At 52.4% G+C, this 142,307-nt stretch overlaps 4 protein-coding genes and 2 pseudogenes across 4 annotated transcripts; 3 read left to right on the top strand and 3 right to left on the bottom strand.

Moving 5' to 3' along the window:
• Window positions 1-20,524: 20,524 nt before the first annotated feature.
• LOC134507763 (olfactory receptor 14J1-like) lies at window positions 20,525-21,442 on the bottom strand. The gene has a single exon (XM_063318639.1). It carries the CDS (start codon window positions 21,440-21,442, stop codon window positions 20,525-20,527), a length of 918 nt encoding a protein of 305 aa, XP_063174709.1.
• A 3,618-nt stretch (window positions 21,443-25,060) lies between these two features.
• LOC134507726 (olfactory receptor 10AG1-like) lies at window positions 25,061-36,813 on the top strand (annotated as a pseudogene).
• An 11,455-nt stretch (window positions 36,814-48,268) lies between these two features.
• Window positions 48,269-64,745, bottom strand: LOC134507725 (olfactory receptor 10AG1-like; annotated as a pseudogene).
• LOC134507766 (olfactory receptor 14J1-like) lies at window positions 63,634-64,602 on the top strand. The gene has a single exon (XM_063318642.1). The coding sequence runs from the start codon at window positions 63,634-63,636 to the stop codon at window positions 64,600-64,602; it is 969 nt and encodes a 322-aa protein (XP_063174712.1).
• A 17,229-nt stretch (window positions 64,746-81,974) lies between the features above and the next one.
• On the top strand, window positions 81,975-82,948 carry LOC134507724 (olfactory receptor 6E1-like). Its single transcript, XM_063318575.1, is given in 2 exon segments — window positions 81,975-82,499; window positions 82,502-82,948. Coding segments are annotated over 2 exon segments (861 nt in total). The 5' UTR covers window positions 81,975-82,085.
• Window positions 82,949-98,182: 15,234 nt separating this feature from the next.
• Window positions 98,183-99,172, bottom strand: LOC134507723 (olfactory receptor 14A16-like). Its single transcript, XM_063318574.1, has one exon. It carries the CDS (start codon window positions 99,170-99,172, stop codon window positions 98,183-98,185), a length of 990 nt encoding a protein of 329 aa, XP_063174644.1.
• Window positions 99,173-142,307: the final 43,135 nt, after the last annotated feature.

The raw sequence follows: 142,307 nt of genomic DNA, 5'->3' as shown, positions 1-142,307 counted from the left end.
TTCCATATTTTGTTTTGAATCGCATGGTTGCGTATTTGAACCTCAGTTGCGTTGCCTGGCCGTGTTTTGGTTTTACAGCATATGGCTTGTCATTGTCTTGGCAACCGTCTGATATATTCCGTCGTCATTCCGCATGGTACTAAGGATTTTTTTTTTATTCGGTTGTTCTTCCTTTGACCACGTATTCCCTTGTTCTGCCCTGTATCACGGTACGTCTCAAATCGTTTCGGTCTGTCACTAGTTTGGCTGTCACGTGAGACGCTCTGGCATTGTATCCTTAAGTATTTTGTTGTGTATTTGAAATTGTATTGCATTGTTTGGCGATATTTCAGTTTTGCATCGCATCACTCTGTATTTTCCTTAACCGCCATCTGAAACCATCTAGCACGGTATTGTTCCATATGTTGTTTCTTCAGCAGATTGTTTTGTATGTGACCATATATTGCGTTGTCGGGCAGGGCGTTGTTTTCGCATTATATCGCTCTGTAATTTCCCCGATGGCCACCTGGGACAGTTTTGCAGGGTACCGCCCTGGATCGTGTTTCATCTTGCATTGCATTGCCCCATAATCGTCTCAACTGCCATCTCAGGCCGTCTGCCGTTGTAATCGCTGTATTGCAGGCTTTTGATTCATCGTTCTTAAGTTACCCTATGTATTTTATCGTATTGCCCTGTATTGTGTTACGTCTTTCGTGGTATTGCTCTGTATATACCTTGACTGCCATCTGAGACCGTGGAGCTGTACTGTTTGATATGTTGTTTCTGGAATGGATTGTTTTGTATCTGACTACATATTGCATTGCCGGGCAGCGTGTTGTTTTTGCATTACATTGCTCAGTAATTTCCTCAACTGCCATTTGAGATGGTCTTGCGTCGTACACTTAAGAATTCGGTTCCGTACTATGTTCTTGTATATTTGAAATAGTATTGCTCCGCCTGGCTCAGTATCGGTTTCGCATCGTGTTGCCCCGTCATGCTCTTGACTGCTATGTGATCTATTCTGGCATCGTACCACACCGCGTTGCGTGTTTTTTAATCGGTTGTTCTTTGACTGTGTAATGCCTTGTACCACCCTCTATTGCGTTACGTCTCGCATTATATTGCCCCGTCATAGCCTTAACTGCCTTCTGATCTGTTCGGGCCTCGTACCACACTGTATTGTGTGTTTTTTAATCGGTTCTTCTTTATTTGACTGTGTAATGCCATGTACTGCCCTGTATTGTGTTACTTCTCGCATTATAGTGCATTGTCACTGTCTTGACTGCCTTCTGATCTTTTCTGGTATTATAGTTAAACATATGCTGAGTTTTTTAATTGGTTGTTCTTCGTTTGGCTGCATGTTGCCTTGTTACTGCCTGGTATGGTGTTGTGTCTTGCATTGTATTGCCCTGTCATTGTCTCGATGGTCATTTTACACGTTCTGTCCTAGGACCGCGCTGTATTGTGAATTCTTTCATGGGTTGTTGTTTCTTTGACTGTATCACCTGGCAGGGCCCCGTATCGTGTTACGTCTTGCCTTGTATTGCTCTGTCATTGTGGTGACTGACCTCTGATATATTCTACCATTGTATGGCACTGTACCATCAATTCTTTCATTGTCTGTTCTGCATTTGATTGTATGTTGCCTTGTACTGCCCTGTGTAATGTTAGATCTTGCATGGTATTGCCCTGTCATTGTCTTGCCAGTTATTTTAGAGTCTGTGGCACTGTATTGTGCAATTTTTAACCGGTTGTTCTGTATTTGACCACTGTTGCGATGTCACCCCCCCTTTTTCCCCCAGGCTGCTGCTCGAGCTATAACGACCAGCAGGAGTCGCTACGAGTGGGACTTGAACTTTGTGGGATGGCTGGCACCAGAGTCAAAACACTGTAAATCAGTTAGCTTGCTATATAACTAGCGGACAGACCAAGAGCCCTTTGAGCTTTCTTGCAAGGCAGCAGCCTGTTCGCCAGCATTTCCCGGGGACACCCACTTAAGGTTCTGCTCTTCGAGGCTGAGAGATGCCTTGCCGCAACAGATTCTCGGTAAGTGACTAATAGCATGCCAAACTTTGCAATCTTAGCTGAGTGATATAAAGGGTTTGATCACGCAGATATGATCCTTTAGAGGTAAACCGTTGCCCAAGTCCGGGGCAAGGATGGGATCCAGCCGCACCTAGACTCCTCTCGGAGAAGGAGTTTAGAAAGCAAGGGGGTCCTTTCTGAGCCTCATGACTCAAGGCGAGGGTCTCCCTGACAGCTCGTCTGACCCTGGCCCCTAGGCAGTAAATAATCGGGGGTACATGGCCGTGCAGTCTGGTAAAGTGCCATCACATGCGCTGCTACCTTTGGTGAATCACTATTGTTATGTTTGTAAGTGTTTCTCTACCTCTCTCTTAGGAGTGAATTTTATCACTGCGCCCACCACAACTGCATATTGCCTGTGTTACGTCTTGCATTGTATTGCCCTGTCGTCTTGACGGTCACGTTAGAGAATCTGTCCTAGGACTGGACTGTATTGTGATGTCTTTCATGGGTTCTTATGTGGCTGTGTATTGCCTCGTACTGCCCCGTGTGGTGTTACGTCTTCCATTGTATCGCTCTGTTGTTGTCTTGATTGTCATCTGATGTATTCTGCCATTGTACGCCACCATATTGTCACTTCCTTCATCAGCTGTTTTTTATTTGACGGTGTATTGCATTGTACTGCGATGTACGTTGTTACGTCTCACATTGTATTGTCCTGTCACTGTTGTGTTTGTGATTTTAGACGTTGCGTTAAAAAACTTCACAGTCCACTGCAGTCCTACAAGTGGCTGTCTTTTATTTGACTGTGTATTCGTTAAAAAATTCACAACCCCGTGCAGTCCTAGAACTGTTTGCTGTTTATTTGACCGGGTATTGGGTTGTACTGACGCGTACAGTGTTATGTCTTGTGTTGTATTGCCCTGTCACTGTTTCGTTTGTGACTTTAGACGTTGCATTAAAAAATTCACAATACAGTGCCGTGCTATATTTTGCTGGTCTTTATTTGACTGCATATTGCCTGGTTTTGCCCACTATACTGTTATGTCTTGCATTGTATTGACATGTTGTAGTCTGGATTGTCATTTTACAGATTGTGTTAAAAGATTCACAATGCGGTGCAGTCCTATAATTGGTTGTTGTTTATATGGCCGCGTATTGGATTGTACTGTCCTGTGTGGTGCTACGTCTCGCATTGTATAGCCCTGTCACTGTATTGATTGTCAGTTTAGAGATTGTGTTAAAAAAAATTCTCAGTACCGTGCAGTCCTATAATTGGTTGCTTTTATTTCACCGTGTATCAGATTGTAGCGCCCGGTATACTGTTAGGGCTTGCATTGTATTGCTCTGGAACTGTCTTGATTGATATCTGAAATATTCTGTCATCGTAGTGCACTGTACTGTCAGTTTCATATTTGGTTGTTCTCTATGTGACTGCCTATTGCATTCTACTGCCCCCTATAATGTCAAGTCTCGGATTCTATTGCTCAGTTTTATCAACCGCCATCTGCGACCAGGATTGCAGCTCACTCGTCCGTGGGTTTTCGATTGGCGGTTCATTATTTGACTACATCTTGCGTTGTCCTGCCCCGTATTGTGTGTTGTCTTGAATTGTATTGCCCTGTAATTGCCCTGACTACCATCTGATCCGTTCTGGTATGTACTGCTCCATATTCCTTTTTTTTAAAAGTTTGTTCTTGATTTGGCTGCATATTGCCTCGTAGCGCCCTGTATCATGTTGCATCTTGCATTGCGTTGCCCTGTCGTTCTCTTCACTGTCATTGTAGACGCTCTCGGACAGTAGCGATCTGTATCGTGGGGGTTTTAATGGGTGCTCTTTCTTTGACCACATATTGCCGTGTTACCGCCTTTGTGTTGGGTCTCGAATTGTATTGCTGCGTCATTGTTTTGACTGCCATCTGATGCGTCTCAGCATTATACTGTCCTCTGTTGTCTTACGTTGTGTGTTGTATTGCTCTGTTGTTATCTTGCCTGCTGTCTCACATCCGTTGGCGTTGGAATGCACAGTATTGTGGGTCCCTTCATCGGTTGTTTATTTGAGTGACTATTGCACTGTACTGCACTGTCTAACGTTACGTCGCGGATTCTCTTGTCCTGTAACTGTCTCGACCGCCACCTGATGCTCTGTGGGATAGTACTACCCTGTATGTTGGGGTTTTGACAGGTTGTTCTTTCTTTCATTCTGCTTTGCATTGTACTGCCCTGTGTTGTGTTACGTTTGGCATTGTATTGCCATGTAATAGTCCTGAGTGCCACGTAATATATTCTGGCACGGTACCGCACTGTGTTGTGGGGTTTTTTTTAAGGGGTGGTCATTTACATGCGTGTGTTTTTCCTTGTACTGCCCCGTCTCGTGTTTCGTCTTGCATTGTATTGCCCTGTCATTGTTTCGACAGTCATTTTATACGTTCTGTCCTAGGACTGCACTGTATTGTGACTTCTTTAATAGGTTGTTGTTTCTTTGACCATGCAGTGTCTTGCATTGCCCTGTATCGTGTTATGCCTTGCATTGTATTGCTCTGTTGTTGTCTCAACTGACATCTGATAGATGGTCTGCCGTTGCATGGCACTGTATGTGAATTCTTTCATTGTCTGTTCTTTATTTGATTGTGTATGGCGTTGTACTGCCCTGGGTAACTTTGTCTTGCATTGTATTGCCCTGACGTTGTCTTGCTTGTTATTTTAGCTTGTCTGGGATTGTACTGCACTGTATTGTGAGTTTCTGAATTAGTTCTTCGGTTGTGTGTTCCATCGTACTGTCCTGTACTGCGTTATGCATTGCATTGCCCCATCATTGTTTTGACGGTCACTTTAAACATTCTGTCATAGGACTGCACTGTATTGTGGGTGTTTTGATTGGTTCTTCTTAATTTGGCTGCGTATTGCCTCGTGCTGCCATGTGTTGTGTTATGTCTTGCATTGTATTGGTCTGTCATTGTTTCGACTGTTGTTTTAGACTGTCTGGGATTGTACTGCACTGTATTGTGAATTATTGAATTGATTGTTCTTTGTTTGACCGGTGTGGTGGTGCGGTGCCCTCCTCCCCCCGCCCCCTGTTTCAAACCTTCCCCCTCCCACCCTTTTCTCCCCTCCCCGCAGGCAACAGAGTCAACACACTGTCTGGAGTGGGGACCTAGATATTTTCTTCTGGGCTGATATGACTAAAAGTCAGTTATCTGCCTCCACAAATAGTGGACAGGACAAGAGCCCTTTGATCTCTCCCACATGTCAGCGGCCTGTTCGCCACCACCTCCGCTTGAGCGGGGACGCTCACGTAGGGTTCTGCTCCTCAAGGTTGAGAGATGCCTTGCCGCAGCAGAATCTGGGGAAGTGACTAATAGCACGCAGAACTTTGACATTTTAGCCGAGCCACGTAAAGGGTTGACGGCGCAGACATAATCCTTTAGAGGTGAACTGTTGCCCGAGTCCGGGGCTAGGAATTGGATCCAGCCGCACCATGACCCACTTTCTTAGGGCGTCCCGCTTGCCACCTCCGTCACTCTTTGGTGCGCATCTTGTCCCTCCACAGCTGAAAAAATTAGTCAAGAAGTCACCCAGAGGCTGAGTGGTACCTGGACAGTTCCAGGGATCCTGTTTCATCTAGGCTCCAACTACAGGCTGCCTTTCAAAACAATGGGACTAAATCTTCATCCCCACACATACGAGCCTCCACGCGGTCAACCTGCTTCACAGATACCAAACAGGCCCTCCCAGAAGGCTCTGTCCTGTTTTACTGGATCGGTAAAACACTTCTGTGCGAGAGTGAGTTCCTCAGTGGTCTTTTCGGTAAGGAGACCCTTCCTCCCTTTATCCTTTTAAGGTGTTGAGTCATCTCAGGACACTAAAAGTTTGCTTAAGTTTGCCAAATTCTTGAAGATAATAAGGATTTTGTTTGATGCAGGCCTAACTCCATCCTAATTGGTGTAAGAGTACATACTTGACGTATAGAAGAACCTCGAGGAGATTAGCTACTTCTGGTTTTCTCCTCATTATCACTATCTGTAACATCAGCTCAGTGACTAACTATTTTTACACAGTAATAAGGTCACTAAGAAGCAATTTTCTCACACAATAAGGAGTTTTGTAAGAAACAACTGTTTCAGAAAAAATGCAGAGGCCTGTCTTTGGTAAAAGCGCTGCTGGGGCCGTTGACCTCTGTCACAGGGCCGATGCAGCCGAGAAGGAGGGGTTATAACCTGAAGAGCCAGAGGAGTAAGAAAGAAAAAAGCTTGGTGATTCGCTCCATGCTGAAAAGCTGCGCCTACATTTACAGAGCCTTATGAAAAATACTCTAAAAGCATTTGACTTTCCTGTGGTACTAGATCAATTTTCATGGCTGTGAACTGATACAATTAAACTACCCTTCTTCAAAATATACGGTTATCTTTTGACTGCAGGTTTTTTTTGGTGTTACACAATGAGAAGGGTCATCTGGGCAGCAGCACTGCCCGATAGAGAAGCTACAGGGCTGCCGGCAGAAGAGCTTATGCTTTTTGCTGTACTACGCGGAGGAACAGGATTTTATGAGGTTTCAACTGTAAAAAGCGAGAACACAAAGGCGGACAAAGAATTTGAAAGAGAGAGCAAAGTCTCAGTGCTTGTGACTCCTGCTGCCCAGCGCTTCATCTCTAGTGACTCGGTCCGACGTGAACTTCACAAAAAGGCAACTGCTTTGAGAGAGAAATGTTTCCATGTCCGAAAATCTCTTTCAACCTGAAGTCAAAATGACACACAGTAGTTTATGTACAAAGGACATGATGGACGCAACAACTCACCAGCACTACATAAGGACTCGCCGTCACTAGTTATGATTCTGCTTGTGGTTCGTGGGAAAGCCTGGAAAAAATGCAGAAGCAAGACACAGCTTTGTCCCTGTTCGTCCATGTCTCTCCTTTGACCTCGATCGCCTTTAGGACAGATGCCAGTATCTCAGGAATGTTTCTCGACTCCAGTTATAAGATATCCTAAAGACTTTTTGATGAAAAAACATAAAGCTTTTATCTTGAAAACAGCTACTGCTTCTCCTGAACATCTGAAGTATTACGAAACGTTTCTTCCCTCTTTCAGTACAGAGTTTTTTTCACTGCATCACTTAACAGTACGCAAAGAGAAAGAGAAGAATGTGCTTTAAAGAAGAGAAAATAAATGAAGGGAAGTAAGACATACATCAGTGTAGTAAGCTACTGAATGGACCTTATACTCTTTTTAGTGGTTTCTTAAACTATTTCATAAAAAATATAGAACGAGAGCTGACAAAGCCTTCATGTTAACTTCAAAGTCCACGCTAAAGGGACTTAGTGTCCTTCCCGTTAATGCCAGCAAGCATTTTTATACAGGCGAGTCTCTTCATAGCTTGTCTGAAACTTTCCAAACGAAAGGTATAGCCAAGAAAGAACAAAGAAAAGAAGAGGCCAGGCAGCAAGAGAGCTCGGCAGGCTGACACCTGAAGTCAACAGTGCCTCTGTTTTTGAAAGCACACGGACCAGAGCCCCAGAAAACAACCAGACGGAAAGGTACCCAGACCAGTCTTTTACGTAGACACATTTTAGTAGATGATGTGAATTTCCAGTCCCTTTTCACACTAACGCCCTTGCTGCCACTGTGCTGCAGGGGCTAAGCAGAATACTGTTGTCTCTTCATTCTGTTGCTATGTGCAGAACACAGCTGACCCAGTTACAAGACGCAGTGTTGTCTTAACACTCTAACTTTGCCTTACAAACAATCTTTCCTTCTTCTTTCATCTGCCTTTAGTTCCCACAGGCCCTCAGTATGAAGGTTTCAATCAATTGCTGTTAACACATATTTGAATTCAAATATTTGTGCTGTTCATGGTGAAATGATCATTCCGCTATCTACTTGCCCGTATCAGGGCTCTCTGAATCAAACCGAATAAAAGACTTGACCAGGTATTCTGCACAGACCCAGGACATACAGAGGAGCTCACCGGAGCAGGGACCAAATGCCATATGCAGAGCAGATCTCGTCCAGGTCTTCAGCAGACAGAAGAAAAGTTTCTGCCAGGGCAAGGCTTGATTCGGATTTAGAAGCCTTTCAGAGCGTCATCTAAGTGGGAGGCAGAGAGGAAGATAAGTGTATCCAAGTAAGATGATTCTTGTGATCCAGAGAATGATGCGCAGGATGCTTGCAGACACATTACCCATTCATTCTGAATGTTTGATTTTTGTCCTCTTTCCTGAGAACTCTGGAGTTTGGTGTACAATTTGGTGTTGTACTTGTCTCCCGTTAACCACCTCAGTGGGGTTATTTAAAAAACAGGTAGAGGTGATGCTGAGGGACATGGTTCCGTTGTAGACTTGGCACTGTTAGGTTGATGGTTGGACTTAATGATCTGAAAGGTCCTCCAATCTTGGCAATTCCATGATTCTGTAATATCTCAGTGATGGGACACCCCCCGACACTCTCCCTACACTTCTCTGTCACCACATCTCCTTGTTCCCCTGCCCTCCCTGGATTAAGAAGTTGTGGAGGATGGAGAAGGCAGGGGACTGGTCTGTAGAGCGCAGATAGGCCTATGTGCTCCCACAGTCACCGGCCAGGGAGCTGCTTCATAAGACAGAGTGGTGCTCTCTCTGGAGTGAAAAGCTCTAACCAGCAATCATTCAGCACCAGGTGCTTAATTCTCTGGTTTGCAACTGACTGCCTGTGTTAAGCGTCGGTCGGGATAAATGGATAGCGAAGGCACGCTTCAGTCACGGGACTCACAGGGACCTGTAGCAGATGCTCTTTTATGTTAGGAGAAGACCAGATTCCACAGTATGCACTTTGTTGAGAAAAACTCCCTGGTCTGGGGCCTTCACGTGGCACAGAGAAACACTTCGTATCTGGATAATGAATGGATTTAAACTAGCTTTTCATAAACCACGCACGCTGCTTTTAGATGGCCTAGAACGGAGACAGAACTTTATGGCTTGTTCTCACTCTAAAATAAGCCGAAGAGAGAGCGAGCTCAGCTATTGAACCTCAACCATTCACACTGCCTAACTGCTGTCAGGGGTTTAGCTTCCACTAAGTGGTCATTTATAGCGAGGATTTTATGCACCACGGAGCAATAGCACATGCTGGGCATCATTGACAACAGGAAGGATGGACAAGACAGTATCAGAACCAGTTCCCCAAATGCTTTGCAGCTGCCTTCTGCATGTGTGATGCTTCAAACCATCTTGTACAGCCTAACGCCATTCTACAGAGAAGGCAATGCACAGTCTCCACGCCGAGAGCTCTGTCTCAGGCGCTCTAAACCGGAAAAGTGTAGGTGCAAAAAAACCCCACGTCTTATGGCCAGATGGTCCTAACATGAAATGCAGCAGAAGCCCAGTTAGGAGTCAAATGAGGCGATGAACCCAGTCTGCACGGCATGCACTCATGGCAGGAAGCAGTTCCTAGCACATTCTTATCTAGGGAACAGGGGTAGATGATGCACCATCTGAAAGAAGAGGCCAAACAGACTGTTCCCAAAGTACTCCAAAGTGTCGCAGAAGAAGGAACTTTCTGCTTGGCAGAGTAGGGGTCGCACACGTCACTTCCCTCCTCTCTGTTCTCAGCCACCAGCAGCCATCCACGCAACATCCTCGCTCCACGCAAGATGAGACCACGGTATATGTACTCTGTAGGGAGAGGTAACCTGCATACTCTTACAAGAAATTTCCATAATAGAATTATACGGTGTTGTTTAAATAATATCATAAATTAATCATAAAATAACTGTATAACGTAAAAGCATCACAGATAATATGAAATACATATCAAATATGTGTAATAAACATAATATCTAATATATGATAACAAAGTTATAATTTATGTTAATTTATAAAATGTTATCACAGCAAGTTATTATATCAAATGTTTGCATTGAAAAATACCATAATTTCCTTTTGCTCAAGTAAAAAATTACTACGGAGGGGGATAAACACTGGAAGTCAGCGGAAATTTTGGGGCAGGAGCTAGCATGGCTCATTGTCAAGGCTTTAAATTAGATATGACGGGGGAAGGGGAGATAACTGGGCCTGTCAGGAATAAATCCCTCTACCCGGAGGGGGCTCCAGGAGCAGTGGGAAGTCGCAGCCTCTGCCAGTCGGCTCTCCCAGTGCCAGAGCTCAAGGCAGGGCACCAGGCTCTGATGTGCACCTTCCTCTAGAAAGAGCAGAAAGTCTTACCCGGAGCTCAGAGCGGGACACTGCAGACAGAGGCAATGCAGGCTTCCCGGGATGGCGGGAAACTCCGTCCAAACCCATATCATGCAAAGCCATAGCTGCCTCAGGATTTGGGGACAGGACCAGAGGACCACAGCTATGCTGGGGTGGAGGTGTCAGGAGAAGGGAGAAAGCAGACAACAACAGCCCAGAGCTGTGTCACAGAGGGGTAGAGAGTTGTGCCATCCGTACCTCACACTCAGTTTTCCCTACGAGCTCTCTTGCACGGCTACAGGAGGGCAGGGGAGGGGAGGGCAGCCATACTTACTCTTGAGGTCTTGGATGAAGGCCACTGGCTTCATCATGTTGCCACTGGTGGCAAAATCATGGATCATGTCGTTCTGAATAATGCACAACATGCAAAAGCCTCCTTGGTGACCTGGAGCAGGAGAGGAGAAGCTAGGATGTTGGGGACAAACCCAGTGTCGTCCTCAAACCAGGACGCCCAGGAGAGATGGAGGCAGTACAGGGGCCAGGGGATCTCTGGTCCCACACAGCTCAGCCATGCTCAGTTTTCCCTACGAGCTTTGTCCTACCGTAGAGCTCTGGGGCATCCCGGGTACCCAGGGACCAGCACACGCCACTCACTCCAGTCGCAGTCCCAGCCACTGCAACCTCCCCAGAGGAGACAGCATCCACGGGGACGGAAACCGGGTCACCAGTTTCCTCCACCGGGTGGAGGAGCCCACAGCTCGGCCCTGAGGGGCACATCCCACAGGAGCCCTACAGACACCGCTGCGAGTCCCGCGTGCTCCCCTTGATCACAGCTCGGAGCAGCGCCCACCAGACCCCTTTCAAAGCCACCCATCAACAGCACCACCTGCCTGTACGCAGCCTTCTGCCCTGCCCTCAGGCAGTCCCCACAGACAGGGGCTCTTTGGGACCCCCAGCTCAGCCCCCAGCAAGCCAGCAAACCCCCATGGCCCCATGTTAGTCCTGCTTACACCCAGCAGAGACAAAGCCTCCCCACACACAAGGACGCAGAGCTCAGGAACACTGCTACAGCCCGGAAAAGCGAGCCGTATGCAGGAACAACCTCTCCATGGAGAAAGGGGCAGGAGGGAACAAGGAAGGCGCATCCTGACACCCACACAGCCCTCGGCAGGACCCCCTGCAGAGGTGCTGAGCGCGGCACTGGCAGCAGGGCAGGCGGGTGCTCGTTGTGCCTCCTCACCACCGGCATGGCCCCCCAGCCCTGCCGCCCACCGAGCCAGCCCTCCCCACTCACCCCTGCCGCTGTGCTCCTTGGAGAGCAGGGAGTCGGGGAGCGGTGGTGTGGGGGTCGGGCACTGCACTGTGGAGCTGACGGGAGCTGGTGTTTCCTCTGCTCTAGGCTTCTCTATGGTCTCAGGGCCCCATGTGTTGGATCTGCTCTGGTGTCTCCTGTCAGTGAGGACAGAGGGATGCTCTCCGAGCACGCTGTGCTCTTCACACAAGTTTTCATGGCTTGCACATGCCTACGCTTCGTGAGCGATGTTTACTTGCATAAGACAATTTGTCTTGTCACTCCAAACTAAGCCCGGGAAAGCCCTCAGCTTTTGTCTGCAATAGAAGAGGCTGGAAACACTGGAAAAAGGTGCTCAGTCCTCATCACTAGAAGCTGCATGAGATTAAAATCCCAAAGAAGCCAAGAGTTCGTCTCCAGCACAAAGACTCTTGACAGCACTTTGTCTTCACAGGCTGAGGTGTCCTGGACAGACACAACCATCTGAAAGCCTTGGAAACAAAACTCTTCATTACAGGTTTGATACATGGTCCCGTGAAAGGCAGGACATAGAGGGAAACCAGGGAAACAGCTGCTCTCAGAGAGAAATACAGATCAATGCTGCCATGCGGCACTTTACATCCTCAGGACAATTCCTGTTGGTAGCTAGGAAGTGGAGAGAATGAAGAATTAGCGTTGTTCCAGCAGGAACACCAGGATCCTGAGGAAGCTGGGGTTGCCTCTCACCCAACCCAAAATGACTGTCCAGAGCTCCTCCGCACTGCAGCTCCCCACTGCATATGGGACGTGGCTTTTGACTGCTGGTCATAGGAGTTATTTCATTGACAACTTCATAGCTAGGAAGGTTCACCACCTCCAGGGTAGACAACAGCAGGAACAGAATTCTCCTGTGAGCTAACGTCTGCACTTCTCAAAGCCCTCCAAATATTTCATCGAAAAGAAAAAATTACTTGCTTAGAAACAAATGGACAATTTTCCAAATGCTGGGTGATTCAAGGGTATGGCAAGGAAAGAAAAAAAGAACCAAACAAACAAAAAGGTAAAAATAAAGAAAAAGCATCAGTTTCATGATGGTGTGAAGAAACAGGAAGATGCAAGGCTCTCATAAAAGTCACTTCTACACAGCTGTGGAAAACCTTCAAGAAAATTCTTTCAGTTAGAGGTGCAATCTCCACTATCCACTCTACATCCTCTTCTTTCCAGGTGCCAATATCCTGACAGCCCTGCGGGACATGCCCAGCTCCAGAGCAGCCCGGTGACGCAACAGCACAGATTCCATCCCCCAGGCTCCCACGGCCTCTAGGATGTCATTGTGCGTTTCCACGACGACCCTGTGGTCTCCCCAAGGCCAGCTGGCAGCTGGCACCACACCCTGTCTTGCCGGGTTTCTGCCTGCCATCGAGGTACGGCAGCAGCTCCCGCTCCTCCTGGTGCTCCTACCCTGCGGGTAACCCCCCAGCCGGCTCTGCCTGCCAGTATCCCCCCCATCACCCCTCTTGGCTTCCCCCAGCAGAGAGGTTGCCTCTGCGGCTGCTGATGGCATCACAAGTGCCCAGCGTGAGCTTCAGCGCCCCCGCCACGCCGTCACCGGTCACTGCCAGCGTGCAGCCGGGGCACTCCGAGCCTGCCCAGGCCCAGCCCAGCACCCACCAGCTGGTGCAGGCCAGCGTCTGGCAGGGGGTGCACGGGCCCCTGGGTGTCCTAGGGCAGCTGGGGCACATCCCCCACGGGGTGCCACTTCCCCCTGTGGCTGCTCCCTGTCCTCGTGCCTGCAGCTGGGGACAGCAGGTGGTGACAGGGATGCTGGTGCCCCACCAGCCCATGGGGTTGGGGCCATGGGCCGTGGCCCACCAGGAGCCCCTGTCCACCATGGCTCACCATTGGAGTTCAACGTGGACATCACCGACATGCTCGCCTGGCCCGACACCCTGGAGGGCGAGGACACCGTCCCTGATGCCCTCGACATCTCCACCAGTCTCACCAGCACTGCCTTCCCCAACCAGCCCTGCCAATTCTCCGAGTACGGGGCAGAGGGTGACTGCCCTGAGGAGCAAGTGGTGGTGGCGATGCTGGGAGAGGCCTACCCCTTCTTAGGGGTGGCAACGTCCCCCTTGCTGGACCCCAAGGGGACACAGGGCGGGGTGGGAACGGTCCTCCCCACCTGGCTGCCACTTTGTCCTGTAGAGACTTGTGGGGACAGTCCCATGGAGAGCCCCATGAAGGATTGTCCAGAAGGTCCTCCAGAGAGTCCTCTGCTGAACTTCTCAGCTGCCCCCCAGCACCATCTGCCCCGCAAGGCCCAGCTGGTGGAGGAGGCACCGCACAGGCAGCCCCGGGTGCTTTTGAGCCGCTTGCCGCTGCCGCCGGGCATCGTCCCCCACTGGGTAGTGCCCAGATCGGGGAAGGCGGGCAGAAAGCAGGCCAAGTGCCCCGTGCCAGAGGGCACCCCAAGAATGGAAGAGACCTCCTCATGGGACAATATCCCACCCAAGAAGAGAAAGAAGATGGTGGTGTGGCAGGTGCTCAAACACTCAAAAACCCTGGGTGAGGGAAAGCTGATGGGGGACGGTGCTGCAGCTGGTAGCAGCAGGCAGCATGTGGGCAGCAGCAAGAGGAAGGCATGCCATGGCAACAACGTGCCCACCAGGCGATCCCAAACCCTGGGGGATGAGCAAAGTGCCCCACACCTCCCCGACCACTGTTGATGGGTTGATAGGGAAGGTGGGGAGCACAAATCCCTGTGGCATGCGACCCGCACCCAGCCACTCCAGCCCCAGCCCTCTACCACGTCTCGCTTTCCTTCTTAAGTCATTAAAGGTTTGATGTTTGTTTCACATTGCTTCTACCTGCGGCCATTCGTGCAGCGGGAGGTGGGGGGGTTAACGCAGCCCCTGCCCCACACGTAGAGCTGCCCCTCCACCTCTTCACCCCAGGATATGAGGAACCCACCCAAGATTCCAGAGGGAAAACCAGCAATGTGCTTCAGGACAGAGACAGAGGAAGAGAAAAAGAGGAGCAGGGAGCGGGACAGAGGGAGAGCAAGGGGAAACACAAAAGGGACAGGAAGAACGGCAGAGAAAGAGAGGGGCTTGGAAACTAGAGCAGGGGCAGGGAGCAGGATACAAGAACAGCCCGAAGAGAGGCACAGGGAAGCAAAAAAGCGAGACCAGTGAGGCAAAGGCTGTGGGGGCACAGGCACGGGGAGGGACCCGCATGCAGCAGAGGGGTGACATGGCCCCCAGGCCCCAGGACTCAACACAGTTCCCACTCTTGATGCCGTCAGGAGAATGTTACAGTTCAGATGCTTCAGTCTCTGCATCTCTCAGCTCTTACGATGGTCAAGCTTCCCAGACACACACCCTCACACACCCGCACACACACTGCACGGCCGTGCCGCACCTTTGGTTCCACATACAGACCCTGTGGCGCACGGTGGCCACCTGGCCTGCTGAAGACTACTCATAGGGACCCTTCCTCACCCGCAGGGGCCGGTGGCCTCTTGTCTCCGGCTGGGGGCAGCTTCCAGATGGATGCCCTTTCTGTCCTTCTCCAGCTGCTTTACCTTTTCCTGATCCTTCAACTGCAGCCTCAGCCACAGGCAGCCAACGACGTCCCTGGGGGACGTCATCAGTGTTTTCCCATGCGATGAAAATAAAGAGATTTCTGGACGTGCATGAATAGCAAGCGGAGAACTATTGACCTTCCAAACCAGCAGAACTCGATTTGCATTTTTTCAGTGCTCCCTCTCAGGCTGTGCATTTAATCTCCCTCAGCTTTCATGAATTTCCACATCTCCTAACTAAACCGACCATGTCTGAAGTCACCATTCCAGCAGCGCTGGGGGTGTGCAAGGAGGCCAGGAGGCCCCCCAGTGCCTCAGGACAACATGTCTCCTCACAGGCCTTGGTGGCAGAGGTGTCATTGCTGTGCCCAAGGGGACAAAGACTTGGGTTCTCTTGGTGACTTCCAGCCTTGCCAGTGCCCTTTGCCATCTCCACCACAGCGTGTCCTACGCTGTCCCACAGCTGCTTCTTTTTCCCTGCCAGCTGGAGACACCCATGTCGCTTCCCCACCTTGCTCTCACCCTGGCAGTTCCAGACACTCACCGACGTCTGTCCACCCTCACACTTTGTTCCGTGACACACAAAGAGATGGACTCATCTCAGACTCCTTCTGCATGACTTCTCGTACCACAGCCCTACCCTTGGAGTGGTATTTCTTCCTCCTCATGGCCACTCTCCACCTTCCAAGCTGCACTGTGTGGCAGTGTTTCCCTCTCCTGCAGTTCCCAACCTCCAAGGAAAGCTCCACCAGCTGGGAAACAACCTTTAAGCAGCCATCCCAGCCCATCAGCCTTCTGGTGGCCTTTCACCAGACCAGACAGAAGCAGGCTCACCATGATGTCCCAAGGCTGCCAGCCTTTCAGCTTCTTGTATAGACATGACCAAGCTGCGTGCCTGCTGCTGTCCCTTCAGGTACTAATGTAGAAGAGACGTGAGAACCAAAATATAAGTCCCCTTCCTGGAGTGAGCCTGGGTCCTTCAGCAGAGGGCATCTCCCAGTCAATATGCCACCCAGGGGCCTTCTACCGGCCTGTCAGAGACACTGGCAGACGTGAGCTTAAAAGCACAGAGCCCAGCCATGAGCCAAGGGCTGACTTGTCAGCTCTCTCAGAAAGAAGGGACCTCACAGTCCCTTTCCCAGCCACATTCCTGCTGTAGCCTGTCCCCTCCAGAGGCAGAAGTGACCTCACAGCCCCTTCACCGCCATTGCCTTCCTCCTGGATGATGAGTTCCTGAGACCCAATTGACCCCATGATCCCGTACCCACCCATCACCCTCCTTGTGGCCCAGTCTCTGAGCAGATAAAAGGGAGCTTCTCTCATCAAATTTATCTCACAGATTTCCTGCCAACGGTTTGAGGGAAGAAACGTTCCTCAGAGGAGCTGCTGTATTTATACTGGTGCATTTTGTGTATCACCTTCTGCCTGTTTCTTCTTCTTCCTCCATCTGTTCTGTCTTCAAAGAGCTCTCCAAGGAAAAGATTCCTCGAACCCTAGGACGGCGCAAGTTGGAAAAGACCCCTGAACAGCGTTGTCCTGGGTCTGGCTGGGAGGGAGTTAACTTTCTCCATAGCAGCCCCTACACTGCTGCGCTTCCTACTCATGCCTAGAAGGGTGTTGGTCCTGCACCAATGTTTTGGCTATCGCTGAGCAGTGCTCGCGCCACGTGAAGGCTGTCTCTCCCACCCCCTCTGAAGGTAGTACACTTGGGGCCAACAACAAGTGCTGGGCCCTGAATTGACCAAAGGGATATTCCGTGCCATATGACATCATGCTCAGCAAGAAAAGCTGAGAGAAAGGATGGGGAAGGGGATGATATTCATAATTAACACATTTGTCTTCCAAAGAGACTGCTATATGTATAGAATCGTTGCCTCCCAGGAGGTAGCTGATATTGTCTCCTGACAGGAAGTAGAGGAAACAATCTCATCTGGTTTTCCTCTCCTTCTGCGTATGGCCTTTGCTTTTTGCTTGCTTCTTTTTTTTTTTTGTCCTCACACACACAGACTGTCCCCCTCTGTCAAGCTACTTTTATCTTTACCCATGAGTATTTTCACCTTCTTTTCTCCCTTTGTCATGCTGAGGAGGAGCGGTGAGAACCTCCCATGGCTTGGTGTGCACCTGATGGCCAGCCATGTGTAACCCACCACAGTCATCTTGCCCAACTCTCCTGCTACCAAGAGTGCTAACTAGGTGAGATTCTGCAAGGGCTCCCCACAACTTGGCATCATCCACAAAGGAGAGGAAAGTGCATTTTCTCCCATCATCCAGAGGGATAATAAAAATGTTCCCTACTTCTTGTCAAGGGCTGGTCTTTGAAGGATGCCACTAGGAATTGGCCGCCAGGAGGACTTTGTAGCACAGATGACATCTCTCCTCAGCAATCAGCCAGCTTCCCACCCACCACATCGTCCACTTCTTCAGCCCGGCTGGCAACAAGCTGACTCTAAGGAGACTACAGAAGACCATGTCAAAGGCCTTGCTAAAGTCCGGGTACAAAACATCCCCTTCTTTTCCCTCCCACATGTCTTCTGCGACCCCTTTCTTGTCCTTCAAATGCCTGCAGATGGCTGCAGGAGGACTTGTCATATCACCTTCCCTGGTGAGGCTGACCAGTCTGTAATCATCCCCATCCTCCTTCCTGCCTTTTTGAAAACTGTCTGCCTTCTCCAAGGCCCCAGGAACCTCTCTGACAGCTCTGGCCTTTCCAAGGTGTTGGAGAGAGGTGTCACAAGGACACTGGCCAGCCTTCTCCATCTCCCTGACACCAAAAGCCTTCTCACTATGACACACTTCCAGAGGAGTGCCCAGGACACAATTCTTACCTGTCCAGGCCCTTCGGGTCACTTCAAAAGAGAACCATAAGGGATTTCTTCCAACAAGCCCACAACTCCAACGGCATCTCTCTGCAGCTGACAGCTTTCCTAAGCTGTTTTTGTCAGTTCCTCCCGACCCCCAATCCTTTCTTCTCCTCAGGCTGGAGATGAGAGGATTGAGCAGGGGTGAGGTGCGTGTTGAAAGAGGGCTTTGTTAAACTCTCTCCGGAGGGCTGTTCTGGGCATCCCACTGACAGTGGTGGGGGTGCCGCAGAAACGAGTGGCTCCAGGGAGATGAGAGGAACCGGTGGAGAAGGCCTTCTGCCTGCCCCTGCTGGGCAGGAGAGCTGCCCCCAAGTGCAGCTCTGATGCACTCACAGGATACCAGCATGAACAGGAAGGGCAAGAATGGGTCTAAAAAGCAGGTTATGAAAACAAAGTCCGTGAGTGTCATGGTTTCACGTCAGGAGAGTTTCAGCATTGGTGCAAACCCACCGAATCATAGTCATAAACAGGCTTGGGTTTTAAGGGACCTTTAAAGGTCATCTTGTCCAACCCCCCTTGCAGTGAACAGGGACATCTCCAATGAGACAGGTTGCTCAGAGCCCTGTCCAAGCTGACCTTGAATGTCTCCAGAGACTGGGTACATACAACCTCTCCAGGAGACCTGTTTCAGTGTTTCACCCGCACAAGAAGAAGTGGTCCAGTACGTGGGGAACACAACATGTACCTGGGACAAGAAGGAAATGATTGCTGTAGATGACAGAATCCCCCTAGCCAAGGTGCAGCCTTCTTCTGGAGACAACCCTTCCAGTTCACGAGCCTTGCAGAGAGCAGGGGGTGGCATACAGCCCAGTACTCCTCGTAGGATGTGGCCACCAGCAGGAAACACTGCGTACACGCCAAAGGTGCAGGAAAGAGCACTACCATTGCTGTGAGCAGAGATTGTGCTGTCCCCAGTCGGGGGACAGTCAGGATGCTGGAGCTGGAGCAGGTTTCCAAGTTTTCCAGCAGCATCAACATGACGAGGAGGGTGTTCCCAACCCCAGTGATGGGGTAGGTCATGAGAAAGAGAGGAGGAAGAGACTTTTTCTGAAGGTTGAGGACATCTATTACTTAGGGCATTTGCTTCCCTGTTAGGTGCTTAAAAAAACCTGTGATCGACGTTCAGAGAGGTGAAACATGGAGGGGTGTGTGCCTCCGGCTACATTCCTACTCCCTAGACATGGTCTGTGCTTTGTGAAAGGTGAGAAATGCCATCTTCTAGAGGGCGATGCCACTCACGCCTGCAGAACCCTTTCTGACTGCACAGGTGAGATGCCCCACAGAGGCGCTTCTGTCACACCGTGTAATAAAAGGGACAGGCCATGAAGAGAGGGGAGGGTGAGGTGGCACACAGGCTGTTCCTGGAGACACACCCAGCACTATCAGGGCTCTGGCAGGGCTGTTCAGAGACACGAGTCCTTCCCTGGCACGGGCAGAGGCCCCGCAGCAGACTCCATGGCCTCCTGTTGCCACTCCCGGAGGCCGGCAGCACCTCAGCCCCGCGCTGTGTCTCCCTGCTCGGCACCTCTCTGAGGTGCCCCACGGCGTGAGGAATGGACACAGGGACCTGGGGTCAAGGAAGCCCACCCCAGGGCTGCATTCAGGGGGTTTCCCAGGGGACGTTACTCTCCAAGTGAAGTGACCTCCAGCCACTGTCTGTCCCACAGGCCTTCATGGAGGCCCCAGCAACAGCTGATGGTGTTTGTGCTCACTCAGGTTAATCTCACCACACGAACATCATGCTCATGCCTGTGGTTGTTATTAGCCAGGTGTGTGACCATTGCCCTGTGGCAGCTTCCCTGGGGTGTCCAGCACACACAGGACCTGACCAGAACCTGCTCTGCTGGTCCTTCATGTCCTGCCCAGGAGCCCTGGCTGAGCAAGGGAGCTGCTGCTTGTCCCCACCCTGCACACTTTGCACAATTAAGTTCTACACTGGTGGTGTCATTTGTGGGGAACTTCCCTGGGCATATTCTTGACAGCAACTCTTGGAGAAGCCCTTCCAAACGTCTTTTTGCCTGAGGACCTTCAGGCACTGCCCTGAGGACATTCCCTGCTGTGATGGAGGTGCTGTTAGGGAGACCAGCTCTGTCAGAGAATTGACCCGTCCCTGCCCCTGCCTGTGCTCACAGGGCCACCACACCACAGCAATGTGAGAGAGCTGCCAGAGCAATCGGGCCTTCCAAGAAGGCAAAGGATCAGAATGGAAAATGTGGAAACGGAAAGAAAGCAGCTCTGAGAAGACCAAGGCTGCTTCTCCCTCCTCTTCCTCCCTCTCCTCTCTCCTCTTCTTTCCCCTTTGCCTCTGCACACAGGCATTGCCCTACAGCTCCAGAGAGGGCTTCATAGGAAGGATTTTGAGCAAACAAGTCACTGGAAAGTTCTTTATTTCTTTCAAATAGACAGAGAGCACAGGGCCTCATTTACATAGTCTGCGGGCCTCACAAATTTGGAAAGATGCATCATTAGGAACAGCACAAATGACAAAATTTCTTTGTGGCCATCAGTATAAGAAGTAAAGCAAAGCAAAAAAACCCCAAAACCACAACCATACCCAGCAAACCTACAGGAGATGGACTTGGCCTCTAATGAGTTACATTATGAGTGATTTGCAGAAGACAAATTTTATTGCTTTTGAAAATCATCTGGTCATCAATTTCCGCAATGCATCCTTGAGCTCCTGGTTCCTCATGCTGTAGATGAGGGGGTTCACTGCTGGAGGCACCACCGAGTACAGCACTGCCACCACCAGTTCCAGAGATGGGGAGGAGATGGAGGAAGGCTTCAGGGAGGCAAACATGGCAGCGCTGAGAAAGAGGGAGACCACGGCCAGGTGAGGGAGGCATGTGGAAAAGGCTTTGTGCCGTCCCTGCTCAGAGGGGATCCTCAGCACGGTCCTGAAGATCTGCACGTAGGACAGCACAATGAAAACAAAACAACCAAAAGAGAACAAGGCACTAACCACAATAAGCCCAAATTCCCTGAGGTAGGCATCTGAGCAGGAGAGCTTGAGGATTTGGGGGACTTCACAGAAGAACTGGTCCACAGCATTGCCCTGGCAAAGGGGCAGTGAAAACGTATTGGCCGTGTGCAGCAGAGCAGTGAGAAACCCACCGCCCCAGGCAGCTGCTGCCATGTGGACACAAGCTCTGCTGCCCAGGAGGGTCCCGTAGTGCAGGGGTTTGCAGATGGCAACGTAGCGGTCATAGGACATGACAGTGAGAAGATAAAACTCTGCTACAGCACAGAAAAAGAAAAAAAATACCTGTGAAGCACATCCTGTGTAGGAGATGGCTCCAGTGTCCCAAAGGGAATTGGCCATGGATTTGGGAACAGTGGTGGACAGGGAGCCCAGGTCAAGAACAGAGAGGTTGAGGAGGAAGAAGTACATGGGGGTGTGGAGGCGGTGGTCGCAGGCGATGGTGGTGATGATGAGGCCGTTGGCCAGGAGGGCAGCCAGGTAGATGCCCAGGAAGAGCCAGAAGTGCAAGAGCTGCAGCTCCCGTGTGTCTGCGAATGGCAGGAGGAGGAACTGGGTGATGGAGCTGCCATTGGACATTTGTTCACCTTCAGTGTGGGGGACTGTTGAAAGAGAAGACATTGACAAATTAAGGCAGACTGAGCCAATCCCATTCTTTTTTTCCCCAAAAATCTCCCCGCGATGACTTCTCCTTTGTAATAATTTCATTCAGCTCCTTTTTGTGAGATCAGGTTTGTGCTACTGAGGGCACTTTCCTTGCAGGGGCAGAAATCCTTCTTTTTCCCATTGCCTTTCGCCTGAACACTGCTGAGCCCTGAGGGACAAAAGAGCTCTCTGTGCCCTAGTGCAGAGTCAGGAGAGCTGCTCTGCACACCAGTGACCTGCCGGGCACCACCCAAGTGTCCTGTGCTTACACCTCCATTGGACAATGGTCCCCCTGACAATGTCCTTGAAGAAGAAAATGGACTATTGTTACTGTTTGGGGAAGGATCCAGTTTCAAAGTCAGTTTCTCCCATCTGGTTTCTCTTTCCCTGTGCAGTGGAGCAGAGAGGGATGCAGACGGGTGGAGTGGCTCTCTGCTGCCTGGAGCTGCCCCTGCCAGGAGCTGCTTCTCTGTGCCCAGGTCTCCTCCCTGTCCCTGCTCCCACAGCCCATCCTACGCGCTGGTGGCTCAGCTCTGCCCTGCAGACCCCTCCTGGCAGCAGGGCACTGCCCAGGGGCATCTCCCTCTTTGTGGCTCCTAAGGAGGAGATGAGAGAAAGCCCGATGCTGGAAGCAAAGGTGCTGCTGGTGCTGTGTGTAGGGAGAGGGGTGGGTGAAGGCACGGTCGGTGAAGGTGCGGTTTCTGGCAGATCTGCTGATCCTTTAGTGTAAGAGTTTAGTGATTTATTAAAACTAGACAGCTGCTTTCCCTTTTCCCTTCAGAGAATGCTGTAGCAACAGACCATGGAAAGGTCTTCATCTTTAAGGTAGACCTGCCCTGGGCTTCCTCTGTAAATGCTGCCTCTGCCAGTGTTCTGGGGGTGATCTGGAGCTGTGGGCAGCCCTGACCCATGCAGCACCCTCTTGAATGCAGTAGGACCCTTCCCTGACAGCAGTTGCTCCTTCCACCCACAGGTTTTCCCTTCAGAATCTTCATGGAGAGGTCCCTGCACTGGACGAGAGCTGACCCTGGCAGGAGATATGTCCCTGCCCCAGCACACAGCCCCTGGGTGCAGGGACCCAGCTCGGAAGGACAGCCCTGGGCACCCCTGGCTGCACAGCCGGCTTTACACCCTGCAGACGTCCCTGGAAGAAAGGCAGCCATCATGCCCTCTCCCTCTGACAGTGCAGCAGAGAATCCCTGCTCAGGAGTACATCCTCCTCCTCTATGCTATGGAAACTGTGAGAGTTACTCTGACAGATCCTAAGAGGGAGGAACCAGCTCTAGGAGGTCCCTCCAGGAACTGCATCTTTACTTCCCTACAGCTTGAGACTTACCGTGTCAAGGGCTGAGAAGAATCCACCGCCAGTGAACTCTCAGCACCCTCCCGTTGCTGACTGCCTTTAACCTCGCTCTGCCTCACTCCCCTTTGGTGCCTGCAGGCAGCGCCCGCAGCCCTGCTCCTGGGCAGAGCTGTCTCTCTGCAGCGCTGCCCGCTTGCCATGAGCTCCCTCCATGCCAGGAGCCCAGCCCAGCTCAGACGCAGAGGACCAGCCCAAGGCAGCCCTTTCTCTGCCCCCTCGGGGCTCCCTCCAGGTGTCCCCGGGGCTCCAGGGAACCTGCTGGGAAACAGGATGAAGCAATCACTAAGCTGGGGAGAGGCTCTTCCTTCCTGCACTGTCATTTCATGTATCAGGAAACAGTGAGTCTCAAGAATCATATTTTCTCATCCCATCATTTGTCAGGACACCCAGACAGGGATAGGGAGTAATCGCCTTTGTGCCTCCTGCTGAGGGAAGGAATTCAGCCGAGTGAATCAAGGCATCTCATCCCGGCTCTGTAGCCCTCGGGCCAGAAGGGGACTCAGCTCCCTCCCATTCCTGCCACAAACCCGCAGGAGGTGGGATTCTTCTTGCCTCCGTTCAGGTGTGCACAAGATGAGCACCTGCAAGAGAGCTGTTTGTGTCCACTCCCTTGCTAATTAGTGGAGAGTGAGGGAGTTGTTCAGGTGGGAACACCTGGTGACATTTGAGGTGACACCAGAGTTTGCCCAGGATATGTGCAGGTGACTGCAAGCTCTAATGCAGCAATGCTGAGACACAAGGCAGCATCTGGGGGCAACATCCTGGAGCCTGCTGAGGAATTCCTTTGGTAGACGGAAATGAAAGTAGATGTTACATTTAGGACAGATAAAACCTTCAATATTCCTTACATCCACAGCACCCACAGAGGTAGTCAGCTGACCAAATGCAGCTAAGTCCCTCTCTTTCTCTTCTCTGCCAGCTGTATTTCCTAGATCTCTACTGACTGTAATGGCAGGTGTCTCGTGGACATTCCCCCATTGCTCAACCTAATTCAGGACAGCTCCTCAGTGGCCATATACGGCTTGTTGTGCCACCTGAGATGCCAGCGCCCCCCAGAACAACTGCAGGTTGCTGGCAGGGACAGCAGAGCACCTACGGGAAAGCCATTCCTGATCAGAGCAGGTGCATGACAGAGACCCCAGAGAGCATTGCAGACAGATTTGGTTCCTTTGGGCAAGCCTATGTGGCAGCCCAGGCAGGTTTGGTTTCTGTCCATCAGCAACCGAAACCACCACTGCAGTGAGGCCCAGTCTGACCCATCTCCACCCAGTTGACGCAGAGCAGGTCATGAACAAGAAGCCCATCACACGGAGGGCTCAACTCATTTGTCTGCTCCCAGACTCTGCTGAGTCTTCTTCCAACAATCCTTTGCTGAGCCCCTCGGTGATATAACCAAGGAACAGGCAACTGATTGTCACAGTGCTCCTCGATCACAGCATCTCCACACCCAAGGACATTTTCAGCAGCACCTTGTCCTCCTGGAGATCAACTTCCCCTCCAGCACAGCCCTTTGGGAGCATCAAAGCCTTTTCCTGGCAGGGCTACGGAGCCCAGCCCTGCTTTTCTGGCCTCTGGGTGAACAGGATTTTCACTTTTGGTGCTTTCACATTGCTGCCCTCCGTCCACTCCAGCATGTCTCTGATCTCAAGCAAAGCATTGCACATACTGGGTCTTGGGGACTTGGTACTTAGTGACAAGGCTGAGCGTGGCCCCAGTGCTCCAGCCGAAGTGATGCAGTGCACCAAAAGTGCACCAACACCCTCAGCCTGGGGCACAGAGCGGAGGAGCTGGAGTCCCATGTACTACCACAGAGTTTTGATACTGGTGGAAGAAATGGCGAGGAGTGCTGGGAAAGCTCCGGCTGCTAGTTGTAAGAGACAGACTGTAAATTCCCTGACAAGGGGCAGAAGGCCCTCCAAGCCTTCAATGGAAAGCCTCCAACACTCGCAAGGAAATAAATAATGCAGGCCTGGCCTTCAAAGAACTGATAAGGCTCACAGTTCTAGCACCGGAAAGTGTGGGAGAACTGTCTTGTGAAGACAAGATAGCTCTGCCACTCGTGTGGTGAGCTTGCTAGTTCTCAGTTCTCAAGGCCATTGTGTCTGAGAAGTGACCTTTGCTTCATTATCCATGAAATACATATGAAAGCGCGCACACCCCTGCATATGATAATGAAGATTATAGAGATCATGCTAAACATGTATGACTATAGTTCTCTCCCCACCAAAATGATGCTACACGTCAGCCAGGAGGAGGAGACATCTGAGATGGAACTACGCCATAATGAGTGGGGTGGGCCGTGCTAATTCGGCAAACATAAAAGGGGAGGAAGACGAGTATGATGGGGGTGGATTTACAGGAGGTTGCTCCTACAAGACCTCCCCTGAGTTTTGGCTGTCTCAACGCTGAAACTGGGATTGGTGAACTCTTAATCTTTTCCTGCTGTCTTTTCTTATGGAGCTCCTCTGTGGGATGTGCAAGAGGTTGGGTGAGTCCTTTGTGGGTGAGGATCAGAGGAGAGGCCTCTTAGTGTGGGAAACAAAGCACCTGCAATCAGGATAAGGAAGCAGAGAAAGGCTTATTCAAGAAACCCAAAGAATTGCCAGGTCTTATTGGGGATTTTAATGACCGTGGCACGCACTGGAAGAGGAGCACAGCAAGACGCACACTGTCCAGCAGGTGTCTAACCCTAACCCTACCCTGCCTGAACCGTAACCTAACCCTGCTCTGAACATAACCCTGACCTTATCTTAATCCTAACCCTAATCATTGCCTGACCCTAGCTCTACCCCAACCCCAGGTCATAACCCTCAACTCTAACTGTAACCCGCACCCCAACCTTACCCTTACCCTAACCAAACCCCAACCTCAACCTATTTGAAATCTAACCCTAAACCACGTGAACTCTAGCTCTAATTTAAGCCTGAACCTGAACCTTAACTAACCCTGACCTAACACTTATCTTAACCCAACAGCACATGTGTAATGAAATCTGTATCATCCTATCAGGCAATGATTACCATGGTAAGTTTGTCACAAAAGAAACAAACTTGAGCATAGTGGGAGCACAACTGGGATGGACAGACAAGCTGGTATCACCTTGTCAGTGCTGTCTCAAGGCCTGAGCAGTTGCCTCTCACTTCCTCATGATCTGGAGGCTGGAGGCACCACTGTGTGTCACCCAAGTCAGACCCTTGGGTCAGATGAACTGTTTTTCAGTTCTCATATACTGTGTTCCTTGTTTCTCCATTGACTCTGACAAGAGCTGAGTTACCTAGATATCCAGGCTGCAGATGGCATATTCCTCATGCAATGACCACTTGACCCCACCTCAAACTGAGATTCTTAAACATCTCTCAGCTGAGTCCCTTCTCCATAAGAAGCCACCTGCTGTTGTGGTGCTGCTTGATTGTAGCTGACACCCTTCAGGTGTGCCCAGCAAGAAGCCCTTCTGCTCTGGGAAGGGGGGCAATGTGAAGGGAGGGCTGAGCTCCCCAGGCAGCAAGAGCACTGCTCTGCTTCTGTGAGGGCTTGCAGGGTTGGGATCAGAGTGAATGGGCCCTCGGCTGGATTTGTAAGCTGTCAGAAATCCTAGTGAGAGAGCAGCAGGTTTGGGAATGCTGAATGATTCGGGACTTATGCAAAAGTTATAGATGCCTGACCTGTCCAGGAAAATTGGGTGTCATGGGGATATCACACGCTTTTAATCACTTTCTTCTCCTTATGATTGAAAGCTGCATAAAGCAGTTTTCTTGCTTGCGCAAAAATGTCTTTTAGCACCCTGAAAACTGGTAATTTAAGCATAACCTGCTGCTTCTCTGTCTTGTTTAAATGTGCCATGGATGCATCAGTGTCACTGGATTCTTTGGCAGAGAGAAGCCTGTGTTACTTCTGACGGGATTCACCCTTCACTAGGCAAAAACTGATGATTCAGATCTAAGATAGTCTTCCAGATCTTTGTGTGTGGACGCAGCATCAGGGGATGAGCTCTCCCATGTGAGGAGCGTTGGGATTAATCTCTCTCACTAAGGTCTAAGAATCAAGTCATACCTTGCCTTGCTTTGGTTTGTTTGCCTCTCCTTGCCTAGTCTTCCCCTTTTTCATCCTTCCCCCCTTTTAACCCTATTCCTTCTTAATGTTCTTACATTAAATGCACCTCTGATGAGATCTGGACAAGGAACGTAAGCAAGGCTGTCCTTAAAGGCACTAGTATTTGTCTCTTTTCTTCTGTTTCTCTCATCTTTCACTAGGTGTTCTATTTAATAAAATCACCTCTAAAGGAGAAAGTCAAGCTTCTTTTACCCATATGACAATAAAACCCCCAGTTATTCAGGCTCAAGGACTCTGTTCTCTCTCTTTACAAACCTCGCCTCCGCAAGCGACCCACATTAGATTTCCAAACACTCATGCATACCTTGGTCGAGCTCTTCTAATCCTGCAGTCGCGTGTATGCTGATGTTTGTAGTCTTTCTCTAGGCTTGAAGTGTCTGTGATGGTGGACAGGCCATCAGTATCCTCTGAGAGCCTGTTGTTTGAATTGCTCTGTGCAGGAAAAATGCCCCAAAGAAAAGGCCTGGAGAGTCACACCAGTGGATCTGGATTCATTCTTCTGGGATTTTCTGACCACTCCAGCCTGCAGGGCTTGTGCTTCACAGTATTGCTGGTCATCTACCTCATGGTCCTCACAGAGAACAGCCTGATTGCACTCATCACAGTGGTGGACTCAAGCCTCCACAGCCCCATGTATTTCTTCCTGAGGAACTTGTCTTTCCTGGAGATCTGCTACACATCAGTCACTCTGCCAAAAATGCTGGTGGGTTTCCTGCTGGAGGATGGCAGGACCTCCTTCATTGGCTGTGCTGCCCAGCTGTATTTCCTGGTGTTGCTGGGCAGCATCAAGTGCCTTCTTCTGGCTGTCATGGCCTATGACCGCTACATAGCCATCTGTGACCCCCTGCACTACCCCCTCATCATGAGGAGGGGTCTCTGCATCAGACTGGTGGTGGGGTCGTGGGTGGCTGTCATACCAGTGCAAGTAGGACAGAGCTACCAGGTGTTCACTTTGCCCTCTGTGCATCCCATGACCTTCATCACTTTTTTTGTGATGTCCCCCCTGTGCTGGAGCTGGCCTGTGCAGACACGTTCTGGAACCAAGTGACACTGTACACCATCATCCTGGTATTTGCAATCTTTCCCTTCTCCTTAATAGTTATTTCTTACATTAAAATTATCAGGGCAATTCTGAAAATACCTTCAGTTCTGGGCAGACACAAAGCCTTTTCCACCTGTTCCTCGCACCTCGCGGTGGTGACACTCTTCTATGGCTCGGCCACCGTCGTCTACTTAAAGCAACAGTCAAGGGATTCCCTAGACACCGACAAATACCTTGCCCTGTTTTACACAATTTTTACCCCAGTGTTTAACCCTGTCATCTATAGCCTGAGGAATAAGGAAGTGAGAATTGCCTTGAAGAGACTCCTATGGACAAAGTGGTACTACAGAGTACGTAAAATCCTCTCAAATAGTCCCAAAAAAGTCCCACTGGGGTACCTGGTTGCCTGAAGAAAGGCATCTCATATCTGCTGAAACAAAACCATGTGTCCAGCCTGGCTTTCATCCTCCTCAAGAAGGGGAAAGGTGTCCTGAGGCATTCCTCCTATGTTGTGTCCCAGCTTGATATCTTTGTACTCTAGAGCATCTTCAGTGCCTCTGAGTAGTTTAATGCAAACAGCTACTTCAAGCTGTGTCTGACCAAATAATGTTAAAGGGAAATAGTCAAAGCATGGTCAGTAGCCAGTGATGCCCAGAAAGTGAGACAAGTGGTGAAGAGACGACCAGCCTCACGTTTGAGAAATCGCTTGCTAGACCCCATGGGCTATCTTCTACAGCATCCCTGCATGGAATCGCCTTAAAAGTGTTCAAAGATATAAAGGGCTTCAAAGCATCTCCCCCTGCTATGATGTCTTGCTCTGAGTTGTGTAATTCTTGACTAACCTGACATAAAAATAAAAGATAAAAAGGTCACCAGGAGGACAGTCCAGCACTGGAATGGGGTCCCAGAGAATGGTGGAGTTTCTGTTTGTTGTGGTTTACCACCAGCCGGCAACTAAGCACTAGACAGTCGCTCACTCACTTCCCGCCAGTGGGATGGGAGAGAGAATCAGAAGGGTAAAAGTGAGCAAACTCCTGGGTTGAGATCAAGCAATTTAATTGGTAAAGCAAAAGGCGCACACTTAAGCAAAGCAAAACAAGGAATTAATTCCCTACTTCCCATCGGCAGGCAGGTGTTCGGCCACCTCCAGGAAGGCAGGGCTCCATACCACATAATGGTTACTTGGGAAGACAAAACACCGTAACTCCAAACATCCCTCCCTTCCTTCTTCTTCCCCCAGATTTATATGGCTGAGCATGATGCTACATGGTACGGGATATCCCTTTGGTCAGTTGGGGTCCACTGTCCCAGCTGTGTCCCCTCCCAACTTCTCGTGCACCCCCAGCCTACTTGCTGGTGGGCTGGTGTGAGGAGCAGAAAAGGCCATGGTGCTGTGTAAGAGCTGCTCAGCAATAACTAAAACATCCCTGTCTTATCAACACTGTTTCCAGCACAAATCCAAAACACAGCCCCAGACCAGCTACTGTGAAGAAAATCAACTCTATCCCAGCAAAAAACAAGCATTTATGTGCTGAATCTGCTTTGCCACTCTGAAACTGTCTCTGGAAAACTAGCTCAGTGGGGGTTTTTAGCCCAAATGCATATGCAGTACTGAAGTGTGTTTCCGTATTGTCCTGGTTTAGGCTGGGTTGGCCAATGACGGACAACAGATGCTCTCCCCCAGCTCTCACTCCGAGGAGAGGAAGGAAAGAAAGAGATTTATGAGTTTAGAAGGAATTAATCTACTTTAATGAAATACATGTAATAAAATAAAAAGGAAATAATGAAATAGATACAGTATATAGAAAACTGTATCAAGCTACCAGGATGATGTCACTGTCAGGCACTGGGGAAGTCCCAGACTGGACTCAATGACAGACAGGAACTGGATTCCAGGTCTGGAGCCAAGAACGCACAGATCGGGGTCAAAGGCAGATTAACACCGAGCATTCCGCCACCTGAGGAACCTGAACGTACACAAGTCCACATGGTGGACAGACAATTCCCTGTCCTCTCTCTGCCTAGCTGAACAAGGTGACTTAGAGGAGAGGGGGCTGTAGGAACGTGTTTCTGCCCAGCGAAGCAGGTGTGTCTCCCCACTAACTCCCCCACCTTCCCAGGTACCCTTAAAGATAAGTAGGAGGCTCTGCAAGGGGAACTCAATCATGACGAGGAAGATAATTCAGTGTCCACAGAGGTGTCACCACAGTTAAATCAGACTACACCTCCCATCAAAACATCTTCAGTTAAGGAAAAAAGACCGGTCATTGTTGTAGGTGACTCCCTCCTGAAGGGAACGGAAGGCCCAATATGCAGAACAGACCCACTTCTCAGGGAAGTCTGCTGCCTCCCTGGGGCCCAGGTTAAAGATATAAAAAGAAAACTTCCCTCCCTGGTAAGACCCTCAGATTATTACCCACTACTAATTTTTCAGACAGGCAGAGATGATATGTTAACAAGAAACCCAAGGGCAATCAAGAGAGATTTCTGAGCTTTGGGACGACAGGTTGCGGGGTCAGAAGCACAAGTCGTGTTCTCCTTGGTCCTCCCAGTCACAGGAAAAGATGAGGAAAGCAACAGGAAGAGTTGGAAGATCAATACTTGTTTCTGAACCTGGTGCCAGTGGCAGGACTTTATTTTTTTTGATCACGGGATGGTTTACATGACACCAGGCCTGCTCGAGACAGATGGGGTATGCCTGTCTCAAAAGGGGAAAAGGATCCTTGCACAGGAGTTGGCAGGGCTCATCAAATGGGCTTTAAAGTAGATTTGAAGGGGAAAGGGGATGAATCCAGCAGCAGAGAGGCAAGGGTCTTTGATGGCTTAGAAACTATGGCTGTGCCTGGGAATGGTCAGGTAGAAGGTAAGCCTTCTTCCAGCAAAGAGGTGGCAGGACCAGTAGCCCAGCTGAAGTGCTTCTTGTCCTGGGTTGAGCAACACAGGACTAACTTCTCTTCTAATGTCTGGGAAAACGTCACTCTTAGAAGATTCTAGTGTCTGAATTCGTGAAAATATTTGCTTTATAGCCAGCTAGGCTACGTGGGATTTAAGGCCTCGGTGTTTTCAAGCCTTGGCAGGTGCAGGTACGAGGAGGAGCGAGGCCTGGGCATTTGACCCAGGCTGGCCAACAGGATTATTTCATACCATGAAATATTCGATTCGGTCACATTCGATACAAATGAGAAAGTTTGCTGCGTCGTTTCTCTCTCCCTTGATGGCTGTGGTCCAGAGAAAGTCCTTGCCCCGGTGCCGGACCCCTGAGCCCTTCCCTCCCTCCTGAAGCCGTTGCTCTTGCAGTGTCCGACATTTACTCTCCCCTGCTGGGAGTGCACAGCTTCCTACTGATAGAATTGGCTGAGTATAATTCTTGTACATCTTATATTAGTATTGGGATTAATACTTGTCCTTTAATATTGTTGTTAATTATTTAGTCTTATCCTATTAAATCTATTTATATTTCAACCCTCGTGTTTCCTTGCTTTCCGTGATTCCCCTTTCTGCGTGGGGAGGGGTCACTGGGTGATAGAATAGTTGTCTAAATGACAAGAAATTGTTATGGGTTTTCTGAAAACATAACACGTCTACACTAATGCATGCAGCATGGGCAACATACAGGAGGAGCTGGAAGCCATTGTGCAGCAGGAAAACTATGACGTAGTCGCCATCACAGAAACGTGGTGGGATGAGTCGCACAACCAGAGTGCTGCATTAGATGGCTACAGACTCTTCAGAAGGGACGGGCAAGGAAGGAGAGGAGGTGGGGTGGCTTTGTATGTGAGGGAGTGTTAGGAATGTCAAGAGCTTAATGATGGTTACAATAGGGTTGAGTGTTTATGGGTGAGAATCAGGGGGAGGGCCAATAAGACAGATGTCATGGTGGGAGTCTGTTATACACTGCCCAACCAGGATGCAGAGGTGGATGAAATATCGTACAAGCAGCTGGGAGAAATCTCATGATCGCTGGCCTTTGCCCTGGTGGGAGACTTCAACCTACCTGATACCAGCTGGGAGCACAATACGGCTGAGAGGGAACAGCCTAGGAAGTTCCTGGAGTGTGTTGCGGAGAACTTCCTGACACAGCTGGTGAGGGAGCTGACAAGGGAAAGAGCCCTGCCGGACCTGTTGTTTGTAAATGGAGAAAGACTTGTGGGGGATGTGACAGCTGGAGGCCATCTTGGGCATAGTGACCATGAAATTATTTTCAATTCTCAGAGGAGCAAGGAGGGTGGTCAGCAGAACTGCCACCATGGACTTCCAGAGGGCAGACTTTGGTCATTCCAGGAGGCTGCTTGACAGAGCCCCTTGGGATGCAGTCCTGAAGGGCAAAGGAGTCCAGGAAGGCTGGACATTTTTCAAGACAAAAGTCTTAAAGGTGCAGGAGCAGGCTGTCCCCATGTGCTGTAAAATGAGACATCAGGGAAAAAAGATGGCCTGGCTGAACAGAGAGGTACGGTTACAACTCAGGGAAAAAAGGAGAGTTTATGGTCTTTGGAAGAAGGCCACTCAGGAAGGCTACAAGGATATTGTAAGGCTATGTAGGGAGAAAATTAGACAGGCTAAAGCCCAACTAGAACTTAAGCTGAATTTGGATGTTAAGAACAATAAGAAAAGTTCCTATAAACACACTAGTAACAAAAGGAGGACTCGGGAGAATCTCCATCCTTTATCCAATAAAGGCAGTAACATAGCGACAAAGGATGAGGAAAAGGCTGAGGTACTTAGTGCCTTCTTTGACTCCTTCTTTAGTAGTAGAGTGGGTTATTCCCTGAGTACCCAGACCCCTGAGCTTGTAGATAAGGGCAGGGAGCAGAATGAAGCCCCCATAATCCAAAGGGAGATGGTGAGGGACCTGCTCCAACAGCTAGACATACACAAGTCTATGGGGTTAGGTGGGCTCCACGCGATGGTACTGAAGGAGCTGGCAGAAGTACTCACCGAGCCACTTTCCATCATTTACCAGCAGTCCTGGTGAACTGGGGAGGTCCCAGTTGACTGGAGGTTAGAAAATGTGATGCCCATCCACAAGAAAGGACGGAAGGAAGATTTGGGGAAGTACAGGCCTGTCAGTCTGACCTCAGTGCCTGGGAAGGTCATGGAACAGATCATGCTGAGTGCCATTATGTGGCACATGAAGGACAACCAGGTGATCAGGCCCAGTCAGCATGGGTTCATGAAAGGCAGGTCGTGCCTGACAAACCTGATCTCCTTCTATGACAGAGTGACCTGCTTGGTGGATGAAGGAAAGGCTGTGGATGTTGTTTACCTGGAGGCTAGTAAAGCCTTTGACAATGTTTTCCACAGCATTCTCCTGGAGGAACTGGCTGCCCATGGCTTGGACAGGTGTACGCTTTGCTGGGTAAAAACCAGGGCGATGGCCAGGCCCAACCAGTGGTGGTGAATGGAATTCAATCCAGTTGGCAGCTGGTCACAAGTGGTGTTCCCCAGGGCTCGGTATCAGGGCCAGTTCTCTTTAATGTCTTTATCAATGATTTGGACGAGGGATTGAGTGCACCCTCAGTAAGTTTGCAGACGACACCAAGTTGGGTGGGATTGTCGAACTGACTGAGGGTAGGATGGCTCCAGAGGCAGATCTGGGCAGGCTGTACCGATGGGCCGAGGCCAATGGTATGAGGTTCCTCAAGGCCAAGTGCCAGGTCCTGCACCTGGGTCACAACAACCCCATGCAGCGATACAGGCTGGGGGAAGAGTGTCTGGAGAGCTGCCTGGCAAAAAAGGACCTGGGGGTGTCAGTTGACAGCTGGCTGGATGTGAGCCAGCAGCATGCCCAGCGTGGCTGAGAAGGACAATAGCATCCTGGCCTGTATCAGGAATAACGTGGCCAGCAGGACTCGAGAGGCTGAGGGCCCTGGGCTCAGTGGTGCAGAGACTGAGGACAGTACAGGAGTAGCCTGAGTGTGCTTGAGGGCTGCTGGTGGAGCTGGTGGAGCTTTCCTTTGTAGTGGAAAACAGCATGAGAAAGAAATAATGCCCCGATATACAGCTGGGGAGGTGCAGACTGGACACCAGGAGAAAGAAATATCACTCCAAGGGCAGTGCTATGGTGCAACACGCCACCCAGAAAGAGTCTGGATCAGCCCAAGGCTTTGTGTTTCAGGGAAGAGCCAGGGAGGATGGAGAGATCTCAGCAAAGGAAGGTGACAGCAAGGTGGGGCAGCCGGGTGGATGGCTGCAGCCTGCAGGGAAAGAGGCAGAGGTGATGGGACACCGTAGGACAGCCTGTGGTGGAGATGACACAGGGATGTGGCAAAGCTGAAAGGCCCCTAACAGAGTCAACCTCTTCATGTCTTGGGCTATGGCTGTTGTCTCTGCCACTGATGCCTACGAGGAGTCAAGTTATCCTTGCAGCACTGGGGTCTCATTGCCTCCTCGTCCATACTTCAGAGCCTGGGAGGTGTTGTACCTTAGTGCTGGCCTTGGCATTGCACATCTCCACATCACACTGTGCCAGGAAGAGCCCTGAGGAAGGAGTGAGGGACAGGATCTCCCTTCCTGGGGGCTGGGGGTCAGGCCTTGGCCCTTTGGGCGATGGGGTCAGGCCTTGGCCCTTTGCACTAATGAAACACATCCAGGGTTACTCAGCATCAGAGCCACCTTCACCTTGCTTTTCTCGACCTGTCATCATTGCCTCCAGTTTTCTGCTCTAACCGGACCCTGGGGACAACATCTCAGTGGTGTCCCTCAGTGAGACCCATTAACACTCCAAGAAACTTTGGAGTTTGAACCTGACTTTGACTTCTTGAGAGGTTTTTTCAGCTTCCTCTCAGTGTCTGAGGTTCATGGACTCGGCATCAATCCCACCAGAGGGGCCATTAAAACTCCTTGGGCTGGTCCTCTGCGTCTGAGCTGGGCTGGGCTCCTGGGATGGAGGGAGCTCATGGCAAGCGGGCAGCGCCTCAGAGAGACGGCTCTGCCCAGGAGCAGCTCCTCTGCCAAGCGCAGCAGGGCTGAGGGCGGTGCCTGGGTGTCTCAGGGAGATGAGCGAGGCAGAGAGAGAGCTTAAAGGTGTCAGGATTGGGAGGATGACTGAGAGCTCACTGGAGGAGAAATCCTTGCAGCCCTTGGCACGGTAAGCCTCTGGGTGCAGGGCACTGCAGGTGGAGTTCCTGGAGGCATCTCCTAAAGCTGGCACAGCCACAGCTTATGGGATCTGTAAGGAGGCGGAGGGGGAGGAAGGGTCTTGTTATGAAATGTGAATAGCCGTGAAGCCAGGGTGTGCAGGCAGGGGTGCCCAGGGCTGTCCTTGAGCAGGGTCCCTGCACCCCGTGGGTCTGTGTGCCAGGGCAGGGACTCTGCCGGCTGCCAGGGTCAGCTCTCAGCCTGCCCCGGGAGACCCCCACGGGCATGTGGGGAGAAGCTTTGGAGAAAGAGCAACCGCTGGCAGGGGAGGGTCCTGCTGTTGAGAGGGTGCTGCGTGGGTGAGGGCTGCTCACAGCTGCAGATCACTGCAGGACGTTCCCTGGAGATTTTTCAAGAAGCACAGCACGGCAGGGGCTACCTGCAAGGGAAGGATCCTGTTCTTCCAATCTTCTACTCCGGGTTGTCTGGGTGGGCGATGGGACAGAGAAATTCATCTCTCAGTTGAGGAGGGGGCACTGAAATTCCAAATCTGTTTCTCTTAGAAGTGAATAATCCAGGGAGGATTGGAAATCAACAACTGAATCTCTGCCCCTGCAACGATACTGCCCTCAGCAGCACAAAGCTGATCTCGCAAAAAGATATGAATGAAATTATTCTGAGGAAAGAGAAGTAATTTTGGGGAAAATTTTGGGAAATGGAATAGGATGGGCCCAAAGAAGTCTGCCTTAACTTGCCAAGGTCTTCTCCTCTTTCAACAGTCCCTCATGCCCAGAGTGAACAAATGTCCAATGGCAGCTCCATCACCCAGTTCCTCCTCCTGCCATTGGCAGACACACGAGAGCTGCAGCTCTTGCATTTGGGCTCTTCCTGGGCACCTACCTGGCTGCCCTCCTGGCCAACAGCCTCATCATCACCACCATCGCCTGTGACCACCGCCTCCACACCCCCATGTACTTCTTCCTCCTCAACCTCGCCCTCCTTGACCTGGGCTCCATCTCCACCACTGTTCCCAAAGCCATGGCCAATTCCTTCTGGGACACAAGGGCCATCTCCTATGCAGGATGTGCTGCACAGGTCTTTTTCTTATTTTTCTGTGCTGCAACAGAGGTTTATCTTCTCACTGTCATGTCCTATGACCGCTACGTTGCCATCTGCAAACCCCTGCACTACGGGACCCTCCTGGGCAGCAGAGCTTGTGTCCACATGGCAGCAGCTGCCTGGGGCGCTGGGTTTCTCAATGCTCTCCTGCACACGGCCAGTACATTTTCCCTACCCCTCTGCCAGGGCAATGCTGTGGGCCAGTTCTTCTGTGAAATCCCCCAGATCCTCAAGCTCTCCTGCTCAGATGCCTACCTCAGGGAAGCTGGGCTTCTCATATTAAGTTGCTTTTTAGCTTTTGTGTGTTTTGTTTTCATTGTGCTGTCCTATGTGCAGATCTTCAGGGTTGTGCTGAGGATTCCCTCTGAGCAGGGACGGCACAAAGCCTTTTCCACATGCCTCCCTCACCTGGCCGTGGTCTCCCTGTTTGTCAGCACAGGCATTTTTGCTTACCTGAAGCCCCCCTCCATCTCCTTCCCATCCCTGGATCTGGTGATCACAGTGCTGTACTCAGTGGTGCCTCCAGCAGTGAACCCCCTCATCTACAGCATGAGGAACAAGGAAGTCAAGGATGGAGTTTCAAAACTATTTTAATGGTGTCTACTTCAGATTAATAAGGTGGCCCTTATACCACTACGGCTCCAACTGTACATCAGGAAAAAGCAGGACTAACTATTCTTCATATTTGTCTTTCTTATTTTGTTGTGTTTTTTTAATGTTTTGTTGTTGTTGTTTTGTTTGTTTGTTTGCTTTATACCTGTGATTTTCTTCTTGGTCTCCTACATGTTTTTCTCTTGACCCAAATACCTAAGGTATGTACGGATCTGGGCTCCCTGGTTAGATAAACTCAATATAGACGCCAGCAGAAAATTATTAGTTTTTGCTTCCATCTCTTAATTCTCCTCCGGAGCTGGCCGAGCAGCCCCAGCATGCAGGAGGGGTTCGGGAGGAAAATGCCCATCTGCTCCATGGAGGATCTGCCCTGGGGGCCCTTGGGGCTGTGCCGGCTGCCTCGCTGGGCACTCTGCCTCTGCTGTCTGCGAGTCGGGGCTGCTGCTTCCCTGGAGCCATGGCCGAGGACAGCAGCAGGACGTGGCCTTTCCTGTGCTGGTTTCTCCTCACACCCCCACTGTCCTGCTGTGCCCTTGCCTTTGTGTTCCCCCTAAGGTCTCGTGTACCTTGTGACCGTCCTGATGTCTCTACAGCGGCATCCCTGTGGCTGCAGGCAGCAACAGGCCATGTGAACCACTGTGTCAGAGGGGGCCTTCCTACTGGCACCACTCTCACTAATGGAACTCCTCAAGGCAGCGGTAGAGGTTGGATGGCTCTTCCAAAGCTGGTATCAGGAATGCACCCAAGGAACTGTTCCATGAAAAGCCCTCTTGGTGTTCTGGGGCTCTCCACAGACTCAGGGGGACAGGGTCAGAGTTGCAGGGGAATCTGTTAAGGACCAAGGGCTGGGCCTAGAATCATAGAATCATGTAATCCTAGAATCTTCATGGTTGGAAAGGACCTTTGAGATCATCGAGTCCAACCATACACACACACAAAAAAAAAACAACCTGCAAACAAACAACCTACAATCTCTGCCCTTCAGAGCATGCCCTGAAGTGCCAAATGTAGACATTTCTTAATTACCTCTAGGGATGGGGACTCAACCACCTCCCTGGGCAGGCTGTTCCAGTGCCTGACCACTCTTTCAGTAAAGTCATTCTTCCTGATATCTAATCTAAACCTCCCCTGTCGCAGCTTCAGACCATTTCCTCTGGTCCTGTCATTATTCACCCAGGAGAAGAGGCCGACACCCACCTCTCTCCACCCTCCTTTCATGGAGTTGTAGAGGGCAATGAGGTCTCCCCTCAGCCTCCTCTTCTCCAAGCTAAACATGCCCAGCTCCCTCAGCCTCTCCTCATATGCCCTGGCCTCCAGACCCCTCACCAGCCTGGTCGCTCTCCTCTGGACACGCTCCAGCACTTCAATGTCCCTCTTGTACAGAGGGGCCCAGAACTGAACACAGTACTCGAGGTGAGGCCTCACCAGTACTGAACACAGAGGCACTATCACTTCCCTGCTCCTGCTGGCCACACTATTCCTGATACAAGCCAGAATGCTGTTGGCCTTCTTGGCCACCTGGGCACACTGCTGGCTCATGTTAAGCTGGCCGTCCACCAGCACCCCCAGGCCCTTTTCTGCTGGGCAGCTTTCCAGCCACTCTTCCCCAAGCCTGTAGCGTTGCTTGGGGTTGTTGTGACCGAAATGCAGGACCCGGCACTTGGCCTTATTAAACCTCATACAGTTGGCCTTGGCCCATGGATCCATCCTGTCCCGGTCCCTCTGTAGAGCCTTCCTACCCTCCAGCAGATCAACACTCCCACCTAGTTTGGTGTCATCTGCAAACTTACTGAGGGTGCACTCAATCCCCTCATTCAGATCTTTGATAAAGATATTGGTGGCACATGTCCAAGAAGAGTGCAAATGGCTTTTGATTGTCCTTCCTGGTACTGTCCCACTTGTGGTGCGGCTGATGGCCAATGCTATCCTAGAGAGGAACTTAGAGTTGCCAGCAGAGCTCAGGGGATCTCCCAGAAAAGTATGTGAGTCTGGGTGAGCAACGAGTGGCACCTCATAAAATGACTGACCATCCAAGGTGGAGTGTCCTTGAAGGAAAGGTGAACCTGAAGAGCCCATGGGCTAACGAGGCCCCTGCAATGCCAGGAGGCAGCAGGCGAAAGGGACATAAGACTAAACAATGGTTCAGTCCACTGTCCTGGAAACCCTGCGGGATTGATCTAGTTCAGCCCTTCCCTGCCCTTTGTGAAACTGAAGACACCCCTTGGTCCTGCCAAGCCCTGTCCTTGGCTACTGAGCAATGAGGGAAGATGGAAGGGGGCTTAGCAGCAGTGATCCCTTTCTGGCAAGTTCTGCTCCTCACCCCGACCAGCATGGCCAGTGCAGGGTCACCCCATGGCCTCAGGGCACCACAGCCCCCTCCCTCTGCAGAGCAGAAACACCAGCTCAGGGCCCTGCAGGGAGCACGCGGTGGGAACCAGGAATGTCCAGCCAGGCCAGCCTGGACACGCTCACCTGGGGAAAGGCTCTCTGGGGAGAAGGGGTGTCCCTGGAGAAGAGCAAGGGAGCATTTTTGTGCCTGCAGGGAGGAATCCTTGAGAAGGAGAAATCTCTTCCTGCAGGCCCCCACTCTGGACAGGCTGCTCTGTGCCTGGACCAGGACTCCTGTGCTGGCCTGGGGAGAGGGGCTGGCACTGAGGGGACACAGACCATCTGTGGCCCAGGCACTGGGGGAGGCCACCAAAACAGGAGGGCTGAGGGGGACAGAGCCCTGGGGGCTGCCAGGGTACTTTGCCGGGGGGATGTCTCCCCACCCTCGAGCACACCTGTCCCATGCGGTTCCAGCATGGTGGGCCCATCGAACCATTAATGGGGCAGCAGGGCCAGCCTCCCCATTGCTCTCCAGTTTCCCCGTCACTTACTCCTCGCTCAGTCACATCCCTCCAAACTACCCAGGTGCTGCTTTGAGCTTCAGGCAGTTGGAAGAATGCCCTGGTCTTTCAGCAGGCTAATAATCTCTTCAGCAAAATCCTTCCATGTGTTTATATCTATCCTGTCCCACCCACCTCTCTCCCATACTTGGAGTGAGGTTATCCCTTTTGGATGACGACCCTCACTGGAGGAGGTTCACCAGGTTGAAGAAGCCCATGTCCCTCACCGTCCCCACACAGGGCTTATGTGCTAGGCCCCAATCCTCAAAAACAAGAAATTCCAACTGAACTCAAGAAAACATGTTTCGGCATCAAGGGCGCATGACCCTGGCACAGGCTGCCCTGAGAGACTGTGGAGTGTCCATTCGTGGATATACTTAAAACCAGCCTGGACATCTTCTTATGTGACCTGCTCTGGCTGACTCCCTTTAGGGCAGGGGGAATGAACTAGATGATCTCCAAAGATCCCTTTCAATCTACATGATTCTGTGAGGACATGGCAGTCCAACAAAAGGCTTTATGATTAGAGTAGATGCTTGTGAGGTCCCTTCTGCCTGAGAACCCAACAGCCCAGCAGCAGGCCAAGGTCTGGCATGTTGATTGTGAGGTCACTGCTGCTATAACAGCGGACATCTGCTTTGGATGCTCATTTTGGGGTCACCCCTGTCTCTGCAGGTGGCAGGCCAACCCCAGGCTCAAGGCTGGGTTTGGTGCCTACGAGGTCCTTTCTCCATGAGTACCTGACAGGCCAGCAGCAGGCACATGGTGTGGATGTTGGTTATGAGGTCAGTGCTGCCAGAATCTCTGATAGACCAGAAACAGGCAGATCTCTCTGATACTGCTTTGGAGGTCACTGCTGTCTGAGTGCCCGATAGGCCAGCACCAGCCTCATGGATGAGCTCGGTGCTTGGGAGGTCACTTCTGCCTGAGTCCTTGATAGCCCCGCAGCAGGCGTATGGCCTGAATGCCAGTTGTGAGGGTGCTGCTGCCTGAGGACCTGAGAGACCATGAGCAAGGTCAGAGGTGTTTGAAGCCCTGTGTTCCAGAGCACCCCTTAGGCCAGCAGAGGGTTGATGACCGGCCTTGGTTCTTGTGAGGTCCCAAGTACGGGACATGCCAGCAGCATGGGTATGAATGCAACACACAGTATGGAACACACCAGCACGTATGGAACATGCCAGCAGCTAGAGGTTGCTTGTGGGATCACTGCGGCCTGGGCACATGATTGTCCATCAGCAGGCTCACAACTGGGGTCTGTGTGTGTGAAGTCATTTCCTTCTGCATACCTTTTTAGGGCAGGATGAGTCTTGTGGCTGTGTTAGGTGCCTCGGAGGTCTCTTCTTCCTGGAAACTTTCTGGACTCTTCTGTAGGTGGTGGGACGTCCACACTAATGGTTCCAAGGCTTCTGCCAGCTTTTACTTTCTCAGCAGTGAAATGTCTCAGCATTTCTCTTCCCTGGCTTGAGGTTTCTGGGCTCACTGGTAAGGCATCCGACAGAGCCAAGATGCCTGGTCATGAATAGTGAAATATTTATTAACATAAAACAGTGATTTAACAAAGTTAGCAGTGAATGCAACAGTGTTTTACGAGATTCCATGCCAGGGTACACTTGATTATTTACTGCATAGAGGCCGGGGTCAGACAAGCTCTCAGGGAGACCCTCCCGTTGAGTCACGAGGTTCAGAAAGGACCCCCTGGCTTTCTAAACTCCTTCTCAGAGAGGAGTCTAGCTGCGGCTGCATCCAATCCTAGCCCCAGACTTGGTCAACGGTTTATGTCTGAAGGATTCTATATGCGCAATCAATCCTTTACATCACTTAGCTAAGATTTCAAAGTTTAGCATGCTATTAGTCACTTACCGAGAATCCATTGCGGCAAGGAATCTCTCAGCCTCGAGGAGAAGAACCTTAAGTGAGCGTCCCCACTCAAGGGGAGGTCCTGTCATGCAGCCACTGCCATGCAGGAGAGCTCCAAGGGCTCTTGCTCTGTCCACTGTTTATAGAGTAAGAGAATTGACCTATCATCATATTCACATGGGAACAAAATATCTAGGCCCCCACTCCAGACAGGGTTTTGACTGTTACCAGCCATCCCCCAAAGACCAGGTGCAACTCATCACAACTCCCACTGATGGTTATGGCTTGAGCAGGAGCCAGAGGGGCAGGGAAGGGGGAGAGCACAGCACCACAAGATGTGGCATGCAGGGGTGTGGTTTAGTGGTGGACCTGGCAGTGTTAGGTTTACAGTTGGACTCAATGATGTTCAAGATCCTTTCCAACATAATTGATTCTATGCGTCTGTGATTCTTTTGAGCCTCAGGACTCTATTTCATCCTCGCCCCTTCTCTGGGAGGCCAGGAGGTGTCACAGAATTTTCCTACACCTGTCATTGCTCCCCCTCACATCCCTCTGTCCCAGGAAGAGCCCTAGGCCACAAGTGAGGGACAGGATCTGCCTTGCCAGGGCCTGGGGCTGAGGGCTTGGCCTTTCTGCTGCATCAAACAAACCAAGGGTTTCTTCAGCTTTCCAGCCACCTGCACTCTGCCTTTGCCCACCTGCAATCACAGCCTCCAGCTATCTGCTCTAACGAGTCCCTGGGGAGGCTTTGTCAGGAATGGCCCTCAGTGGGGCTCATTAATGCTTCCAGGTACTTTGAGTTTGGCTTCTGATTTCCTGAGCACTCTGTTCAACCTTCTCTCAGGATCTGAGGCTCATGGACTCAGCAGCAAATACACCATGGGGCTCATTAAAAGACAGAAAGCCTTAACAAGGTATTTCTCCTTTTGTAATTTTCTTTAAGTCTTCAAGACTTGTACAGCTAATTAGAGAGTTTCATAGCGTAATTAAGTAGGAAGATTTCAAAGATGCATCTTTTATGTTGAAGGATATATTTTATTACTTTTCACTTTAAAAAAGAGGTGATAGAAGCATTCTCTGATTGATACTGATGCAGAGTGTTTCCTCAGGAAGCCTGGGCAGAAAGGAAAAGCAGTCCCTTGACGTCCATCGCTGCATGGACAGCCTTGCTCCTCACCTCCCCAACCTCACCATTTCTGACATTGGCCACCTGGGACTTGCATCACTGCTCCTTGCACCAGACTTCTCCACTGATCTCTGCAGCTGGATGTTACAGCTCCATTGCACCATCTCCCACCTGAGCACCTTAGAGACATGGCTGCACCCAGGCACAAGAGAATTTTTCCCCATTCTTCAGAGAAGTAAAGCACAATCAGTTTTCATAAATAATAAATCGTATTCTGTAATCACACGCTAAGTACAAGCTACCACTAATGAGGTTGCTTTTCTACAAGGGATAATCTTAGGAGAAATATTTTAGGTAGTTAGACGAAAAAAAGATAGATATAAACATAATTAAAGATCTGGATAAGGAGACCATTAGACTGATGAACGACAGTCAAGCTGTTCAGTCTCTGAAGGTGAAAGCAGCAGCATAGGTGAGAGGTATCTGAATGAACAAAGAGTAAATGGAGAAGAAAACTGAAGAATTATGGAAAGGGCCTTTGCCTAGACAGTCTGGATCTGAAAAGGTGACTTGAGAAATGGTCACTGTATCAGAACAAGTATATGAACAATCAGAGAAACTGACTGCACTGTATAAGAGGGAGAATAGTTGTAATGGTGTTAGAGGGAAGATGAATATTTCTTCGGAATATCCTTTCTGAGAGGTCATGGGATTGGCAGAGGTCTCTTGTGAGAGAGGACAAGCAAGTGGTGCACCCGTCTTTGGAAGAATCCAAAAGTGCAACCCAGGGAACCCCAGGCTGCACAGGCTCACATCGGTGAGGGGAGGGCCATCCGTTCGAGTGCTTTTGGGTGACATTTCTGGGCACCAACAACAGAACGTGTCCAAAACCCATCAGCATGGACTTACCAAGGATAAATCATGCCTCGCCAACCTGATTGACTTCACGATGAAGTAACTGCCTTTGTGCATGAGGGCAACTCTCGCCACGTTTGTCAATAGCAATAAATTGGGAGGATTGTTTGTTTACCAGTTAATTTACCAATTCTCATCACAGGCAAAACAGGCCCAATCTGGGAAAATTCATTAAATTTATTTCCAATTGATTGTAACAGAATAGGACAGTGAGAAAGAAAACACAACTAAAAACACCTTCCCCCCTCCCTCCCTTCTTCCCAGGCTCAACTTCATTCCTAACTCTTCGTTTCTGAGCTTCCCCAAATGTGGCTCCTTCCCACTGACTGCAGTTCTCCACAAACTGCTCCAGCGTGGATCCTTTCCACGGGGTACAGTCCTTCACAGAATCACAGAATCTTAGTGGTTGGAAGGGACCTCTGAGATCATCGAGTCCAACCACAAAAAAAAAAAAAAAAACCAAACCAAAAAAAAACCCAACAACACCCACCTACTAAACTCCACACCCACAAAACCTGACCAAGTGATAGGGAGAAAGCAAGCAGAAAGGCCCTAGGCCTCTGTGAATTAGCTGGGGTCTAGCACTTGGAGGGCCGTTCAGTGAATGTCAGTTATTTCATGGTACACCAGGTAAAGAATCAAGCTGGGAAGTCAGCCTGCAAGACCAAACCAACAAGGTCCATGGACAGGCAAGGCTGTGTCTGGAGACCTTTACACCTACAGCATAGATCAAGCTGGGGCTGAACCTCAGGCCTGGGCTTAAAGGGACTCCTGGGCTGATGGACAGAGGTGGGGGTGGAGGCCCCAGGTGAAGCTGGTCAGGGTCATGAAGGCCTGTGGATGTTTTCAGGGCCCTGTCACTGTTTCCATGGGAGCCCACCTGCCAGTGCCCTCAGTAGGCCTCCTTCCCTACTGTCCAGGGTCTGTGCTCTGCTGCTCTCCTTCCCTGTTTCCCTGGAGATCTGGGAGACCACAATTTTATGGTCACTACAGTCAAGGCTGAGACTGGTCTTCACATCTCTGACCAGCTCTTCCTCTTTTGGGAGTACCAGCTCCACTTGTGCCTCAGACTGTGTGGCCCATTTGGCAGCTGTGCTAAGAACCATCAGCATGGACTTACCACGAGTAAATCAAAGAAAAAGGAAGCCTACAGAAGGTGGAAGCAAGGACCGGTAGCCTGGGAGGAATACAGAGAAAGTGTCTAAGCAGCCATGGATCATGTTAGGAAAGCTAAAGCCCAGATAAAGTCAAATCTGGCCAGAGGCATCAAGGGCAACAAGAAAGCTGATTTTCAAAAAGGGAAAAAAGGAAGATCCAGGCAACTACAGGCCAGTCAGTCTCACCTCTGTGCCTGGCAAATCACGGAGCAGATCGTCTTGGAAACTATGCTAAGGCACCTGCAAAATAAGGAGGTCATTGGTTACAGCCAGCATGGCTTCACCAAGAACAAATTGTGTCTGGCAAATTTGATGGCCTTCAATGACCGGGTTATAGCATTGGTGGATAAGGGAAGAGCAACTAACATCATCTGCCTGGACTTGTGCAAAACATTTGACATTGTCCCGCACGACATCCTGGTCTCTAAATTGGAAAAACATGGATTTGACCAATGAACCACTTGTTGGACAAAAATCTGGCTAGATGGTTGCACTCAAAGGGTTGCAGTCAATGGCTCGATGTCCAAGTGGTGAGCAGTGACCAGTGGTGTTCCTCAGGGGTTAGTACTGGAACCAGTGCTATTTAACATCTTTGTTGGCGACATGAACATTGGGATTGAGTGCACCCTCAGCAAGGTTGCTGATGACACCAAGCTGTGTGGAGCAGTTGACAAGCTGGAGGGAAGGGATGCCATCCAGGGGTACCTTGACAGGCTTGAGAGATGGACCTGTGTAAACCTCATGAGGTTCAACCAGGCCAAGTGCAAGGTCCTGCACACGGGTCAGGACAATCCCAAGCACAAATACAGGTCGTGTGGAGAATGGCTTGAGAGCAGCCCTGAGGAGAAAGACTTGGGGGTGCTGGTGGATGAGAAGCTCAACATGAGCCAGTGATGTGCACTCGCAGCCCTGAGAGCCATCCGCATCCTGGGCTGCATCAAAAGCGTGGCCAGCAGGGGGAGGGGGGGGATTCTGCCCCTCTGCTGTGCTCTGGTGTGACCTCACCTGAAGTACTGCGTCCAGCTCTGGAGTCCTCAACATAGGAAGGACATGGACCTGTTGGAACTGGGGTTGTTCAGCCTGGAGAAGAGAAGGCTGTGTGGAGACCTTATAGCAGCCTTCCAGTATCTGAAGTGGGCCTACACGAAAGCTGGAGAGGGACTTTTTACAAGGGCATGAATTGATAGGATGAGGGGTAATGGTTTCAAACTGGAAGAGGGTAGATTTAGATTAGATATCAGGAAGAAACTTTTCACTCTGAGGGTGGTGAGACCCTGGCCCAGTTGCCCAGAGAAGCTGTGGCTGCCCCATCCCTGGAGGGGTTCAAGGCCAGGCTGGACGGGGCTTGGAGCAGCCTGGGCTGGTGGGAGGTGTCCCTGCCCAGGGCAGGGGTGTGTGAACTAGATGATCTTTAAGGTCCCTTCCAACTAAAACCATTCTATGATTTTATGAAATCATGCCTTGCCAATCTAATTGCCTTCATGATGAAATAACTGCACTTTAGCGTGAGGGGAACTCTCACCATGTTTTTAATTTACCGGTTGCTGTCATGTGCAAAACAGACCCAACTTGGGGAAATTAATTAAAAATGACAGTGAGAAATAAAACACAATTAAAACCACCTTCCCCCCTCCCTCCCTTCTTCCCAGGCTCAACTTCATTCCTAACTCTTCTGCCTTTGCCCCAAGTGGCACAGGGGGGTTGTGGAATGGGAGCTGCAGTCAGTTCATAACACTTCGTTTCTGAGCTTCCCCAAATGTGGCTCCTTCCCACTGACTGCAGTTCTCCACAAACTGCTCCAGCATGGATCCTTTCCATGGGGTTACAGTCCTTCAGGCACAGACTGCTGCAGTGTGGGTCCCCCACAAGCCGCACGTCCTACCAGAAAACCTGGAGAGGCATGCTGGAGTGGATGTCAGGTGGACACAAAGTGATGAATGGGGTTCCCACAACTAGAGTAGAAGCTGCAGTCCCTGAGGCCAGAGAGAAACAGGCCTTGGCTGCGCAGCCCTGGCAGGAGAGGGGTTTGCTGTCCCAGGTTTCTCTGAAGCTCTGTGGGACCTGTGACAGAGGTGGAGCTCATCTCCAAGAAGGCCAAGGTGCTGCTGAGAAAGTCCCTGGGGGAGGACAGCTTGTGATCTAGCCACACAGTGGACATCGTCCTGGGCGCTGACTGGCTAGATAGTGGCTCTGCAGAGAAGGACCCTGGGGTCCTGGAGGACAAGCAGCTGAGCATGAGCCAGCAATGCACCCCCGTGGCAAAGGCCAACAGCCTCCTGGGCTGTTTAGAAAAAGCATTGCTGGCAGATGGAGGGAGGTGACCCTTCCCCTCTACTCGGCTCTGGTGAGGCCACACCTGGAGTGCCCACGGCCTGCACAACTTAGCTCTACACTGATGTTTTCCTCTCCCAGGCTTTTACCAGCCCATCCCAGCTGTTCCTTGGCTCTCCCCAGACCCCTTGCCCCCTCCTCTGCCCAGCCAAGCACAGCTGCCCGGTCTGGGCTGGTCCCATGGCAGTGCCCACCACAGTTGCTGCAGAGCTCTTGGCGCTCATCCCCAGCCCCAGCTCCTCTGAAGGGCACAGCAGCTCCTGTGGGGCAGACAAGGAGCTCAGCCTCCCCATCAGCCCCAGGCCAGTGCTGGCCCCAAGGGAACAATTTAAACAGGCTAGTCACTCTCTGCCCCTCCTGCTATCCTATTTAGGTGAACCCACAACCCTGACTGAATTTGCCCCCTCCTCTGCTCCCATCAGCCCCACTCCCCAGGACAGCACGACACTCCTGGCCCTGGGGGTCCTCGGGCAGCTCCCACACCTCTCCCTTTCCCATGCCTACTGGGTCCCCACTGACTTTCAGGGGACTGCAGAGTTCTTGTTTGTGCATACCTCAATTTAGTGTTTTGCTTGTGGGCGACTTCACCTCTGTGGGTGTTTCACCTTCTGTGTCTTCATTCATCCACAGCTCAGGGCACGTGGTGAGTCCCCATCCTCTCCTCACACATCCAAATTCATTTCCATAGAATCTGCTGTATGCTGTAAGTCCTGACACATATGAAGCAGTCTGAGGAGTTAATCAGGAGCTCATGCGCCATCTCCACTACCAGTGGACACAAGAAGAGAGCCTTTAAAACCAGAACATTTGGTCCAATGGAACCCAATAGTACAGTGAGCTTAACCCCAAACACAGGGAGAACACAGGGAGAAGAGACTCTTTGAAAGACCAGTTCCTTGGACATTTTATTGGCAGCACCTTTGGAGGAAGCACCTAGCCTCCAGGCACTGCACCTGGGAGATGCCTTTTTACTGAAGAGCTGCTATTAGACAGGTCACCTTTGACACAGTGTTGTGCAAGGGTCAGAAACAACTGGATCAAACCTCAAGACAAGTAGTACAAACCCGGAAAATTATATATAAGCAGGATTATTGCAAGAGAAAAAAGCAAGCTTATTGCCTAACATAAAGTCTAGGAAACTTGTGGAGAAGGGAGACAGGTTATTATTGGAGAAAGAACTTCCATTGAGCCAGTTTCCTTAGGGCATCCTTGAGCTCCTGGTTCCTCATGCTGTAGATGAGGGGGTTCACTGCTGGAGGAACCACCGAGTACAGAACTGCCACCACCAGATTTAGAACTGTGGAGGAGATGGAGGGGGGCTTCAGGTAGGCAAACATGGCAGTGCTGACAAACAGGGAGAGCACAGCCAGGTGAGGGAGGCACGTGGAAAAGGCTTTGTGCCGTCCCTCCTCAGAGGGAATCCTAAGCACGACCCTGAAGATCTGCACATAGGACAGCACAATGAAAACAAAACAACCAAAGCCTAAACAGACACCAACCACAAGAAGCCCAGCTTCCCTGAAGTAGTAGTCTGAACAGGAGAGCTTGAGGATCTGGGGGATTTCACAGAAGAACTGGTCCACAGCATTGCCCTGGCAGAGGGGTAGGGAAAATGTACTGGCCGTGTGCAGGAGAGCATTGAGAAACCCACTGCCCCAGGCAGCTGCTGCCATGTGGACACAAGCTCTGCTGCCCAGGAGGGTCCCGTAGTGCAGGGGTTTGCAGATGGCAACGTAGCGGTCATAGGACATGATGGTGAGAAGAGATAACTCTGTTGCAGCACAGAAAAATAAGAAAAAGACCCGTGCAGCACATCCTGCATAGGAGATGGCCCTTGTGTCCCAGAAGGAATTGGCCATGGCTTTGGGGACAGTGGTGGAGGTGGAGCCCAGGTCAAGGAGGGTGAGGTTGAGGAGGAAGAAGTACATGGGGGTGTGGAGGCGGTGGTCACAGGCGATGGTGGTGATGATGAGGCTGTTGGCCAGGAGGGCAGCCAGGTAGGTGCCCAGTGTGGAATAATTACTAAATTGGCCAAGAATACAAAAATACAGCATTGTTCACACATTAAGGAAAGTCATAAAATCAAGAGGCTTCTGAGGTAGAACACAGCCGCAGCTAGCACACGAAGAATGCAACATCTGCAATTCCCTGTACAAGGTTGTTTGCGAAACTACAGGAGGGATGGAACGGAACACGCTTGTTCCGTGGCCTTCCCTTGTGACGAATAGCAGATATGGGGACGAGATGGTACTACGGAACTGATAAGCGGCCTACACGCTACCCGAGCCAACATTTCATCAAATGTTGATGAAATGCTGTCCTTTGGTGCGAACTTTGCTCACCACGATGTACCAAAACACACCTCCATCCCGGAGGCTATCCGCCCCCGAGGTGTGAACACTCCTCCTTGAATACATTAATCATAATAAAAGTACGTATGACTAAAGTCACTCAAACTCCACTTTGAAGATAAAAAAATAATATAAAAATAGCCCAAGAGAGAGGGGATGTCAGGGAAGACACCACTGCGAAGAATTCCACCGCTGATTTCCGGGATCAGTCGACGGGCTGAGCCTCTCTTCCCCCCCATAGGGACGCCTTTGGGTAAGACTTTGATTACACCGAGCGCTTTCTCGGGGACTTAGAAATTTCTCTAGAGAATCTCTACCCTACATTTATAGCCAGGCTGTATCGTTTATAATTTTGTCCCGCGTTTGTATACTTAACAATATCTTTGTTTGCACGTGCTTTGCAGACAGTGTATTTATCACCGGCAATCCTAAAGAACCTGTATAGCTGTTTAAATAAACTGCACTGTTTAAGTAGCTAGCCGTTTCGCTTTCTCACTGAACATGACCAAAACTTGAGAGAGGCCGTGCTAGTTCAGGAGCACGACTAGACTGAAGGTGCAGCCCACTATTAGTGTATCCAAATCGTAATAGTTTAATACATATTAAACGCGATTGGACTGATAGTGCTGAATTGGGCATCACTCAGAATTTAAACCTAGCCGGACCTAGCCTCCCACCTCGGTGAGGAGTGTTAGAACGCAAGGGGGTTTATCTTCTGCCAAAACCGCTTGGCCCCGTTTCACGCAACAGCCCAGGAAGAGCCCAAATGCAAGAGCTGCAGCTCCCGTGTGTCTGCCAATGGCAGGAGGAGGAACTGGGTGATGGAGCTGCCATTGGACATTTGTTCACTCTGGGCATGGGGGACTGTTGAAAGAGGAGAAGACCTTGGCAAGTTAAGGCAGACTTCTTTGGGCCCATCCTATTCCATTTCCCAAAATTTTCCCCAAAATGACTTCTCTTTCCTCAGAATAATTTCATTCATATCTTTTTGCGAGATCAGCTTTGTGCTGCTGAGGGCAGTATCGTTGCAGGGGCAGAGATTCAGTTGTTGATTTCCAATCCTCCCTGGATTATTCACTTCTAAGAGAAACAGATTTGGAATTTCAGTGCCCCCTCCTCAACTGAGAGATGAATTTCTCTGTCCCATCGCCCACCCAGACAACCCGGAGTAGAAGATTGGAAGAACAGGATCCTTCCCTTGCAGGTAGCCCCTGCCGTGCTGTGCTTCTTGAAAAATGTCCAGGGAACGTCCTGCAGTGATCTGCAGCTGTGAGCAGCCCTCACCCATGCAGCACCCTCTCAACAGCAGGACCCTCCCCTGCCAGCGGTTGCTCTTTCTCCAAAGCTTCTCCCCACATGCCCGTGGGGTTCTCCCGGGGCAGGCTGAGAGCTGACCCTGGCAGCCGGCAGAGTCCCTGCCCCGGCACACAGACCCACGGGGTGCAGGGACCCTGCTCAAGGACAGCCCTGGGCACCCCTGCCTGCACACCCTGGCTTCACGGCTATTCACATTTCATAACAAGACCCTTCCTCCCCCTCCGCCTCCTTACAGATCCCATAAGCTGTGGCTGTGCCAGCTTTAGGAGATGCCTCCAGGAACTCCACCTGCAGTGCCCTGCACCCAGAGGCTTACCGTGCCAAGGGCTGCAAGGATTTCTCCTCCAGTGAGCTCTCAGTCATCCTCCCAATCCTGACACCTTTAAGCTCTCTCTCTGCCTCGCTCATCTCCCTGAGACACCCAGGCACCGCCCTCAGCCCTGCTGCGCTTGGCAGAGGAGCTGCTCCTGGGCAGAGCCGTCTCTCTGAGGCGCTGCCCGCTTGCCATGAGCTCCCTCCATCCCAGGAGCCCAGCCCAGCTCAGACACAGAGGACCAGCCCAAGGAGTTTTAATGACCCCTCTGGTGGGATTGATGCCGAGTCCATGAACCTCAGACACTGAGAGGAAGCTGAAAAAACCTCTCAAGAAGTCAAAGTCAGGTTCAAACTCCAAAGTTTCTTGGAGTGTTAATAGGTCCCACTGAGGGACACCACTGAGATGTTGTCCCCAGGGTCCGGTTAGAGCAGAAAACTGGAAGCAGTGATGACAGGTCGAGAAAAGCAAGGTGAAGGTGGCTCTGATGCTGAGTAACCCTGGATGTGTTTCATTAGTGCAAAGGGCCAAGGCCTGACCCCATCGCCCAAAGGGCCAAGGCCTGACCCCCAGCCCCCAGGAAGGGAGATCCTGTCCCTCACTCCTTCCTCAGGGCTCTTCCTGGCACAGTGTGATGTGGAGATGTGCAATGCCAAGGCCAGCACTACGGTACGACACCTCCCAGGCTCTGAAGTATGGACGAGGAGGCAATGAGACCCCAGTGCTGGAAGGATAACTTGACTCCTCGTAGGCATCAGTGGCAGAGACAACAGCCATAGCCCAAGACATGAAGAGGTTGACTCTGTTAGGGGCCTTTCAGCTTTGCCGCATCCCTGTGTCATCTCCACCACAGGCTGTCCTACGGTGTCCCATCACCTCTGCCTCTTTCCCTGCAGGCTGCAGTCATCCACCCGGCTGCCCCACCTTGCTGTCACCTTCCTTTGCTGAGATCTCTCCATCCTCCCTGGCTCTTCCCTGAAACACAAAGCCTTGGGCTGATCCAGACTCTTTCTGGGTGGCGTGTTGCACCATAGCACTGCCCTTGGAGTGATATTTCTTTCTCCTGGTGTCCAGTCTGCACCTCCCCAACTGCATGTTGGGGCATTCTTTCTTTCTCATGCTGTTTTCCACTACAAAGAAAAGCTCCACCAGCTCTGAAAGCACGCCTCAAGCACACTCAGGCTACTCCTGTACTGTCCTCAGTCTCCACACCACTGAGCCCAGGGCCCTCAGCCTCTCGAGTCCTGCTGGCCACGCTATTCCTGATACCACCATTCATTGGGCCTGGGCATCGCGTTGGTTTTTACCCAGCAAAGCGTACACCTGTCCAAGCCATGGGCAGCCAGTTTCTCCAGGAGAACGCTGTGGGAAATGGTGTCAAAGGCTTTACTAGCTTCCAGGTAAAGAACCTTCACAGCCTTTTCCTCATCCACCAAGCAGGTCACTTTGTCATAGAAAGAGATCAGGTTTGTCAGGCAGGACCTGCCTTTCATGAACCCATGCTGACTGGGCCTGATCACCTGGTTGTCCTTCATGTGCCACATAATGGCACTCAACATGATCTGTTCCATGACGTTCCCAGGCACTGAGGTCAGACTGACAGGCCTGTACTTCCCCAAATCCTCCTTCTGTCCTTTCTTGTGGATGGGCATCACATTTGCTAGATGCCAGTCAACTGGGACCTCCCCAGTTCACCAGGACTGCTGGTAAATGATGGAAAGTGGCTCACTGAGTGCTTCTGCCAGCTCCTTCAGTACCATCGCGTGGAGCCCACCTAACCCCATAGACTTGTGTACATCTAGCTGTTGGAGCAGGTCCCTCACCATCTCCCTTTGGATTATGGCAGCTTCATTGTGCTCCCTGCCCCTATCTACAAGCTCAGGGGTCTGGGAACTCAGGGAACAACCCACTCTACTACTAAAGAAGGAGGCAAAGGCGGCACTAAGTACCTCAGCCTTTTCCTCATCTTTTGTCACTATGTTACCGATAAAGAATGCAGATTCTCCCGAGCCCTCCTTTTGTTAATAGAGTGTTTATAGAAACTTTTCTTATTGTTCTTAACATCCAAAGCCACCTTAAGTTCTAGTTGGGCTTTGGCCCTGCTAATTTTCTCCCCACATAGCCTTACAACATCCTTGTAGCCTTCCTGAGTGGCCTGTCCCTTCTTCCAAAGGCCATAAACTCTCCTTTTTTCCCTGAGTTGTAACCGTACCTCTCTGTTCAGCCAGGCCATCTTTTTTCCCTGATGTCTCATTTTACAGCACATGGGGACAGCCTGCTCCTGCACTTTTAAGACTTTTGTCTTGAAAAATGTCCAGCCTTCCTGGACTCCTTTGACCTTCAGGACTGCATCCCAAGGGGCTTTGTCAAGCAGGCTCCTGGAAAGACCAAAGATTGCCCTCTGGAAGTCCATGGTGGCAGTTCTGCTGACCACCCTCCTTGCTTCTCTGAGAATTGAAAACTCCATAATTTCATGGTCACTATGCCCAAGATGGCCTCCAGCTGTCACATCCACCACAAATCCTTCTCTATTTACAAACAACAGGCCCAGCAGGGCTCCTTCCCATGCCAGCTCCCTTACCAGCTGAAGTATGGACGAGGAGGCAATGAGACCCCCAGTGCACCATTCGTGGTATGAAATAATCCTGTTGGCCAGCCCGGGTCAAATGCCCAGGCCTCACTCCTCCTCCTACCTGCACCTGTCAAGGCTTGAAAACAACAAGACCTTGAATACCATGTAGCCTAGCTGGCTATAAAGTAAATATTTTCACGAATTTAGACACTAGAATCTTCTAAAAGTGCAGTTTTCCTAGGCATTAGAAGAGAAGTTAGTCCTGTGTTGCTCAACCCAGGACAAGAAGCACTTCAGCTGGGCTACTGGTCCTGCCACCTCTTTGCTGGAAGAAGGCTTACCTTCTACCTGACCATTCCCAGGCACAGCCATAGTTTCTAAGCCATCAACGATCCTTGCCTCTCTGCTGCTGGATTCATACCCTTCCCCCTGCAGATCTAGTTTAAAGCCTGTTCGATGAGCCCTGCCAACTCCTGTGCAAGGATCCTTTTCCCCTTTTGAGACAGGCGTACCCCATCTGTCTCGAGCAGGCCTGGTGTCATGTAAACCATCCCGTGATCAAAAAAAATAAAGTCCTGCCACTGGCACCAGGTTCAGAAACAAGTATTGATCTTCCAACTCTTCCTGTTGCTTTCCTCATCTTTTCCTGTGACTGGGAGGACCAAGGAGAACACGACTTGTGCTTCTGACCCCGCAACCTGTCGTCCCAAAGCTCAGAAATCTCTCTTGATTGCCCTTGGGTTTCTTGTTAACATATCATCTCTGCCTGTCTGAAAAATTAGTAGTGGGTAATAATCTGAGGGTCTTACCAGGGAGGGAAGTTTTCTTTTTATATCTTTAACCTGGGCCCCAGGGAGGCAGCAGACTTCCCTGAGAAGTGGGTCTGTTCTGTATATTGGGCCTTCCGTTCCCTTCAGGAGGGAGTCACCTACAACGATGACCCATCTTTTTTCCTTAACTGAAGATGTTTTGGTGCAAGGTGTAGTCTGACTTAACCTTGGCGACACCTCTGTGGACACTGAATTATCTTCCTTGTCATGATTGAGTTCCCTTTGCAGAGCCTCCTACTTATTTTTCAAGTGTACCTGGGAAGGTGGCGGAGTTACTAGGGAGACACGCCTGCTTCGCCGGGCAGAAACACGTTCCTACAGCCCCCTCTCCTCTAAGTTACCTTGTTCAGCTAGGCAGAGAGAGGACAGGGAATACTCTGTCCATCATGTGGACTTGCATATGTTCAGGTTCCTCAGGTGGTGGAATGCTCAGTGTTAATCTGCCTTTGATCCCGCTCTGTGCATTCCTGACTCCAGACCTGGAATCCAGTTCCTGTCCATCATTGAGTCCAGTCTGGGACCTCCCCAGTGCCTGCCGGTGACGTCATCCTCCTAGCTTGATACAGTTTTCTATATACTGTATCTATTTCATTATTTCCTCTTTATTTTATTATGAATATTTCACTAAAGTAGTTTAGTTCCTTCTAAACTCATAAATCTCTTTATCTCTCTCCTTCCTCTCCTCGGAGTGAGAGCTGGGGGAGAGCATCTGTTGTCCGTCATTGGCCAACTCAGCCTAAACCAGGACAATACGGAAACACACTTCAGTGCTGCATATGCATTTGGGCTAAAAACCCCACTGGGCTAGTTTTCCAGAGACAGTTTCAGAGTGGCAAAGCAGATTCAGCACATAAATGCTTGTTTTTTGCTGGGATAGAGTTGATTTTCTTCACAGTAGCTGGTCTGGGGCTGTGTTTTGGATTTGTGCTGGAAACAGTGTTGATAAGACAGGGATGTTTTAGTTATTGCTGAGCAGCTCTTACACAGCACCATGGCCTTTTCTGCTCCTCACACCAGCCCACCAGCAAGTAGGCTGGGGGTGCACGAGAAGTTGGGAGGGGACACAGCTGGGACAGTGGACCCCAACTGACCAAAGGGATATCCCGTACCATGTAGCATCATGCTCAGCCATATAAATCTGGGGGAAGAAGAAGGAAGGGGGGGATATTTGGAGTTACGGCGTTTTGTCTTCCCGAGTAACTGTTTGGTGTTATGGAGCCCTGCTTTCCTGGAGGTGGCCAAACACCTGCCTGCTGATGGGAAGTAAGGAATTAATTCCTTGTTTTGCTTTGCTTAAGTGTGCGCCTTTTGCTTTACCAATTAAACTGCTTGATCTCAGCCCCGGAGTTTGCTCACTTTTACCCTTCTGATTCTCTCTCCCATCCCACCGGTGGAAAGTGAGTGAGCGACTGTGTAGTGCTTAGTTGCTGGCTGGTGTTAAACCACAACAAACTGAATCTCCACCATTCTCTGGGACCCCATTCTGGTGCTGGACTGTCCTCCTGGTGACTTTTTTATCTTTTATATTTATATCAAGTTAGTCAAGAATTACACAACTCAGAGCAAGACATCATAGCAGGGGGAGATGCTTTGAAGCCCTTCATACCTTTGAACGTTTTTAAGGCGATTCCATGCAGGGATGCTGTAGAAGATAGCCCGTGGGGTCTAGCAAGCGATTTCTCAAACCTGAGGCTGGTCATCTTTCATCATGTGTATCAATTTCTGGGCATCACTGGCTACTGACCATACTTTGACTATTTCCCTTTAACATTATTTGGTCAGACACAGCTTGAAGTAGCTGTTTGCATTAAACTACTCAGAGGCACTGAAGATGCTCTAGAGTACAAAGATATCAAGCTGGGACACAACATAGGAGGAATGCTTCAGGACACCTTTCCCCTTCTTGAGGAGGATGAAAGCCAGGCTGGACACATGGTTTTGTTTCAGCAGATATGAGATGCCTTTCTTCAGGCAACCAGGTACCCCAGTGGGACTTTTGGGACTATTTGAGAGGATTTTACGTACCCTGTAGTACCACTTTGTCTGTAGGAGTCTCTTCAAGGCAATTCTCACTTCCTTATTCCTCAGGCTATAGATGACAGGGTTAAACACTGGGGTAAAAATTGTGTAAAACAGGGCAAGGTATTTGTCAGTGTCTACGGAATCCCTTGACCGTTGCTTTAAGTAGACGACTGTGGCTGAACCATAGAAGAGTGTCACCACCGCGAGGTGCGAGGAACAGGTGGAAAAGGCTTTGTGTCTGCCCAGAACTGAAGGTATTTTCAGAATTGCCCTGATAATTTTAATGTAAGAAATAACTATTAAGGAGAAGGGAAAGATTGCAAATACCAGGATGATGGTGTACAGCGTCACTTGGTTCCAGAACGTGTCTGCACAGGCCAGCTCCAGCACAGGGGGCACATCACAAAAAAAGTGATGAAGGTCATGGGATGCAAAGAAGGGCAAAGTGAACACCCAGTAGGTCTGTCCTACGTGCACTGGTACGACAGCCACCCACAACCCCACCACCAGTCTGATGCAGAGACCCCTCCTCATGAGGAGAGGGTAGTGCAAGGGGTCACGGATGGCTATGTAGCGGTCATAGGCCATGACAGCCAGAAGAAGGCACTTGATGCTGCCCATCAACACCAGGAAATACAGCTGGGCAGCACAGCCAATGAAGGAGGTCCTGCCATCCTCCAGCAGGAAACCCACCAGCATTTTTGGCAGAGTTCCTCAGGAAGAAATACATGGGGCTGTGGAGGCTTGAGTCCACCACTGTGATGAGTGCAATCAGGCTGTTCCCTGTGAGGACCATGAGGTAGATGACCAGCAATACTGTGGAGCACAAGCCCTGCAGGCTGGAGTGGTCAGAAAATCCCAGAAGAATGAATCCAGATCCACTGGTGTGACTCTCCAGGCCTTTTCTTTGGGGCATTTTTCCTGCACAGAGCAATTCAAACAACAGGCTCTCAGAGGATGCTGGTGGCCTGTCCACCATCACAGACACTTCAAGCCTAGAGAAAGACTACAAACATCAGCATACACGCGACTGCAGGATTAGGAGAGCTCGACCAAGATAGGCATGAATGTTTGGAAATCTAACGTGGGTCGCTTGCGGAGGGGAGGTTTGTAAAGAGAGAGAACAGAGTCCTTGAGCCTGAATAACTGGGGGGTTTATTGTCATATGGGTAAAAGAAACTTGACTTTCTCTTTTAGAGGTGATTTTATTAAATAGAACACCTAGTGAAAGATGAGAGAAACGGAAGAAAAGAGACAAATACTAATGCCTTTAAGGACAGCCTTGCTTACGTTCCTTGTCCAGATCTCAGAAGAGGTGCATTTAATGTAAGAACATTAAGAAGGAATAGGGTTAAAAGGGGGGAAGGATGAAAAAGGGGAAAGGATGAAAAAGGGGAAGACAAAGCACGGCAAGGCGAGGCAAGGAGAGGCAAACAAACCACAGCAAAGCAAGGTATGACTTGATTCTTAGACCTTAGTGAGAGAGATTAATCCCAGCTCTCCTCACATGGGAGAGCTCATCCCCTGACGCTCCGTCCACACACAAAGATCTGGGAGACTATCTTAGATCTGAATCATCAGTTTTTGCCTAGTGAAGGGTGAATCCCATCAGAAGTAACACAGGCTTCTCTCTGCCAAAGAATCCAGTGACACTGATGCATCCATGGCACATTTAAACAAGACAGAGAAGCAGCAGGTTATGCTTAAATTACCAGTTTTCAGGGTGCTAAAAGACATTTTTGTGCAAGCAAGAAAACTGCTTTATGCAGGTTTCAATCATACGGAGAAGAAAGTGATTAAAAGCGTGTGATATCCCCATGACACCCAATTTTCCTGGACGGGTCAGGCATCTATAACTTTTGAATAAGTCCCGAATCATTCAGCGTTCCCAAACCTGCTGCTCTGTCGCTTGGATTTCTGACAGCTTACAAATGCAGGCGAGGGCCCATTCACTCTGATCCCAACCCTGCAAGCCCTCACAGAAGCAGAGCAGTGCTCTTGCTGCCTGGGGAGCTCAGCCCTCCCTTCACATTGCCCCGCTTCCCAGAGCAGAAGGGCTTCTTGCTGGGCACACCTGAAGGGTGTCAGCTACAATCAAGCAGCACCACAACAGCAGGTGGCTTCTTATGGAGAAGGGACTCAGCTGAGAGATGTTTAAGAATCTCAGTTTGAGGTGGGGTCAAGTGGTCATTGCATGAGGAATATGCCATTTGCAGCCTGGATATCTAGGTAACTCAGCTCTTGTCAGAGTCAATGGAGAAACAAGGAACACAGTATATGAGAACTGAAAAACAGTTCATCTGACCCAAGGGTCTGACTTGGGTGACACACAGTGGTGCCTCCAGCCTCCAGATCATGAGGAAGTGAGAGGCGACTGCTCAGGCCTTGAGACAGCACTGACAAGGTGATACCAGCTTGTCTGTCCATCCCAGTTGTGCTCCCACTATGCTCAAGTTTGTTTCTTTTGTGACAAACTTACCATGGTAATCATTGCCTGATAGGATGATACAGATTTCATTACACACGTGCTGTTGGGTTAAGATAAGTGTTAGGTCAGGGTTAGTTAAGGTTCAGGTTCAGGCTTAAATTAGAGCTAGAGTTCACGTGGTTTAGGGTTAGATTTCAAATAGGCTGAGGTTGGGGTTTGGTTAGGGTAAGGGTAAGGTTGGGGTGCGGGTTACAGTTAGAGTTGAGGGTTATGACCTGGGGTTGGGGTAGAGCTAGGGTCAGGCAATGATTAGGGTTAGGATTAAGATAAGGTCAGGGTTATGTTCAGAGCAGGGTTAGGTTACGGTTCGGGCAGGGTAGGGTTAGGGTTAGACACCTGCTGGACAGTGTGCGTCTTGCTGTGCTCCTCTTCCAGTGCGTGCCACGGTCATTAAAATCCCCAATAAGACCTGGCAATTCTTTGGGTTTCTTGAATAAGCCTTTCTCTGCTTCCTTATCCTGATTGCAGGTGCTTTGTTTCCCACACTAAGAGGCCTCTCCTCTGATCCTCACCCACAAAGGACTCACCCAACCTCTTGCACATCCCACAGAGGAGCTCCATAAGAAAAGACAGCAGGAAAAGATGAAGAGTTCACCAATCCCAGTTTCAGCGTTGAGACAGCCAAAACTCAGGGGAGGTCTTGTAGGAGCAACCTCCTGTAAATCCACCCCCATCATACTCGTCTTCCTCCCCTTTTATGTTTGCCGAATTAGCACGGCCCACCCCACTCGTTATGGCGTAGTTCCATCTCAGATGTCTCCTCCTCCTGGCTGACGTGTAGCATCATTTGGGTGGGGAGAGAACTATAGTCATACATGTTTAGCATGATCTCTATAATCTTCATTATCATATGCAGGGGTGTGCGCGCTTTCATATGTATTTCATGGATAATGAAGCAAAGGTCACTTCTCAGACACAATGGCCTTGAGAACTGAGAACTAGCAAGCTCACCACATGAGTGACGGTGGCTTCACAAGACAGTTCTCCCACACTTTCAGGTGCCAGGAGTATGAGCCTTATCAGTTCTTTGAAGGCCAGGCCTGCATTATTCATTTCCTTGCGAGTGTTGGAGGCTTTCCATTGAAGGCTTGGAGGGCCTTCTGCCCTTCGTCAGGGAATTTACAGTCTGTCTCTTACAACTAGCAGCCGGAGCTTTCCCAGCACTCCTCACTATTTCTTCCACCAGTGTCAAAACTCTGTGGTAGTACATGGGACTCCAGCTCCTCCGCTCTGTGCCCCAGGCTGAGGGTGTTGGTGCACTTTTGGTCTGCATCCCCTCAGCTGTAGCACTGGGGCCAAGCTCAGCCTTGTCACAGGCAAACCCAGGAGCAAGTCCCCAAGACCCAGTATGTGCAGTGCTTTGCATGAGACCAGAGACGTGCTGGAGGGGACGGAGGGCAGCAATGTGAAAGCACCAAAGCAGAAAATCCTGTTCCCCAAAAGGCCAGAAAAGCAGGGCTGGGCTCCATAGCCCTGGTAGGAGAAGGCTTTGCTGCTCCTAAAGGTCTGTGGTGGAGGGGAAGTTGATCTCCAGGAGGACAAGGTGCTGCTGAAAATGTCCTTGGGTGTGGAGATGCTGTGATCGAGGAGCACTGTGACAATCAGTCGCCTGTTCCTTGATTGTATCACTAAGGGGCTCAGCAAAGGATTATTGGAAGAACGAGCAGAGTTTGGGAGCAGCCAAATGAGTTGAGCCCTCAGTGTGATGGGCTTCTTGTTCATGACCTGCTCTGCATCAGCTGAGTGGAGATGGGTCAGACTGGGCCTCACTGCAGCGGTGGGTTTCGGTTGCTGATCGACAGAGACCAAACCTGCCTGGGCTGCCACATAGGCTTGCCCAAAGGAACCAAATCTGTCTGCAATGCTCTCTGGGGTGTCTGTCATGCATCTGCTCTGATCAGGAATGGCTTTCCTGTAGGTGCTGTGCTGTCTGTGCCAGCAACCTGCAGTTGTTCTGGAGGGCGCTGGCATCTCAGGTGGCACAACAAGCCGTATGTGGCCACTGAGGAGCTGTCCTGAATTAGGTTGAGCAATGGGGGAATGTCCACGAGACACCTGCCATTACAGTCAGTAGAGATCTAGGAAATACAGCTGGTGGAGAAGAGAAAGAGAGGGACTTAGCTGCATTTGATCAGCTGACTACCTCTGTAGGTGCTGTGGATGTAGGGAATATTGAAGGTTTTATCTGTCCAAAATGTAACATCTTCTTTCATTTCCGTCTACCAAAGGAATTCCTCAGCAGGCTCCAGGATGTTGCCCCCAGATGCTGCCTTGTGTCTCAGCATTGCTGCATTAGAGCTTGCAGTCACCTGCACATATCCTAGGCAAACTCTGGTGTCACCTCAAATGTCACCAGGTGTTCCCACCTGAACAACTCCCTCACTCTCCACTAATTAGCAAGGGAGTGGACACAAACAGCTCTCTTGCAGGTGCTCATCTTGTGCACACCTGAACGGAGGCAAGAAGAATCCCACCTCCTGCGGGTTTGTGGCAGGAATGGGAGGGAGCTGAGTCCCCTTCTGGCCCCAGGGCTACAGATCAGGATGAGATGCTTCAATTAACTTGGCTGAATTCCTTCCCTCAGCAGGAGGCACAAAGGTGATGACTTCCTATCCCTGTCTGTGTGTCCTGCAATATGACAGGGAAAGAAAATATGATTCTTGAGACTCCTTGTTTTCCGGATATGTGAAATGAGAGTGCAGGAAGGAAAAGCTTCTCCCCAGCTTACTGATGACTTCATCTTGTTTCCCAGCAGGTTCCCCTGGAGCCCCAGGGACACCTGGAGGGAGCCCACAGAGGGCAGAGAAAGGGCTGCCTTGGGCTGGTCCTCTGCTGCTGAGCTGGGCTGGGCTCCTGGGATGGAGGGAGCTCATGGCAAGCGGGCAGCGCTGCAGAGAGACAGCTCTGCCCAGGAGCAGCTCCTCTGCCAAGCGCAGCAGGGCTGAGGGCACTGCCTGCAGGCATCCGAGAGGAGCCAGGCACAGAGAGGCTAAAGGCAGCTGGGAGTGGGAGGAGAGTTCTGAGCTTGTTCTTGGGGAAATCTTCACACCTGTTGACACAGTCAGTCTCTGGCTGTAGGGCAATGCAGGGGAGTCTCCTGGAGGGATGTTCTAGGGTGTGCTTCAGAGCAGGGATGCCCTGCTGAACCATCGCAGCGACAAAGAAGGAGGGCTGCCTTCTGCGAGGGACTGTGGCAGGGTTTTGAAGACAGGTGGGTGTGCAGGCAGGGGTGCCCAAGGCTGTCCTTGAGAGCAGGGTCCCTGCACCCCAGGGGTCTGTGTGCCGGGGCAGGGACTCTGCTGCTCGCCAGGGTCAGCTCTCAGCCTGCCCAAGGAGTTCCCCCCCCGAGCTTCTGTGGGGAGAAGCTCTGGGTAAAAGGAGAGACTCCCCTCAGGGCAGGGTCCTTTGGCTCTTTTGAGAGTGTGCTGTGTGGGTCAGGGCTGCCCACAGCTGCAGATCTCCCCCAGAACACTGGCAGAGGCAGCATTTACAGAGGAAAGACAAGACAGGAGCTGCCTGGAAGATGAAGGCATTGCAGGGTCTGTGCTCTCAGCTGTCTCCTGAGGGAAAGGAGCTGTCACTGTTCCACTGAGGAATCAGCAGATCTGCCAGAAACCTCACAAAGTGCCTTCACCCCCTCCTCTCCCTACACACAGCACCAGCAGCACCTTTGCTTCCAGCATCAGGCTTTCTCTCATCTCCTCCTGAGGAGCCACAAAGAGGGAGATGGCCCTGGGCAGTGCCCTGCTGCCAGGAGGGGTCTGCAGGGCAGAGCTGAGCCCCCAGCGGGTGGGATGGGCTGTGGGAGCAGGGAGAGGGAGGCGACCTGGGCACAGAGCAGCAGCTCCTGGCAGGGGCAGCTCCAGGCAGCAGAGACATGGGCAAGGGTTGGGGGAAACTGCCAACATGGACTGGGGGAGGTGGGGCTCAGGCAGCTCTCCTTCGGTCCTTCACTGGAGATGTCTTCTGGGCATTTTCTGCTGGGCAATGAACTGACTCTCCCCTCAGAACATGTCATCTCTGGGACCCCAGACTCTCTGCTTTGCCTGTCCTGCTGGCCTTGCCGGCTGCTCCCAGAAAGGCAGAGCTCTCCTGTGGGATCCTAGGGAGGGCTGAGCCTTTCCTTGGGGGTTGGCACTCTGCTTGCAGAGTCCTTTGAATCTCTCTGTGAGGGGTTGTGTCCTGCTGTCTCCAGCACAGCTCTAACTCTGGTTTGGGAAAGAGAAGAATTTGTATATTTGTCCTTTCAAACAGTGCTCCGCTGTTCCCTCATGAGTTCAGTTATTTCTTTGGGTTTTTTTTTTAAGTGGAATTTGTGTGTGAATTCATCATCAAGGCAGCACAATCAGAAGCACAGGGCAGATGGAAAAAAGGCTGATGGACACTGCAGCTCTCCTGACTCTGCACTAAACCACAGAGATTAGAGCCCTGTGTCCTGTCCTGTCTCAAGACTCCACAATTTCAGTCATAAAAATGAGGATTTCTACCCCTCAATAGAACAGTCACCAGATGTGATAGAAAATCAAAACCACATAATCTCTGAAAAGCAGACTGTCTTTGCTCTAAGGCGTCTGTCCTCATTTTTTTTCGTTTTTTTCCTCCTTTGGACAGAGCCCCCATGCCAAGAAACAGCAGATGTCCAACAGCAGCGCCATCACCCAGTTCCTCCTCCTGCCATTCGCAGACACACGGGAGCTGCAGCTCTTGCACTTCTGGCTCTTCCTGGGCATCTACCTGGCTGCCCTCCTGGCCAACGGCCTCATCATCACAGCCATTGCCTGTGACCACCGCCTCCACACCCCCATGTACTTCTTCCTCCTCGACCTCGCCCTCCTTGACCTAGGCTCCATCTCCACCACTGTCCCCAAAGCCATGGCCAATTCCCTCTGGGACACCACGGCCATCTCCTACACAGGATGTGTTGCACAGGTCTTTTTTTTCCTTTTCTGTGCTGCAACAGAGGTTTATCTTCTCACTGTCATGTCCTATGACCGCTACGTTGCCATCTGCAAACCCCTGCACTATGGGACCCTCCTGGGCAGCAGAGCTTGTGTCCACATGGCAGCAGCTGCCTGGGGCAGTGGGTTTCTCAATGCTCTGCTGCAAACGGCCAATACATTTTCCCTACCCCTGTGCCAGGGCAATGCTGTGGACCAGTTCTTCTGTGAAATCCCCCAGATCCTCAAGCTCTCCTGCTCACACTCAGACTCCCTCAGTGAACTTGGGCTTATTGGGGTTAGTGCCTTGGTTGCTTTTGTTTGCTTTGTTTTCATCGCGCTGTCCTATGTGCAGATCTTCAGGACCGTGCTGAGGATCCCCTCTGAGCAGGGACGGCACAAAGCCTTTTCCACATGCCTCCCTCACCTGGCCGTGGTCTCCCTGTTTCTCAGCACTGCCATGTTTGCCTACCTGAAGCCCTCTTCTACCTCCTCCCCGTCCCTGGACCTGGTGGTGGCTGTGCTGTACTCAGTGGTGCCTTCAGCAGTGAACCCCCTCATCTACAGCATGAGGAACCAGGATCTCAAGGATGCCCTGTGGAAACTGGTAACTGGATGGTTTTCAGAAGCTGCAGAGTGTTCATATTCTTCAGCATATGACTCATAATGTAACTCATTATAGGCCCAGCATTCCTTTATTAGTTTTTGTTGTTGTCATTGTTGTTGGGTGAGATTTTTTTCTTTTCTTTCTTTTTTTGCCTATGATAATATTGTCCACAAAGAATTGTGGACACCCCACTTTGACTTCATTATAATCTACCTCCCCGGTATGACCCAGTGACTATGTGAACGAGGATCTATACTCCTTCTTTAATCAAACAAAGAAATGTATTTGCAGTGACTTATCTGTCTGACACCCAAGCATCTAAAACCGAACTAAATGTTGTTCCTCACAATTTCCCTACCAAGTTAGAGGGGAAAAGAAGGACATAAAAAATTCCATGGAGAAAGGGCAATAGGACAAGCATGGAGTCTCCCATAGCTATGGAATGAGGAATGTTGCCAGCTCTTAGACAAATCCCTTCCTTATCTCCCTTATGATCTGCATGGTGTGTGCATTTCAGAACGCTCTCATCGTCATCATCACCATCATGCGGGAAAGACAGCATCTGCACACTGCCATGGGCTTCTTCTTGAGGCATTTGTCTTCCCTGGAGATGTGCTACTGTACCAGCACCCTGGCCCAGCTGATGGCCAGCTTCATGACTAGGGAAAGGACTATGTCTGCTCGTCATGGCGTTAGTACTCTTTTCTGCACCTTTGCCTTGTATGCCGTGTTTATTACTGGTGACCACATCCTAGGATCAGCATTGGTTTCTGTGCCACCCTCTGCTCTCTGAAAGGCTCATTGACTGGCAGGTCGGTCTCCAGAGGGTAGCTGCACCTTCGCTAGGGTGATTTCTGTCATCTGCGGTAATCATTTCAGTCGTGTCCCAGATACGGATTCACAGAATTTTCACAGAATTTTCACAGAATTTCAGAGTTGGAAGGGACCTCTAGAGATCATCTAGTCCAACTCCCCTGCTAAAGCAGGATTGCCCAGAGCACATGACTCAGGGCTGCATCCAGGCGGGTCTTGAAAGTCTCCACAGAAGGGGACTCCACAGCCTCCCTGGGCAGCTTGTTCCAGTGCTCTGTCACCCTCACCATAAAGAAGTTTCTTCTCATATCTGATCAGAACTTCCCACATTCCAGCTTGTGCCCATTACTCCTCGTCCTGTTACTGGGAACCACTGAAAAGAGTCTGGCTCCATCCTCCTTAAGCCCACCCTTTAAATACTTGTCAACATTCATAAGGTCTCCCCTCAGCCTTCTCTTCTCCAGGCTCAAGAGTCCCAGCTTTCTCAGCCTTTCCTCATAAGGGAGGTGCTCCAGTCCCTCAATCATCTTTGTTGCCCTACGCTGGACTCTCTCCAGCAGTACCCTGTCTCTCTTGAACTGGGGAGCCCAGAACTGGACATAGTGTTCCAGTTGTGGCCTCACCAGTGCAGAGTAGAGGGGGGGAATGACCTCCCTTGAGCTGCTGGCCACACTCTTCCCTATGCAGCCCACAATTCCGTTGGCCTTCTTGGTGACAAGGGCACATTGCTTGCTCGTGGATGATTTACTGTCTACCAAGACCCCCAGATCCTTTCCTTCAGAGCTGCTTTCCAGCAGGTCCACCTCTAACCTATACTGGTGCCTGACATTCTTCCTCCCCAGGTGCAGGACCCTACACTTGACCTTGTTGAACCTCATTAGGTTCTTCTCTGCCCAGCTATTCAGCCTGTCCAGGTCACGCTGGATGGCAGCATGGCCCTCTGGGGTGTCAGCCACCCCACCCAGTTTGGTATCATCAGCGAACTTGCTGAGCATACACTCTGTCCCCTTGTCCAGGTCATTGATGAATACATTAAACAATACTGGTCCAAGTATTGACCCCTGGGGGACACCACTGGTTACAGGCCTCCAACAGGCTCCACTAATCACAACCCTCTGGGTCCTGTCACACAGCCAGCTCTCGATCCACCTCACTGTCCCCTCGTCTAGTCCACACTTCCTCAGTTTCCTAAGGAGGATGTTATGAGAGACAGTGTCAAAAGCCTTGCTGAAGTCAAGGTAGATGACATCTGCTGCTCTGCCCTCATCCAGCCAACCATCTATAACATCATAGAAGGCTATGAAATTGGTCAAGCATGATTTACCCTTGGTAAATCCATGTTGACCACTTCCAATAACTTCCTGCTCCTGAACTTTCTTGGATATGACATCCAGAACGAGTCTCTCCATTACCTTCCCAGGGATGGAGGTGAGGATGATCGGTCTGTAGTTCTCTGGGTCCTCCTTCCTGCCCTTTTTGAAGACTGGAGTGATATTGGCCTTCCTCCAGTCCTCAGGCACCTCTCCTGTTCTCCATGACCTTTCAAAGATGATGGAGAGTGGCCAAGCAATAACATCTGCCAGCTCTCTCAGCACTTGCGGGTTTATCTTGTCAGAGCCCATGGACTTATGGATGTCCGGTTTGGCCAACTGGTCTCTAACCCAATCTTCCTCTACTGGGGAAAACTCTTCCTCTCTCCAGACCTTCCCCCTTGCCTCCAGGGCCTAGTATTCATGAGGGACAGCTTTAGCAGTGAAGACTGAAGCAAAGAAGGCATTCAGTAGCTCTGCCTTCTCTGTGTCTTCCACCACTAGGGCGCCCGTCTCATTTGTTAGCGGGCCTACATATTCCCTAGTCTTCCTTTTTCTATTGATATACTGAAAGAACCTCTTGTCATCTTTAACCGTGGTGGCCAAGATGAGTTCTGCTTGAGCTTTGGCCCTTCTAATTTTCGCCCTGCAGAGCTTCACTACATCTTGGTATTTTTCATAAGTAGCCAACCCCCTTTTCCAAGGATCATAAACTTTCTTTTTTTATCTTGCGGTCAAGCCAAAGCTCTCTATTTAGCCAGGCTGGTCTTCTTCCCTGTCTGCTTGTTTTTTGGGACTTGGGGATGGCCTTCTCCCAAGCTATTGAGATTTCCTTCTTGAAGTAAGACCAGCCTTCCTGGACACCTTTGCCCTTCAGGACTGTCCCCCAAGGGACACTCTCAACCATGCTCCTAAGCAGGCCAAAGTTTGCCCTTCGGAAATCCAAGGTGGCAGTTCTGCTGGCTCCCCGCCTTGCTTCATCAAGAATCGAAAATTCTATCATTTCATGATCACTCTGCCCAAGACGACCGCCAATCTTTACATCCCCTACAAGACCTTCTCTGTTAACAAGCAGCAGGTCCAATAGGTCAGTTTCCCTAGTTGGCTTCCTCACCAGCTGTGTTAGGAAGTTGTCTTCCACACACTCCAGGAACCACCTGGACCGTGCACTCTCTGTTGTGTTATATTTCCAGCAGAGATCTGGGAAGTTGAAGTCCCCCACAAGAATAAGGGCGAGTGATCGTGAGACCTCTGGCAGCTGCTTATAGAATATTTCATTGGCCTCTACATCGTGGTTGGGGGGGTCTATGATAAACTCCCCCCATGATGTGCAGCTTATTGGCCTTCCCCTTGATTCTTATCCATAAACACTCAACAGTGTCATCATACATATTGTTAAGTTCTTAGTTCCTTCGAACAATTCCCCTTGATCCTCCCCTTAGCAACTACTCAGTGACTATCTACAATCATCCTTAGCAACAGAGCCAGTATGTAAAACTTGATTACCTACGGAGCCATGGTTAACTTTAAATTTGATGATGGATATCAGGGCTCATGTACAGATCAGGGATAATCCAAAGCTGCAGAATGGGAACCACTCGCTCGAGTGGAAATAATTGGTGTCTCCTTGCCTGTGGGAGGGAAGGGAGATCAAGAGTCCACCCAAACGAACTTCTTGCAGTTAGAGATGGGTCTCTGGAGCTCACAGTCAAAAGATGTTCATTGAGGGTACTCGTGGCAGCTCACCTCACCGACCAATGTGCTGCGGCTCTAAATATTTCCTAGGTTTGGGGTTTATGAAGTGCTTTTTGGTTATTAGTTGATGTCATGCTTGCACGTAGGTCTGGCCCTGTCCTTAGGGGCCTCATGCATGGGACCCAGGGGACCGTCAGCCCTCAGGATGGGGAATTTCTCATGCGCAGAGAAATTCTCTAACTCCGGGGGATTTTGTGGAGCCTGGAAATCCCAAGGGAATAGTTAGTGGTGTGTGAGGATGAGGATGGCAAGATAGGCTAAAGGACGGTCTCAGTGGAATGATTTTTAGCTTAAGCAGTTTTTTTCTATCTTTCAGGCAGAACGGCCAGGGACTTTGGGTTTTGTCTGATGAAGGATAACACTAAAATCTGCATTCAGCCATGAGTTGTGGCCCAGCAGTCAGAATAAGAGCAAACACTCAGCAAATGGGGGATGAGGGAACCGCAGCTGGGGAGTTGGTGGGAGGGTGGTGCAGCGCCTGGGCTGTGCAGGCCCTCACAGTTGACATTGACTTTCTCCCCATCACTTGGCCAATTCTGCTGAAGTCAACAGCACGGTTGTTATGGCCAGAGGATGCCCCCGTGTTGGGCAGAAACACAACAAAATGCCCAGTGAAGCACTGGCTGTGCTTACGTCATAAAGAGCGTTGCCGGCCACCCGCGTCCTACACAACATTCTGATGCTCTTCTTGCTTGGTGGCCGCAGCTCTTGCAGCTCACTGCTGCTCTGGGAGTGAACCTCACCAGTTTGGTTGGGTTTTGAGAGAAGGAGGACAGAATTTCTTGCCTGATGGGGTGCAAAAGGACTCTTGGGGCAGCACGGTGATGCTGGTGGTGCTGGGAAGGATCTGTGGAAGTTGTTAGAGGAGAGCTAGTCATGCTTTGCTGGGAAAGATGTAACTTATTTAGTGCAGCTCCTCACATCTCCCCTCTTCCTAGGTGTCTGCTGATTGTGCTGTATCTGTTCCCAACTTGCCTTCCTCACCTCCTCTTCCTTATGATTTCAGGTGCCTCAACATGGGCAGCCATTTTCAGGCAGAGCTCCCAAAACACCAGGACAGATCCCGTTTGGCCGAGGAGGAAGAGGGAGCATCTCTGGGGTGCTCTGGAGCATCTCTTTTGTTTCCCAGTTAGCCCTGGGATACTAGGGGTCAACAATTCCCCTTTTTCACACCAGCTTTTCAGGCTTTTGGATTCTGTCCCTTCTCTTCTTGACCGCCTTCACCCCTGGTAGCGTTAGAGGGAAGGAGATGGCTCAGTTCTGGCAGGACAGTGACGAAATAATAACCAGTGCTGCTCTCGGCAGCACCCTCCATGAGAAATGGGCATTTGTAGGTGTCACACTTCATCTGCTCAAAGCCCCATCCAACCTGGTCTTGAACACCTCCAGGGATGGAGCCTCCAAAACTTCTCTGGGCAACCTGTTCTTTTCTGGGCTGCTCTTGATCCATTCTCTGCCGAGCTTCTGTTTGTGCTTGGGACGATGTCCTCTTGCAACTTGAAGCTTCAAACATTTTGGTGGTGTTATCCTCCTTGCTTGGCTTTCTCTTGTTTTAATATACTGATCTCTGGGGGATATTTTGTTCTGCATTTGTTTGCAAAGGCAATTGATGATAAAATTGGGGTGGGATGCTGTTAGAGGGACACGGGCGCGTGGTGCCCGTGTGGGTGCCCTGGGACCCTCTGCCCAGGCTGCAGCTGCAGCTTCCGAGGGGCTCTGCTCTCCAGCAGGTCCTCTGTGACAGTGGCCAGTCCCAGGCATGTGCTTCAGAGACACTGGGTCCTCTGGAGGTACCGCTGGGCACTGATGGTCAGACAGCAGAGCTCTGCCTAAAGAACAGACATTTTGGCTCGTGTATGAGTACAATCTCATCAACTAACACAAAATAACTTAAATAATTTAAATATCCTGTCAGTGTTTTCCGATGAGATCAATACGAGGAGTTTTCAGGGTGTGCATTAATAGGAAGAGGAGAGCTATTGACCTTCCACTCCATTTGCATCGTCAGTACTCTCTCGATCAGGCTGTGCATTTGATCTCCCTCATCTTTCACGTATTTCCACATCTCTTTAATAAATAGACCATGTCTGGAGTCACCTTTCCAGCAGCACATCTGAACATAAGCACATGCGATTGCTCTCTAGATTTCTCCTGCCCTTCCTCTTTGATCACTTAGACACATCTCAACAATCCAGAAGATGCTTTGAGCTTCAGGGAGTCAAACGCTTGTCTATATTCCAGGAATCTGTCTAATTCTGTCTGTAGCCCACTCTTTAATTGTGGTTACTTTTTAATTTACTTTCTGTGTAAAAGATTTCTTGCATGGTTCTGCCTTGTGGAAGGTGAACCTCATTGGTGGCAGATTGTACTTGGCACACAGTTGAGGAGTGGTTTATTTTAATCACAGAATCACAGACTCACAGAATGGTTGGGGTTGGAAGGGACCTTAAAGATCATCCTGTTCCACTTCACATTCACCCTTGGCTCTAAATAAGATCTGACCCACACTTCGACTCCAGATGAACTCTTCTGTCAAAAACAACAGCATTTTTCCTTTCACACTTGGGTTCTGAGAGGGACTCCCAGACATCTTGTTGCCTGGGGTAGGCGTGGCGACCTGGTTCAGGAACGGCACGGCGACCAATCACAGGCCGCTCGGTCCATCGACTCGCAGACACCAATGTGGTGGACGGCAAATGGCGTTTATTAGCACGTGGCACAGCCTTATATAGCTCGAGTTTACAACGTCACTTCCGTCTGCTTACATCACCAACTAACCGCCATTGGGGGAGGGGCTCTATCTTTCCGTACAGCGCGATATCTTCCGGCCGCCAGACCCTAACTACCTACATTTCCCCCCTCCCTATGGATAACCAAACTAGCTAAAATAGAAAAATAGAAAACTCGAATAAAAAACATAAGGCACAGTGAACAGGTGGAACTTAGGGGGTAACTGGTAATAACAGGGCGTAACTTGAGGTAACGGGGGATAATTGGCAGTAACACAATGTAAACACATTCTTAAAGCAGTTGTCGGCGTTCTACTAACAGAATGTTAACCTTCTCTAGCCGGCTTTTGACAAACGACACGAGCCTATTTAGTATACAGGGTCCAAAGATCAGTGCTATTATGATCATTGCGATCGGCCCTATCAAGGTAGATATCAGGGTGGTTAACCATGGTGAATGGTTAAACCATGATTCGAACCAGTTTTGTTGTGCCTCTCGTTCCTTTTTCCGTTTTTCTAATCCTTCTCGCAATTTGGCCATAGTGTCTCTCGCTATTCCGGTGTGGTCCACATACACACAGCACTCTTCTTTCAGCGCAGCGCACCCCCCGCCTTGTTGTAAAAACATCAGGTCTAATCCTCTTCGATTTTGTAACACAACTTCAGATAATGATCTAATTGATTGTTCTAATGCAGTTATTGATTGTTCAATTCTAGCCAAGTCCTCGTCTACTGCCACCCTCAAGGCATTAAATTCTTTACTCTGTTGCACCAAGGATGCTGCTCCTGTACCTAGTCCCGCACCTCCTATGAGCATTAGAGTAGCTACCGTTATTGCTGTAAAGGGCTCCCGTTTTGACAGATGATGTTCTGGGGTGATGTGCGAGTCGTAGACAAAGTCGTCGGAATGGTAAAAGATCTTAGGGACTATAGATACCTGGACACAATACTCTGAGGATTCATTAAACTTTTCCAGCGACAGACAAGGTGTAACTCCAATAGTAGAACAAACCCACTTGGCATTTTGGGCCGGTATTAACCACTTTGCTGGGGTCTTAAGTTGTGTCTTATTAATACATAGGTGTTCTTTGTGCTTTGGGACTTTGCCTACACACACGCCACTTCCCACCACCTGTGTCAATGTAATGCCTTGCTTTTCTGTGTCCCATATGCACTGGGCCGGATTTGTACCATTTACCTGTATAGGTATGTCCCTTACCCCTACAGCCTCATAAAAAGGTGGCTTTAGTCCGTAACACAACCAGCAATGTTCCGTAAGGTTAGGGTTAGTTTTGTTCAATACTCGGTAGCTAGCTTGCATCATTTTCCAGAGGGGCGCTACCAGTGTGGTAGTATATTTTCCTGTTGATGTTTCCTGGTTGTTGGTCTTTTTAGTCATGTAATCTTGACTGGGGGTGGTCAGAACTACTTCATTAACAAATGCTTGGCTGGGGCCTACCGGCAGTGGATCGTTCGGGACAACCTCCTTTTTCATGAGGATTAAGCCACCCTTGTCTGTTCCTGGTTCTGCGTACCTTATTCCCCAAATTCTCCCAAGTAACCAACTATCCTCTTGGGGCTCAGTAACATTTAAGAAGAGGTATCGGCAATTTCCACGTCCTTGCCATGCCTGTGGTGGAATGCACCCATATGGACCCCACTGGACTTTTAGGTATCTGTCTCTACCGCTACCCGGTATCCAAGCAGGGGCTATGGTCTCACATCCCCAACGGCTACAATAGTATTGATTAGGGTAGTTACAATACCCCTTCCCAGGATTCGAGCTAGGACACATATAAAATCCTAGGTATTCCCAACATCGGTCTCTCGGGACAAGCTGGCACAGAGAGGCATTAAAACTGGCCGCACCTGATGTTATTTGGGTTGCGATAACTTGGTGGTCCTCTAGTCGAAGGAAGGACCATTTAAATGGCTGGTGGTGAAGGTGACCTGATTTTACCTGTCCTATGGTGACAAGGTCTAAAATCAAAATCACACAAAGGCATCGCAGTCGTCGCTTGGTTTCTGCCAATGCGGGGCTCCCAGGCTTGGATAGGGCGCCTGCTGGCTTGTCAACTTCTTTTGCCACTGGGGTATACGGGTTACGGGGGTGTCCGATGATCCGGTCCTGTAAACAGAAACTCACAGTTTTCATTAATTACGTTAGTCTTATTCTGAAGGTCCGGTTTAATAGACTTAAGCGGACACCATTTAATACTGCCGTCTTTTCTAACTGCAGCATACCCTCGGCCTGTCAGGACTAATTTCCACCCTTGTTCCCAGTCTCCCAGCTCATTTCTAACTATGACCGACGGGCCTTCTTCTAGTGCTCGAGTGGCCCAATGTTTTTGGGCGGGACTGTTCATCTCCTCTCCTCTGGGAAACTGGTTTAGTGCCAATAACGCAGTCGCTAGCAAGCGCGCCTGGTCTCCTGAGGGAACAGTGTTGGTAAAACCTTCTGGTTTTGCTAGTACCTCCAATTTAGATTTCAGAGTTTGGTTCGCTTGTTCTACTATGGCTTGTCCTGTACTATTATACGGGATGCCACGTAATAGAGTAATACCCCATTTCAGAGCGAATGCTTGGACTGACTTAGATACAAAGTTCGGACCATTGTCTGTTTTGATTTGATTAGGGACGCCGAGCCACACCATGGCTGTCAGCCAATGTTGGATAGTTGCTTTGGAGTCGGTCTTAAGGTGTTGTGTAGCTACGATCACCCCGCTATATGTGTCTACGGTTACCGCTAGCCACGCTCGAGGTTTCAGCAACTGACAGAGTGTAAAATCCGTCTGCCACACCTCGGAGGCTTTGAGACCTCTGGGGTTAACTCCACTGGACCACAGTGGTACTTTTTGGCAGTGGGGACACGTAGCTACTATGTGTTTCGTGTCAGTGGCTGAAATCCCACATCTCTTTGCTAGCGCTTTAGCTCCAATGTGGAGAGATTTGTGTAGTTGGCGGGCATCTCTTAGTGTCCATAATCCTTTAGCAGCGGCATCAGCTTTGTCGTTACCGGTTTGGAAAAACCCTTTAACTGGGGTGTGGCTGTTGATGTGGATGACCGATATGGTACCTTTTCGGGAAAAAAGCGCTTCTTCTAGCATTAGAGCTACTGTAGATGTTGACACACCGGGCCCTGACATGGCTAAGCAAAGCTTGGCCACGAACATTGAATCAGTTACTATATTGAGATGTTCAGTTGGAAACAGTCCGCACGCTAGTACTACGGCCGCCGCTTCCAGCTGTTGGACTGAAAGCGCACAATCGGTCATTTTAATGCAGTGCCATTCTCCTCCCGATTGCCATACTGCTGCCGCGGTTGAGGTCGCTGAGGATGCGTCTGTGAAGACCGTTGGTCCCGACTGGGGCCGGTCCATGATCTTCTGTGGAAGGTCGATATCGACAATTGCCAGCAATTGAGTCCAAGGGGGCCTTGTGGCATACTGGACTTCCCCACCAAATCCGATGAGGGCTATAGCTAGATACTCTGACATTGCCACTGATTGCGTTGGGAGCCGTTTGCGGAAGGGTAGGTATATTCTGGCAGGTTCAATGCCTAGATGTCTTAGGGCGAGTTTTCTGCCTTTCATGATGAGGTTACCAAGGCACTCGACTCCTGGGGAGAATGCACGTGACGGTTTTCCCAGGACTACCCATTGTATCGGTTGAGCTTTTTCAGGGGGGCCCTGGGCCAGTGCCCCTACTCCCCCCCCTTCCGTGAAATGCACGTACAGATCGAGTGGTACAGCCGGGTTCCATCTGGCGAGTGAGCTTGACGATACCTGACGCTCGATAAAGTCAAGAGAAGTCAATGCTTCCGGCGTTAGAGTTTTTGGTTCCCACGGGTGCTGTCCTTTTAAAAGATCGTATAGGGGGGCCATGGTTTCTGGAGGGATCAGGACGATATTGCGGAGCCATTGCAAGGACCCTACTAGCTGTTGTATGTCATGAAGCGTTTTGATGTTTCAACGGATTTTCATTTGGGGGGGGGTCACATAGGAGCTTGTGATCCCCACTCCCAAAAAGCTAACACATGGTCCTTTTTTAATTTTTGCGCTCGCGATCTCAAACCCGCTTGTTTTGAGAGTCTCTGAAACCGTTAGCACCAGCTGGTCCACCTGGCTCCCTGATGGCGCGGCGATCAAAATATCATCCATATATTGAATGATAGTCGCAGTCGGGTCGCTGCGTCGGACCGGTGCCAACGCCTGATCCACTGTGATTTGACAGATAGTAGGTGAGTTAATCATTCCTTGTGGCAGCACTTTCCACTGGAAGCGTAGGTTGGGGTGTTGGCTATTTGGAAACACGACGGAAAAGGCAAACCGTTCCTTATCCTCCTCATGCAGAGGTATTGAAAAGAAACAGTCTTTAATATCGAGGACAGCGCAAGGTTGCCCTTCCGGTATCATAGAGTTCATGGGCAACAGCGTTTGGACAGGACCCATTGGTTGGATTCTTTTGTTTACTTCACGTAGGTCATGGAGGAGGCGAAACCCCTCACCGTTCCGCTTGGGTATTACAAAAACTGGGGTGTTCCATGGGCTAGTAGAAGGCTCTATGTGACCTCATTGTAGCTCGCGATCGACTAGCTCGAGAAGAGCATCCATTCGAGGCTTCGACAGGGGCCACTGCTCGACCCACACTGGATCGGACGATTTCCACGTCAGTCTGATTGGTGGAAATGGGTGTACGGCAGTGGCCCTTAAGATAAATTTGTCACCCTGGCATTTAATAGGGCTAGAGCGTCCCTTCCCAATAGTGGTAGGATTCCTGGCATGACATATGGGAAAAGGTTGATGGTTTTCTCCGGTCCCTTTTCAGTGTGAAGCGTAATTGCTATTAATTGGGCGCTCTTCCGAGCTTGGGTTAATCCCTCAACTCCGCCCACCATGGGGGCATCTTCCAATTTCCAACCTGGGGGCCAGCTCGACTCGGGAAGAACTGTAACATCTGCTCCGGTGTCAATCAAAAAGGGGACCTTAATGGTGGTGCCATTGGGGATATTATAGAGAGAACAGATCCCCCACACCACCGGTGGGTTGTCACACTTTATTGCCAGGGCCACCCCAAGGTCTCGCCCCCAAGGGGTGGTCCTTGCTGTCCCTGAGATAAGGGCTGACTCAGTTGGACTATCGGTTGGGCCATAAAGCTGGTCGCTTCTCGAGGGGGCAATGGGTTCGAAAGCGCCTCGCCCCACCCAAGGTTGGTATGACTGGGCCGCGGGAGCTGTGTGGGAGAAGGCTGTGTGCGGCCCAGATGCCCTCTCCCCATCCTGTTTCCCTGAATTTTAGTTCTGCATTCCTTAGCGAAATGTCCTTTCTTTCCACAAGACCAACACGGCCCTCTAGATCGATTCTGGTGTGGGGGGAGCGCTGTTGGCGGGTCCCCCAACCGAGGGCAGTTTGCCACAACGTGGCCCGCTTGGCCACATTTAAAACATGCCATCAGATTAGTTATTGCGGTGCGAACAGCCACTTGAATCGGGGCTAAATGCTCTTCATTCACGACATGCTTAATCATGTCTGCGATAGTTGACCCCGGTGGTAGAGATCGTAAGATGTCTTTGGTTTTCGAATTACACTGCTGACGTAAGCAGTCTGCAACGACCGGGCCTTTCGCTTCCGCGGGCAGGGTCGAGGAGTCAACCGCTGCCTGAAGGCGGTCTACGAATTGCGTAAAGCTCTCACTTTCATTTTGTTTTATTGTGGACCATGGCGATGGCTTGGCGACAATTCTAGAGGCTACACGAATAGCTTCTCTGGCCGCACGAGTGGTTGTCATAACTTCATGGGCCCGCATGCCTTGAGCTTGCGCCTGGGGGGTAACCATTGTAGGGTCTGTACCCATTAGCCGCTGCAGGCTGGAGCCGTGTAGTGGGTGGTCCGCTCCGGTTATTTGGGCTAGTTGCTTCGTACAGTTGTCCTCCCATTCTTGTTTAAAAACAATCATCCCTGCTCCGTCAAAGATCAATCTACAAGCTTGTTTTATATCGAACGGGAGCATGTCGTCCCCCCCGAAAACTCCGTCTATGAGGGTGGAAACCATGGCAGAATTAAGCCCTTTGTCTGCGATTGCTTTAACAATCGCTTGTATATCCTTAGGATTTATTGGCGAGTGGACCCTTTGTCCCCCGTCCGCCACCCGGACCGGGAACGCTAGCGTGGCCGATGGGGCCCAATCGGCGCATGCGATCTTTATTTTTCTCCAATCCATGAGGGGAATTTTTCCCCCTCGCGTTTTCTCTTCATTGCGAATTGGGATATTGTGGCTTTTGACTCTGTCTACCCCTATTTCCTCCTCCTCTGAACTTGAATCGATTGCGCGCCACTCGTTCCAGGTAGTGTCTGACCCGGAGTCGGAACTCGACTGACTGCTCACTTCCGGGTTCCAGTGCTTTTTAGTTGGGCTCTGGCCCCGCCCATTTACCTTGCGGGCGGGCCATTCCCTCCCCCTTAGCTCACCTCGCCTTCTGCCCGGGGGGGTCTTTGCTCTGTGAGGGCATTTGTGCAGATGACGGCTCTGATTGGCTTTCCGCCCCCCTGCTCACGCTCCCCTCCTCCCCCCCCCCCCCGATCGCCCCCGCCACTTGTCTCTTTCTCATTCTCCCCCTTCCTTTGTCCGTGAGCACCTGTAGGTTTTAGCGCTTCCTCCCTGTTCCCGGGGGCATCTTCACCCCGCCTTTCCCTTCTTCGGCCGGGGCATAGGGGTGCATAGGGGGGTGGTCTCGCCCAGGGGTCCTCAGACTCTGATTTCCCTGCGGCACCCCTGGCCTCCTCGGCTAATTTGCCCCAGAAGGGCTTTGTTTGATTTTGTCCCTCCGCGAGCAGGACGGGGTTCGGGGATTGGGGGGGCGTACCGCCCTCCCGCGAGTCCGTGGGCTCAGCAGGATTACCGTCGTCCTGGGGGCACGGAGTCTGTGTGGCTGCCCCGACTCCCAATTTCAGGGTAACCAACAAACAGTCCCTTGCCGCCCTCCAGGTATCTTGCTCCTGTATGGCCTTCTGCAAAGCCTGTACGACTTTTCCCCATGACTTAAGATTTTTCCCACAACCCGAAGACATCGTCTCCTCAGCTAACGCTTTAGTACATTTATCCCACACTTCTGGGTGGAGAATATCCATTGGTCAATGACCCCAATCTGTAAAAGCCTCGCAACTGCAAGGGTAAAATCTTTGGGCTTACAATCAATCCCCTACTGTTTATATACTTGGGATACGACCTTCACAAGGGCTTACATCCTCCTTGTTGGTCCTGGTCTGGGAGCGTCCTCCCCTGACCTCCCCCGCCGGGCTGGTCCAGCTGCTCCGGCCGCCGTTCACCCGAATCCAGGTGACGATTCCCGGGTTTCGGCACCACTTGTTGCCTGGGGTAGGCGTGGCGACCTGGTTCAGGAACGGCACGGCGACCAATCACAGGCCGCTCGGTCCATCAGCTCGCAGACACCAATGTGGTGGACGGCAAATGGCGTTTATTAGCACGTGGCACAGCCTTATATAGCTCGAGTTTACAACGTCACTTCCGTCTGCTTACATCATCAACTAACCGCCATTGGGGGAGGGGCTCTATCTTTCCGTACAGCGCGATATCTTCCGGCCGCCAGACCCTAACTACCTACACATCTCGGCCACCTTTTTCCTCTACAGCACCGCTTGCTTCCAGGGACTGCTTCCCTGACTGAAGGAAGCTGTGGGTTCTCACTGGTGCCCACCCAATGGTGGCAGCAGCTGAAGAAGTATATCCTGATCAGCCTGTGCAGGTACAGTCTGGAGAGCCAGGCCGGACAAGGACTTTGAGCCTGTTTTGCCCAGTTGCCCCACACTGATCCTCCATGAGTTCCTCGACTCTTGCAGCATTGAGGCCTATGGTCAGCAGGACCCTGTGAGTCTTGTGCTGCCAGCAGGCAGGAGGGAGCCAGTCAGCTTTCTCCAGCCCATCAGTCTCTCTAGGAGGAGACCCAGGTCTTCCTTAGGCACTAATTCTATCCAGCACCTGGGCCGTGATCCTCATGGTCTCCCCATGGCAGGTACCCAGGCATGGGAGTGCAGGATGTTTGCAGCCCTGCTCCAGTTGCTGAACACAGACCCCGTAGCCTACTGTTGTGCTGTGGGCTGGGCTGGCCACCGACCTACCAACCACTGGGCTACTCACCCATGGTTCCAGCTTGAAGCTCACTACCATTCACACATGTCCCCTATGGACAGAGAATGCACCCGCACAGAAGGCAGTTGGAAAGAGGCTCTAAGGAGAACCAGGCACAGGCTCGTGCAGGGCTCCATCAGAGCAGCCTGCTGACTAGAAACCTGTTTACACTTACACAGTGCCTTTTTCCCCTTTGCTCTCTTTTCCTGTTTTGTTGCCAAACAACTTTGTTGCTGATTCTGTTTTCCTTTAGACTCAAGAGGAGTTTTCCATGACTACAAACACCAGGAACTTAACTGAGTGCCTTAATTTCAGTATTACAAGTAATATACAGATTACGGTGCTGTAGGCATCCTAGTCAAGAGAAGGCTTAAAGGGAAATTGGAAGGAGACCATTGCAATGGCTCTGTGGGTCTGTCGAAGAGATGCTTCCAAAATGATCATTGAATCGTAGAATCCTTTAGGTGGGAAAAGGCCCTTAAGATCATCAAGTCCAACTCTTAACCTAACGTTGCCAAGTCCACCAGTTAATTTTGAAGGTGACTCATTTTGGCTAATCTTGGAGGTGGTTAATTTTGAAGGGGGTTGACTGAGCTCAATCCCTTGCTTTCAAGTCAATCCACTGTCTCAGACCAGCCTCTCCTCTCATCGATGTGCATGATGAGATGGGAGAGTCCCTGGGCCACCCAGGGGATTAATGACCTAAGTGCTCTGGTTGCACACCGGCACAGGCTTGATGCCCAGCTACACCACCGTTAGAAATGTAACATAATTCACACAGCTTTTGCCAGAAATATCACTTCCCAGCTGGCAGTCCAGAATACCCATGTAAACCAGCAAGGCTGGAGAGGCATTTCTTGTGTCTGAAGAGAAGTGGGTTGGATCAATATTTTTCATGTCATTGGGTAAAAACACAGAGAAAAGCAGAATCCCTACAGAGCACAATTCTAGTCTCCCATTTCAGGAAGGAAGAGGAAGCCTAAGAAAAGGGGAAGAAGGTTGACAAATGTAACAAGATGAATTTCACCAAGCATGATATTGGTTACTCTTGTCACACCCTCTCTGACCAGGTACCGAAATCATAGAATCATAGGGTTGGAAGGGACCTCTGTAGATCATCTAGTCCAACCCCCCTGCCAGAGCAGGTTCACCTAAAGCAGGTTGCACAGGAACACATCCAGGCGGGTTTGGAATGTCTCCAGAGATGGAGACTCCACCACCTCTCTGGGCAGCCGGTTCCAGGGCTCTGCCACCCTCAAAGTCAAAAAGTTCCTCCTCATGTTTAGGTGGAACTTCCTGTGCTCAAGTTTATGCTCATTACTTCTTGTTCCGTCGCTGGGCACCACTGAAAAGAGCCTGGCCCCATCCTCCTGACACCCACCCTTTCAGTATTTATAAGTGTTGATAAGATCCCCTCTCAGCTGTCCTTTTTGCAGACTGAAGAGACCCAAATCCCTCAGCTTTTCTTCATAAGAGAGGTGTTCCAGTCCTCTGATCATCTTGGTAGCTCCCTGCTGCACCCCTTCCAGCAGTTCCCTCTCCTTCTTGAACCAGGGAGCCCAGAACTGGACACAGTACTCCAGGTGCGGCCTCAGCAGGGCAGAGTAGAGGGGGAGGATGACCTCCCTCCACCTGCTGGCCACACTCCTCTTGATACATCCCAGGATGCCACTGGCCTTTTTGACCACAAGGGCACATTGCTGGCTCATGGGCATCCTGTTGTCCCCCAGGACTCCCAGGTCTCTTTCCACAGAGCTGCTCTCCAGCAGGACAGCCCTCAACCTGTCCTGGTAAATGGGGTTATTCCTCCTCAGGTGCAGCACCCTACACTTGCCCTAGTTGAATTTCATAAGGTTCCTCTTTGCCCAGATCTCCAGCCTGTCCAGGTCTCTCTGGATGGCAACAGAGCCTTCTGGTGTGTCAGCCACACCCCCCCAGCTGTGTGTCATCAGCGAACTTGCTGAGGGTGTACTCTATCCCCTCATCCATGTCATTGATGAATATATTGAAGAGGACTGGAATGGAGCCTCACAACTGTATTATATCTTTCCTAAAGTCCTTTTATGTCATTCAAGCGTTGATAATCCTCCTTTTCAAACTGCTGCTGGTGGTTGATCTGCTCACTGTCGTGAGGAATGCAGTCATCATTGCCATCGTTTGGCTCCACCACTAATAACATGCCCCCATGTATCCCATCCTCAGCACCTTGTCCTTCTTGGATACTTGGTTCACTTTGGTCATTGCCCCTCACACATTTGGCAGTCCCATGTTGGAGATTAAGGTGCCTCTGCGGCTGCTTACAAGTCCTAGAACTTCTTCTCTGATTTCCTGGGCATAGATGAGTTTAACCTTTGCAATAGGTCTGAGTGAAGTTGGAATTTCCCAGGAATGCGGTGAAATAGCTAACAGCCTCTTTAATCTCTTCTGTTCTGGAGAAAGAATCCTTTGTGGGGTTTGAAAAAGGTAGAAAGAAGACAACAAATTCTCTGAGGCCTCTAACTGAAATGTGAAACACAAAAACCAGGGTGTGAGCCATACTCTCTGTGTGTCGATAGACTGCAGGAAAGGAGAAAAAGCAGAAAAGGACAGAACTTTTCATCGAGACTGTGAAATTACCACACTTGGGTTTTTTGCTATGTTCCCATCTCGGCTGGGTGAACTGAAATTTAGCACGGGACCAGAAAATGCAACGGCAGTTACTGAGTTCATCCTAGAGGGTTTTTCAGGGCTTGATCAAAGACTACAGCTATTTCTCTCGCTGGTCCTTCTGCTCATATACCTGACAACAGTGATGGGGAACGCAACCATCATTTTCCTTGTATGTGTGGATCACCACCTGCAAACCCCCATGTACTTTTTCATCAGCAATATGTCCTTCCTGGAAATCTGGTTTACATCCTCCACAAGCACCAAATTGCTTGTGATCCTGGGTTCTGGTAGGAGAACAATCTCACTGCGCAGCTGCTTTGCCCAATCCTATTTCTGTTTTGCCCTGGGCAGTACAGAGTTTGTTCTACTTGTTGTCATGTCCTTTGACCGCTACGTTGCCATCTGCCTGCCTTTGCCTTATACTGCCATCATGAAGCCTCAGCTCTGCATCCACCTGGTTGTTGCTGCTTGGGTCATGGGCACCACACTCTTGAGTTACCGCCTGGTCCTCCTCTACAAGCTGACTTTCTGGGGCTCGAACAAGATCCACCTTTTCTTTTTTGCGACAGCTCCCCCTTGTTCAAATTGTCCTGCTCTGACACCAGCCTGCTTTGGAAAATGGACTCTATTTTATTATCATTTGTTATGCTGGGTTCCTTCTGTTTAACTCTGGCATTTTACACAGACGTCCTTTTCTGTATTCCACACCTTCCAGCAGCCTCTGGGAGGAAAAAAGATTTCACTACATGTTCTTCCCATCTCACCACCTTGGCCATTGCCTATGGGAGCTGCATTGCTCTCTATGTGCATCCTTCAGAACACGTTTCCTTGGAGGCAAACAGAATAGTAGCTTTGATAAACACTGTCCTCTACCCATTCTTAAATCCTTTCATCTACAATCTTAGAAACAAGACCATGATACTGGCCCTGAATGAAGCCATTGCCCATGCAACAATAAAGCTTTTTGACTTATCACAATGCATTTCTGGACAGCAATTCCCATGATCTGCTATCAGATGTTACATCATACCATTGCATATGTATGTCATCTCCAAATACAGATGCCTCATGAGATGTATGTTCTGGTTGGATTGTGTTAGGTTAGCTCACCTGCACGCACAAAGAAGGCACTAACAATGGCAGGAGGAGGAACTCAGTTAATACCGTGCCCCAGCTGCTCCCAGACCCATCACGGGAGAACCACCTGGAACCCATCTCCAGAAACCAAGAAGAGTACAAAGGCACAGTGGCAGATGGGAATCCAAATTACAGGCTCCCAAGGAATGAACACCTTGTCCCACTTATTATGGGAAGTTTAGGGGAGGACACGACCAGTGCAGTCTGTCCTGTCTCCTCATTAAACTTAATTTCTACCTCTTTTCCATGTGAGTGAATCTTCTGTGTGAATGTGTGAGCACGGTGGTGTGAGTGCAGCAGCTGGAGCAGGACCAGGAGGTCAGACAGCCCGTATGCCATCAGTGCCAGAACCTAAGAGACTGGAGTGCCTGGACTTAAGAGTTCATGTGCATGTGTGTGAGTGTGTGTGAGTGTGACTGGGGTGGTCTGTACCAGCATCTGGAATGGAGCTGTGGCCTCAGGCACTCATATGTCCAGGTGACTGTGTGCAATAAATACTAAATTGGCTAAAAATACAAAAGTACAGCATTGTTCATGCATTAAGGAAAAGTATAAAATCAAGAGGCTTCTGAGGTAGAAAATAGCCGCAGCTGGCATGAAGGATACAACATCTGTGGTTCCCTGATAAGCTACATGAGGTACGGGACGGGATGCAATTATTCCGTGGCTTTACCTTATGATGTATAGCGGATACCGGAATGGGATGATACCATGAAACAGATAAGCTGCCAATTAGCTGCCCGCTCGATACTCGGAGCCAACTTTTTGTCAAATGTTGATGAAATGCTGTCCTTTGTGCGAACTTTGCTCATTATAATGTCATTATAATACCAAAACACACCTCCATCCTGAAGGCTACCCGCCTCCAAGGTGCGACCACTCCTCCTTGAGCCTGCGCCCTGAATTTCTTGTAAACTATACCTTTAATTGTGAAGCAAGAGAAATTTACACCAATCATGATAAAAGTATGTATGACTAAAGTCACTCAAACTCCACCTTGAAGATAACAAATAGTATAAAAATAGCCCAAGAGAGGGGGGATACCCAGGGAAGACACCATCATAAAGAATTACATCACTGACTTCTGGGATCAGTTGACGGGCTGAGCCTTTCTTCCCCCACATAGGGACGCCTTTGGGTAAGACTTAGATTATACCGAGTGCTTCCTCGGGAAACTTAGAAATTTCTCTAGAGACTCTCTTTTCTACATTTAGAGCTAGGCTGTATCGTTTATAACTTTGTCGCGCATTTTGTATATGTAACAATACTTTCATTTGCACGTGCTTTGCAGACAGTGTATTTATCACCGGTAATCCTAAGAACCTATATATATGTTGTTTAAATAAACTGCACTTTTTTAAGTAGCTAGTCATTTTGGTTTCTCACTGAACGCGACCAAAGACTCGAGAGTGGCTGTGCTGGTTCATGAGCACGACTAGACTGAAGGTGCAGCCCACTATTAGTGCATCCAAATCGTAATAGTTTAATATATATTAAACGTGATTGGACTGATAGTGCTGAATTGGGCATCACTCAGAATTTAAACCTTGCCGCACCTGGCCTCCCACCTCGGTGAGGAGTGTTAGAACGCAAGGGGGTTTATCTTCTGCCAAAACTGCTTTGCCCCTTTTCACGCAACAGGCTGTAACTGGGTAGGCTGCTATCCAGGGGCTGAGTGTCCGAGCCCAGGTGTATATATAGAATAGAATAGAATAGAATAGAATAGAATAGAATAGAATAGAATAGAATAGAATAGAATAGAATAGAATAGAATAGTTCAGTTGGAAGGGACCTACAATGATCATTTAGTCCAAATACCTGAGCACTTCAGGGCTGACCAAAAGAAAAATTATTTTATTAAGGGCATCGTCCAAATGCCTCTTAAACACCGATGGGCCTCTTAAACATTTAAACAGAAGGCGTCAACCACCTCTCTAGGAAGCCTGTTCCAGTGTTTGACCACCCTTTTGGGAAAGAATTGCTTCCTTCTGTCCAGTCTAAACCTCTCCTGGCAAAGCATCCCATGCGTCCTATCACTGGGTATGAGGAAGAAGAGCTCAGCACCTCCCTCTCTACTTCCCCTCCTCAGGACACTGCAGAGAGCAATGAGGTCACCCCTCAGCCTTCTTTTCTCTAAACTGAACAAACCCAGAGTGCTCAGCTGCTCCTCACAGGACATGCCTTCCAGACCTTTCACCAGCTTTGTGGCCCTCCTCTGGACACATTTGGGTACCTTCGCATCCTTCTTACATTGTGGGGCCCAGAACTGCACACAGTGCTCAAGGTTGAGGTCGCATCAGCGCTGAAGACAGTGGGATAACCACCAGCTGCTTATGCTGTGTGTGACACACCCCAGGATGCAGTTTGCCCTCGTGGCTGCCGGGGCACACTGCTGACTCCCATCGAGCCTGCCGTCGACCAGCACCCCCAGATCCCTTTCTGCAGGGCTGCTTTCTAGCCACTCCTCTCCCAGTCTATATTGGGTCCAGCATTATTTCATCCCAGGTGCAGAATGCAGCCTTTGTTCTTGTTAAACATGGTTGGAGTTACCTCCTTTGGGTCATGGATACAGGTGTTGAACTGAACAGGGCCCAGGAGAGTTTCCTTAGATTTTGTAAGAAAAATCTATGTATTGTTTTTGCAGAGGAGCAACTTGGCCAGTCTGCAAAAATGTAGCTAGAGAATGATTAATAACCAAAAGGCTGATCAAGACACATGCAAGAATTCTTATCCTTTAGACAAAGGAGAAACCAGTCTATGCCCGATCGGTAGTTTAACAGGAGGATGAACCTTTAACTGAGACCAGCTACCGTGGGCAATAAAAAGGGAAGAAACAAACAGCTGAAGTAAGGGGTTTAGGAGGGGTGATGGGGAGAAGTAAACAGAGGCGGGACGAACAGAAGTAGTTTTAGGTGAATTGGATGGACTGCAAACCCTGGAGTACCTAGCCAGTGGGGAAACAGGGGAGGGAAATTTCAGCCAGGGATAGGAAACCAAAATAAGTTATTTTGCGACCTCCCAGCTCTCTTTCCACTGAGCTGCTCTCCAGCAGGTCAGCCCCCAACCTGTCCTGGTAAATGGGGTTATTCCTCCTCAGGTGCAGCACCCTACACTTGCCCTGGTAGAATTTCATAAGTTTCCTCTCTGCCCAGATCTCCAGCCTGTCCAGGTCTCTCTGATTGGTGGCACAACCTTCCGGTGTGTCAGCCACTCCTCCCACCTTTGTGTCATCGGCAAACTTGCTGAGGGTGCACTCTATCCCCTCATCCAGGTCATTGATGAATATATTGGAGAGGACTGGACCCAGTACTGACCCCTGGGGAACACCACTCATCACTGACCTCCAACTAGACCCTGTGCCCCTAATCACCACCCTCTGAGCTCTGTCTTTCAAGCAGTTTTCTATACACACCACTGTCCATTCATCTAACCCACTCTTCCTAAGCTTCCCTATGAGGATGCTGGGGGAGACCCTGTCAAACGCCTTGCTGAAGTCATGGTAGACAACATCCACGGCCCTGTCCTCATCTATCCGTCCAGTCTTACTCATTGAAATATTTCTGTGTTTATACTGCCTGCCTTGAGCCTATATCCTATTGTGTCTGACTCTTGCACAACACTGTGTCAGATGCAGCCTTCAGATAACAGCTCTTCAATAAAACAGGATCTCCCAGGTTTTCGTGGTTCAACCCTGGCCAACAACTAGGAAAACACAGCCATTTACTCACTCTCTCCCACCTCTGCAACACCAAGCAGTATAAGGAAGAGAGCAAGAAAAAGGAGAACACAAATCTCGTGGCTTTAGATTAAGACAGATTAACAGAGAAATAACATAAGAGGAAAATAATAATACTAATAACGGACAAAAGAATATACAAAACAATTGATGCCACACAAATTGCTCTCACCACCCAATGATCAGTTGCCCAGTCTGTCCCAAGCAGCGATCGCGGATCACTGCCCCCCGGCCAACCCCCGTTTATATGCTGAGCATTATGGCTGCGCATGGTATGGAATGCCATGCTGCGCATGGTATGGAATCTTCCTTTGGCCAGCTTGGCCTGCCTGTGCTCCCTCTCTTGAGCTGAGTTGTCTGAGGAGCTGCAGGGCCAGGACTGTCATGTTGTCCTGGAGTGTGGAGCTGGTGGGGGCAGGGAAGGGCGTAAATACATTTGGTGTTGATGCACAATATGAAAGTGGGAGAGCCAGAGAGTGAGTGGCCTCTGTTTCCTCCTGCCCTTGGGTCCAGGTAAAAAGCCCTGGGACTGATGGGGAGCCTGAACCTCCCTCTCTGCCCACCAGCAGCTGCTGTGTCCTTCAGGGGGGCTGGGGCTGTGCTGTGAGTGACCAGAGCTCTGCAGCACCCTGTGGTGGGCACTGCTGTAGGGCCAGCCCGGACTGAGCCATTGTGCTGGGGAGAGGGGAGGAGGAGGAGAATTAGGGATTGCTGGGGAGGTGTTGGGCTGGGCTGGAATGTGCCCAGGAGAGGAAAGCGCCAGCGGAGAGCTCAGCTGTGTGAGTTTGCAGGGTGCGCACACAGCAGGGTGCTCATGGTGCAGAGCCATGGTGAAGGAAGCAAGGCACCAAAGGTGCAAAAGAGAGGGGCCTGGTCTGTGCCGTGCTCCTTGGACAGCCTGGGGAAGCTGCTCCGGGAAAATTGTCCCAGATCAGTCCCACACACCAGGCATCTCCATCTCTGGCCATACACCCCAATCCTGAGGAGGGACCTTTGCTGCACGGTCACTCCTGTCTTCCCCCAGGGCTCTGTGATACACAACTCTACCACCATCTTTAATAAAAAGGAAATAAAACCTTGAAAACCTCCACTGATTGAGATCTTACCAGCTGGCCTTGCCACTGGCCAACCTTGCTCCAGTATTTGGCTCTAAAGGGTTTCTCCAGAACCCAGAGCTCTCGGCCTCTCCTCTTCCTTAATGTGCTCCAGGCCCCATCCATCCTTCTGGCCTCTGCAGGGCTCGCTCCAGTCTGTCAGGGACTTTCTTGTGCTGGAGAGACCCATACTGGAGGCAGGCGTCCTGATGTGGTTCTGTAGTGGGTTCACCTTGGCCAGCAGCCAGACACCCACCCAGCTGCTCATTCCCTCCTCCGCTTCAACAGGACAAAGGGAGAAAAAAACCCAGAAATGCTCATGGGTCAAGATAAACAAAAGGAGATCAGTTACCAATTACTGTCACGAGCAAAGAAACCTCTAACTCGGGGAAGGTCAATTTAATTTGTTGCCAGCTATATGAAAGACTGTTCTCCTCACGCTTTCTCACAGGCTCTAATTATTCCATTGCTCCCAGCTCTTCTACCCACCCCAACCCTAAGAGGAGCAGTGGGGTGGTGAAGAGGGGGTTAACAGCCAGTAAAGAACATCTCTGTCTCTCCTTCCCCCTCACACTTCTCCCTTGCTCCAGCTTGGGTCCTCTCCGTGGGATCCCACCATATTTGTGGTCAATGCTATGTGTTGTTAATTTCTTTCTGTCTGGCTTTTCTCCTTTATACTCACGGTATCACAGAAATGTTGAGGTTTTAAAGGACCTCTGGAAATCATCTAGTCCAACCCCCCAGCTGAGAAAGGATCAACTAGAGCAGGTTGCTCAGCAGCTTGTCTAGGTGAGTTTGGAATACGTCCATGGATGGAGATTCCACAACCTCATTCATCATTATGTGTCTACCTGCCGTCCACTCCAGCATGCCTCTGCTGTGTAGCAGAGCCTTTCCACACAAGGGCTCCCACCTCTAGGTACCAGGTTTTTGTGTGACATGTCAGCCCTTGGCCCTGGTGCCACACCTGAGGTGCTGCAGACCATCACCATGAATGTCCCTCTTTGCCTTGAGATTTTATCGCTGAGCACCATGTCATAGGCGTGAAATAACTCTTGGGTCATTTGAGGCCAGCTGTCCCAACTGTGCCCCTCCCAACTCCTTGCATACCCCCAGTGTACTTGCAGTAAGGGCAGAGTGTGAGACAGAGAAAGCCTCCGTGCTCTGAAAGGACTGTTCAGCAGCAGCCAAAACACGGGTGTGTTATCAGTGCCAGACTAGTAACAAACCCAAAGCAGAAGACATTGTGATCTACTCTGAAGAGAATTAAGGCCATCCCAGCCAGACCCAGGACAGAGTTACAGGTCATACAGTCAGAGTGAGCAATGAACAAAGTCTTGTTTAACTGACCTGAGGAACATTGTGGGTCACAGACCCGCTCTTATGGGGGACTCAGGCTCCCTGGTGTTCACCAGGCAAGCGATACAGCAGGATGCAAACAGGCCAGGAGGTTTCTTGTGGTGTCTCTGGAAAAGTTCTTAGCACAGCTGCTAAATGGGCCATCCAGTCTGATGAACACCTGGACCTGGTACTCCCAAAAGAGGAAAAGCTGGTCAGAGATGTGAAGACAGTCTCAGCCTTGGCTGTAGAGACCATGGAGTTGTGGTCTCCCAGATCTCCAGAGAAACAGGGAAGGCGGGTAGCAGAGCACGGACCCTTGACACTAGGGAATGAGAATTTGGCCTGTTGAGGGCACCGGCAGGTGGGATCCAAGGGGATCCCATGGCAGGGGTCTGAAAGCATCCCCAGGCCTTCATGGCCCTGACCAGCTTCACCTGGGGCCTCCGCCCACCCCTCTGTCCATGAGCCCAGGAGGCCATTTAAGCCCAGGCCTAAATTTCAGCCCCAGCTTGAGCTATGCTGTAGGTGTAAAGGTCTCCAGACACAGCCATAGACACAGTCTTGCCTGTCCTCGGACCTTGTGGAGTCAGACTTGCAGAGTCACTTCTCATCTTGATGCTTTTTGGGGTGTACAATGAATGGCTGACACTCATTGAAGGACCCTCCAAGTGCCAGACCCCAGCTGATTCACACAGGCCTAGGGCATTTCTGCTTCCTTTCTTCTTATCACTTGATCATGTTTTGGAAGAAAAGCAGGTGAGGTTTTGGGGTGCCTGGGTGACAATGATTGAAAGGGGGTAGCAGAACCACCACAGGTGAAATCATCTAAAGTCAAAACTGTTCAAAACTGTTATCTTCAACTCCTTTCTAGGAGGCTTTCAATCTTCCACAGGAATCTTGAAGCTCTGAGAGCCTTCCATCTCACTCTCTTTTACCAGTTCAGTTGACAGTACCCAAGTCGGAGGCTTTGTTTCAATTCTGCTTACAGCTTAAATCACCACACGGTCTGGAGATGCAGAGAAGCTTGTAAAAGAATCAAAGTCAAAAGAACCAAAGTCTTGTCCACCTTCTCGACAAGAAGGTGGGTGTTTCCAGGGACCTCAGGAGGCATGGCATACCGATAGCTGTGTTCAGGAAGCTGGTCAAATGCCTCATCTCCATTTCTGTAATGTTCATCGTAATCTCTTCTCGTATGGCCTGTGGTCAAGGCAAAGGCTCTGTCATCTCTCCCAGCAGCTGTAGGCTCCTCCTAGGTCCCCCTGTGCTTCCACATCAGCAGGCTAGAGAGGCCCAGTTCCCTCAGACTCCCCTCACAGCTCATGCGTTAGGTCCCTCACGCCATCTTGGCACACCTCCTCGGCACCCTCTCCAGTCTCTCCTCTTTCATTTTGAAAGGTGAGGCCCACTGGCTCATATGGCAGCTGCCATGGTGCCCAGACCCTTCTCCTCAGAGCACTCCTTCATCGCTCAGGTCCTTTCCTGTGCTGCTGCATGGAATTGTTCTCCAGCTTTTCCTTCTAAATTTTCAGATTTCTATTGGCCAGGCTGCCAGGTGTGTCAAGGTACCCCTGGACTGAACCTCCAACAGTGTAGCTTATAAAGTATGTGTGCCAATGGTCATCCTGAGTCATGGTGCTTCTAACAAGACCAGAAACTAAGTAGCTGCAGATATGAAAAGAGTACTTCTGTTCTGACCTCGTGCTCATAGCAGCATCAGCCGTGGAGTCAGACCATGTCGCTCAAGGCTTTATCCAGTGGGAGCTGGAAAACATCCAAGGTCAGAGATGGCACAATGTCACTGGGAAACCTCCTCCGACGCTTGGATGCCTTCATGGAGAAAAAGATTTTCCTTTTCTCTGTCCTGAACCTTCCTTATTTCGACATCTGACCATTGTCTATTAACCTCCTGCCAAGCACCACTGTTACAAGCCTAGCTCCGTGGCCCTGAAAGCCTCCCCACGAGGAGAGACCGGCTGCTATGAGGTTCCTGAGACCTTCCCTTCTCCAGGATAAAGAAGGCCCTTCCCCTTTAGCCCCTAAGCATCTTGGTGGCCAATCGCTGAACTCGCTCCCAGCTATCAGAAACTTCCTTGCTGTGGTGGGTTGACTCTGGCCAATATCCAATAGCCCAGCAGCCACACAGTCACTCACACTTTCTTCCCCCTTCCCGAGTGGGACAAGGAAGAAATGAAGTGTGAAAAGTTTTGGGTCGACATAATAACAGTTTAATAGGTGAAGAGAAGAGATTAAGAAAACCTCAACAAGTGAAACACAGGCCATCACTTACCACCTCCCACAGGCAAACTGATGCCCAGCTTGTCTCCAAGCAGCAGATTCCTTGAATGACAAAAACTTCACCTTCTTCTTCCTGTGTCTCAAGTTTTTATTCCTGAGCATGACATCATATGGTATGGAATATGCCTCTGGTCAGTTTGGATCAGCGGTCCTGGCTGGGTTCCCTCTCAGCTTCTTTCTCACCTCCCACCTACTCACTGGAGGGAGCAGAATGAAGAAACAGAGAAGGCCTTGACACCATGCAAACTCTGTTCAGCAATACCCAAAACACTGGAGTATTATCAACACTGAGTTTTCTCAAGTCCCACGGGCATAGGAAACAGCCGTCCTCCGGGACTTCTTGTGGTCTGGTCCAGAAGAGAAGCCGTGCTGGGCTGGCCTTTTTCCTGTAGGAGAGTTAGACCTGCAGCCCATGGAGGACCCTGGTGGAGCAGGCTCCTGGCAGGACCTGCTGCCCAAGGAGAGGAGCCCATGCTGGAGCAGGTTTTGCAGCAGGACCTGTGGCCTGTAGGGGACCCACACTGCAGCAGTCCATGCCTGAAGGACTGTACCCCGTGGAAAGGATCCATGCTGGAGCAGTTTGTGGAGAACTGCAGCCAGTGGGAAGGACCCACATTTGGGCAAGTTCAGAAATGAAGTGTTATGAACTGACAGCAACTCCCATTCCACAACCCCCCTGTGCCACTCGGGGCAAAGGTAGAAGAGTTAGGAATGAAGTCGAGCCTGGGAAAAAGGGAGGGAGAGGGGAAGGTGTTTTGAATTGTGTTTTATTTCTCACTGTCCTATTCTGTTACAATCAATTGGAAATAAATTTAATGAATTTTCCCAAGCTGGGTCTGTTTTGCCTGTGATGGGAATTGGTAAATTAACTGGTAAACAAACAATCCTCCCAATTTATTGCTATTGACAAACATGGAGAGAGTTGCCCTCATGCACAAAGGCAGTTACTTCATGGTGAAGGCAATCAGGTTGACGAGGCATGATTTATCCTTGGTAAGTCCATGCTGATGGGTTTTGGACATGTTCTGTTGTTGGTGCCCAGAAATGTCACCCAAGAGGACTCCAACTGATGGCCCTCTCCTCACCGATGTGAGCTTGTGCAGCCTCTGGTTCCCTGGGGTGCACTGTTGGATTCTTCCAAAGATGGGTGCACCATTTGCTTGACCTCTGCCAATCCCATGACCTCTCAGAAAGGATATTCCAAAGAAATATTCATCTTCCCTCTAACACCATTACAACTATTCTCCCTGTTATAGAGTGTAGTTAGATTCTCTATTTTTTCATATACTTGTTCTGATACAGTGACCATGTATAAAGTCACCTTTTCAGATCCAGACTGTCTAGGCAAAGGCCCTTTCCATAACTCTTCAGTTTTCTTCTCCATTTACTCTTTGTTCATTCAGATACCTCTCACCTATGCTGCTGCTTTCATCTTCAGAGACATAACAGCTTGACTGTCTTTCAAAAGTCTAATTGTTTCCTTATCCAGATCTTTAATTATGTTTATATCTATCTTTTTTTATCTAACTACCTAAGATTATCCCTTGTAGAAAAGCAACCTCATTAGTGGTAGCTTTTACTTAGCATATGATTACAGAATATCATTTATCATTTATGAAAACTGATTGTGCTTTACTTTTCTTTTCTGAAGAATGGGGAAAAATTCTCTTGTGCCTGGGTGCAGCCATGTCTCTAAGGAGCTCAGGTGGGAGATGGTGCAACGGAGCTGTAACATCCAGCTGCAGAGATCAGTGGAGAAGTCTGGTGCAAGGAGCAGTGATGCAAGTCCCAGGTGGCCAATGTCAGAAATGGTGAGGTTGGGGAGGTGAGGAGCAAGGCTGTCCATGCAGCGATGGACGTCAAGGGACTGCTTTTCCTTTCTGCCCAGGCTTCCTGAGGAAACACTCTGCATCAGTATCAATCAGAGAACGCTTCTATCACCTCTTCTTTAAAGTGAAAAGTAATAAAATATATCCTACAACATAAAAGATCGTTTTTATCAGATGCACTTTGAAATCTTCCTACTTAATTACGCTATGAAACTCTCTAATTAGCTGTACAAGCCTTGAAGACTTGAAGACAATTACAAAAAGAGAAATAGCTTGTTAAGGCTTTCTGTCTTTTAATGAGCCCCATGGTGTATTTGCTGCTGAGTCCATGAGCCTCAGATCCTGAGAGAAGGTTGAACAGAGTGCTCAAGAAATCAGAAGCCAAACTCAAAGTACCTGGAAGCATTAATGAGCCCCACTGAGGGCCATTCCTGACAAAGCCTCCCCAGGGACTCGTTAGAGCAGATAGCTGGAGGCTGTGATTGCAGGTGGGCAAAGGCAGAGTGCAGGTGGCTGGAAAGCTGAAGAAACCCTTGGTTTGTTTGATGCAGCAGAAAGGCCAAGCCCTCAGCCCCAGGCCCTGGCAAGGCAGATCCTGTCCCTCACTTGTGGCCTAGGGCTCTTCCTGGGACAGAGGGATGTGAGGGGGAGCAATGACAGGTGTAGGAAAATTCTGTGACACCTCCTGGCCTCCCAAAGAAGGGGCAAGCAGGAAACAGAGTCCTGAGGCTCAAAAGAATCACAGACTCATAGAATCATTTATGTTCGAAAGGACCTTTAACATCATAGAGTCCAACTGTAAACCCAACCCTGCCAGGTCCACCACTAAACCACTTCCCTGTGTGTCGCATCTTGTGATGCTATGCTCTCCACCTTCTGCACCCTCCCCAGCTCCTGCTCAAGCCATAACCATCAGTGGGAGTTGTGATGAGTTGCACCTGGACTTTGGGGGATGGCTGGCAACACAGCCAACACACTGTCTGGAGTTGGGGCCTAGATATTTTGTTCCCATGCGAATATGACTGTAGGTCAATTCTCTTACTCTATGAATAGTGGACAGACCAACAGTCCTTGGAGCTCTCCTGCATGGCAGTGGCTGCACACCAGGATCTCCCCTTGAGCAGGGACACTCACTTAAGGTTCTACTTGTTGAGGCTGAGAGATTCCTTGCCACAACAGATTGTCAATAGGTGACTAATAGCACGCTAAACTTTGAAATCTTAGCTAAGTGATATAAAGGATTGATTGCACATATATAATCCTTTAGACATAAACGGATAACCGAGGCTGGGACTAGGATTGGATCCAGCCACAGCTCTACTCCACTCTGAGAAGGAGTTTAGAAAGCAAGTTGAGCCTCATGACTCAACGGGAGGGTCTCCCTGACAGCTTGTCCGACCCTGTCCTCTATGCAGTAAATAAACAAGTGTACCTTGGCATCGAATCTCATGAAACACTGTTGCATTCACTACTAACTTTGTTAAATCACTGTTTTCTATTAATAAATATTTCACTCTTCATGCCCAGGCATCTTGGCTCTGTTGGATGCCTTACCAGTGAGCCCAGAAATCCCCACCCAGGAAAGAGACATCCCAAGACATTTCACTGCTGAGAAGGCAAAAGCTGGCAGAAGCCTTGGGACCATTAGTGTGGACGTCCCACCACCTATGGAAGGGTCCAGAAACTTTCCAAGAAGAAGAGACCACACAGGCACCTAAAATGGCCACAAGCCTCATCCTGGCCTTAAAAAGGTATTCAGAAGGAAATGCCTTTACAAACACAGACCCCAGTCATGAGCCTGCTGCTAGACAATCATGTGCCCAAGTTACCATAACCTCATAAGCAACCTCTAGCTGCTGGCATGTTCCATACATGCTGGCATGGTCCATACTGTGTGTTGCATTCATACACATGCTGCTGGCATGTCCCGTATTTGGGACCTCACAAGAGCCAAGCCTGGTCATCAACCCTCTGCTGGCCTAAGGGGTGCTCTGGAACACAGGGCTTCAAACACCCACGAGCTTGCTCATGGTCTCTCAGGTCCTCAGGCAGCAGCACCCTCACAACTGGCATTCAGGCCATACGCCTGCTGGCGGGCTATCAAGGACTCAGGCAGAAGTGACCTCCAAATTAATATCTGCCTGCTTCTGGCCTATCCGAGATTCTGGCAGCACTGACCTCATAACCAACATCCACACCATGTGCCTGCTGCTGGCCTGTCAGGTACTCATGGAGAAAGGACCTCGTAGGCACCAAACCCAGCCTTGAGCCTGGGGTTGGCCTGCCACCTGCAGAGACAGGGGTGACCCCAAAATGAGCATCCAAAGCAGATGGCCGCTGTTATAGCAGCAGTGACCTCACAAAAACATTCCAGGCCTTGACCTGCTGCTGGCCTGTTGGGTTCTCAGGCAGAAGGGACCTCACAAGCATCTACTCTAAACATAAAGCCTTTTGCTGGACTGCCATGTCCTCACAGAATCATGTAGATTGAAAGGGATCTTTGGAGATCATCTAGTTCATTCCCGCTGCCCTAGAGGGAGTCAGCCAGAGCAGGTCACTTAAGAAGATGTCCAGGCTGGTTTTTAGTATCTCCATGAATGGTCACTCCACAGCCTCTCCGGGCAGCCCGTGCCAGGGTCGTGTGTTCTTGATGCCAAAACCTGTTTTCTTGAGTTCAGTTGGAATTCCTTAGTTTTGAGGAGTGGGGCCTAGCGCATAAGCCCTGTGTGGGGACGATGAGGGACATGAACTTCTTCAACCTGGTGAACCTCCTCCAGTGAGGGTCACCGTCCAAAAGGAATAACCTCACTCCAAGTATGGAAGAGTGATGGATGGGATATGATAGATATAAACACATGGAAGGATTTGACTGAAGAGATTATTAGCCTGCTGAAAGACCAGGGCATTCTTCCAACTGCCTGAAGCTCAAAGCAGCACCTGGGTAGTTTAAAGGGATGTGACTGAGCGAGGAGTAAGGGGATGGGGAAACCGGAGACCAATGGGAAGGCCGTTCTTACTGCCCCATTGGTGGTCCAATGGTCCCACCATGCTGGAACCACATGGGACAGGTGTGCTCAAGGGTGGGGAGACATCGCCCTGGCAAAGTACCCTGGCAGCCCTCAGGGCTCCGTCCCCCTTAGCCCTCCTGTTTTGGTGGCCTCCCCCAGTGCCTGGGCCACAGATGGTCTGTGTCCCCTCAGTGCCAGCCCCTCTCCCCAGGCCAGCACAAGAGTCCTGGTCCAGGCACAGAGCAGCCTGTCCAGAGTGGGGGCCTGCAGAAAGAGATTTCTCCTTCTCAAGGATTCCTCCCTGCAGGCACAGAAATGCTCCCTTGCTCTTCTCCCTGGTCACCCTTTCTTCACAGAGGGCCTTTCCCCAGGAGAGGGCATCCAGTCTGGCACCCTGTGCTCTCCACAGGACCCTGAGCTGGCAGTGCTGCTCTGCAGGGGGAGGGGGCTGTGGTGCCCTGGGGCCATGGCGTGACCCTGCACTGGCCATGCTGGTTGGGGTGAGAAGCAGACCCAGCCAGAAAGGGATCACTGCTGCTGAGCTTCCTTCCATCTTCCCTCCTGGCTCAGTCAGAAAGGACCGGGCTGGGCAGGACCAAGGGGTGTCTCCAGTGGCACAAAGGGCAGGGGAGGGCTGCACTAGATCCAGTCCATGGTGCTTTCCAAGACGGTGTCCTGAACCACTCTCCAGTCTTCTGTCCCTTTGCCTGCTGGCTCCTCACAGCCTCGCCTGGCATTGCAGGGGCCTCGTTTGCCCATGGGCTCCACAGGTTTGTCTTTTCCTCAGGGAGACATTCCCTTGGATTGATACTCATTTGATGAGATGCCCCTCACTGCCCACCCACACTCCCACACTCTCCCTGCAGATCCCCTGAGCTCTCTTGCCAGCTTCCAATTCTTCTCCAGGATGAAATCTGGCATCAGCCCCACTGCAAGTGGGGCAGCACTATGCCCATATGTCAAAGACCAGTTGCTGTTTAGCGGACATGTTCAACCATGGAGAGAGGTCTTCATTCAGCCCTTGGTCTGAAAAATATTCCCATGAGACCCTGAGCCTGTCGTCCTGAAACCATCAAGAACCACAGAGGAGAAAAGTCCTTTTGAAGGAGCAGCTCCTTGGGTGCAACTCCTGACACCAGCTTTGGAAGAGGCGTCCAGCCATCTGACCCTGCCCTGAGGAGGCTTTTTCATTATGGTGCTATTTTCACAGAGACCAGCTCTGATAAAGAGGTTCACATCGCCTGCTGCTACCCACAGTCACAGGGATGGCACTGTAGAGACAACAGGACTGTCACAAGTTACACGAGGCCTTAGGGGTAACACAAAGGCAAGGACACAGCAGGACAGTGGGATGTCAGGAGAGACCAGCATTGAAAGGCCTCATCCTGCTGCTGTCCTTGGCCATGGCTCCAGGGAAGCAGCAGCCCCGACTCGCAGGTGGCAGAGACAGAGTGCCCAGTGAGGCAGCCAGGGGCAGCCCCAGGGTTCCTGAGGCTGATCCTACATGGGGCAGATGGGCATTTGCCTCCTGAACCCCTCCTGCATACTGGGGCTGCTCGTCCAGCTCCTGGGGATATGTTAAGATATGGGAGCTCAGATAAATAATTTTCTGCTGGCTTCTTTGTTGAGTGCATCACCCAGGGAGACTGGATCCATACATATCTTAGGTATTTGGGTCAAGATGAAAACGCATAGGAGACCAAGAAGAGCATCACAGGAATAAAAAAACCAACCAACCAACCAAAAACAACAACAAAAATTATTTAAAAAAAAAACAGAAAGACAAATATGAAGAACAGTTAGTCCTGGGTTTTACTGATATACAGTGGGAGCCGTAGTGGTATAATGGGCACCTTATTAATCTGAAGTAGACACCATTCAAATAGTTTCAAAACTACATCCTTGACTTCCTTGTTCCTCATGCTGTAGATGAGGGGGTTCACTGCTGGAGGCACCACTGAGTACAGCACTGCCACCACCAGATTGAGAACTGGGGAAGAGATGGAGGGGGGCTTCAGGTAGGCAAAGATGCCTGTGCTGACAAACAGGGAGACCACGGCCAGGTGAGGGAGGCACGTGGAAAAGGCTTTGTGCCGTCCCTGCTGAGAGGGGATCCTCAGCACGGCCCTGAAGATCTGCACATAGGATAGCATGATGAAAACAAAAAACACAAAAGCTAAAAAACAACTTAATATTAGAAGCCCAGCTTTCCTGAGGAAGGAGCCTGAGCAGGAGAGCTTGAGGATCTGGGGGATCTCACAGAAGAACTGGTCCACAGCATTGCCCTGGCAGAGGGGTAGGGAAAATGTATTGGCCGTGTGCAGCAGAGCATTGAGAAACCCACTGCCCCAGGCAGCTGCTGCCATGTGGACACAAGCTCTGCTGCCCATCAGGGTCCCATAGCGCAGGGGTTTGCAGATGGCAACGTAGCGGTCATAGGACATGACAGTGAGAAGATGAAACTCTGCTGCAGCACAGAAAAAGAAAAAAAAGACCTGTGCAACACATCCTTTGTAGGAGATGGCCGTGGTGTCCCAGAGGGAATTGGCCATAGATTTGGGGACAGTGGTGGAGATGGAGCCCAGGTCAAAAACAGAAAGGTTGAGGAGGAAGAAGTACATGGGGGTGTGGAGGCGGTGGTCACAGACGATGGTGGCGATGATGAGGCCGTTGGCCAGGAGGGCAGCCAGGTAGATGCCCAGGAAGAGCCCGAAGTGCAAGAGCTGCAGCTCTCGTGTGTCTGCAAATGCCAGGAGGAGGAACTGGGTGATGGAGCTGCTGTTGGACATTTGTTCACTCTGGGCATGACAAGAAAGAGCAGTTGAGAAGTTAAGGCAGGCCTCTTTGAGCCAATCTTATTCTATTTCCCAAAAAATCCCTGCAAAATGACTTCTCTTCCTTTGGAATAATTTCATTCAGCTCCTTTTTGTGATCTCAGGTTTGTGCTGCTGAGGGCACTTTCTTTGCAGGGGCAGAAATCCTTCTCTTTCCCATTGCCTTTAGCCTGAACACTGCTGAGCCCTGAGGGACAAAAGGGCTCTCTGTGCCCTAGTGCAGAGTCAGGAGAGCTGTTCTGCTCACCAGTGACCTACTGGGCACCACGCAGCTGTCCTGTGATTAGACCATTCTTTGCGGGAGAATGGTCTCCCTGACAATGTAGTTGAAGAAGAAAATGGCTGTTTGTGGGTGTTGAAGTGTCCAGTTTCAAAGTCAGTTCCTCCCGTCTGGTTTCTCTGTCCCTGTGCAGCGGAGCAGAGAGGGATGCAGCCGGCTGGAGTGGCTCTCTGCTGCCTGGAGCTGCCCCTGCCAGGAGCTGCTGCTCTGTGCCCAGGTCGCCTCCCTCTCCCTGCTCCCACAGCCCATCCCACCCGCTGGGGGCTCAGCTCTGCCCTGCAGACCCCTCCTGGCAGCAGGGCACTGCCCAGGGCAATCTCCCTCTTTGTGGCTCCTCAGGAGGAGATGAGAGAAAGCCTGATGCTGGAAGCAAAGGTGCTGCTGGTGCTGTGTGTAGGGAGAGGAGGGGGTGAAGGCACTTTGTGAGGTTTCTGGCAGATCTGCTGATTCCTCAGTGGAACAGTGACAGCTCCTTTCCCTCAGGAGACAGCTGAGAGCACAGACCCTGCAATGCCTTCATCTTCCAGGCAGCCCCTGTCTTGTCTTTCCTCTGTAAATGCTGCCTCTGCCAGTGTTCTGGGGGAGATCTGCAGCTGTGGGCAGCCCTGACCCACACAGCACACTCTCAAAAGAGCCAAAGGACCCTGGCCTGAGGGGAGTCTCTCCTTTTACCCAGAGCTTCTCCCCACAGAAGCTCGGGGGGGAACTCCTTGGGCAGGCTGAGAGCTGACCCTGGCAAGCAGCAGAGTCCCTGCCCCGGCACACAGACCCCTGGGGTGCAGGGACCCTGCTCTCAAGGACAGCCTTGGGCACCCCTGCCTGCACACCCACCTGTCTTCAAAACCCTGCCACAGTCCCTCGCAGAAGGCAGCCCTCCTTCATTGTCGCTGCGATGGTTCAGCAGGGCATCCCTGCTCTGAAGCACACCCTAGAACATCCCTCCAGGAGACTCCCCTGCATTGCCCTACAGCCAGATACTGACTGTGTTAACAGGTGTGAAGATTTCCCCAAGAACAAGCTCAGAACTCTCCTCCCACTCCCAGCTGCCTTTAGCCTCTCTGTGCCTGGCTCCTCTCGGATGCCTGCAGGCAGTGCCCTCAGCCCTGCTGTGCTTGGCAGAGGAGCTGCTCCTGGGCAGAGCTGTCTCTCTGCAGCGCTGCCCGCTTGCCATGAGCTCCCTCCATGCCAGGAGCCCAGCCCAGCTCAGACGCAGAGGACCAGCCCAAGGCAGCCCTTTCTCTGTCCCCTTGGGGCTCCCTCCAGGTGTCCCTGGGGCTCCAGGGGAACCTGCTGGGAAACAGGATGAAGTCATCACTGATGTTCCATCCTTCAGCTGGGCAGAGACACTTCTTTCCAGAACTTTTAATTCTCTCAAAGTTACATCAAAATGTCAGCTTTTTTGGTGTTGTTATTAGATAACTGCAAGTTCTGCTGGAGCCTTTCATAGAGACAGGGCAATGTGTCATGGATCATCAATAAGCCTGGTGGGAAAGCCTTTGGCCAAGTGAAATGCAGCTGATGCCTAAACAAGGGCCAAAATAATCTTCTCCTCTTTGTGTTCATGGCAGTTTTTAGAGGAATTCATATGTACAACTGCTGTCCTGGGCCATAGGGAGAGCTTGGTCTCTCTCTTTTCCATCAGCTCAATTTACCAGATCTCCAGTGCCTCTAATGGCATTGCAGAGAGTGCAATTGTGTGTCTGTTCCCTTGACTGGTGCCTTCAGTCAGAGGCATCAGTCATCAGGTGTCATCAGATAGGCGAGGTCTGTCCCTTCTGCACACAGTAGGTGCAGGCATTGCATGGACGTGGAGCACGTCACACGGGGATCTTTACTCACTGCCTTGAGTATACAATCAATGAAAAGACCAATAGATTTCACAGTGTGCCTGGATACATCTTGTCCTCAAGGGCAGCATCCTCCAGATGCAGCAGTGGTCCATATTGAAACTCAACTGAAACTCAAATAGGAATTCCAGGGCACCGAAATGAGCTTTAGGTAATTCAGGAGCAGTTAAACAAAGCAAAGGGAATAATGTAGGACCACTGTCAAATTTAGTAGGAAGCGGACTAGATCTGAGATATTCAATGTCCTCTTTGCCTCAGTTACCAGCAGCGAGGTCTCCCAGGTCTTGGTGCTTTGAGGCAGGACTCTGGAGGAGAACAACCAGCAGTGGATGGGGATCAAGCCAAGGGTTACTGGAGCAAACTACACCCTTATCAGTCCTTGGGTTTGAAGCAATCCCTTATGTTCCCTGCCTCAGCTGGGCAGAGACACTTCTTTCCTACAGTTGCATTTCTCAATTAGACACATATAAGTCCAAGAATACCTTTTTTGTTTCATTCTTTAATAGGACACCCAGACAATGCAAGGGAAGAATCTCCTTTAACTGTTCTGAGAAAAGCGATTCATCTGAGTCAATGGAGGGTCCTCATCCTGGGCTTGTTGTCCTCGGGGGTAAAGGAGGAGTTAGCTCCATCCCATGCACACCACAAACACCCAGGAGGTGGGATTCCTCTTTCCTCAGTTCAGATGTGCCCAAAACAGGCTCCTGCGTGTCAGCTCCTTGCCTCAGCTCCCTTGCTAATGAATGTAGAGGGTGGGCTGGAGATGTTACAGTATAGTCATGTGGTGATTTTGTGGTGATTTTGGTGACAGAGGTGACCAAGATTCATACTGATAACTTCAAGCTGTAGCTCTAGTGGAGCAATTCACAGAGACAGAGCAGCATGTGGGGGCATCTTCTTTGAGGGTAGTGAGGCTTTGGCCCACTCCAGGACAAGTGAACAAGGACATAAGGACTCTTCCTTATGTCCAGGGCAGCCTAGAGAGGGATTCAGCTGACCAAATGGAGTCATGTGGCACAGGGAAAATGGAGTCCCTCTCTTTCTGATCTCCATCAGCTGTATTTTCTACATGTCTCACATACCCTTCATTGCCTAATCTAATTCAGGGCAGCTGAATCTTACTTTAATTGACACATTCAGGCCTGTGGTGCTCTGGGAGGTGCCAGGGCTCTCCAGCACAACTGCATGCAGCTGACATGGACAGCACAGGTCCTGTACAGGAGCCCCGTCCCCATCCAGACTAGCTGTGGGACAGGCATCCCCCAGGGCATCTCAGACAGAGGTGCTGCCTTTAGGCCACTGACTGAATCCCACCACTGCAGTGACGCAAGGGCTGTCCCTTCTCTTTACGGTAGATGCCGGGCAGGGCATGAATACCAAGCACATCACACCACGATCTCCACACATATTCCTTCACTCTCACACTCTGCTGGTTCTTCTCTCCTCCAGTGTTTAAACATCCCCTTGATGATACAGTCATGGATCAGGGAAGTGATTTTCACAGTGGGCCTGAATCACAGGATTTCCACACTCAAGGACATTGTCAACATCATCTCTTCCTTCCTGAGATCAGCTTCACCTCCACCACAGGCCCTCAGGGCTGCAGAGACACAACAGAGAGCAAACCCCTCTCCTGCTCAGACTGACTGCCGAGCTCTATTTCTCTCTGGCCCTTTGGAAAGCAGGGTTATATCTCTTTCAGTGGAGCTAATTTCTTCTTCACATGACTATCTGCCATCCACTCCAGCCTGGAAGCAAAGCTTTTGCACACTTGATGTCCTGGGGGCTTGGAAGCAGGTTTCCCTTTGGCAAATCTGCTCTCAGCCCAAATGGGCCACAGCTGAGGTGCCGCAGCCCAGACATGGAGAAACAGGAAAGTGATGGGGAGGCTCCATAGACAAAAGGAAACATGCAAGAGGTGGATGCAACGATTAAAATAAAAAGGAGGAATTCAGAAATACAGTTGGATTTAGAAAGGCAGAGCTCACTCAGAGCTAGAACACGTGCAAGGGAGTTCAAAGGCACAAGGATGAGCTGTTCCTCCTACAGGAACGGTTGAAGAAGAAACAAAGATATTGTGTCGCCACTGTTGAATTTGCTAAATGTAGGTGGGGATAGGTGTGAGGTACTCTTGTCCGCAGTCTTCACTACCAAGGTCTCCCAGTTCCATGTGCCTAAGGGGCAGAACCCCACATGAAATCCAGCAGTGGATGGTGATCAAATCAGGGGCTACATAGGTTAAGGTCAGCCTTTAGTAGTCCATGGGCCAGATGGGATGAATCCAAGGATGTTGAGAGACCAGGCTGATGTCAGAGCAGGGCTGCTCTGATCCATTTTGGAAGGCCATCATGACTGGAGAAAGCCACAAGCAAATCTTGCATACATCTCAAAAGAGCCAAGGCCTGAAGGAGAAGTCATTATGCTGCTCTGCTCAGCACCTTTTACACCACACCGTGCCCAGTGACAGTGAGACAAGGGCAAACAGGAACGAGTTCACTGGAGGGACACTAAGGTGGTAATGCTTCCATTATCCCTCAAGTGTTTGTGTGATTTCCGTAAGAATATCAGTTACTACTACAGCAACAAAAGCATTCATCTGCTGAAATATAAATGTCTGCACTGGAGCAGTCCACATCTGCGGTAGCCCCTCTGGCCAATGCCAATGACATGAGTAATTGCAATATAGAGCATGGCACCCAAGTCCACAAGGATCTGAAGTGGTTCAGATGAAGGGTGGTCTTGCAAAGGTCGTCCTTTGTGTCCCCAGGTGGCATGGACACTGCTGCCTTCTCTGGAGAGTGGCAGAGGCTGGATCCCCTTCTCAGGACAGACTCCTCACCAGGAAGCCACAGGCAGGGGGGGAGCTCACCTGGTCCTTACTGACACTTCACTCGGCACCCGTTTGGATATATTTGGTGCTTTTCTGTTACTCCTCTTTCTGCACAGATGGTCATAAAAAGACAACCATTCCCAAAGAGATGGTCAAAAAGGCCCTGTTACATCCCGGAAAGCTCACCATGCGCTCTGGAGAACATGAGGAACACCATAAAAAGCACCTGGAAGATGCAAAATGCTCAAGGCCTCTTCTGAAGACTGAGTGGCTGTGAGCAGCAGTGATTGGCCGTGTGGGAGAGAGAATTGGGGGATGTCAGTGAGAAACAAGGGGATAGCCAATGGCTTTAGTGAATCCTTAAAACCATGTCTAAAACCAGCAATGGAAAAGGGCTGATGTCTGTGTTTGGAGGTTGAGGAAGAGAATTGTCCTGGGAAGATGGCAGGGAGGAAGGTCCCTCCTGTGCAAACCAGGGATGGGAACAGCTGTTTCCAGCTTGTGTGCATGCCTCAGCCTGGCAAATGGGGAGTGCCCACTGCTTGGGGTAGCCATGCCCAATGAGCTGACCTTGCTTGCACAGGGAGAGAGCAGTGTAGGTGCAGCAGTGAGGGACTTAAAGGCAGAAAGAAGAAAGGAAATATCAAGGGGTGTCATGCAAAAGTGAGCTAGGTTGAGTTTTGATCCTGAGGCAGATGAAGAAGGAGGATGTGCTGTTTGGTGCTGGGATGTGGAGCTACATAGAGGATTCTAGGAACCGTGGGGCTTGGAAATCTTACGTAATAAATGAGCATTAGCAAGGCTTTGGAAGAAACGGGATGGGTTGTGGGGAGCTCACAGGCACTGGCAAATCCTCAGAAGCCCACAGCTTGGTGTTGGAAGCAAGGGAGCAGACACAGGCACAGGAGAGTGTAGCTGTGTTTGGGGATGGCCAAGGGCCTTGGTGGGGCTTTGACACCCCAACAGAACGGAGATCCTTGTCTGCTCAGCTGTGGCTTCTGTCTCTTCCACTGAGCCCCAGGGGAGGACACCAAGTCCTTACAGCTCCAGCACCTTGTTGCCTCCTCACCCACCCTCCAGAGAGCCTGGGAGGTGTCCTACTGCTGACCTGCACCTGGCACCTCATCACTCCCACATCACCCAAAAAGAGCCCAGAGCATCTCAAGAGTCAATGGACATCCCTCCTCAGGGGATGGGGGTCCAGGCTTGGCCATCCTGCTTGGTGAAGACTTTCAAGGCCTTTCACAGTGATTTCCATATTTAAATTTCTTCGCGGACCAAGTGTCTCTGACTTTCTGCTTCACCAGGCCACAGTGAAAAGAACTTTGTCTGCTCGTTCCCTACATTGTCTTTTCAGTGAGGGACTTCAGCAGGGTCTGATAACACCCTCAGAAACCTGGAGGTTTGCTACTTCTACTTCTCGAGAGGGCTGGTCAAGCTTTCAGGATCTGCAGTTCAGGAACTCGGCACCAGAGGGCTCATTATCACACAAAAACACAAGAAGGAGCCACGTCTGGCCATAAGTGTCCTTTAGTCTTCAATTCTTCTGTGGCTCATTAGAGACATTTCAGGAGTGCAGTCAAAGTGAAAAGATGTCCAAGCAAAGACATCAAGTGAATTAAATGCTTCATTTTGAAGAGCCATTTCTGCATTAATCCAAATGCATTTGGGTAACAGAAATGTCTTCAGGAAGAGTCTGCCCCATCTAGACCCATGCGGATGGACTGGCACAGCCACCCCCAGCAGGCGGAATCCCCATCTCCTAGGCTGAGGCACGCAGTCAACATGCAAACCTCTGCAGTGCCCACTTGTTAGAGGCCTCCAGAAAGGCTGTGACTCATTCCACATGACCCTCTAAGCCTCTGTCAGCTCATTTTGCTTCCTCTACCCATCCCTGCAACTCTCAAGCCTCTGGGAGCTTTGGCTTTGGCATCCTCCCAACATCCTGGGGCCAGGTTTCTAAATGCCTCCTCTGCAGCTTCCCCTCTTCCACCTCCTGTGTGCTGCCTTTTTGCCCTGCAGCCCAGTCCGTTTATACCAGCAGCCTCCTGAGATGAGTGTTTCTCTTCATGGTATTCCAAGACATCATTCCTGTGCTTGGAGGAGGCTGTGCCATAATGCCTATATGATTTCCCGAGCTCCTTCACCCTCAAAGCTGCTTGCCATGGCACTGCTTGTATCAGTCCCCCGAGTACATCAAAGTCTTCTCCTCTGGAGCCACCCATGTGTGTTCCTCTGCTGGCCTTCCTCACTCCTCTTTGGCGTCTGGGACCCCGCTATTTCCTGGTCTCTACAGCAAGGCTGACACTAATTATCACATCCCTGACCAGCTCTTCCTTGTTGGCCAGGACCAGGTCTAGGTGAGCATTGCCCTTCCTGGCCCACCAGGCAGCTCTGTTAAGAAGTCCTCTCATGATGCTCTAGGCTGCTGGCACCTTGTTTCTTTGCCTGGCCAGTGAATGCCTGGGCAATTACTGTTCCCCACAGGAATCTCCTCATTTACTTGGAGACTTCTTTGAGTTCCTATCGAAAGACTTGTTCTGCCTACTATGCCTGATCACGTAGTTTATAACTGCCAAGACAGTGTCACCCTTACTGGCTTCTCCTCTCATCCTCACTCACAGAAGCTAACTCACCCTATTGCCCATCTCATAGAGGAGCTCCATAGATCTGAGCTGCTCCTTCACACAGGCGGCATCCCCCCATCCTCATCCTCCCTGCCACTCCCTCCAGCAGAGCCCGTGTCCTTCCATTGCAGCACCACAGCTCAGCAAGCTGTGCCACCACACCTCATTGAATCCAAAACCATCGCAGTGCTGTGACAAGACATGGGGCTCCTCCTGGAAGGGGACAATTGGGCGGCAGCAGCTCAGCTATGGCAACAGGGTGGAGCGCAGACTCCTCACAGGGAAACCTGAGCACCGATCCTGACCAGAAGAACCATTGTCCATCGAGCAGTTTGTGCTGGGCTGGGCTGTGCTGCACGTACAGCGTGGCCTTCACACCCGTGCTGTGCTGTGCAGGTCCCTTGGCTGAAAAAATCCTCAGCAGCATGTTGTCACACAAGAGCCTGCAGACAGGCCCCACTCTCTACCGGACATTATGCCTCCTGCGTGGCCTTGCCTGTATGCAACCCTGCGGCAGGAGGTTATCATGGAAACTTCCTTTCTGTTTGAGTGTAGAGATGGTGAATAGTGTTGCTCCCTGTAAGAAAATCCTACAGTAGCTTGAATGACCAAAACAGGAGACTGTCTTCTGTGGATGGGGTCTGCATGGTGTGCTGTGTTCAGTTCAAAGGCCCATTTAATGCACACATCCTGGAATTCCCACCATCTAAAAAGACATAGGATTGCCCCTGTGATACTCTCCTTAGAGTGCTACACCACATGCACAGCATTTCAAAACATACATTATGAAGTCGGAGTGCCTTTCTTACTGGGATCACAACAGACCAACACTTCCTAGTGAAAAATCACTCTCGCAGCACCCCTGGATGCAAACCTCTGGACCCATGGACTGGTAAGGATGTAGTTTGCTCCAGTAACCCGTGACTTGATCCCCATCCACCGCTGGTTGATCTCCTCCAGAATCCTGCCTCAAAGCACCAAGGCCTGGGAGACCTCGCTGCTGGTAACTGAGGCAAAGAGGACGTTGAATATCTCAGATCTAGTCCGCTTCCTACTAAATTTGACAGTGGTCCTACATTATTCCCTTTGCTTCGTTTAACTGTTCCTGAATTACCTAAAGCTCATCTCGGTGCCCTGGAATTCCTATTTGAATTTCAGTTGAGTTTTGATATGGACCACTGCTGCATCTGGAGGATGCTGCCCTTGAGGACAAGATGTATCCAGGCACACTGTGAAATCTATTGTAGGAATGTATCTGAGAGAAAATGGCCATGTGAGCCAGCCTCCCTACTGTGAGAGATTAGATTAAGGGCAAAACAGGTGGTAGGAGATGGAATTAGGACATGGGAAAAACGGGAACTGAGAAGGTAGAAAACATGTTGTGCTAATGACTAAGCAATTTACTATGCGAATTCTTGTAACCAATCTGATCTGTGAATGAACTGCATGGGCAGCGCGTGGACAGTGTCACTAGCTAATCAGAAATAAGCAAGTCGCATGTACGGCTACAACACAGGGTATAAAAGATGATGATCTGTGCTTAATAAACGGCTTCTCTTGATTCGCATTGGATAGTCTGGAGTCCAGTTATTTCTCCTCAGATGGTGACCCCGACGTGATACCGATCGGCGCTTGGCTCGAGCAACAGAATGCGAGGGGTGGAAGACCCAGAAGGAGATCCACCGGCTGGAGGACAGCTCAGCTGGATTGAGACCGGGTGGATTGGGCGGCAATCCGGAATAGAGGAAACAGACGACGTGGCCACGGACACCCAGAGAGAGGTGAGCAGCCGGGGCAGGAGATGGGGCAACAAGTAACAAAAGGAGAAGGGGCTATATTAAGACTTCTCCTGCATATCCTCTCTAAGAGAGGGGTGAAATACGATGAGCGTATGCTCCGAAGGTTGTTAACCTGGTGCAGAGAGAACGGATTCGCACCAGAGCCCCAGACAGCTTTTAAGCCAGAAATATGGGAGGCTGTTGGGAAAAAACTGTGGGAAGTGATAAGTAAAGGAGACAAAGAGGCATCACCGTTAGCGACGACATGGTGGTTGGTGTCATCGACCTTACAAGATATGAACGCGGAGCGAGCCACGGCAGCCGGGGCTTTTGCAGCGTTACAACCCACGGGAGGGGGATCGAACAGGCCAGGTCCGAAGGTCTGGGACGATCCCCTGCTGATCCCCTCTGCTCCACCTGAGGCCAAGGGAGGAGGCAGAATGTCAGCAGAGAAGGATAGAGCCGGAGCTGTTTGCTCCTGCCATTGCCCGCCTCGCCCCCTCCCCTCCCCAGTCGTCTCCCTGAGATAGAAGTGCTGTTTTTGTATGTCTGCTGTGTAAGTGTGTGTGGGCGCCAGTTTATACCTGCTGATCAGCATCTGTGCTACTGTTTGCTTTTTGTTGTGTGCAGTGTCGTTAGGTGACTCCACTTGAGCAGGTGTTCTGCCCAGTGTGGTACTGTTCTCGTATGCAACTAGGGCTGACACTCCGTCAAGTGAAGAAGTTTGTATATACACAGTGTTTAGACGTAAGGCGAGCACACTCCAGGTAGATACACCAGGATGGGCTGTAGAACCGATGGAAGTCCTGAAATATTGGGGGAGTTTTCACCAGCCGACACGTTTACACTCTCGGGAACGGCTCGCCCGTGCAGGGCGTATCGCTGGTTGTTTGTTGTTTGTCTATAAGATCATGGTTGATTGGGAAAAGGAGAAACTTAAAGAAAAATGAGAAACTGAGCTCTTGTTGCAAAGGCAGACTTTTATGTCAGTCGTAAGTGATGGGAAAAAAAAAAGAAAAAAAAGAAAAAAAGAAAAAAGAAAAAAAAGAAAAAAGAAAAAAAAAGAAAAGAAAAAAGAAAAAAAGAAAAAAAAACGAACAGGAGCAATTAGATGGGAAATGTGCCACGTTAGCACAGAAGTATGCCATACGCATTATGAGAAAGCGTCAGAAAAAGAGAAATAGGACACCTGATTCAAAGCAGTACCATAGAGATACGTTTTTGGTTTTTTCCTATATGTGTCTATGTTATTGCATGCCTTAGTAGATTGCTCTGTGTTATACCCTGCGAGACTAAAATGAACCCAGCAGAAGCGGTCTCTTGAGCAAGGGGGTGGAATATGGGAAAGCAACGGAAGATCGGTGAGGAGGACTGTAAATACACTCAAGGGACTCGCACCTGGGTGCTGGAAAACACAGATATCACACCAATTGTTATTCAGTCTCGGGTGCTGGCAAGAAAAACATTTGGATGACCTAAGCCTGTAATGGACGCACAGACACCTTATCCAGCTGCTTGAGAATCTTGGCCTGTTGTGGAAGAAGATCAAAGCACAGTACCAGCAAGAACAGGGAGTCCGCATGCGCTCTTGCTAACGAGGACTCTTTTGCTGGCAAGGATTCGTGATAACAAGGACTCTCTTGCTGCCAAGGATAAGTTTAACAATGCTACTAGTACCGCTATTTCTGAGTTATTGCTAGATGTAGATAGTATTCGACATGCGATGTTGCAAAACAGAGCTGCTACTGATTTTTTGCTTTCAGCTCACAGACATGGTTGTCAAGATTTTAAAGGACTGTATTGTATGAATCTAAGTGACCACTCCACATCCATCCATGCCCAGCTGCAGGAACTGCACTGACCGAACCAGCAACTTGTGGAGACCACTGGGTGAAATCTCTTTGCTGGATGGACTTGGGGGTGGGGTTGGTTGAAGCAAATTATACTCATTGCCTGTGTGGAAGGAATTTGTCTGTTATGTTTAGTATGCTGTTTGCCGTGTTTAATAAGCATTATATGATCAGTTGTAGATGCCGCTTTGCATCGTACCCTTGTACGAATTGTAGAATATGTTGCTCTAAAAACTATGTGTGTATCCATGAGAACCTGACCTTCACAGAAGAAGATAACAAGAAGGGATTACAACAATGTAGTCATGTATCAGACAGCCGCTGTTAGCAAAGCTGGATCATGAGTTTGGTGGGACTCGCTGCATACGCTGGCCACGCGTGCAGCGACTCTAGCCTGTACTTCTCCACTCACTCCAGTGCAGGATATAGGGGGGCTGTCTCGGGTCAGAGAGGGGGAGAGAGACATGAGCGAGGGGGAGAAAGACATGGGCGCACTTTGAAGATACAGGGGATGCCCTGAAGCGCTGTGCCTGCCCCCGCCCCCCCCCCCCCATAAGTTCTATGTTCATTAACCCCAACAGCTCCGAAGGCATTACAGCATGTTGCAGATAAGATATAGTCTGCTACTGCTGCAAGATGCACTGAACACCTTCCTACAAAAATTTCAACTTTATGCCCTGTTAGGACAGTGGGATGATGCACTCACAAAGAGCCTGGCTGCGTTAGAGTGGGTATTTTTGCCACATACCTTTTCAAAACCAGTAACTATGATGATTGAAATGTTACCACGATTGTTTTTCCAGGGTTGTTTGTGCTGTCACCAGCACAAACTTGGAATGGATCCAAGTCACATACGTGTCCCCATCAAAAAGGATGACCTTGACCCTTGGTTATCACAAAGTCTTAACCTCCTTAGTACATTATATTGGGCAAATAAATTACTCTTTCCCCTGGCACAGACTATTACAGTCACTTTCACAAATTCCTTTACAGCCGCGCATCCTGCTAGCACCAAAGCCTCTTGATTGCACCTGTTCGGTGTTTGTAGATGGTTCAGGGACACAGTAAAGGCTTTTGACTTATTTCAACAGGAACTGTTAAATGTAGGCAGAATGTCAATATGTTACTGGTATTGTTCAAAGACTTGAAGGAGCATTTGTAAAACAAGTAGAGAACCAATTGTTATTTAGTCTCTTACTGCAATTAATATTACTTTTATGAAAAAGACAGTTTCGTTATTTTATTGTCCACATACGCTCTCATAGCTGTTTACTCGGTCCTTTAACTGAGGGAAACACAGTTGCGGATTATCACGCTGCTGGTAACAACTCCGAACATTATGCAGCAAGCTGAAATGTCGCATGATTTTTTTTTTTTCATCAAAATGCGAAGGTATTGAGGAAGCAATTTTCTTTAACACAACAACAAGCACATGATATTGTGTGAACTTATGCCGATTGTCAACCATTTATACCTAACTGCAACCCAGGCGTCAGTCCCCGAGGGCACGGACCTTTGGAGTTCCGGCAGACTGATGTAACCCATATGTCAGAATTTGGAAAACTGAAATTTATACACCTGAGTGTAGACTGTTATTCAACTGCAATTTGGGCAACTGCGCAGACTGGTGAATCTAGTAAACATATACGAAAGCATTTGCGATGTGCGTTTGCGGCCTTAGGTGTATCGCGTGTGATAAAGACTGATAATGGCCCAGGGTACGTAGCCCGTTCAACACAGGTATTTCTACAGCTGTGGGGCATTACACATGTGACTGGCACACCACATTCTCCGACGGCTCAAGCCATAGTGGAACGCATGAACCAGTCTTTAAAAAATTTGCTTCAAAAACAAAAAGGGGGAGAGCAAGGGCTGAGTCCTGTAGATCAACTGAACAAAGCCGTTTACGTCCTGAACTTCCTACGCCTTCCTCAACACTGCCTTGTACCTCCAATCGTGCGGCACGGCGCAGGCCTGCAGAGAGACCTGGGAGATTTTAGGCAGGAAAATGGCATGGTAGCAGTTACAAACAGTGTGACGGGGAAGTGGGAAGGACCGTGTAGACTATTAACCTGGGGTCGAGGATATGCCTGTGTCGTTACAGATGCCGGAACCAGATGGGTACCAGCCAAATGGATAAAGCCCTGGTTTGAGCAGACGGATTCGAATGAGTTACCCCACAATAACAACGACGACGACGAGGGCTGAAGAAGTGTAGTGCCCTAGGTGTGGAACTGTGACCCATAGATCCTTGTGCCTTGTGAGGATTGTTGAGGCCGGTGGTAGTTTGAAAGACCACATGTTGCGGCCCGGTGTGCTGTGTGTTTTTATAAGGAATTAGGTAAAGTGATGGGGTATGCTGTGTGTTTTTAATCCGGTGTGTTGTGTATTTTAATTCCGGTGTGCTGTGTGTTTTAAATCTGGTGTGCTGTGTATTTTAATTCTAGTATTTTAATTCCAGTGTGCTGTGTGTTTTAAATCCGGTGTGCCGTGTATTTTAATTCTAGTATTTTAATTCCGGTGTGCTGTGTGTTTTAATACGGAATTAAGTAAGGTGACGGGTTTAATTCCTTTAGCTATTGCAATAGAGTACAGAGTCAGGTTCACCTCAACACGAGCTGGCTGAGGACAGGAGATTAGGGGAGTCTACCATTGACAAGGATTGGTCAAGCTGTGGCATACAGTGCTGTTACACAGTGCTACTGCCAGAGGTTTGGTCGGTTCCGGAGGACTAGTGGGGACAGGTACTACGTCACTGTAGCAACAGGTTTGGTCATCTACAGCGCAGAAAGAAGGGCAAGGGTACTGATATTTGAAGATGCCACTGGGAATTAGTGTCGGGCTTATCCTTGTGATTGGAAGTTGCAGCTGAGCACAAAATTGAGAACCCTTGGTATTTCGGCTTCTTTTAATACAGCAGGATTCAATTCAGCCTACCCAACATTTAACACGTCCCTAGTGAACTTTTGTGGAGACACCACAGGGGTGATGATTGATTTTTGCTGTTGGCTCAGGGTCATGGGTGTGAAGATTTTGAAGGTATGTGTTGTATGAACCTTTCTGACCACTCATCATCCATTCATAAGCAGTTACGGGAGCTGAAGGATAACATGTCCAAATTAAAAGTGGTTAAAAATCGTTTCGATGATTGGTTAAGCTCATGGGGTATAACGGGATGGTTATCAGACTTCCTAAAACAAGGGTTCATGCTATTGTTGATTATATTATTATTGATTATGGTAGCCTCATGTGTTCTCTGCAACATGACTGACATGATAAAAAATGCCATGTATAAAGTCTGGCTGGCTCAAGAAGAAAAAGGGGGTATTGTAGGAATGTGTCTGAGAGAAAATGGTCACGTGAGCCAGCCTCCCTACTATGAGAGATTAGATTAAGGGCAAAACAGGTGGTAGAAGATGGAATTAGTACATGGGAAAAATGAGAACTGAGAAGGTAGAAAACTGGGAGGTGCTGTTGAGTGTCTTGAGGGCCAAGAGGCCTTGCAGAAGGCTCTAGATGGCTTGGAGCGTTGGGCAATCCTGAGCGGTGTGAAATTGAAGCAGTCCAAGTGCCGCGTTCTGCAGGTGGGAGGGAGGGAGTAACGGCGGCAGCAGTGGGAATGGGGAGGGGGCATCTGGGGAGCAGCCCTGCAGAAAGGGGTGTGGGGGTGGTGAGCAGCTCAGGAGGAGCCAGCAGTGTCCCCTGGCACCAAGAGGGGACCAAGAGGGCAAGCGCATCGTGGGGGGCATCAAAGACAGTAGAAGCAGGCGGCCAAGGGAGGGGATTGTCCCGCTGTGTTCAGCGCTGGCGCGGCTTCACCTGGAGCACTGTGTGCGGTGCTGGGCAGCCCTGCAGTTAACTCGTGGTCAGCCCTGCAGTTTGGGTTCTGGTCTTTCTCTTCCCTTTTCCTCCTTGTCTGGCGCACAGCAGCTCCCCGCGGCCCCCGAGAGCTGCGGGCGGTGGCGGTGCAGCTGCTGCAGGGGACGGGAGTTTTGGGTGCAGGAGGGTGCTCGGGGCGGGGGGTTGGGAGGCCGGATGCGGAGCAGCAGCGGTGCCGGGAGCTGCGCCGGGCCCTGCCGAGGCCAAGGGGACTGCGCCCGCCCGGGGCCCGCAGCGGCTCCCCCCGCCCCGGCGGCGTCCCTGGGGCTGCCCTGGGGCAGGGGCTCAGCCCCCGATGCTGGGGGTGCCCTGACGGGGACCGGGGACCTCCCCCCGCACCTTCTGCGCGCCAGACCCACAGAGGGGCAGCCACTGCCCAAAGGCGCCCTTGGCTGCGTTGTCCCCGGGCTGTGGAGCTGGGAGGGGGAACGGGCAATAAAGAGCTGGGGTTTCCAGGCACTTTTGGCCCCTGCCGTCATTTCTTTGTTTATTTCTTTCCTTATTTCCCCCTGGGCTGGTGTCGGGGCTGCCCAAGGCACAGGCAGAGGAGGGGAGGAGGGTCCCTGCCTGGCCGGCAGCTCCCCCCAGGCCGTTGTGGGGGTGATTTGGGGTGATTGGGCAGCGCAGGGAGGCAAAGCCGGGCTGCGGAGCCGCGGACAGGGGTGATTGTGCCGAGGCTTTGGGGGCTTTGCCCGGAGCCCTGTCCCCGCGGGAGGGGACGCTGGCTGGGGTCCAGCCGAAGGCCTGGCAGCCCTTGTGGTCGTGTGTGTCCATCCCCTCCCGCTCCCCAAGGTCTGTCCTTGTCCCGGGGGCTCCGTGCTGCTTTCTGCGTGGGGCCGTGTCCGTGGGTCCTCCGGGGACCCGTCTGTCCTGGCTGCCCCTGGGGAAGGGGACAGGGGAGTCCCCCCCCGCCACTGCCACCCCGCTGGCTTTGACTCAGCCTTGGGGGCAGCTCGGTGCCCTTCGGGGTCCATGTGGGGCTGTGGCACCTGGTGGGGGCTGATTCCCGCTGTCCCCCGCACTCCCTCCCCTCCCAGACAGGCATGGAGCGGGGCTGGAGAAACAACTTTTAATGGAAAAACACGAGAGAAAAGGTCCTATCGAAGCTACTCTAACCTCCCCTCCCTCAAACGTGCCCCCCTCCCCTAAACACATCCCTCCCCCCAAATACACTGCCCGCCGCAACCTTTAATGAAAAACACAGGAGAAAAGGTACTGTTGAAGCTATTCTAACCCCCCCTCCCCTAAACTCACCCCCCGCATCTCTCAAAATACACTACCCCCCCTTTAAATATACCTGCCTCCCCTAAACACACGCACCTCCCCAAACACACTGCCTGCTACAACTTTTAATGGAAAAACAGGAGAGAAAGGCCCCTATCGAAGCTACTCTAACCCCCCCTCCCCTAAACATGTCCCTCTCCCCACCCCCTCAAACACACCACCCCCCAGATACAGTCCCCTCCCTTAAATCTGCCCCCTGTGACAAACAAGTTCCAGTCTGAATGAAATAGGCTCAGGCAGAATCCTCTGTGAAGCACATTTTTATTCACGTTCTTGCAAGAGCGGGTGACCTAGCAAGTAGGCACACTTCCAGTTCTTGAAACACACCTTTTTATTCCCTAATCCCGGCCGAATTTTTCCCTCCCCTGTTTCCCATTGGTTGGGTACTCCAGGGTTCACAGTCTGCCCGAGGCGACTAAAATTCTTCCCACATGTCCTGCCTCTGTTTACTTCTCTTTATGCTACACCCAGAGGGATTATCGGACTAGTTTATTTCTTTCCTTTTTGGTAAAAGATTGCTCAATGTCATTAGCCCTGGTTAAATGTTTGACTCCCCTTCTAGACACTAATCCAGGAGGAATCAGTTTGTCCTTTTTTCTGTGTGATAAGAGATGTTCTACAAGCCTTTGCTGGAGCCTCTTTGTCTTAGTCATTCCCTTATCGTGTCACCTCTGATGGAAACGGCTTTTCTCCTCTGCAAAAGCAATACCTGCCTTTCTTACACGAGGAACCGAAATGAACGCCGGACAAGTTGATTTTTCCATTGCTGCTGTTGGATAAAGTTTAGCTGGGAGGACTTTTTAACCTTAAAACAGACGTCTTCAGGTCTGGGCTAAATTATGCCTCCGCAGGCTGTCATTATATCATGACAGGAGCAGGTTAAAGCTCAGCACCGGAGGCGGTTTTGTGCAGCAGCCCTAAATTTTCAGGAGGGTAGAGGCTTGGTTTGACACATCTGACTGCCATCACCTTCGCTGTAGAGCCACAGGGCCACGCAACAGGGTACCGGTGGCTCTATTGTACTGAACACAAACCTCTGCTTGTTTTTTTTTTGCTTTGTTTTTGTTCTTTTCTTTCTTCTAGTGAGCTGCTTCTGGGAGCCGTAGCTACCAACTTCACCTTCCTGCCTAAACACACGGCAAATTCCTACAGATAGGGCTGAGGAGGCCCTTTCCCTTGGCGTCGGGTCAAGAGGAGGCATTAGGACGATGCGTGTCGAGGAACGGGGTTGTTCAGCTGCGCTCTGAAATGAAATGAAAGTTTTACATTTTTAGAAGTTGCCTTCACGCCCCCAGCATCGGTCCCTGCCACAAGTTACACAGCAGATGGTCTCACACGATCTTGCAGCCAGAGGTGCCTCGCTAACAGAGAGCAATCTGTTTAATGAACAGGATACAGGCCAGGAGGGATCTCTGGCCTCCAGCTCACGGCAGTTGTCCCGGCTCCCCCACGCCACACGCTGTTCACGTAGCGGGAGCGAGAGGCCTCTGTTCCTACCGGGGTGTCCTTGGTAGTGCCAAATCCTCCCCAGTACCAGGAGGGGATGAACTAACCCAGTCCCTGGGGTCCTGCAGAGCACAGAGAGACCCAGCATCTCGTCATTGGATGTTGTGCAGAATCCCGGCCTTTTCTGGGAGCATGCAGCGGTGGGTACCGTCTCCTCCCAGTGTCACGCACCCAGGGGAAGTGCAGCCCCCTCCGAGGGGGACCCAGAGCTGCTTGTTTCCCAATGAGGAGACTAAAAGACCCGAGAGCAGGATTTGAGGGAGGGCTGGGCAGGGGAGCGTGCCACCGAGGGGTGCTCCGTGACCTTCCCTCGCACCCTCCAGGTCCTTGTTCCTGTCTCTGCGTCACTCCAGGCAGCGCAGCACAGGCGACAGTCACAGAGGCATTTGCTGTGTGGCACAAGGAGGCTGCGGGTCCAGCTTCGTCCCCACAAAGCTCGGCTGAACCAACTTGGTCCTTTCGCCCCCTGAAAAATACTGTTGAAAGCAAAAAGCACTTGCACACAGAGCCCCTGGTGGGATCCGGGGACACCCAGACCCCCGAGCTGGGGGGGCTGTTGGGGGGGCCGTTGGGAGGGGGCGGAGCACAGGGAGCCCCAACATTCCATCCTGGAGACGCCAAAGAGTCCTTAGCAGCCGAGAGACTGAGGGGACCCACCATGGCGCTGCCACCTCGGTGGCGCCCACTGCGCGGCCCCCGCACCCCCCCGGTTCCCCAGAGCCATCAGGCTTTTGTCCTCCCAGAAACCTTCTACCCCCAAGGCAGGGACCGACCTTGACCCACAGCCCGGGGACGCTCTCGGGGCCAAGAGCGCAAGGAGGTGACCATGGCTCCTGTCTCTCTTCCAGGCGCAGCCACCCTGTTCCCACCGCCTGGGCAGCAGCTGCTCTTCCCCTTGGCCTGCGCACTCCCAGTGGGGGGGGCCCCACAGGCCCCACCACGAGGTATGGCACCCCTGTCCCCTCGGCCACCCTGACACCATCAGCACCCTGATGGCCATGGGGGGTGGCTCGGAGGGTGCCCCGGAGAGTGCCCCTGGCCCAGCACGGCTCCCTCTTACCCACACAGGGCTGCACAGGGCCCCATGCGGCTGCTGCTGCTTCGACTGGACTGTCACCAACGTGTCTGCGCCGGCCACCACCACCCTCAGCCATGGCGCTGCTGCTCCACCAGGCGCTGCCCTGTGGGGCCCCGGGGGCTGTGGGACCCTCCCAGCCTGGGCAGCCCCTGGCACACCCCAGGGACAACACCCACTGCCCCACATGACGCAGCTCGCAGCCTACGGCCACCAGGGCACAGCAGTGCCCACAGCTCCCCCACTGCTGCTCACCTCCATCCCCAGATGCCAGCACATGAAGGGACAGCCTGCAGGCACCAACAGCTCCAGCACGGCCACCCCTGTGGGGCTACCCCCTGCCAGCCTCGTCCCCATGGGCGTCTGCGTCCCCCCCAGACCTGCTGCTGCCCCCCACAAAGAAGCTCCTGGTGACCTGGATTCCAACATTGAAGTCATCGAGGACATGCTCCTCCAAGAGCCCCTCTGGCTCTTTGGTTCCTCCTTGGACGCGGTGGAGGTCTCCCAGGACCCCAACACCAGCATCACCACACCTGGGGACCCCAGTGGCACCATCAGAGAGGGGAGAGCAGTGGCCCCAGCACCCACCCAGCTGCCAACATCCATCCCTGCCTTCGAGAACACCAAGGAATGGTCGCCAGAGACCAACAGCTCCAGCAGGGCCTCCCCCGCGCAGACACCCCTGGGCAGCGACATCTCCTGGAGCACCATCAGCTCCCCAAAGAGCAACATCTCTCCCAGGAGCGACATCTCCTCCGAGAGCGACATCTTCCCAGAGCTCACCTTCTCCCCAAAGAACATCACTTACTCAGAGCAGGACATCTCAGAGTACGACATCATCTCCCTAAAGAGTGACACCTCCTCGAGCAGCAACAACTCCTGGGAGAGCAACATCCCCCACAGCCAAGCCCTCGGGGATGCAGCCGGCCACCTTGCCGTGCCCCACGAGGTGTCCCTCAAGGAGGCCCTGAGGCTCTTGGACTGTGACCATGGTGGCACCGGTGAAGCCGCCCCCCTCTGCGACGTCGACTCCCTCTCGCTGCCTGAGGAGCTGCTGATGCTCAATTGCAGCATGGAGGAGCTCCTGGAGGGTGCCCGCATCCTGGAAGAATTCCTCTATGGACCAGAGAGTGATGTCCCCAGCAGCTCCTCTGCTGTGCCCAACAGCCAAGCACTCGGGGACGTGGCTGGCCACCTTGAGAGTGATGTCCCCAGGAGCCGCTCTACTGCCCCACACAGCCAAGCCCTTGGGGGCAAGGCCGGCCACCTTGCAGTGCCCCAGGATGTGCCCGTCAACTACTTTGGCGTGGAGGTGACCTGGAAGGCTGTCGTCGTCCTGGAAGATATCTTCTCCAGGACAAAGTCCCAGGAGTTGTGTGGGGACACGGGGATGGAGCTTCCGCCAGCCCAGTCCACCATGGCGGAGAAGCGGGGGACAAAGCTCGGGATGAACTCCCTGTCGCTTCCACCCAGGAAGCGCACGGCTCTGGTGGACAGGCCGGGGATGGCAGGGGGGAGGAGACAGAAGAGACCCCCCCCAGCGAGGAGACGCAGATGATGGGGGGCAGTTGGGGGGTGCATTTAGGGGGTGGGGGCAGGGTTGTATTTAGGGGAGTGGGGTGGGAGGGTAGATTTAAGGGAGGGGACTGTATCTGGGTGGGTGGTGTGTTTGAGGGGGTGGGGAGAGGGACATGTTTAGGGGAGGGGGGGTTAGAGTAGCTTCGATAGGGCCTTTTCTCTCCTGTTTTTCCATTAAAAGTTGTAGCGGGCAGTGTGTTTGGGGAGGTGGGTGTGTTTAGGGGAGGCGGGTATATTTAAAGGGGGGGTAGTGTATTTTGAGAGATGGGGGGGTGAGTTTAGGGGAGGGGGGCGCGTTTGAGGGACGGGGGGTTAGAGTAGCTTCGATAGGACCTTTTCTCCTGTGTTTTTCCATTAAAAGTTGTTTCTCCAGCCCCGCTCCGTGCCTGTCTGGGAGGGGAGGGAGCGTGGGGGACAGCGGGAATCAGCCCCCACCAGGTGCCACAGCCCCACATGGGACCCCGAAGGGCACCGAGCTGCCCCCAAGGCTGAGTCAAAGCCAGCGGGGTGGCAGTGGCGGGGGGGGACTCCCCTGTCCCCTTCCCCAGGGGCAGCCAGGACAGACGGGTCCCCGCCAGGCCCACAGACACAGCCCCACGCAGAAAGCAGCACGGAGCCCCCGGGACAAGGACAGAACTTGGGGAGCGGGAGGGGACGGACACACACGACCACAAGGGCTGCCAGGCCTTCAGCTGGACCCCGGCCAGCGTCCCCTCCCGCGAGGACAGGGCTCGGGGCAAAACCCCCAAAGCCTCAGGACAATGATCCCCGTCCGCGGCTCCGCAGCCCGGCTTTGCCTCCCTGCGCTGCCCAATCACCCCAAATCACCCCCACAATGGCCAGGGGGAGCTGCCAGCCAGGCAGGGACACTCCTTCCCTTCTCTGCCTGCGCCTTGGGCAGCCCCGACACCAGCCCAGGGGGAAATAAGGAAAGAAATAAACAAAGAAATGACGGCAGGGGCCAAAAGTGCCTGGAAACCCCAGCTCTTTATTCTCCGTTCCCCCTCCCAGCTCCACAGCCCGGGGCCAACACATTCAAGGGCGCCTTCGGGCAGTGGCCGCCCCTCTGTGGGTCCGGCGCGTAGAAGGTGCAGGGGGACATCCCCAGTCCCCGTCGGGGCACCCCCGGTGTCGGGGGGAGCCGCTGCAGGCCCCGGGCGAGTGCAGTCCCCTTGGCCTCGGCAGGGCCCGGCGCAGCTCCCGGCACCGCTGCTGCTCCGCGTCCGGCCTCCCAACCCCCCGCCCCGAGCACCCTCCTGCACCCAAAACTCCCGTCCCCTGCAGCAGCTGCACCGCCACCGCCCGCAGCTCTCGGGGGCCGCGGGGAGCTGCTCTGCGCCAGAGAAGGCGGAAAAGGGAAGAGAAAGACCAGAACCCAAACTGCAGGGCTGACCTCGAGTTAAAGCGTGTTCTGAAGGGCATTGTCCAAGGGCCTCTTGGGCACGGAGAGACTTGGGGCATCAACTACCTCTCGAGGACGCCTGTTCCAGGGTTTGACCGCCCTCTTGGTGAAAAAACGCTTCCTAATGCCCAGGCTGAACCTCCCCTGGTGCGGCTTTGAGCCATTTCCACGCATCCTGTCCCTGGATGCCCGGGAGAAGAGCTCAGCACCTCCCTCTCCACGTCCCCTCCTCAGGAAGCTGCACAGAGCCACGAGCTCGCCCCTCAGCCTCCTGCTCTCCAGATGAGACCAACCCCCAGCGCGCAGACGCTCCTCAGAGGACATGCCTTCCAGCCCTGTCACCACCTTGCTTGCCCTCCTCTGCACCATCCGAGGACCTTCCCACCCTTCTCAAATGATGGGGCCCAGCACCGCACACGGTGCTCCAGGTGAAGCCGCGCCAGCGCTGAACACAGCGGGACAATCCCCTCCCTTGGCCGCCTGCTTCTACTGTCTTTGATGTCCCCCACAATGCGCTTGCCCTCTTGGTGCCAGGGGACACTGCTGGCTCCTCCTGAGCTGCTCACCACCCCCACACCCCTTTCTGCAGGGCTGCTTCCCAGACGCACCCTCCCCATTCCCACTGCTGCCGCCGTTACTCCCTCCCTCCCACCTGCAGAACGTGGCACTTGGACTGCTTCAATTTCACACCGCTCAGGATTGCCCAATGCTCCAAGCCATCTAGAGCCTTCTGCAAGGCCTCTTGGCCCTCAACACACTCAACAGCACCTCCCACTTTGGGATCACCAGCAACCTTCCTAATGGGGCATTCACCTCCCAAAATCCAGGGGAGCAACTCTGCCCGCCCTTTTTCTGACAATTTGAAACTCAACCATTTCATGATGTCTGCAGCCAAGACCTTCCCGTCTCCCACGAGTCCTTCTCTGCTCACAACCACCATGTCTCGCAGGGCATCTTTCCTCGATGGCCCCCGAGCGCTGCCGACAAGAAGTTCCCATCTCCCACAAACTGCAGGAATTGCCCAGCCCTGCTCCTCACAGCACCAGGGGCTTCCCAGATGCTGTCTGGGAAGATGAAATCTGCCATAAGGAGACGGGCTCCTGACACAGAGGTGTCTCCTCATCCCCTAGAGATTCAGAGACTCATGGCCTCAGTGCCGGCATCCTGGCTGGGCGATGGGTCGCAGACCCCCAACTGCACCATCGTGTCTCCACCATCAAACCTCTCCCTTGGGTACGGTGCGACCCCTCCACGCCTGCCCTGCCACCCGCCCCGCACAGACCAGCACCTCCAGTGCAGCCCCTCAGCCGTGGGACCATCCCACCGAGCCCCACTCACCCCGAGGACACCCCAGCTCTTGGAACACACCAAGGCTCAAGCCAAAGGCACTTGCACCCACAGCCCCCGGTAGCTGCCCGTAGGGGCTGCAGGCCCTCAGCCCCCCCGAGCCCCTTCCCTCCCCAGCAGGAGCTGGGGGGGCTGTTGGGGGGGCTGTTGGGAGGGGGCGGAGCACAGGGAGACCCAACATTCCATCCTGGAGACGCCAAAGAGTCCTTAGCAGCCGAGAGACTGAGGGGACCCACCATGGTGCTGCCACCTCGGTGGCGTCCACTGTGCGGCCCCCGTGCCCCCCCGGCCCCCCAGATCCTTCAGGATTTTGTGTTCCTGCGAACCTTCTACCCCCAAGGCAGGGACTGACCCCGACTCACAGCCCGGGGACGCTGTCGGGGCCAAGAGCGCAGGAGGTGACCATGGCTCCTGTCTCTCTTCCAGGCGCAGCCACCCTGTTCCCACTACCCGGGCAGCAACAGCCATTCCCTGGTACCCAGCCAGCCTGGGTACCCCCACTGGGGGCAGCCCCACAGGTCCCACAGGCCCCACCACCAGGTATGGCACCCTGTCCCCTCTGCCACCCTGACACCAGCAGCACCCTGATGGCCATGGGGGGCGGCTCAGCGGGTGCCCCGGGGGGTGCCCACGGCCCAGCACGGCTCCCTCCCACCCACACAGGGCTGCACAGGGCCCCATGCGGTGGCTACGTCGTCGACCCACGCTTCTTCCACATTGAGTGGACAGTCAACAACGTGCCTGCGCCGGCCACCACCACCCTCGGCTACAGCGCCGCTGCTCCACAAGATGCTGCCCTGTGGGGCTCCAGGGGCTGCGGGACCCTCCCGGCCTGGGCAGCCCCTGGCACACCCCAGGGACAACACCCACTGCCCCACATGACGCAGCTCCCAGCCTACGGCCACCAGGGCACAGCGGTGCTCGCAGCCCCCACACTGCTCCTCACCTCCATCCCCGGATGCCAGCACCTCAAGGGACAGCCTGAAGGCACGAACAGCTCCGGCACGGCTATACCTGTGCACACACCTACTGCCAGCCACATCCCCACGGGCACCTGCGTCTCCTCCAGACCCATTGCAGCCCCACACAAAGAAGCTCCTATCGACCTGGATGCCAACATTGAAGTGACCGAGGAGATGCTCCTGCAAGACGCCCTCAGGCTCTTTGGTTCCTCCCCAGACGCAGTGCAGGTCGGCCAGGACCCTGACACTGCTGTCCCCACACCTGGGGAACGCGGTGGCGCGTGCAGAGAGGGGAGAGCGGTGGCCCCAGCTGCCAACCTCCATCCCTGCCTCTGAAAACACCGAGGAATGCTCTTCAGTGACCAACAGCTCCAGCAGGGCCTCCCCCATGCAGACAGCCCTGGGCAGCAACATCTCCTCAGAAAGCGACACATCTTCAGAGCGTGACATCTCCCCAAAAAGCAACATCGTCTCAGCGTTCAACATCTCCCCAAAGAGCAACACCTCCCCAAAGAGCGACATCTCCTTAGAGCGTGACATCTCCCCAGAGAGCAACATCTCCTTTGAGAGTGAAATCTCCTCAGGGCGCAACCTCTCTCCAAAGAGTGACATCTCCTCGTGGCACAACATCTCCCCAGAGCGCAACATCTCCTCCAAGAGTGACATCTCCCCAGAGCGCAGTTTATCCCCAAAGAGCGTCATCTCTGCGTTCAACATCTCCCCAAAGAACAACACCTCCCAAAAGAGCAACACCTCCTTTGAGAGTGACATCTCAGGGCACAACATCTCTCCAAAGAGTGACACGTCCTCGGGGCGCAACATCTCTGCAGAGCGCAACATCTCCTCCAAGAGCGACACCTCCCCAGAGCACAATTTCTCCCCAAAAAGCGACATCTCAGAAGACAACAGCTCCGACCACAGCATCATCTCCCTAAAGAGTGACACCTTCTGGAGCAGCGACAACCCCTGCGAGAGTGACATCTCCTGGGAGAAAGATGTCCCCAGCAGCGCCTCTGCTGTCCCCCACAGCCAAGCCCTCGGGGACAAGGACGGCCACCTTGCAGTGCCCCAGAAGGTGCCTTTCGAGTACTACAGCGTGGAGGAGACCCTGGAGGCCATCCGCATCCTAGGAGAACCCCTCTATGGGACGGAGTCCCAGGAGCCGTGGGGGGATGAGGGGATGGAGCTACCGCCGGCCCAGCCCACCGTGGTGGAGAAGCGGGGGACAAAGCGGGGGCCGAGCCCCCCATCACCACCACCCAGCAAGCGCAGGGCTCTGGCAGGCTGCCCAGGGGTGGCAGGGGGGAAGAGACCCCCCCAGTGAGGAGACAGAGATGATGGGGGGCAGAGGGGGGGTGCATTTGAGGGGTGGGGGAGGGTTGTATTTAGGGGAGGGGGGCAGATTTAAGGGAGGGGATTGTATCTAGGGGGGTGGTGTGTTTGGGGGAGGGTGGTGCATTTGGAGGTGGGGTAATGCATTTTGAGAGATGGGGGGCTTAGAGTAGCTTCGATAGGGCCTTTTCTCTCCTGTTTTTCCATTACAAGTTGTAGCGGGCAGTGTACCTGGGGGGCACGGGGAGGGATGTGTTTAGAGGACCAGCGTCTATTTGGGGGGGCAGGGGGGAGGGATGCATTTAGGGGAGGGGGGGTTAGAGTGGCTTTGTTAGGATATTTTCTTTTGTGTTTTTCCATTAAAAGCTCTTTCTCCAGCCCCGCTCTGTGCCTGTCTGGGAGGGGAGGGAGCACGGGGGGGGTCAGCGGGAATGGGCGCCCACCAGGTGCCACAGCCCCGCTGAAGGGGGATTTTCATTCATACCTGTCCCTTGTTTAACTTGGACGTTCAAGCAGCTCAACTTTTTCTGAAGTTACTTCTCCCTGTCTACACATCACACTCTCCTGCAATCAGCCTTTCCTTTTCTCCTGACTTGGCCTTTCCCAGCGAGTTCTTGGCTAGTGGTTTTCTTCAAAGCTGCTTTAGTGCTGCTGAAGGATGTTGAAGCGACAGCTCTGGCCATCCAAGCACTGTACTCGCCCATGAAAGCCATCCAGCTCGGGCAGCCGCAACACAGCATTCACAGCTCCTCGCTCCCCTGGACACGCTTCCAACCTCCGTATGACCCGATTCTATGACTATGGAGCTGGAGAGGCTGCAACCGGGGTCCCAAACACATGGGGAAGATGGGGCAGCTAGAGGGGAGGAAGCAGAGGTCAGCGAGTGCCATCTCACACCAAGCACCCCACACTTGTCACCTCACTCTGTCTTTCAGTCTGAACTCCCACCCACACACCAAACACAAGGACAGGCTTTGCACTCCGGCCACTCTCATGAGCACCAGCCCTTGCTCGCTGCATTAGCAGCACAGCCTCCTAAATACACCCACCAGGAACATGTGGCAGCACCAAACATCTGCAGTGAGCTTTGTGCTGGCTACAGCCCATGTCAGAGAACGACCCCAGCCCCCAGAGGGAAGGTGACTTTGTCCCATGGCTCCTCCATCCATCCTGCAGCCTGCCCACAGCAGGAAGAAGGCACAACGCCCTCAGCAAAGGAGCAAAAAACAGTTCCTCCCACGGGCCACCAGCAGCCGAAACACAAAGCCCTCTCACAACTCTGCTGGGCTGAGCTTGAAAATCCTTCCAAGGGGTAATGCGGAAAACCCTGTTGCTGGAGCAGCCACAACAGAATTCTGCCCCACGGGACAGCTTCAAGCAGATTCACACCTCTGTGCAATGGGAGACGGCTGACCCCTGAGCAACCAGGCCTTGCATTTACTGCTTCAAAAAACCGCTTCAAAAAACTGCTTCAAAATACCCTCCCTGCGCACGCGCCCCCGTCACGTTGCCCGCCCGGCCCCTGCCCTCATCCCCGCGTGCGGCAGCATGGCGGCGGCGGCCCCCGCTGAGTGCGGGCCCACAACGGCCCCGGCCCTGGCCCTGCCCCGACGGCCCCCCGGTACGTGCCCGGGCCCCCTCCTAACCCCCCTCGGTACGTGCCAGGCCCCCCCCCAACCCCCACAGTACATGCGCAGACCTCCCCATAACCCCCCCACTACGTGTACGGCCCCCCCATAACCCCCTCCCGGTACATGCCAAGCCTCTGCACTGCCCCCCCAGTACATGCCCGGCCCCGCTGTCCCCCCAGCAGCCCCCTGTCCCCCATGGCCCTGTCACACCGCTCCCCCATGGCTGGGGTGACAGGGGTGTGATGTTTCTGTAGGTTCCTCGCCTCCAAGGAGCAGTTCCATGCCTACCTGCGGGCCCGGGGAGAGCCCAGCGGCGGGGGCGAGGAGGAGGAGGAGAAGAAGGAAGAGAATGTCGAGGAGGAGGAGGAGGAAGAGAAGGTCGAGGAGGAGGAAGAGAAGTTCAAGGAGGAGGAGGAGGTCGGCAGTTGCCAGAGCGAGCCCCCCGCCAAACGGGTGAAGTCAGAGGACCTCGGTCAGGACGGGGAAAGCCGAGAGGATGGTGGAGCAGCAGAGAAGGAGCCCGTGGAGCGGAAGCGGGCCCGGAGGCAGAAGAAGAGCAGGCCGTGTACGAAGCCCAAGCGCTACGAGCAGAGCAGGCTGTGCCCGTGGGTAACGCAGGTAGGGTGCGGGGGCCCTGCTCTGCGCTGCTCTGGGGTGGGGGATTTGGGAGCCCGGTGATCCCTCCAGGGCTGCATTGATTTGGAAGTCTAGGGAAGCACACTGAAGAGAGAGCCGCACCAGGGCAGGCTCCCAGCAGGGAGCGCGTAGCAGGGGGCTGCGCCGGCAAAACCAGCTCCGTTGGCTGCCTGGGAGAGGGTGAAGCAGGATGAGCTGAGCGGGACAAGTAAAGCTTCAGCTTCCCTGAAGCGGTAGTGCTAAAATGTCCCCTCAAGTGGGTACGTCACCGCCCTTCTGTGGCACGTTACAGCAGTCGGCTTCCTGGGAGCGTTTCGTGGGGCACCCAACATCACCCGGGGAGCGACGGGTGCTTGGAGCAGTTCTGGCCCCTCTCCGCATTCATCCTTTAGCCAGTCTTGCATCCCTCTAGATCTGTAACTGCTTTGAGTTTTCTCCAAGGTGAGCACTGAAAACAAACGGAGCGGTTCCAGTTTCTGGTTCTTTTCTCCAAGTGATACATTCTCTTGGAATAGTTGGGGCTCTCGAAGAAAAACCAGTGATTTCCTGGGTTTCCCACTGACATTTAGCCAAGGCAAGTGCTACAATTGCTACCTGGAATATCCTTCTGTTTAACCACTGCTGCTTCAGCTCTCCTGACGTGCTCCTCCATCCTTCTTGCTTTCCAGCTGGAAATCCAAGGCAAGCTCTACTTGGCTCCGCTGACCACGGTAGGTGGATAATTCTCTCCTTTTGTCCAAATTTGCCATTGCCACACCTGGAACAGAGCAAATCTCCTGACAAACCATCTCTCTGCTGTCTCTTTCAGGGCGGTAACCTCCCTTTCCGAAGGCGATGCGAGCGCTTTGGGGCAGACGTCACCTGTGGAGAGACGGCTGCGTGCACAAACCTGCTTCAGGGCCAGTCCTCCCAGTGGGCTCTCCTCAAACGGCATCACACCGAAGGTAATTTTTGGGGTGCGGGTGGGTGCTGTCATCTTGAGAACCAAAGAAATGATAACTCGCTTCTGAGGAGAAAAGCTGCTGCTTGAATTCATGCAACCTGTCCCCCTCTGGCAGCCGGAGGGAGCGTTTCCAGACACGATGACCAAATGCGCAGAGCTCCCGAACCAGACAACTGAAGTGGACTTTGTGAACATCAATGTCGGGTGTCCCATTGACCTGGTCTACAAGAAGGTAAGAAGACATTCTGCAGCGCATTTTCCCTCCTTCAATAGATGCTTGTCTTTTGCCTCATCTCCTGTTACCCGATCTGCTCCTGCCAGTCTGATCCAGAGCTCCCGGTTCATTTATGGGCACTAGACCTCAGCGAGAAGGCAAATAAGCTGATCAAGGAGCAGGGAATGGTGAGCTGTGTCTCCCTGGCAGCAGGCAGAAGTTGGAAGGGAAGGGGCTGTGGGGTTTTTTTTGAGTCCCTTTGAGTTTTTTTTGATCCCTGCAAGTCTTGAGGTGCTGCAAGTCTTGAGATGCCAAGGAGGAAGCGGTGCCCATCCCCAGGTTAGGAGAGCTGAGCGTTTTCCCCATTTTTCATTACCCGATTTCTGAGTTCAAACAACACAGTGCAGGAAACTGGTTTTCTCCACTCCTACGAGTCCTCAGGCACTGGCTTGAAATGACTTTGCAAGCTCAAAGGCAGCTAAAAGGAGAGCTGGAGCAGCCAGCTGCTATTTCCCGTCTCACAGAAACAGAGATCAGCAGAAATAGAGCACGGCTACGGCCTTCTCTGGTTTTGCCAATCCTCATCCCTTTGGTCAGTGCTGGCAACAGCTGCCTGCAACCACTTTACCAGTACATCGAGTGGGATCCAAATTCTTAAATGTCATTTTCCAAGCGGAACCCGCCCGCATTAGGCTGCACGAAGCTTTGTAACCTGCGGTCTTTACAGTGCCAGGTAACAGACATTTATAGCCATAAGAACTCAACATTTCAAAGCAATTTAGGTTTATTCCTTAACTCTCATTTGAAGGAGACGCTAACCAGGAGCAGGGTTCTCTGAGCACACTCCATTTCTGCTTTTGGGCTGCAGATTCAGGCTCTTGCTGTGCCGTTCTGTGCCCTGCTGGGCCACTCTCTCTCTGACATGTCTTACGGAAAGTTGTAGTGATGCTGTGTTGAAGCAGCCTCCAGGAAATAAGGTAAGCCTCCTTGACTGTAAAGAAAATGGCTCTGCACTGAAAATACAATGTGTGTTCCAAAGGGTGAAATAGCTGAAGTCTTAAGGAAGGATAGATCTGATCCCAATGGAACTGGCTAACATCATTTTAGGATCTGCTGTCGCGGGCGGAGTGAATAACTTCACTTGTAAGAGAGTAGTGAAATGTTTCTTAACATAAAACAGTGATTTAACAAAGTTAGCAGTGAATGCGACAGTGTTTTACGAGATTCGATGCCAGGGCACAATTGATTATTTACTGCATAGAGGCCGGGGTCAGACAAGCTCTCAGGGAGACCCTCCCGTTGAGTCCCGAGGTTCAGAAAGGACCCCCTGGCTTTCTAAACTCCTTCTCAGAGAGGAGTCTGGCTGCGGCTGGATCCAATCCTAGTCCCAGACTTGGTCAATGGTTTATGTCTAAAGGATTCTATATGTGCAATCAATCCTTAGATCCCTTAGCTAAGATTTCAAAGTTTAGCATGCTATTAGTCACTTACCGAGAATCTGTTGCGGCAAGGAATCTCTCGGCCTTGAGGAGAAGAACCTTAAGTGAGCGTCCCTGCTCAAGGGGAGACCCTGTCGTGCAGCCGCTGCCGTGCAGGAGAGCTCAAAGGGCTCTTGGGCTGTCCACTGTTTATGGAGTAGGAGAATTGACCTACAGTCATATTCTCATGGGAACAAGATACCCAGGTTCCCACTCCAGACAGGGTTTTGGTTATGTTGCCAGCCATCTCCCACAGTTCAAGTGCGACTCATCACAACTCCCACTGATGGCCATGGCTTGAGCAGGAGCCGGGGGGGGAAAAAGGGAAGAGCACACCGCCACATCTGCCCTTAATGCCTTCTGGCACTGGCAGGGTTTTGGCTCTGCACAGGCACGGCGAGAGGTGGGGAGGAGCTTTTCAGTGGCTCCTGCTGACTCTCGGCATGGCATTGCCAGGGGTGAGGCTGGTCTTCAGGTCACCAAACTTCAGAACCCGTTTTGGCACCGATTCTGGGTGACTGCCCAGCAACAGGGGCATTGTCCTTATCAGGAGGCTGCGTCCCTCCAGTGCTGGGGTTCAGGGTTAAAGCAACCAGGTCTGTTAGCAACCGGATCATTTTAAATCCCTGTTGGGATCCGGTGCCATCAAACCAATTAAACCTTGCAGTGGATATGGGAAGTTGGGATAAAACAAAGATGGACCCTCCGGGCTGGGATCCTGCATGGCTTCATTAATGAGAGGAACCCAAATTAATACCAGACAAGTTGATTTTTTCATTGCTGCTGTTGGATGAAGTTTAGCTGGGAGGACTTTTTAACCTTAAAACAGACGTCTTCAGGTCAGGGCTAAATTATGCCTCCGCAGGCTGTCATTATATCATGACAGGAGCAGGTTAAAGCTCAGCACCGGAGGCGGTTTTGTGCAGCAGCCCTAAATTTTCAGGAGGGTAGAGGCTTGGTTTGACACATCGGACTGCCATCACCTTCGCTGTAGAGCCACAGGGCGACGCAACAGGGTACCGGTGGCTGTATTGTACTGAACACAAACCTCTCCTTGGCTTTTTTTTTGCTTTGTTTTTGTTCTTTTCCTTCTTCTAGTGAGCTGCTTCTGGGAGCCGTAGCTACCAACTTCACCTTCCTGCCTAAACACACGGCAAATTCCTACAGATAGGGCTGAGGAGGCCCTTTCCCATGGCGTCGGGTCAAGAGGAGGCGTTAGGACGATGCGTGTCGAGGAACGGGGTTGTTCAGCTGCGCTCTGAAATGAAATAAAAGTTTTATGTTTTTTAGAAGTTGCCTTCACGCCCCCAGCATCGGTCCCTGCCACAAGTTACACAGCAGATGGTCTCACACGATCTTGCAGCCAGAGGTGCCTCGCTAACAGAGAGCAATCTGTTTAATGAACAGGATACAGGCCAGGAGGGATCTCTGGCCGCCAGCTCACGGCAGTTGTCTTGGCTCCCCCACGCCACACGCTGTTCACGTAGTGGGAGCGAGAGGCCTCTGTTCCTACCGGGGTGTCCTTGGTAGTGCCAAATCCTCCCCAGTACCAGGAGGGGATGAACTAACCCAGTCCCTGGGGTCCTGCAGAGCACAGAGAGACCCAGCATCTCGTCATTGGATGTTGTGCAGAATCCCGGCCTTTTCTGGGAGCATGCAGCGGTGGGTACCGTCTCCTCCCGGTGTCACACACCCAGGGGAAGTGCAGCCCCCTCCGAGGGGGACCCAGAGCTGCTTGTTTCCCAATGAGGAGACTAAAAGACCCGAGAGCAGGATTTGAGGGAGGGCTGGGCAGGGGAGCGTGCCACCGAGGGGTGCTCCGTGACCTTCCCTCGCACCCTCCAGGTCCTTGTTCCTGTCTCTGCGTCACTCCAGGCAGCGCAGCACAGGCGACAGTCACAGAGGCATTTGCCGTGTGGCACAAGGAGGCTGCGGGTCCAGCTTCGTCCCCACAAAGCTCGGCTGAACCAACTTGGTCCTTTCGCCCACTGAAAAATACTGTTGAAAGCAAAAAGCACTTGCACACAGAGCCCCTGGTGGGATCCGGGGACACCCAGCCCCCCCGAGCCCCTTCCCTCCCCAGCAGGAGCTGGGGGGGCTGTTGGGGGGGCCGCTGGGAGGGGGCGGAGCACAGGGAGCCCCAACATTCCATCCTGGAGACGCCAAAGAGTCCTTAGCAGCCGAGAGACTGAGGGGACCCACCATGGCGCTGCCACCTCGGTGGCTCCCACTGTGCGGCTCCCGCGACCTCCCGGTTCCCCAGAGCCATCAGGCTTTTGTGCTCCCACAAACCTTCTACCCCCAAGGCAGGGAACGACCCCGACCCGCAGCCCGGGGACGCTGTCAGGGCCAAGAGCATAGGAGGTGACCATGGCTCCTGTCTCTCTTCCAGGCGCAGCCACCCTGTTCCCACCGCCCGGGCAGCAGCTGCTCTTCCCCTTGGCCTGGGCACCCCCAGTGGGGGCGGCCCCACAGCCCCCACCACCAGGTATGGCACCCCTGTCCCCTCTGCCACCCTGACACCATCAGCACCCTGATGGCCATGGGGGGTGGATCGGCGGGTGCCCTGGAGGCTGCCCCTGGCCCAGCATGGCTCCTTCCTACCCACACAGGGCTGCACAGGGCCCCATGTGGCTGCTGCTGCTTCGACCCACGCTTCTTCCACATCGAATGCACCACCACCAACGGGCCTGCGCAAGCCACTGCCATCCTCGGCCACGGCGCCGCTGCTCCACAAGGCGCTGCCCTGTGGGGCCCTGGGGGCTGCGCGACCCTCCCGGCCTGGGCAGCCCCTGGCACCCCCCAGGGACAACACCCACCTCCCCAAGTGACGGAGCACTCAGCCTATGGCCACCAGGGCACAGCGGTGCCCACAGCCCCCACGCTGCTGCTCACCTCCATCCCCGGACGCCAGCACCTCAAGGGACAGCCTGCAGGCACCAACATCTCCGGCACGGCCACCCCTGTGGGGCTACCCCCTGCCAGCTGTGTCACCATGGGCACCTGCATCCCCCCCAGAACCGCTGCTGTCCCCGACAATGAAGCTCCTGGCGGCCTGGGTGCCAACATTGATGTGACTGACGAGATGCTCCTCCAAGAGACCCTCAGGCTCTTTGGTTCAACCTTGGACGCGGTGGAGGTCGCCCAGGACCCTGACACCAGCATCACCATGCTTGGGGACCCCGGTGGCACCCTCAGAGACGGGAGAGCGGTGGCCCCAGCACCCACTGAGCTGCCAACATCCATCTCTGCCTTCGAGAACACCAAGGAATGGTCGCCAGAGACCAACAGCTCCAGCAGGGCCTCCCCCGCGCAGACACCCCTGGGCAGCGACATCTCCTGGAGCACCATCAGCTCCCCAAAGAGCAACATCTCTCCCAGGAGCGACATCTCCTCCGAGAGCGACATCTTCCCAGAGCTCACCTTCTCCCCAGAGAACATCACTTACTTAGAGCAGGACATCATAGAGTATGACATCATCTCCCTAAAGAGTGACACCTCCTCGAGCAGCGACATCTCCTGGGAGAGCAATGTCCCCACCAGCCCCTCTGCTGTCCCACACAGCCAAGCCCTCGGGGACGTGGCCGGCCACCTTGCGGTGCCCCATGAGGGGTCTCTCAAGGAGGCCCTGAGCCTCTTGGACTGTGACCATGGTAGCATCGGTGAAGCCGCCCCGGTCTGCGACATCGACTCCCTCTCGCTGTCCGAGGATCTGCTGATGCTCGATTGCAGCATGGAGGAGCTCCTGGAGGGTGCCCGCATCCTGGAAGAATTCCTCTATGGGACAGAGAGCAACGTCCCCAGCAGCTCCTCTGCTGTCCCCAACAGCCAAGCCCTCAGGGACACGGCCGGCCACCTTGAGAGCAATGTCCCCAGGAGCCCCTCTACTGTCCCCCACAGCCAAGCCCTTGGCGACGCGGCCAGCCACCTTGCAGTGCCCCAGGAGGTACCCATCAAGTACTTCGGTGTGGAGGCGACCCGGAAGGCCATTGTTGTCCTAGAAGATATCTTCTCCAGGACAAAGTCCCAGGAGTCGTGCGGGGACACAGGGATGGAGCTGCCGCCAGCCCAGTCCACCATGGCGGAGAAGCGGGGGACGAAGCGGGGGACGAGCTCCCTGTTGCTGCCACCCAGGAAGTGCAGGGCTCTGGCGGACAGGCCGGGGGTGGCAGGGGGGAAGAGACGCCCCCCAGCGAGGAGACGCAGATGAAGGGGCGCGGGGGGGGTGTGTGCATTTTGGGGGTGGGGGGAGGGTTGTATTTAGGGGAGGGGGGTGGGGGGCAGATTTCAGGGAGTGTACTGTATCTGGGGGGGTGGTGTGTTTGGGGGGGGTTGGGGAGAGGGACGTGTTTGGGGGGGGGGGGTATAGTAGCTTAGATAGGGCCTTTTCTCTCCTGTTTTTCCATTAAAAGTTGTAGCGGGCAGTGTGTTTGGGGAGGTGGGTGTGTTTAGGGGAGGCGGGTATATTTAAAGAGGGTGTAGCGTATTTTGAGAGATGGGGAGGTGGGTTTACGGAAGGGGGGTGCATTTGAGGGGGGGGTTAGAGTAGCTTAGACAGGAACTTTTCTCCTGTGTTTTTCCATAAGAGGTTGCGGTGAGCAATGTATTTGGGGGAAGGGATGTGTTTAGGGGAGGAGGGCGCGTTTGAGGGAGGGGGGGTTAGAGTAGCTTCGATAGGACCTTTTCTCTCGTGTTTTTCCATTAAAAGTTGTTTCTCCAGCCCCGCTCCGTGCCTGTCTGGGAGGGGAGGGAGCACGGGGGACAGCGGGAATCAGCCCCCATAAGGTGCCACAGCCCCACATGGGACCCTGAAGGGCACCGAGCTGCCCCCAGGGCCGAGTCACCACCAGCGGGGTGGCAGTGGCAGCGGGGGACTCCCCTGTCCCCTTCCCCACGGGCAGCCAGGACAGACGGGTCCCCGCCGGACCCACGGACACGGCCCCACGCAGAAAGCAGCACGGAGCCCCCGGGACAAGGACAGACCTTGGGGAGCGGGAGGGGATGGACACACACGACCACAAGGGCTGCCAGGCCTTCGGCTGGACCCCAGCCAGCGTCCCCTCCCGCGGGGACAGGGCTCGGGGCAAAGCCCACAAAGTCTCGGCACAATTACCCCCGTCCGCGGCTCCACAGCCCGGCTTTGCCTCCCTGCGCTGCCCAATCACCCCAAATCACCCCCACAACGGCCAGGGGGGAGCTGCCGGCCAGGCAGGGACACTCCTCCCCTTCTCTGACAGCACCTTGGGCAGCCCCGACACCAGCAGTGGGGGGGGAAACAAGGAAAGAAATAAAGAAATGACGGCAGGGGCCAAAAGTGCCTGGAAACCCCAGCTCTTTATTGCCCGTTCCCCCTCCCAGCTCCACAGCCCGGGACCAACGCAGCCAAGGGCGCCTTCGGGCAGCGGCCGCCCCTCTGCAGGTACGGCGCGCAGAAGGTGAGAGGGGAGGCCCCGGTCCCCGTCGGGGCAACCCCAGCATCGGGGGGCGCCGCTGCGGGCCCCGGGCGGGCGCAGTCCCCTTGGCCTCGGCAGGGCCCGGCACAGCTCCCGGCACCGCTGCTGCTCCGCGTCCGGCCTCCCAACCCCCCGCCCCGAGCACCCTCCTGCACCCAAAACTTCCATCCCCTGCAGCAGCTGCACCGCCACCGCCCGCAGCTCTCGGGGGCCGCGGGGAGCTGCTCTGCGCCAGAGAAGGCGGAAAAGGGAAGAGAAAGACCAGAACCCAAACTGCAGAGCTGACCTCGAGTTAACTGCAGGGCTGCCCAGCACCGCACACGGTGCTCCAGGTGAAGCCGCGCCAGCGCTGAACACAGCGGGACAATCCCCTCCCTTGGCCGCCTGCTTCTACTGTCTTTGATGCCCCCCACGATGCGCTTGCCCTCTTGGTCCCCTCTTGGTGCCAGGGGACACTGCTGGCTCCTCCTGAGCTGCTCACCACCCCCACACCCCTTTCTGCAGGGCTGCTCCCCAGATGCCCCCTCCCCATTCCCACTGCTGCCGCCGTTACTCCCTCCCTCCCACCTGCAGAACGCGGCACTTGGACTGCTTCAATTTCACACCGCTCAGGATTGCCCAACGCTCCAAGCCATCTAGAGCCTTCTGCAAGGCCTCTTGGCCCTCAACACACTCAACAGCACCTCCCACTTTGGGATCACCAGCAACCTTCCTAATGGGGCATTCAGCTCCAAAAATCCAGGGGAGCAACTCTGCCCACCCTTTTTCTGATAATTTGAAACTCAACCATTTCATGATGTCTGCAGCCGAGACCTTCCCGTCTCCCACGAGTCCTTCTCTGCTCACAACCACCATGTCTCGCAGGGCATCTTTCCTCGATGGCCCCCGAGCGCTGCCGACAAGAAGTTCCCATCTCCCACAAACTGCAGGAATTGCCCAGCCCTGCTCCTCACAGCACCAGGGGCTTCCCAGATGCTGTCTTGGAAGACGAAATCTGCCATAAGGAGACGGGCTCCTGACACAGAGGTGTCTCCTCATCCCCTAGAGATTCAGAGACTCATGGCCTCAGTGCCGGCATCCTGGCTGGGCGATGGGTCGCAGACCCCCACTGCACCATCATGTCTCCACCATCAAACCTCTCCCTTGGGTACAGTGCGACCCCTCCACCCTTGCCCTGCCACCCCCCTGCACAGCCCGGCACCTCCAGTACGGCCCCCCAGCCGTGGGAGCGTCCCACCGAGCCCCACTCACCCCAAGGACAGCCCAGCTCTGGGAACGCACCAGGGCTCCAGCCAAAGGCACTTGCACCCACAGCCCCCGGTAGCTGCCCATAGGGGCTGCAGGCCCTCAGCCCCCCCGAGCCCCTTCCCTCCCCAGCAGGAGCTGGGGGGGCTGTTGGGGGGGCCGCTGGCAGGGGGCGGAGCACAGGGAACACCAACATTCCATCCTAGAGATGCCAAAGAGTCCTTAGCAGCCGAGAGACTGAGGGGACCCACCATGGCGCTGCCACCTCGGTGGCTCCCACTGCGCGGTCCCCGCACCCCCCCAGCCCCCCAGAGCCATCAGGCTTTTGTGCTCCCACAAACCTTCTACCCCCAAGGCAGGGAACGACCCTGACCCGCAGCCCGGGGACGCTGTCAGGGCCAAGAGCGCAGGAGGTGACCATGGCTCCTGTCTCTCTTCCAGGCACAGCCACCCTGTTCCCACCGCCCGGGCAGCAGCTGCTCTTCCCCTTGGCCTGGGCACCCCCAGTAGGGGCGGCCCCACAGGTCCCACCACCAGGTATGGCACCCCTGTCCCCTCTGCCACCCTGACACCATCAGCACCCTGATGGCCATGGGGGGTGGCTCGGCGGGTGCCCTGGAGGGTGCCCCCGGCCCAGCACAGCTCCCTCCCACCCACACAGGGCTGCACAGGGCCCCATGCGGCTGCTGCTGCTTCGAGCCACACTTCTTCCACATCGACTGGACCGTCACCAACGGGCCTGCGCTGGCCACCGCGACCCTCGGCCACAGCACCGCTGCTCCACCAGGCACTGCCCTGTGGGGCCCCAGGGGCTGTGGGACCCTCCCGGCCTCAGCAGCCCCTGGGGCTCCCCAGGGACAATAAACACCACTCCACGTGACGCAGCTCCCAGCCTGGCACCCCCCAGGGACAACACCCACCTCCCCAAGTGACGGAGCTCCCAGACTACGGCCACCAGGGCACAGCGGTGCCCACAGCCCCCATGCTGCTGCTCACCTCCATCCCTGGCCGCCACCACCTCAAGGGACAGCCTGCAGGCACCAACATCTCTGGCAAGGCCACCCCCATGGGGCTGCCCCCTGCCAGCTGCGTCCCCATGGGTGCTTGCGTACCCCCCAGACCCGCTGCTGCCCCCCACAAAGATGCTCCTGGTCACCTGGATGCCAACATTGACGTGACCAAGGAGATGCTCCTCCAAGAGCCCCTCAGGCTCTTTGGTTCGTCCGTGGACACAGTGGAGGTCGCCCAGGACCCTGACACCAGCATCACCATGCTTGGGGACCCCGGTGGCACCATCAGAGGGGGAGAGCGGTGGCCTCAGCACCCACCGAGCTGCCAACATCCATCCCTGCCTTCGAGAACACCAAGGAATGGTCGCCAGAGACCAACAGCTCCAGCAGGGCCTCCCCCGCGCAGACACCCCTGGGCAGCAACATCTCCTGGAGCACCATCAGCTCCCCAAAGAGCAACATCTCTCCCAGGAGCGACATCTCCTCCGAGAGCGACATCTTCCCAGAGCTCACCTTCTCCCCAAAGAACATCACTTACTCAGAGCAGGACATCACAGAGTACGACATCATCTCCCTAAAGAGTGACACCTCCTCGAGCAGCGACAACTCCTGGGAGAGCAACATCCCCCACAGCCAAGCCCTCGGGGACGCGGCCGGCCACCTTGCCGTGCCCCACGACGTGTCCCTCAAGGAGGCCCTGAGGCTCTTGGACTGTGACCCCGGTGGCACCGGTGAAGCCGCCCCCCTCTGCGATGTCGACTCCCTCTCACTGCCGGAGGAGCTGCTGATGCTTGATTGCAGCATGGAGGAGCTCCTGGAGGGTGCCCGCATCCTGGAAGAATTCCTCTATGGGCCAGAGAGCAACGTCCCCAGCAGCTCCTCTGCAGTCGCCCACAGCCAAGCCCTCGGGGACGCGGCCGGCCACCTTGCAGTGCCCCAGGAGGTGCCCGTCAAGTACTTTGGCATGGAGGTGACCCGGAAGGCCGTTGTTGTCCTAGAAGATATCTTCTGCAGGACAAAGTCCCAGGAGCCGTGTGGGGACACGGGGATGGAGCTGCCGCCAGCCCAGCCCACCATGGCAGAGAAGTGGGGGACAAAGCAGGGGACGAGGCGGGGGACAAGCTCCCCGTCGCTGCCACCCAGGAAGCGCAGGGCTCTGGTGGACAGGCCGGGGGTGGTGGGGGGGAAGAGACGCCCCCCAGCGAGGAGACGCAGATGAAGGGGGGCAGAGGGGGGGTGCATTTGGGGGGTGGGGGGAGGGTTGTATTTAGGGGAGGGGGGTGGGGGGGCAGATTTAAGAGAGGGGACTGTATCTGGGGGGATGGTGTGTTTGGGGGGGTTGGGGAGAGGGACGTGTTTAGGGGAGGGGGGGGTTAGAGTAGCTTCAATAGGGCCTTTTCTCTCCTGTTTTTCCATTAAAAGTTGTAGCGGGCAGTGTGTTTGGGGAGGTGGGTGTGTTTAGGGGAGGCGGGTATATTTAAAGGGGGGGTAGTGTATTTTGAGAGATGGGGGAGTGAGTTTAGGGGAGGGGGGGCGCGTTTGAGGGGGGGGTTAGAGTAGCTTTGATAGGACCTTTTCTCTCGTGTTTTTCCATTAAAAGTTGTTTCTCCAGCCCCGCTCCGTGCCTGTCTGGGAGGGGAGGGAGCGTGGGGGACAGTGGGAATCGGCCCCTACCAGGTGCCACAGCCCCACATGGGACCCTGAAGGGCACCGAGCTGCCCCCAGGGCCGAGTCAAAGCCAGTGGGGTGGCACTGGCAGGGGGGGACTCCGCTGTCCCTTTCTCCAGGGGCAGCCAGGACAGACGGGTCCCCGCAGGACCCACGGACACGGCCCCACGCATAAAACAGCACGGAGCCCCCGGGACAAGGACAGACCTTGGGGAGTGGGAAGGGACGGACACACACGACCACAAGGGCTGCCAGGCCTTCGGCTGGACCCCAGCCAGCGTCCCCTCCCGCGGGGACAGGGCTCGGGGCAAAGCCCACAAAGCCTCGGCACAATCACCCCTGTCCGCGGCTCCGCAGCCCGGCTTTGCCTCCCTGCGCTGCCCAATCACCCCAAATCACCCCCACAACGGCCAGGGGGGAGCTGCCGGCCAGGCAGGGACACTCCTCCCCTTCTCTGCCTGCACCTTGGGCAGCCCCGACACCAGCAGTAGGGGGGGAAAATAAGGAAAGAAATAAACAAAGAAATCACGGCAGGGGCCAAAAGTGCCTGGAAACCCCAGCTCTTTATTGCCCGTTCCCCCTCCCAGCTCCACAGCCCGGGGACAACGCAGCCAAGGGCGCCTTCGGGCAGCGGCCACCCCTCTGTGGCTCCGGCGCGCAGAAGGTGCGAGGGGAGGTCCCCGGTCCCCGTCAGGGCACCCCCAGCATCGGGGGCTGAGCCCCTGCCCCAGGGCAGCCCCAGGGATGCCGCAGGGACGGGGGGAGCTGCTGCGGGCCCCGGGCGGGCGTAGTCCCCTTGGCTTCGGCAGGGCCCGGCGCAGCTCCCGGCACCGCTGCTGCTCCGCGTCCGGCCTCCCAACCCCCCGCCCCGAGCACCCTCCTGCACCCAAAACTCCCGTCCCCTGCAGCAGCTGCACCGCCACCGCCCGCAGCTCTTGGGGGCCGCGGGGAGCTGCTCTGCGCCAGAGAAGGCGGAAAAGGGAAGAGAAAGACCAGAACCCAAACTGCAGGGCTGACCACGAGTTAACTGCAGGGCTGCCCAGCACCGCACACAGTGCTCCAGGTGAAGCCGCACCAGCGCTGAACACAGCGGGACAATCCCCTCCCTTGGCCGCCTGCTTCTACTGTCTTTGATGCCCCCCACGATGCGCTTGCCCTCTTGGTGCCAGGGGACACTGCTGGCTCCTCCTGAGCTGCTCACCACCCCCACACCCCTTTCTGCAGGGCTGCTCCCCAGACGCACCCTCCCCATTCCCACTGCTGCCGCCGTTACTCCCTCCCTCCCACCTGCAGAACGCGGCACTTGGACTGCTTCAATTTCACGCCGCTCAGGATTGCCCAACGCTCCAAGCCATCTAGAGCCTTCTGCAAGGCCTCTTGGCCCTCAACACACTCAACAGCACCTCCCACTTTGGGATCACCAGCAACCTTCCTAATGGGGCATTCAGCTCCCAAAATCCAGGGGAGCAACTCTGCCCACCCTTTTTCTGACAATTCGAAACTCAACCATTTCATGATGGCTGCAGCCGAGACCTTCCCGTCTCCCACGAGTCCTCTGCTCACAACCACCATGTCTCGGAGGGCATCTTTCCTCGCTGGCCCCCCGAGCGCTGCCGACAAGAAGTTCCCATCTCCCACAAACTGCAGGAACTGCCCAGCCCTGCTCCTCACAGCACCAGGGGCTTCCCAGATGCTGTCTGGGAAGATGAAATCTGCCATAAGGAGACGGGCTCCTGACACAGAGGTGTCTCCTCATCCCCTAGAGATTCAGAGACTCATGGCCTCAGTGCCGGCATCCTGGCTGGGCGATGGGTCGCAGACCCCCACTGCACTGTTACCCCGCTAGCTGCCCGTAGGTGCTGCAGGCCCTCAGCCCCCCCGAGCCCCTTCCCTCCCCAGCAGCAGCTGGGGGGGCTGTTGGGGGGGCCGTTGGGAGGGGGCGGAGCACAGGGAGCCCCAACATTCCATCCTGGAGACGCCAAAGAGTCCTTAGCAGCCGAGAGACTGACGGGACCCACCATGGCGCTGCCACCTCGGTGGCTCCCACTGCGCGGCCCCCGTACTCCTCCAGCGCCCCAGAGCCTTCAGGCTTTCGTGCTCCCACAAACCTTCTACCCCCAAGGCAGGGAACGACCCCGACCCACAGCCTGGGGACGCTCTCGGGGCAAGAGCGCAGGAGGTGACCATGGCTCCTGTCTCTCTTCCAGGCGCAGCCACCCTGTTCCCACTGCCCGGGCAGCAGCTGCTCTTCCCCACAGCCTGGGCACCCCCAGTAGGGGTGGCCCCACAGGCCCCACCACCAGGTATGGCACCCCTGTCCCCTCTGCCACCCCAACACCTTTTGGCACCCAAGAACCCTGGGCACCTTCAGCCTCCCCCTCCCCTCTCCACGGTCACCTTCACCATCCCACCTCCCCTGTTCCCACCCCGGCAGTTCTGGCACGGGGGCTCAGCAAGCCTGGATGAGTGTCCCTGCCCTCGCCTGCCCAGTGAATCCCAGTTCCTGAGAATTTCCCCAATACCTGGGGCCACCTCTTGGGGACGAGACCACAGGAGGTGACCGCCAGCCATGGCTCCTGTCTCTCTTCAAGGCGCAGCCACCCTCATTCCACCGCCCGGGCAGCAGCTGCTCTTCCCCACGGCCTGGTCACCCCCAGTGGGGGTGGCCCCACAGGCCCCACCACCAGGTATGGCACCCCTGTCCCCTCTGCCACCCTGACACCATCAGCACCCTGATGGCCATGGGGGGTGACTCGGCGGGTGCCCTGGAGGCTGCCCTAGAGGGTGCCCCCGGCCCAGCACGGCTCCCTCCCACCCACACAGGGTTGCACAGGGCCCCATGCGGTGCCTACGGCATCGACCCACGCTTCTTCCACATCCACTGGACGGTCAACAATGTGTCTGCGCCGGCCACCGCCACCCTTGACCACGGCAACGCTGCTCCACAAGGCGCTGCCCTGGGGGGCCCCGGGGGCTGCAGGACCCTCCCAGCCTGGGCAGCCCCTGGCACCCCCCAGGGAATACACCCACTGCCCCACATGACGCAGCTCCCAGCCTACGGCCACCAGGGCACAGCGGTGCCCGCAGCCCCCACGCTGCTGCTCACCTCCATCCCCGGATGCCAGCACCTCAAGGGACAGCCTGCAGACACCAACAGCTCCAGCACGGCCATACCTGCACAGACACCCCCTGCCAGCCGCTTCCCCATGGGTGCCTGCCTCTCCTCCAGACCCAT

This window comes from Chroicocephalus ridibundus, chromosome 27, assembly GCF_963924245.1.
Source record: "Chroicocephalus ridibundus chromosome 27, bChrRid1.1, whole genome shotgun sequence".
Taxonomy (NCBI): domain Eukaryota; kingdom Metazoa; phylum Chordata; class Aves; order Charadriiformes; family Laridae; genus Chroicocephalus; species Chroicocephalus ridibundus.
The sequence above is the reverse complement of the archived record's forward strand: the minus strand, read 5'-3'. Positions and strand labels throughout refer to the sequence as shown.

Excerpts from the sequence above, each read along its gene's own strand:
- LOC134507763 (XM_063318639.1), bottom strand. The coding sequence starts at position 21,442 with ATGTCCAATGGCAGCTCCATCACCCAGTTCCTCCTCCTGCCATTCGCA.
- LOC134507766 (XM_063318642.1), top strand. The coding sequence starts at position 63,634 with ATGTCCAACAGCAGCGCCATCACCCAGTTCCTCCTCCTGCCATTCGCA.
- LOC134507723 (XM_063318574.1), bottom strand. The coding sequence starts at position 99,172 with ATGTCCAACAGCAGCTCCATCACCCAGTTCCTCCTCCTGGCATTTGCA.